The 144,179-nt window shown below is 40.6% G+C and overlaps 6 protein-coding genes across 8 annotated transcripts; 2 read left to right on the top strand and 4 right to left on the bottom strand.

The window, feature by feature from the left end:
- The first annotated feature begins 34,199 nt into the window (after positions 1-34,199).
- cdkn2a/b (cyclin-dependent kinase inhibitor 2A/B (p15, inhibits CDK4)) lies at positions 34,200-37,363 on the top strand. The gene is made up of 3 exons (XM_061717282.1): positions 34,200-34,358; positions 34,464-34,604; positions 36,735-37,363. Exons 2-3 carry the CDS (start codon positions 34,482-34,484, stop codon positions 36,990-36,992), a joined length of 381 nt encoding a protein of 126 aa, XP_061573266.1. The 5' UTR covers positions 34,200-34,358; positions 34,464-34,481; the 3' UTR covers positions 36,993-37,363.
- A 741-nt stretch (positions 37,364-38,104) lies between these two features.
- On the bottom strand, positions 38,105-60,137 carry mtap (methylthioadenosine phosphorylase). The gene is made up of 8 exons (XM_061717271.1): positions 60,016-60,137; positions 55,257-55,343; positions 55,083-55,141; positions 54,774-54,941; positions 45,651-45,753; positions 44,271-44,510; positions 40,441-40,563; positions 38,105-39,106 (listed from the first exon to the last, which is right to left on the bottom strand). The coding sequence occupies exons 1-8, from the start codon at positions 60,037-60,039 to the stop codon at positions 39,068-39,070; spliced, it is 843 nt and encodes a 280-aa protein (XP_061573255.1). The 5' UTR covers positions 60,040-60,137; the 3' UTR covers positions 38,105-39,067.
- Positions 60,138-60,647: 510 nt separating this feature from the next.
- Positions 60,648-65,898, bottom strand: toporsa (topoisomerase I binding, arginine/serine-rich a). The gene is made up of 2 exons (XM_061717257.1): positions 65,762-65,898; positions 60,648-63,652 (listed from the first exon to the last, which is right to left on the bottom strand). Exon 2 carries the CDS (start codon positions 63,647-63,649, stop codon positions 61,232-61,234), a length of 2,418 nt encoding a protein of 805 aa, XP_061573241.1. The 5' UTR covers positions 63,650-63,652; positions 65,762-65,898; the 3' UTR covers positions 60,648-61,231.
- Positions 65,899-68,298: 2,400 nt separating this feature from the next.
- On the bottom strand, positions 68,299-73,525 carry ndufb6 (NADH:ubiquinone oxidoreductase subunit B). The gene is made up of 4 exons (XM_061730503.1): positions 73,266-73,525; positions 70,189-70,281; positions 68,648-68,692; positions 68,299-68,466 (listed from the first exon to the last, which is right to left on the bottom strand). The coding sequence occupies exons 1-4, from the start codon at positions 73,443-73,445 to the stop codon at positions 68,401-68,403; spliced, it is 384 nt and encodes a 127-aa protein (XP_061586487.1). The 5' UTR covers positions 73,446-73,525; the 3' UTR covers positions 68,299-68,400.
- A 4,018-nt stretch (positions 73,526-77,543) lies between these two features.
- On the top strand, positions 77,544-117,548 carry prelid1b (PRELI domain containing 1b). Of its 3 annotated transcripts, XR_009782044.1 has the most exons (9): positions 77,544-77,694; positions 79,345-79,480; positions 80,962-81,187; positions 83,974-84,087; positions 85,602-85,680; positions 89,925-90,073; positions 99,176-99,315; positions 114,000-114,127; positions 116,607-117,548. XR_009782044.1 is itself a non-coding variant. In XM_061717472.1 (7 exons), the coding sequence occupies exons 2-7, from the start codon at positions 79,389-79,391 to the stop codon at positions 89,958-89,960; spliced, it is 573 nt and encodes a 190-aa protein (XP_061573456.1). In that variant the 5' UTR covers positions 77,544-77,694; positions 79,345-79,388; the 3' UTR covers positions 89,961-91,080. The 3 variants fall into 3 exon arrangements, 2 of the variants coding, with proteins under 2 accessions (XP_061573456.1, XP_061573440.1); XM_061717472.1 differs by lacking the exons at positions 99,176-99,315; positions 114,000-114,127; positions 116,607-117,548 and adding an exon at positions 86,069-86,094 and having other exon boundaries at positions 89,925-91,080; XM_061717456.1 differs by lacking the exons at positions 99,176-99,315; positions 114,000-114,127; positions 116,607-117,548 and having other exon boundaries at positions 89,925-91,080.
- mxd4 (MAX dimerization protein 4) lies at positions 91,913-121,051 on the bottom strand. Its single transcript, XM_061717440.1, has 6 exons — positions 120,843-121,051; positions 120,222-120,321; positions 115,077-115,103; positions 99,179-99,293; positions 97,304-97,466; positions 91,913-95,680 (listed from the first exon to the last, which is right to left on the bottom strand). Exons 1-6 carry the CDS (start codon positions 120,910-120,912, stop codon positions 95,493-95,495), a joined length of 663 nt encoding a protein of 220 aa, XP_061573424.1. The 5' UTR covers positions 120,913-121,051; the 3' UTR covers positions 91,913-95,492.
- Between the last annotated feature and the right edge of the window lie 23,128 nt (positions 121,052-144,179).

Below are 144,179 nucleotides of genomic sequence, written 5' to 3'. Positions count from 1 at the left end.
CTTTTCTCTTTCAAAAGCGTTACCGTGGCGACGCTAGATGCCAAAAAGTGCGCCCACCCTTCATCTGATCGGTTCAGATAGAAAAAACTTTGCGCCTCAAGCCCCACAATACGGTTTGACGTACATGAACGAAAATCGGTACACACCTGTATCATGTCGCAACTTAAAGAAAACTCTCTTGGTGCCATGGCCGAAACCGAACAGGAAGTCGGCCATTTTGAACATTCTGAATTAATCACGTAATTTTGGAGCAATATATGCCATTCCTTCGAGAATTAATACGGCCCGAACCGTATCGTGAACCCAGGTGTGTTATACATCAAAATGTGTGTCTCCATCCTGCGACTACGCGCATTACTTTTCTCTTTCAAAAGTGTTACCGTGGCGACGCTAGACGCCAACAAGCGCACCCCCCCTTCATCTGATTGGTCCATATTTGATAGTTCCCCAAAAGGCACCAAATTTGGCACGCAAGCCAGGCCTGGAGATAAATTTGATATTTCATGGTTTGCATTAATGGGCGTGGCAAAATGGCTCAACAGCGCCCCCCGGAAAACTTTGTGCCTCAAGCCCCACAATACGGTTTGACGTACATGCACGAAAATCGCTACACACCTGTATCATGTCACAACTTAAAGAAAAGTCTCTTGGAGCCATGGCCGAAACCGAACAGGAAGTCGGCCATTTTGAAATCTGATTGGTCCATATTTGATAGTTCTCCAAAAGTCCCCAAATTTTGCATGCAAGACAGACTTGGTGATAAATTGGATATTTCATGGTTTGCATTAATGGGCGTGGCCTAACGGCTCAACAGCGCCCCCTAGAATACTTTTCTCTGCCATAACTTTTGAATGGTTTGACATAGGAAGTTGTGGGTCGTGTCATGGGACTCTGTATGGAGTCCTTGAGCTTCGTTGGCCTTAATTAGCCCCGCCCCTTCTTCTGATTGGTTGTCCCGATTTTCTGCTGTAACTTTTGAATGGTTTGACATAGAGAGTCGTGGGTGGTGTCATGGGACTCTGTAATGAGTCCTTGAGCTTCTTTGGCCTTAATTAGCCCCGCCCCTTCTTCTGATTGGTTGTACCTTTTTTCTGCTGTAACTTTTGAATGGTTTGACATAGAGACTCGTGGGTGGTGTCATCAGATTCTGTATGGAGTCCTTGACCTTCATTGGCCTGAATTAGCCCCGCCCTTTCTTCTGATTGGTTCTCCCTATTTTCTGCTATAACTTTTGAATGGTTTAACATAGGAAGTCGTGGGTGGTGTCATTTCTGATATGCTTATGGGGGGCGGTGGCCGTGAGTGCGAGGGCCCGTTCATCGCTGCTTGCAGCTTTAATTCATGTTATATCAGCTATAGAGAACAAGGTAGTGCCGAAAAACAATATATATCCCCCTCACAAAAATAACAAAAATAGAGAAACATATTTTCTCATCAACAAAACAAATTAAAACATTTTCAAATAACAAAATCACACATTTGAACCATTTTTCAGACAATATCTGTCAATATCTCTATATAATAACTGAAAAAATCTGAAAAATGGTTCAAATATGTTATTTTGTTACTTGAAAATTTTAAAATATGTTTATGTAAAATATGCTACATGTATATGTAGTATATGTATATGTAGTATATGTAGTGATATGTAATAAAAAATAGCAAAAAAATGTATGTTCAAGTAGAGTTTATAGTTGTGTTGTAATACCCACTCGCCAGTGCTGAAATGATAATACAAACTCCTTGAATCCTCCTTGAATCCTTGAAATTGCTTACCCAACTGGAAAACATAGAAGAAGAAATAGCAGTGGGAGGTTTGAAAATTAAGAAGAACAAATCCTCTCATCACGCTTCTCGCAGGCCACATTGATGCAACACGTATTTACATTTGGAGAGGTGCACATCAGGCAACGCTGTAGCCTGCGCCATCGGGTTCACACCTACGCGCAGTTATGGCATATCTTCAACGCAGAAGTAAAAACCAGCCTTTATTTATTCCTGTCAGAAAATCTCTCAATATTCTTTTTTTTTCTTTTTTTTTTCGTTTTATAGTGACCTGTCTGAAGATAAACCAAACTCCAAAAAAATCATAATTTTGTGTACAAAACTACTGAATATGTTCAGTAGTTGTCAAAACAGCTTTTATCTAAAACCCCCTTATTCCGGTTCAGGGTCACAGGGGCCTGCTGGTTCTGCTCACTGGGCAAAAAGTAGAGCAAAGTAAACCCTGGACAGGTGGCCGGTCCACTGCAATGCCACATATAGACAAACAACCACACTCACGTTCATTCCTATGCAGTGGCGGCTGGTCAATAGGGGGCGCTAGGGCGCTGCCCCCATTAAAATTACACGGGGGAAAAAAATATATAGACACAGTACACATAAATTACATAATAAAAAGTAATTATCACATCTGTGCACTCATAAAATGTGTCTGACTTAATTTTTCTAGCCTTCCCATCCCATACTGGGTTTATTCAGAGTTGTTTTTTGTGAAGACCGAAATACATAAGTTTCAATGGCGAAGGTCGCCGGCCAAATGAGTGTGCATTGCATGTTCTTAAACTTTTCTTCCATGTGACTTCATGCTGTAGTTACTCAAAGATTCTCCTCCGGGCGCAGCTCTCTGCGCCCGTGGCCATTCAGCGTGTTTTCTGTCCTTCTTCATCCAATCTGATTGATACATGAGCTGTCAATCAAAGTCACACCCCTGACAGTGTAGACGCGCGACTGCATCCATCACTCGCTACAAACGGAGTCACAGCCATAGACATCTATCCGTATCCACCCCATGGAGCTGCTGCGATACGTCAACGTCGCCGCCATATTGGATGTGGCAAGACTGCGCTGTAAACTAATACAAGTAAATTGACTTATTTTCATAAAGCGCCTTTCTACAAAGAAATTTACGTTTTATGTCTCATTTATTCATTCACACATGCACTAATATACTTGGGAAACAGTTAGGCACCAAATATAATATATTTAATTTTCTGAGATGGCAAAAATGAGAACTTTATTGATCCCACATAGGAGTACAGTAATGCATGTTATATCAGCTATAGAGAACAAGGTAGTGCCGAAAAACAATATATATCCCCCTCACAAAAATAAGAAAAATAGACAAACATATTTTCTCATCAACAAAACAAATTAAAAAAATTTCAAATAACAAAATAACACATTTGAACAATTTTTCAGACAATATCTGTCAATATCTCTATATAATAACTGAAAAAATCTGAAAAATGGTTCAAATATGTTATTTTGTTACTTGAAAATTTTAAAATATGTTTATGTAAAATATGCTACATGTATATGTAGTATATGTATATGTAGTATATGTAGTGATATGTAATAAAAAATAGCAAAAAAATGTATGTTCAAGTAGAGTTTATAGTTCTGTTGTAATCCCCACTCGCCAGTGCGCCCCCCAAAACATTTTTTATCACCAGCCGCCACTGTTCCTATGGGAAATTTAGAATTAACATGTTTGGACTGTGGGAGGTAGCCAGGTTAGCTGGAGAAATCCCATGCAGGCACTCTGAGAACTTGTAATCTCCCTACAGAAAGACAAAGCAACCTTCTTGTTGTGAGGCAACAGTGCTAACCACCAAATCCTTGTGGATTGAAGGATCATTGGGGCATTGATGGGATTTAAGATTTGGTCACTATAAATGTTTGCAACACACTTATTCATGAATCATCTGACTACTGTTGAGATATTTATTCACAACACAAAACTGTCAAATTCAAGATGCTGGACAAAATGTCATGTTACATTAAAATATGCAAACCCGTCATTGCATCCCTAGAAACCCTAGAAACCCTGAACTGCAAAAGAAAAGTGATAGAAAAGTAAATGAATAAATGGTGGAACATATTAAAATACAATATCATAAGCTTTTCAGGCATGTAATTTGTGGAAATGTACAAGGACAATTAACTGTCAAACTGAAATATAACCCTCAACTGTCTACATCGAGGAAACGCCACAACAATATTGTAGTTAATTTTTTGGCCGTAGCTGTCTCAAACATACACTTTCTTTTTGGACCCGCACTGGTTTTTGATTCACTGTCAGCCACTGAGTTTGTGCTGCTGTGACAATAACAGCTGGCAGCTCCACCCCTACATGCTTGCCTACAACCAATCTGCATTATGGCTGGATTAAGGTTCTGCGCTACACCAACGCAGAGCACACGCCGCTGCCGTGACGCCGTCGTGAATCCTTCGGAATTCTCCATCACTCCATCTCGCCGCGGTGCAATACCCCCCGCAACTGCTAGGGGGTCGCGATCTTTTCCTGAATGCTTTATCCGACTTTTCCGGTCACAGTGAATCAAAGAGATAAGGAAAACTATTGTGCAAAAAACCAAAACAAAAAAAATCACACACACACGAAAAAAAGAGTGCTGAAAGTTCACGACTGCTTCACGAACCGGAAACCGGAAATGCGTTGCTAATAAGCGAACCAATCACAGCTCTCTCGGTCTCCGTTGGTCTTCGACCTCTCGACGCGTAGTTACAATTTGTGGGAGGTGCGCGTCAGGCACGGCATGGGGTGTGCGACACAGCGCAACCTGCAGCGTAGGCACGGCGTAGGCACGGCGTAGGCACGGCGTAGGCACGGCATAGGCACGGCATAGGCACGGCGTTGATTTGTTGCAGAACCATAATTCAGCCTTAAGCGGTGATGTTGCCCACAGGTTTTCTAAAGAGTGCTTCTGAAGCCTTTTCTCTCGTATTGTTTGGCATCATGTTACAATTGCGCTGAATAAATGTGCCTAGAAACCAACAGCAACACTCCAACCTTAGTTCATCGCAGGTTAGCTACTTCAACTTTGCTAGTTTAGCTTACGCTAACCTGAGATGGCAAGGCAAGGCAAGGCAAATTTATTTATATAGCACAATTCAACACAAGGTAATTCAAAGTGCTTTACATTGACATTAAAAGCGGCAAGACATAATAACAAATGGGTAAGAATAAGAAAAGAAGTAAAATGCTTGAGATGCTAATTAATATTACTTTACACCCTTTAAATCTTTCCAAACATCCTTGTTGCAAATATCGCTACTAAAGTGGCAACCAAAATGAATTCTGATGGTGCTGAAATAAAGATCCCCGCTGGACATCCATCTCATTACTGGTCTGGTTTGTCAACTTGGAAAGGTCCTGAAATGATCTGAGAGGACACCAGCTGCTGTCCAGTTGGTGTCTTCTAGTTAGCACAGCAGAGGATGTACTTCCTGCAGCAGCTGAAGAAATTCAACCTGCCAAAGAAAATGATGGTGCAGTTCTACACCGCCATCATTAAGTCCATCCTCACCTCCTCCATCACCATCTGGTACGCTGCTGCCACTGTAAAGGACAGGAGCAGCTGCAGCGTATCATCCGCTCTGCAGAGAAGGTGATTGGCTGCAACCTTCCATCTCTCCAGGACCTGCAGCCTCCAGGACCCTGAAGCGTGCAGGAAAGATGGCGGCAGACCCCTCCTACCCCAGACACTTCCCTCTGACAGGAGCCTGCGGTCCATCAGGACCAAAACTTCACGCCATAAAAACTATTTCTTTCCGAGTGCAGCTGGCCTCGTCAACAAGGCCCCGGACCCCACTCTCCCCCGTCTACCATGGACTGTCCCCCCATCCCACTCTACGTTACATTAACCTAAAGACTCCACTTCTGACCTTATGCGTCTCACATTAACGCACATCCTAGGTCACCTCATGTACAGACTCATTACTCCGGCACTTTAAAACCAACATGTTGTACATTTTTTTCTTTTAATATTATTTGTTCTTTTGTATTGCACCAACAAGCACAACAAATTCCTTGTGTGTGTTAAACTTCTTTCTGATTCTGGTTCTGATAGACATGGCCTGCAGTCTTCACATGGAAGCGAACATTCTTCGGCTGCTTTGCTGAGCTTCTGAACCCTTCCAAGCCAACCCAAAGCCAGTTTCAGTGGTGTCTTAGCACATTAAACTACATTTTATTCCATTCCATTACATTTAGAAGACGCTTTCATCCAATGTGATTTACAACAGAGTAACACTATCAACCCACAGTAACATGGTAGAGTACAAATTAAATGCAGTTAAGTTAGTGCTAAGACAACATTAAAGCTCAGTTTAGGAAGGTGTACTTGGAAGGGAAAAGTATTCAATACTTTCTTGATCGTAGAGTGGGTTGACTTGGCTCTGGTGGCCCAGTGTGAAGAGAGGGCAAGGCTAGTCGGTGTTCCCCAAGATCACCTTGTTGTATCCGAGCAATCAGTGTAGATCTATGAGCAGAGTGTGCCTTTCTGGGTTGATTAAAGGCCGAACACGCAGCTGCATTCTGGACCTTTTCTACAGGTTTGATTACACAAGCTGGAGGCCCAGCTAGCAGGGAATTGCAGTAGTTATGGTAGGATATTAGCATAGCCTACACAAGGAGTTGAGTTGCACACTGAGTCAGGTATGGTCTTATTTTTTGTCCGGTGTAGCGTGCATTCTGCAACATACAAAAAATAAGACCAACAAGTCATATTATCTTCAAAATGAAAATGATTATGCTCTGTTTGGTTTATTTTCAGCTCAGAAGTGCTAAGTGGTAAAAGTCATAGCTAGGTGATAAGTCACCGGCTATGGCTGCTGTCAATCAAAAGACCACACCACTATTTATACAGACTCTTGCTGCTTGATATAATTTTATGTGATGTGGTTTGAAAAATAAATGGATTAAAATCACCCCCTGTATGGTTATCATGGATATGAATCAGGCTGTAAAAATGTTTATTTCTGCTGGAGAATTAGACATTTCAACATGGGGTCAAAGGGAAATGGAGACAGACTCGCTTTTAGAGCCAGCCCCCAGTGGCCAGCTAAAGAACTGCAACGCTTCTTACGCCCTTGTTGGCTTCAAACAAACGACGACAATGTACGGTAAATCCGTGCTTACAACAAGCTAATGAGCAAAGAGTTTGCATGAGACGAGTGCAAGTAGATATCACAGAAGCAAGCAGAAAGTCTGGTTGATTGGCAGAAAGGATGAAGAATCATTTCATTCAGCCCACTTAAAATAATTTGTCACATTTTTTGTACAGTGCCTCAGCCACCACAATTGCTTTTTTTTTTGATCAAGGTGTTTTTATTTAGTTTTACAAGTTATAGTTTACAGTTTAACATAAGTTCAACAGGACACACAAGAAGAAAACAAAAAACCCATCGACCCCCCCCCCAAATACCAGACATATAGAGTTCACAGTATGAAATACATAGTTCAGCATTCAGTGCTCATATAGCCAGATAACAAAAAACAAACAAATAGCAACAAAAGAGATACAATAGTAAAAGATGACTGAGGACAGCAACAGAGGTTTAGTGTACTATACTGTCTGCCTCCATATCTTCAACAAACATTAAGAAAGGCTGCCAAATGTTATAAAATTTTCTAGTAGACCCCCTTATTGTGTATCTGATCTTCTCCAACTTGATATGGTACATGATTTCCCGAACCCAATGACTGTATGTTGGAGGTGCTGGGTCTTTCCATTTCAGTAATATCAGTCTCCTAGCTAGGAGAGAGCAGAAAGCCACCATCATTTTTTCCCACATCTCTAGCTGGGAGTCTATCTGAGGTACACCAAAAAGTGCAATGAATGGAGACGGTGAAAGGCTTTTTGCAAAGATCTTAGAAAAGGTCTCAAAGATGGGCTGCCAGAAAGCGCAGAGCTTTGGACACGTCCAGAACATGTGTAGGAGAGTGGCTGGATCTCGCCCGCACCTATCACAAGTGGGGTCGATATCAGCACTGATCTTAGAGAGCCTAACTTTAGACCAGTGCAGACGATGTACAATTTTAAACTGAATGACAGCATGTCTAAGACAGATGGAAGATTAAAAAATTCCCTGTATTATTTTGTGCCAAGTGTCGTCCAACCACAATTGCTTTTTGTCTTAATCTCGGAGCACTGATTTATTTTCTAATACCATGATATAAAACTATTTTAATGCATAACATGAAAAATGCTTCATGAAATGAATGATCTACTCCTCCTAACAAAATAAAAATGGCAATATAAACACTGAGGCCCCGAATTTCCCATGGCTGGTCTGTCCCAACGTAAACATCTGACACGTATTCACCGACAATTGTGGCCACGTTGTCCTAGAGTCTGTGGGAACACCTTCAACAGAGTGATCCTTGTCTTTCCTCTGTGTGAAATGATTCAATTACCCGCACGCACTCAGACAGGAAATTAGGGATTTTATGTATGAAGTATTTTGCTGGGGTAGGAGGCGTGAACAGGCTTCTTAATGAAGCAGGCCTGAGCTCATAATGAAGATAACTGAGAAATTGGAAAATTACTGTGACTTGATCCGTAGACCTTCAGATGACACACACACACACACACACACACACACACACACACACACACACACACACACACACACACACACACACACACACACACACACACACACAGACATATACATACAGTAGGCTACTATGACTATTGACACAGGTAAGCAAATGTATCAGAGGTTGGGATCAACTTAACTCATATGACTTAATTTTGACATTACATTTTTAAATGTGTTTAACAGTTATATCTTAAATCAAAATACTTAATTACATTTTAACATCCTGATGCATATCTCACCTTCCCTTCTGTTGCCATAATGAATGAGATTCCTAAATGGTGCAAAACTGAAAGTGAAGCAGTGACTTTCTTTTGAACAACTGCCCACGAAGAGGGACCGGATGCAGCGAGTGAAGCCGTCACCTACTGGTCTGCACTGGAGCATATCTGAGCGACGAGAACAACGTCAACATCTTTTTTTTTTTCTTTCTTTTTAACAATTGGAGCCTTGATCATTGAAATACAGAAACTGCTGTTCAATGGGGGTAGTGGCACTTAAACTGCACATTGTACACATCTAATTAGAGCTGAAATTGCATTAACAGTGCTTTACAAGAGGACACTTTTAAAGGTCCTGTTTGTAAGATATACAGACATCTGGCAGCACAAATTATAAACGCCAAGCAACTGAATATCTACTTCGTGTGCCCAAATAATGGTGGTTACAAAGAAAAACATGAAAAAGATCTAGAGTCTGTGTTTGGTCTGTCTGCTTTGGGCAAGAAATATGTAATATTCCTCTTATACGATGTGACAACTTGACAGAGGTGGAAAGAGGGTCAATCAGCTTCTTTGTACATAAACTGCTTGGTTTGAGGCAATTAAAACACAGCACTTACTTTCATTTGAATCTAAACTAATTTAAACACTTTAAAGATTCTGCCTATATAGAATATTTTACATTCCAGAACTTTAGGAAAACCTTTTTGTTTGTTTGTTTTTTGTCAACAAAAACAGAGGGTCTTGTTGTATAATTTACAAAAAACAAAACAAAAAACAGTTATGTTGTTTTGAATTGGGCAAGAAAAACACTGTCAGGTTTGAAGGAGTTGGACCCAAAAGACATGAGATAGGGAGTCTGAAGTAACTATAATGATGGTTTTATTATTATTATTATTATTATTATTATTATTATTATTATTATTATTATTATTATTATTATTATTATTATTATTATTAATAATATTATTATTTATTTATTTTAACAAAAATTGAAGAATAAAAGGCACTGTTAAGGAAACATAAGAGTGTGGAAACAGACCAGGAATTCAGGAAGCAGGACAGATACATGCCCTATGAAAAAAAAAAAATGAAATAAAAATCTGAGGACCTGTCTCTGATCTACAGCTCGGAAGACAGTTAAGGCACAAGGTAAAGTGAGTGTCAACGGAGCTCAAATCCGAGACAAGTCACAAGTCCTTAAAATCAGAGCTCCCTTGGAGTCTTGGACTGGAGTATCACACACCTGGTGTGTACTGATGTAATGATATCATGCATTCAGTGTAGCGTGCTAAGCTGGACAACGAGTGTCCATCGGGCTGTGATAATGCACTGGTTGCGTGTTAATATTTGTGAAATTACCAGGTGAATTAGGAATAAGGACGGTGTTGCAGTGATCTACTTTCAGTTCACTCACGCTGCATTAAAACTCTCTGCTGAGGGTCCAACGTCTCAGTTCTTGAGGGTGTAGTGAAACGTCTAACTTCCGGAGTGTTGCGTTTCTCTTAACAAAATTTCTTCACACTTCTTTAGTAACCAAATATGTACATATGCAGTCTAAATGTTCTAAGGGATTGTCAAGTTTAAGATGATTCCTCACGCAGCCCCTCCAGCATCTATGCTGTTAAGTTTCAACGTCATTAATTACAAAATGAATCAGGTCGTTTTTCATCTAATCATTCTTCTGGGATTTTAATGGGCTGAACAAGTTCTGCATATCCTGGCATGGAGGGAAAATGTATTTCTGTGATGAACACAGAACAGTTTGCTAGTTATTTGTAAGATGCACGGCTCTATGGCATTGCTGGCTCATCAAGGGTAAAAGCATCATAGTTTATTTCGAAGTTTAGAGGTATTAGGCTCACTTTTACCACATTTCCTGCACTCCTGGATCACAGAGGTAGATCATAGATCATATCCTCTAAAAACTGTAACACATTTCCATGCAAATCTCTAAATTTGTATGGATCTGATACGTCACATTTGGCTTCACTTCTATGCTGTGGGGAGAGAAATTATATGAGTATAGGTGTCAACTGTTAAAGTGTACACAAAGGTTTTTGTGGATAGATACGTAAATGATACAAACTTATTTCCAGAAGAAATAAAAATTGAAAAGTGAGCAAATGTATGTTTTTATATTTGTATTTTACAGTTTCAAAATGATATATAACAAAATGGACCAAGGACAAAGTGGAGGAAATCTACACCTGCATGTAACAGGCCATTTTCATAGATTTCAGAGCTTGTAAACACTTTTGTCTTGTCGGCTACAGTTTATATCTATCAGTTCTTATTCGGTTTGTCTTGTTTAGCTAAATTAGAGCGTTATGAGGTTTCTCCACAGATTTGCAATCATATTTAGGTTTGGAAACATAGGTCTGAGGCAAAACCTTCATATCAAACTTCTAGGCGCAGTCACCTGTATATGTTTATTATAAATATACTGTCTTCAAAACCCTCCTTGTTTCATGTGCTGAGAGTGTTTTGTTGTCATATCACATTCTTTTAATCAATAAACATACCTTTCTTATTGAATCCAAAAGTTTTAGGCCTGAATTCATCGGTCTACTGGACCAATCCTTTCTACAAAAAGTCACCTGAAGTCAAACAGAAACTGCCAAATAGAAGTTTGACTTGGTTTTCTTGCAATCTAAGAAGCAATTCTCTGAAAATGTTATTTACGTCATCCAGACCTGACCCTTTCTTGTATCAGGAATTGAGTAAAAACAGTTAATGTTCTTCGTTATATTCCTGTGGGCTTGCCTTTCTTAGTGGGAATCTGTTGTTTCAATTTCCTAGGCCCTGCTTAGACCTGGTATTAACGTCCGTTTGTCCGGTCAATGGTTCTTATGTAGCGTTACAGTGTAATGTAGGCATGCTGGCTGAAGGAGCTGAGGAAGGGGTTGACCCTGTTAAACGTTCCCCACTGGCGGTTTTACCCAGAACCCCCACTGATGGAAACACACCTACAGAGATCTGGATCAAATTCACAGGTGCTCTGGGCCACATTTGACCACATTATTTTAATAGCGTAAACGCAACCCTGAATGCCTGCCTAATTAACAGATATCTTTAATATATGCAGAACTTACTGATGCAACAATTAATTCCTGTAAAAGTGTGGCACAACACGCAGGAGCCAAAACAAACGATAGCAAGAGTTGGTGTGGAGAGATGAGCTTAAAGCATTGGTGACTGAGTCAGTCAGCGCGATGGTGTGAACATGGCCTACATGTGCTACAGGCAGCCCTTTCCAAAAACTAACTGTGAAAAAGCCTTAATGAATACTGATATGAGTTGTCCAATGTTTGTACTTAATTCACATGACTTTCTAAAACATAAAAAGTGAAATAAATATATTGTTTAAAATGCTGAAAAGAATGTTTCCTCTATAATTAAATGAATTCTACCACTTTCTTCTTATGCTTTTGGAATTCAATATGGAACAATTGTATTCTTTCTTTTATCCTCATTTCCTCTGTTTTCAAAGCAGGAAAGTTTACTGAACAGTCTTCAAATATTAAATTAACATTGCTCTAACATCTGTCTGTGCTGGTTTTGTTGGTGTTTAATGTGTATTGGCTTTTTGTTCAAATATCAACAGATATTTGCCACGCTGTCATCCAGAAATCTTTTACCTACCTTTAAACTGAACTTTGAAATTTATCAAAAATTTGGAATAGATTATGCACATATTAACAAAAAAGAGGTAAAAATTATCAAATGAATCACACAGTTTAGGGGAAAAAAAGGAACAGTGGTTAAAAGCAGCATCTTTTCAGAGTCAATGCAACAAACACTGTTGTCACAATCATTGCAACTGGTGTCTTATTTTTCTTTTCAGCATTTTTTATTTCAACTGCAACTGGTCAGGTTTTACAGCTTCAATCAAATTGTTTATATTTATCCTTCACAAATGTCAAATCATAGTTGCCACAACATTGTTGCTCCAGGAGCCACGACTTAAGGCCGGCAACCGGGCGCATTACACAAATGCAGAAATTTGCAGCAACGAAAACGGGCACGCATACCCGAATGCACCTGTAACACACCTGTAAACATGTACATGTGCCGTCATGTCAGCAAAGCGTCTCCACCTCTCATCACATCCATCTCTTCCTCCCACCCCACCCACAAAGCCTCCCCCGCTGTTGTGGCCTGCCAGTGACGGTGATTGGGAGGGAAGCTGGCCGGAACAGTGTGAAGATGGAGGTGGGGGAGGAAAGGATAGAGAGAGAGAGAGGGAGAGAGAGAGGGAGAGAGAGAGGGAGAGCGATGAGGGGAGGGGAAGCCATTCATTTGAGACCTACGGATGTGGAATGGCATATTACAGGTCTAATGTGTAATTAGATAGATAGTGAATAAGGTCAGTGTGCTCTGAGAGGTTACTGGTGTTGGCACAGTGCCATCTAGTGGTGAAGATGTAAACAGGTCCTCATTGTCAGGTATAAGGGTTGTGGAAGGATCCAATCAGAGGTAAACGATGATTTATAACATACTCTTCCCTGTCTGCAGGTGGAATTTCTTGCGTGATTGTTCACACACATTCCCAGACGATGGGGCTTATTCACTTGTTTTGTCATGTGGTTATTTTGCTGTAAGCATGTTTTATTTTATTTTTTTTCTTAATTTTCAGTGTGACTGTTTAGTTTTATTTTTAGTGAGTTACTGTTTCTTTTTTAACTCAGCTCATTTTGCCATCATTACAACTCAGAGAATAAAAATGACAGACAGGGTTGGACAGTGTCCCTGTGTTAGAGTGACTGCTTACCTTGCAGAGCTACTGATTTTGTTATTTCTTTTCTGGAAGAACGAGTCAAAATAAGCCAAACAAGAACTGATATGATGTCACATTCCCTAGTGAGAGCAGACACCTCTGGCGTCTGACGAAGATCTCCTGGAGACCGTCAGAGCACTTGACAGGAAGAAAACTGGAAACTGCTGTGCCGGTTGTTAATGTAGAGAAATGACGACCTTGCAGGCATGGCGATGTTTTTTCTCTGAATTTATTAGTTATTCTGAACATGCAGCTTTAAAGCCGTTATATGTAGCAATGCCACTACTGACCACATGGGGGCGTAACAATCTGTTGTGTTGACAAAACACTGACAATCATAATCAACTTTATTTGTAAGGTTTGTGCAAATAAATGTGGAATTTGATGCAGAAGACTTTGTCTCTTAAGGCTAGAAAAAAAAATACAATAAAATATATGAAATAAAATAAAAGCTACAGCAATAAAAAAAATGTGTACACAAGACAGAACCAATATTTACAGACATGAAGATATTGCACAAATATCTCCCTTTTCTGTGACTATTGAAAGTTCAGCAGAGTGACGGCCTGAGGACAGAAACTCTGTGGCGGGTGGTTTTGTTGCACACTGCTCTGTAGCGCTACCAGATGGAAGAAGTTTGAGTGTAGGGTGTGAGGCGTCAACATTTTCTTCGCCCGTTTCCAGACCCTGGACGGGTTCAGGTGCTAGAACGAGGGAAGGTGGAGTCCAAATATATCTTTAGGTGCACTTTCTGGTGATATGCTGCACTTTCTGGTGATATGCTGCACCCATGTGGTCAGAAGAAGTCTGGTTACATAGAGTAACTTTAAGCTTGTGGTCTGGACATGTGTTATTAGTTCAATAAACACTTTGTTGATGTCATGGTGTAAAGCCTTGGAATGATTAGTGTGTACATTTTTTTTTTAATATCCTCATTTGGCTTATACAGGTATTTTGTATATGAGAATTTCTCAATGGGGATAAGACACATGAGCTTTTAGAGGTTTTAGTGCAAATCTTGCTCCTTAACGGAGCAATATTTTGCTCCTTAACGGAGCAATATTTTGATCTCTTGCTCTGTCACTCTCTAGTTTTCTCATCCGTCATTACGTTCTTGAGTCCTCTTTGCTGTGATGTTCACCGTGTAAATTTGGATGCTTTTTGCCAATAGTCAGGACAGGAGACCACAAAAACTGCTTCCTTAGAAATAAGCCAGTGCTATTTAAAAAAATCATATTTGGACATGAAAAAAATGTATTCGCTCTGTTTTAAAATTGTATAAAATTACAAAAACCCTCCTGAAAAAGTCTGTACCTTTTCTGAACATGTACCCTTTCCAACACTTCCCAAATCCAGCTCTGCTACTCATAAGCCTGCTTTACCCCGACAAAATATAGCTTTTGTTGTCATTTATATATATGTAGATAAATAGATATAGATAGGTAAATAAATGTGTCCCAACTTTTGCTTGTGCCCTTAGAAAAGCAACCAATTTAACTAAAAACCACAATTTACGTGAAACATAACCACAGTTGTGATTACACTAAAGACCGAACCACTGGTTCACCTTTTAAAATACAAATTGTGTGTGTGTGTGTGTGTGTGTGTGTGTGTGTGTGTGTGTGTGTGTGTGTGTGTGTGTGTGTGTGTGTGTGTGTGTGTGTGTGCCTCTATCGTTCTATTACACGGGCCAGTGGCTGCGCCATCTCACCAGTTTCACCCCTCTGCTCTCCCAGACGTCTCATATAGCCCAGAGGGATGGTGTTGATGCGGGACGCAGAGGCCGGGTGACTACACACATTATCTCTGGTAGAGAAGCTCAACCTGCACGGCTCTGGCCTCTCTATCTCCTCTCTGCTGACATCAACATCTAACATTTGCTTCCAGCTGCGCCACATTGCTCTTGTTAACCGGCTGCTGGAAACGTTCATTTTTGAGAGCTGATAACTGCGTTATTCACTGAGCCAGTTCAAAGCACCACCTGCATTTTCAAGTCATGAATTTGGGGTGGGGGTGGGGGTGTCAAAATGTATTAATTTTACTTTTTTCTCACATATAACTCAGTGATGGTAATGTTCTCGGTTTCCTCTCTTTTCAATCCCTTTAATATCTACTTTTAGAATTGAATTCCAGATGTGGAGGGAACAAAGGAAATACGCCGCAATCTTCAAACCTTAAGGGTGCAGTAAAGCACAGCTCCAAGCCGCAGCAGATGTCAAATTTGTCATGTTAATTGTATTTCAGTAAAAGAAAAGAAAAAAAAATCAACAAAAACAGTACTAAATGCATAAAATGCCAAAGAAATTGCTCCAGTTTCAAGATGGCATTAGGTCGCTGCCTTTTACTTTTGTAAGCAGATCTTAAGATCTTGTCAGTAATCAGAATGAGGAAGACTGATGTCGACCTCCCCGTCAAAGAGAAAAACACTGCAATCACGTCCCCAAATTTCAAATCAGGGACATTTCTGCCTCCTAGTGGTCACCAGAGTAGCATCCTCGTTGGGGGTGCATTCTTTTCCTTTCTTTCTTTTTCTTTTTTTATGGTAGGCTAAGATTTGCTGATAGGAAAGTAATAATAATAAAGATGATTGTAATTTAAAGTATAACGACCTGCTAAGCAGTTTCATACTAATCTAAACACTTAGCTCTTATCAGGAATCAAAGGTCTGTGACTGTGAGTGCAGGCCATCACTTGATTGGCACGAGTCATTTTATCTTTATAAGCAACATCTGCTTATCATGTGACCCTATTCTGCTTGGTTGCTGGTTTCTCTTTCTTTTCCTCTACTATGTCAGTAATTTACAAGAAATCTAACCAAACATTAATCTTTTATACAGCATTTACTGTACAATCACTATTTCAGACATTTTGGGGTTTTGAGATATTTTTTCTTGTGTCAGCAAGGATTTTTTTTTTTTTAGCGTCTAGTGTTTATTGTATTTTTCCACATTCTTGAAATGTCTTATTTCCATTCCCTCTTTTGGCAATGACAATACTGAATACACGTGTATTTAATTGTAGCGGTCATAATCGTCCAAAAGCAGAGTAGAAATTCTTATGAAAACTACTGTCAGGCGCAGACAGCTGCCCACGCCCTGAGCAAACTTCTGCTGCACCTCATCGTGTATCAATTTAGCTTATCTTTGCATAAATGCACAAATTCACAGGCTGCTCTGTTATATTGCTCATAAACGACATGAGCGGGAGTGCTGTCAGAAAGTTAGTATTTTACTGTTTTTCTGTATTTTAATCCACAGACTGAATTGTGCAACCGTGCTTTCCGTTTTTGTTGTTGTAAATTTCAATTTTTTATTGACGAAACACCTTTTGGTATAGCTGCCTCTCAGCTGACTATGACAGGAAGTCGTCGATGGTGGGTGGGGGTGGATCATGTGTTAGGTAATTCAGAAAAACCTCAAGGACGGCCGAGAAGCTGTGAAAGAAAGACAACTCTAATCCTAAAAGCGAGAACCTTTTTTTTTCAATCATTATTATTTAACTTTACAGTGCAAGCTACAGCTTAAACAATATACGTAACTCATGAAAAGGCTTTCCTGAAAGATTGTGACACACACACACAAAACAACCTCAAGACTGTGGCAGTAAATGTAAAAATGTGTCTTTTATATTGTAGTTCAGTCAAAGCAAAGAAAAGAATAAACAACAAAAGCACTAAATGCATAAAATGCACAATAAGTTGCTCCAGTTTCAGGATATCATAAAGTCCCTGGGTTTTATTGGTGTAAGCAGATCTTAGGATCATGTCAGTAATCATAATGAGGAAGACTGATGTCGCCTTCCCCGTTAATCATTACCTAAGAGTAGAAGGTCTGACGTGCTGCCTTTATTTCCCCATCTGTTCTCTGCGTCCTGGGAAAATATACAGTAATAAGAGCATGAATAAAGAATAAGAATAAAGGAAAGCAAACTGTCTTCTAACTTTTGACCCCAGGATGACACATAAAGCGGTCAACTATTTACTGTAAACACTGTAAAAAGCTGTGTGTGAGTATTTTGAAGGTAAATTCTTCCAGCCTGCTGTCTCCTTGTTTCCTTTGGTCTGTCAGTCGGATGATTGAAGTTGGCTGGAGTTCAGGACAGTCTTTCATACGTGGGTGGTAGCTGCTGCACGTGCATGTGACTGGCGTAACATTGTCACCAGAGGCGCATCTTGAGTATCCTCAGTTACCTTCCCCTCCCACGGCGATCCTTCCGTCATTTGCAGCGAGCTCCCTGAAAATCCGAGGCCTGACACACCTTTTACACGAACAGCTCACTGATACAATAGGCCTACGCGCATTTGCGACTAATTGAAACTGATAGTAACTGGGTATGCTGCACTCACTTCAGACAAAGTGTGTGAGAGAAAAATAAGGAATTTAAAAGAAGAGGTGGTTTGAGGATGCTTTGTTTTTAATAAAAGAGAAGGGGGAAATAAATAATCTCACTTTGAACCACGTATCAGAAACGTAACGATGAATCAACCAGTTTCCTTCCACCAAGTTAGTTCGACCGTGTTATGATGTCAGGCCTGGCAGAAATGTGAAACCTGTTTGGTTGCTACAATAGCGTGATTCAGCATTTCTTTGTGCTTGACGTTTAAAACTGAGATTAATATGTTAATGGCTATGAATCTACATTGAGAGACAACGGAGAAAGAAAATGTGTCTCTTTTTCATCACACTGATGGCGCTTTTTTTCTCCGTCACCTCCAGGTCCTGTGCGGCCGGGAAGGGTGTCTGCGTTCACAAAGGCCTATGTTTCCACAGTCCTACACTTCCCACAGCTCTGAAACCCAAACACGGACCTGACAGCCCAACCTTTCCACGAAACAGCAGCCATCTGAGCAAACACTGTGGACCAATCAGCATGAAGAGAAGTGGGAAAATAGTGTTGTGGGAACATAGGATTGTGGTAAAAGAGGGCTATGAGGACATAGGGATGAACCAGTGTCATATTTATACAAGATTTATACAAGATGTGTCTTTATTTGTGCACTTTGTTTCTCATGACAACCTTTGCAAGCAAATGATATTCATTCTCTCTTATCCTGATTGTGCCATCGTGGACTTAAACATCTAACAGGCCCCCCATGTGGGGTGTGCTATGTGGCTTTTGGACTTTATTGTATATCTCTAATATCTCTAACAGGCTATGATCTGCCCTCAGTTCAATACTAGATAATTTTTCTCACTGAAAAACATAGAAGTACAAATTGTTTTTTAAATGGTTTTGCTCCTCCAACAATATTGTTCATGTCTTTCCCTCGTGGCATTGTGTTATAACATACATAGAGATAAATTCTCCAGACCAGCAAACTATCAAGTTTCTGCTTTTTCAAATGCCAGGTGCAGAAACTGTACATATTATTATTAGTAGTATTATTATAGATAAGAATAAATTATTGCATTGTGAAAAACGTTATATGTACATACAACCTGCTTGAGGTTGTATGGACCCACAACCCTCTAATGATTTTATTTTTTATTTAATTATTTATTTTTAAACATGGTAATAAAAAAGGGATCCCAAACATGACCACATTTACTTACCACTGTTTTCTCAGGGTGCCTTTTTTTTTTTTTTTTTTTCGGTCCATTTGGATACAACATAATACAACATAAAAAAAGGTCCAATATATTAAATGGCACCGAAAAGGTATAGGCTGAAGCCAAGGCTTATTAGGCCTACCCTTTTATGAACCTCGGTTTTATACAAAACAAAACTAATTAAAGCTGCAAGCAGCGATGAACGGGCCCTCGCACTCACAGCCACCGCCCCCCATAAGCATATCAGACATGACACCACCCACGACTTCCTATGTTAAACCATTCAAAAGTTATAGCAGAAAAAAGGGACAACCAATCAGAAGAAGGGGCGGGGCTAATTCAAGCCAATGAAAATCAAGGACTCCATACAGAGTCTGATGACACCACCCACGACTCTCTATGTCAAACCATTCAAAAGTTATAGCAGGAAATAGGGACAACCAATCAAAAGAAGGGGTGGGGCTAATTTTCACTAATTATGGTCAAGGACTCAATACCGAGTCCCATGACACCACCCACGACTCTTTATGTCATACCATTCAAAAGTTATGGCAGATAAAAGTATTCTAGGGGGCGCTGTTGAGCCGTTAGGCCACGCCCATTAATGCAAACCATGAAATATCAAATTTATCGCCAGGCCTGCCTTGCATGCAAAATTTGATGACTTTTGGAGAACTATCAAATATGGACCAATCAGATGAAGGGTGGGCGCACTTTTTGGCGTCTAGCGTCGCCACGGTAACACCTTTGAAAGAGAAAAGTAATGCGTGTAGTCGCTGGGTGGAGACGCACATTTTGATGTATAACACACCTGGGTGCACGTTACGGTTTGGGCGGTATTAATTGCCGAAGGAATGGCATAAATTGCGCCAAAATTACACAATTCAATTCAAAATGGCCGACATCCTGTTCGGTTTCGGCCATGTCGCCAAGAGACTTTTCTTTAAGTTGTCCCATGATACAGGTGTGTACCGATTTTCGTGCATGTACGTCAAACCGTATTGTGGGGCTTGAGGCACAAAGTTTTCCAGGTGGCGCTGTTGAGCCATTTTGCCACGCCCATTAATGCAAACCATTAAATATCAAATTTATCGCCAGGCCTGGCTTGCATGCCAAATTTGGTGCCTTTTGGGGAACTATCAAATATGGACCAATCAGATGAAAGGGGGGCGCGCTTTTTGGCGTCTAGCGTCGCCACGGTAACACTTTTGAAAGAGAAAAGTAATGCGCGTAGTCGCAGGATGGAGACGCATATTTTGATGTATAACACACCTGGGTGCACGTTACGGTTCGGCCCGTATTAATTCTCGAAGGAATGGCATATATTGCTCCAAAATTACGTGATTAATTCAGAATGTTCAAAATGGCCGACTTCCTGTTCGGTTTCGGCCATGGCGCCAAGAGACTTTTCTTTAAGTTGCGACATGAACCAGGTGTGTACCGATTTTCGTTCATGTACGTCCAACCGTATTATGGGGCTTGAGGCGCAAAGTTTTTTCTGTCTGAACGAATCAGATGAAGGGTGGGCGCGCTTTTTGGCGTCTAGCGTCGCCACGGTAACGCTTTTGAAAGAGAAAAGTAATGCGTGTTGTCGCAGGATGGAGACGCACATTTTGATGTATAACACACTTGGGGGCACGTTACGGTTCGGGCCGTATTAACTGCCGAAGGAATGGCATAAATTGCGCCAAAGTGACACGATTAATTCAAAATGGCCGACTTCCTGTTCGGTTTCGGCCATGTCGCCAAGAGACTTTTCTTTAAGTTGTGTACTGATACAGGTGTGTAGCGATTTTCGTGCATGTACGTCAAACCGTATTGTGGGGCTTGAGGCACAAAGTTTTCCGGGGGGCGCTGTTGAGCCATTTTGGCACGCCCATTAATGTAAACCATTAAATATCAAATTTTTCGCCAGGCCTGACTTGCATGCAAAATTTGGTGACTTTTTGGGCACGTTTAGGGGGGCAAAAAGGCCCTCCTTTCGTCAGAAGAAAGAAAGAAAGAAAGAAAGAAAGAAAGAAAGAAAGAAAGAAAGAAAGAAAAATTCCTACAGACACAATAGGGCCTTCGCACTGAAGGTGCTCGGGCCCTAATAATTTGGGTTCAAACACTGAAAAAGAATGGATATATTGGACAAGTAACAAGCAAACAAGCAAAGACAAAAAAAAAAAACAAAGATGAAAACAAAACCAAAAACATACTATTAATTGCAAGGAGTGATAAATTAAGTGGTTCTTGGCAAGAGACTGTACAGCGCGGAGAGCAGAGGTTAAGAGTAGGGTGTGTAAAATAAATATTTTTTTAACATACCAAGTGGCACAGGGCACCCTGGTGCTGCTTCACCAACTCCTCAGCTAAACGGCCACGGAGAGCGGTCGTGCAAACACTTGCTTCAATCTGCTACTATCATGGTATTATTATAATATTATCATATCAATGTTTTATATTTATTTAATATTTTATTTTTAAACTTATTTTTGAATTTGGTTACAGTAGTGCATAGTTTTAGTTCATTTTCTAAATTATTCCATAGCTGGACCCCCTTTATTGATACAAAGTTGCTCTTCGTATTAGTCCGTACACCCATTTTCTTAAAAATACATGACCCCCTAAGTGGATATTTGGACTCCCTAACTTCAAACAGCTCCTGCATGCAGGGTGGGAGTATATTATTGTGTGCCTTGAACATGATTAAAACTGTATTCATGTCCACTAGGTCCTCCAATTTTAGGGTGTTTGTTTTAATAAAGAGTGAGTTGGTTGGAGCAAGGTAGTCTGCATGGTTTATAATTCGTATTGCTTTCTTTTGCAGCATGTATAGTGGTAATAATAATAATTCCACACAATAAGTTAAGTATGGAAGTATGAGGGAGCAGTACAGTATGTGGAGTGTATTGCTGTTCAGTATGTGTTTCCTTTTGTATAATATATACCTTTGAGACTCTTCAGCTGATTTGTGATTGGGCCCTGTCCCAATACTATCACTACCACTACTTTTCATCCCTACCCCTACATTTTGCGCATTCCCGTGAGGGTAGTGGTGTCCCAATTCCTCTTTTCACCTAGGGGTAGTGAAGAAAACTAGTGTAGTGGCTATGAATCTGTCCCTACGGATCAAGGGATTTCCGATCCTCACTAGTTGATCTAGGGCCAGAAAAATTTCCCAGAATGCTTTTCGTCGTCATTTGCGGACTGAATAAAAAAAAACAGCATGGCGGACATTTCTTATTTTTTAGTGAATAAAATCAATATTTTGAGTTAGTTTCTGTATAAAAATGTGTTTTGATTACATTTCTAGCGAGAAATATATATTTTACTTTCATAATATTCACTCAGTGAATGTACATAATCACTAGTTTGCCCGTTGTTGTGAAGATCACGCCAGAATAAAGGCTGATTTATGGTTCCGTGTTACACCAACGCAGAGCCTATGGCGGAGGTTACGTAACCTACGGCGTAGGCTATGCTGTAGGCTACGCCGTAGGCTCTGCGTCGATTTAACGCAGACCCATAAATCAGCTCCGGAGCCGGCAATCAGGCAGAAATCTCATAATTTTCGGAGCAAATTTCTTAACAGGCTGTTAGATTTCATCTATTAAACCAACATTTATCTTCCTAAATGATTTATTTCAGCCAGCTCTTCTCAACAGAGCTGCAGGTTTCTCCCCCGGGACGACGGCGCAGATTGACCTGACGATCACGTCTGTACTCCGGCTGCTGCTGCTCCGGGCCGGCGGCTCTTCTCATCTCCGAAAACATCGGGTCAAATTTCTTAACAGGCGTTATTTGGATGAACTGAGCCCAGGTTGGGGATCTTAACGGTTACTTTTACGCCTGAAAAAATATTACTGTAAAACTTAATAAAGTGGCATATTACCAGCGCTACAGCTGAAATTAAAACAGCTTTTGGCTCTCAGCTTCCTGATTTTAGGGGTGGTGCTGAAAGTAGGCGTAGTGGGTGTATTGGGGTAGGGCCCTGGGAAGATTTCAAGTGCCCTAAAATCTGTCCCTTCTCTTTTAGGGGTAGTGGTAGTGAGGGAGGGCTAGTGGTAGAAAGTAGGGCTAGTGAAGAAAAGTAGGGGGTGTATTGGGATTGGGCCTTTGACTTGAAGCACTCAAAGTACAATATAACGATGGAAAAAAATATCTAATGGTGGATTAATCTCTTAGAGTTCAAGTACTTGTACTATACACTAAAGACAAAATAATAAAACACTGCCATTTACTTAAGCATTTTAATAGGAACCCTTAAAGAAGAATTTTAAGTGACCCAAACTCAAAATTTCTGTTGCTGTTAAATGATTAAGTGAAAGGAAGCCAAAGTCAAACGGTGCAATGTTTTAAGCCTGCAATATAATATTTAAGTGTGAATGAAGATGATCTTTCCAAAAACTTCTTCCCTTTTTTCCTTCCTAAAAAAAGGATTAAGATCAATATTAAACACAGAGCAGGTTGAATGGTTAAGCATCAGAGTTCCTCAACCATAAAACAGCCCAACAATCTCAAATGTATGGGGTGGGGGTTATATTTTGGATGAGCATGATAAATACATAAGTAAATAAGTGATACTAACTGAAAACCATGACGGAATGAATGGTTAGATTATACTGCTGTTAAAAAGTAACCTTAAGTATAAACGAGAAGCCTCCATCTATCTGGTTGTTCACCTTCAGGTCACTGGAAGTGTTTAGACAAGAGAAATTCAAAGCAAATATGCCGGCCAAGGTTTTATCTGCTGCGCAGTGGACTAAATTGTGTGTGCTTAACCTAATTCTCAACTTATGATCTGTCTTTGATGTAATGTGCAGTGTGTCAATAATGGGCAAAGGCCTGGATCATCCCACACGTCTTCTCTGTACACACGATGAATTCATGACGACTCCATTTGTCCAACCGAATCTTGGTATGAAGGCAATGTAAGTTTATTTGTACGGCACATTTCATTTACTAGACAATTCAAAGTGCCTTACATTTAAAAATCTATTAAAAGGTAAAAGAGTTTAAAAGCAGAATTAAAGACAGACAAACATAAGTCAAAAGATGCAAATACAGGTTGTAGTGCATTATGGTGGATTAACAGCAGGATGACTCGGCCAGCAGAATTCTGGTCTAACTGCAGCTGTTTGATGGATTTTTTTGGGAGACGCGTGAGAACAGCGTTGCAGTAGTCCAGTCTACTGAAGATGAAAGCGTGGACAAGTTTTTTTTAAGTCCTGCTGAGACATCCGTCCTTTCATCCTTGATATGTTCTTTAGATGATAATAGGCTGACTGCACTTCTTTTTTATGTGGCTGTTAAAATTCAGGTCTGAGTCCAGAACCACTCCCAGATTTCTGGTTTGGCTGTTGGTTTTCAGCTTCACTGCTCCAAACTGAGTGCTGACTTTTGATCTTTCTTCCTTGGCTCCAAACATTATTATTTCTGTTTTGTCTTCATTTAACTGAAGAAAATGATGGCACATCCACTCTTTAATTTGATCAATGTTTAAATTGGATTGTAGTCTCCTGGTGAGACGGTTATATAGAGTTGTGTGTCATCTGCATAGTTATGGTAACACATTTTGTTCTTTTTCATCATTTAAGTGAGATTTTCAGATCAATATTACATCACAGCTCGGAAAATAGCTGGCATAGATAATTGATAATCTGAGGCCCCTTTTACATTGGCAGATACCCCGCATTTAACACCCGAATCCAGCGTGTCGCCTGTTCTTTTTACATTAACTGACACATTGTGACGCGTTGAGCTGCCCCCGCCAGTAACTCACCTGAGGGTACACTTAATCACGGGTCAGAATAATGTAAACAGCACTGACTGGGTGGTGGGTGGTAAATGAGATTTGTTGATAACAGGTGAGTAAATCCGGGAACTCCTCAGTCTTGAAAAAATTGGAAATAGAGTGATTTGCGGTCAATGAATGTAACAGCGGGAGTGGCAGAGGGAGACTGCTGGTCATATTTGTGCAACACGATTTGGAGGAAGTCGCTACACACATTCAGCATGGGTTCGCCACCAGTGGTGGACAGTAACGGAGTAAATTTACTTGAGTACTGTACTTAAGTACATATCCAGAGGATTTGTACTTTACTTGAGTATTAGATTTCTTTGGTACTTATTACTCTTACTTGAATACATTTCCAAGACAAATATTTTTACTTTTACTCGAGTAAATTTCTAGGAAGGCTGAAAAGTACTCGTTACTTTCAGGCCTGCTCTTTTTTCTTCTTCCCTAAAATCCTATTGGACACAAGCTGTTTTTGTCAAAGGAGGAGACCAATCACAGTGCACGCTCTCCACTGGGATGTACGTAAAGCGGAAATACGTCAAGCCTCCTCAAAACGATACCGCCAAAGTAGCCTGCGTTTGTCAAGACAGAGCCGCAACAATGGCTACGCCTGCGTCAGGAGAAGACAGACAATCCACTGAGTCGTTTGAGTCTGATAATGAGCCGGACTCGGAGCAGGGACTTTCACAAAATCCTTGGCCGTATCTTAACTCAATGTTTGAGTTCGACCGAGCAAAAAACGAGGGCACAGACAAACCACAGACATTTATTTTCAAATGTTTATTGTGTCCGCAGAGTTAAAAGATCCTTAAATTAATTTAGAAAAAATATAGTAATTTACTGATGTGGAAAATAAGAAATTTACTCTTACTCTTACTTTTAGTTAAAGTAAATTTAAAAGCATTTACTTTTGGATACTTAAGTACCTTTAAAAGTAATATTTTGACTGAGCTACTTTTACTTGTAACGGAGTAAATTTTGACCAGTAGTATTTGTACTCAAGTACTGGGGTCGAGTACTCTGTCCACCTCTGTTCGCCACCCGCTCCATCTCCTGCATCAGCCAACTCTTCTGATGTTGGTGAAGCCAGCGAGGCCGACCAGACAGACAGAGGGCCGTCACGTTACGTAGAACCACTCAATGACACCTCCCAAGTCGTCTTCCCTCCTCTCAGCTCGTCTTCAGGCACCGGGGGGGGGATTTTCCAGAGCTCGTTCAACACCCATTCTTCATCCAGGGGTTATAACGGGGTCTAATCTAAAAACACCTTGAGAAGCATTAGGACGACACCATTAAAACTCCAACAATGTGAGAGGCCAGTGTGGAAGTGAGGCTGAACCTCCGCTCACCACGGAGCAGTGAAATACCACATATTCTGTAGAATTGCTTGCCACCAGTGAAAGGCTTCGAGTAGACAGAAGGTTCCACAAAGAAAATTAGCTCCTCAGTGTCTGAAACCGCCGAGTGGATACAACTGTGGTAAAGTAATTTGGAGAAGGAAAAAAATCTTCTAATGCTCTTCTCATTTCAATACTGTTCACTTCATTACCTCCCTCTCCAATCCCCTCTGCTCCATTTTTCTTCTCTTTTTTGTTCCCCCTCTCTCTCCATCCCTCTCTCGCTCTAATCCTACACATTTATCACATTTACAAGCCTCCTTCTCGCTCCTCTGCCTCTCGTCCTGATTTCTTCCCTAAACATCACCGTTTCCCCTCCTTCCTCTTTAATCCCCCTCCTTTTTCCCAAAACCGAAGCATTTTCCTCCCTCCTTCAACCCTTAACCTTTTCTCCTCTATCCTCACTGGGTTTTTTTTTTAATTAAACCCAACCATTCCCTTCCTTTCTCTAACCCTTATCTTGATTATTCTATACCTAACTATTTCCCTCTCTCCTCTAATCTGCACTTCTAATCGGATTTTACTGATCCTAAATATTTCCCTCTCACGTTTAACTCTGAATTTTTTTTTCTAAACCTAAACAACTTTCTTGGATAGGTTTAGGAAATTGCATTGCCTAGGTAAAGCATTTTTAATGCATCTACAAGGAGAAAGCAGGTTCCTGACCATTCAAGGCACGGCACACTCCAGCAACAAAAGCCCTGCAACCTTCTGGAAGGAGTTTGCACAGGTATCAACAGGTACTCCGTCTCAGCCGGGTTGTGAGTAACTGGGTACTGCTTCAATCTCAGGGGTAGTGATGGAGTGGCAGAGGGAGATACATTAGCCTTGACTTTAGTGAAAACATGTTGACACACTTTTAAATATGTTAAACTTGGATACAGAATTTCAGCTCAAACATACAAACAAACAATGTTTTCCTTTTATTTTTTGTCTCACTGAAAATTCAGAATGCTGAAACTTATCAGACCGATGTCGGCACATATAGTTAAAATAATAGAAATGTTGGGTCTCTAGTAGGTGGCTTTAGCGATCACGATGGTGACATTTAGAGCAAATCATAAAAGGGGAATTTTAAACGAAGAGTCAGCAGGAGGTGATTTCATTCACCAACAATCAGAAAGGGTTATTCCCCTTTGAGCTGCAGACGACAGTTGTCTGGAGCATGCAGCGATGTTAGTACACAAAGCTGTGTTAGGTGACGGTGAAGTTGCAATATACAGTAGGAAATAATATTAAAAAGGTAAAAAAGTTAAAAAAAACTGAAACAGGTTACATATTACTGCAACATCCATCAGCACTGAAGTGTGTAAGAAGTGGCTCTGTGGAAAACACCATGTAAATGTCACATTACAGGGACGTCCACAGTGCAAATGACCACTTATTTCTTTAAACTAAACTGCTAAATTTAGACTCCAGTGATGAAAGGGAAAGACTTTCTTCTCAAGCATCTTTTCTTTGGTCAAACATTCCAAGTGCAATGAAGTCATGAGGTCTAGCCCAACAAAAGAAAAACCGCCGACTAAGATGTGTTGTGATGGCAGCCTTCCTCCTCTATTAAAACCAGGCTTTAAATGCCCCCCCCCCCTTTATTTAACAGTGCAGCTCATCTTTTTTACATGGCCTTACTTTAAACGGAGTATCAAAGGCACATGCAATAATGACTACAATCATTCACCAGCGATGTTTTTTTTCTCATATACTGTATATACACAAGCAGACACACACACATAAGCACACACACAAATAGGGGGACTTCCAGACCAACACACTTCCACCCACACTCAACCTCCATCGCTACAGGCTGAACCTCGAGACGAATGCACATTCCAAACAGGTCTGCTCACAGTTATGCAGATAAACTCTGAATTAAGACTGTTGACACACACACCCACGACTGGTTATTGCTGACTGCTGCTTCAGTGACAATCCGAACCACGAACTATAGCCAACGATGAGCATTCGTGACCGGGGATGTCACTGTCAATGATTATTAACATCAATCACTGTCAGCAAGCAAATGATTAATGCAACGTTTCGCGAGGCCAACTGTTTGTTCCTTACATGGTGCATTAAATGAAAAATCAAACTGAACTGTATTTTCTTGTTTGCATGAAGAGGACTTTTTATGTGTCTTGTACAGCAAACAGAAATTTCAGTTTGAAACTTATCAGATAAGTCAGAGTTGAAATAGATTTTTACTCTGCAAACTTTGTTATGATCCAGCAACCCAGCTTTCGGGGGTTTGAACGTGATGCCAACTGATGCAAACAGGGAAAAAATAAAGAATATAAAAAGATACGAGAGGCTCTTCAGGGTACGATGTCTGTTCTCTAAATTGTCATTAAATGTTGAGCGGGAAACAAGTAAAGGGGGGGGGGGGCACGCTCTGTAGTACAGTGATTTTCAACTTGTGGGTCAGGACCCAAAAGTGGGTCGCCTTTGCCTCAGGTAAAAAAGTAAAACTCTTTTTTAAACTACTTCTCAGTTGTTGCACTTTGTGATTTCATGTTTGTGTATCAAATAATTAAGTTCTTATCTGTACTGTCTCTTATCTTATCTGTACAATTTGAAGTTTAAACAGCACCATCTTTTCTTTCAATAAATTTGAGATGGTGAGAATTTTCCTGGATTTGGGTCGCAGCTTGTCATTAAAGGGGTGATAGTGGGTCCCGAAGCCAGACCGGTGGAGAACTACTGTTCTAGTATGGTTATGTGAACCCCTTAAAAAATACAGCCCCCCTAAAGGGAGCATATCATTTTAAAGCAGGAGCCTCAAAATAGGCTTGAGTTTAAGAGGTGAAAAATATGTGCACTGTCTTTTTTAATTTTAGAACTGTATAAACACAAAGACCAAATACTACATGAACACTTCCAATTATATTTGACACGACAACGGCTGTTCCACTAACTGGTTCAACTAGTCATTTCTTTTGTATTCTATGATATAGACTGCAGGAACTTTACTTTCACTTCTGCTGTTTTATTTCACATCATTCTTTCTTTTATTACTTACAACACAAAAAACACCACAAACGTTACTCAGTTTAAGTACGGTATGTTTTGTCTGAAGTGCAAGAAAAACATTTTCTTGCACTTTCTGAAATATAGTGATGGACAGACTTTGAGAAGAAGTTGCGAATACTTTATGTTTTTGTTTCATGTTTATCCCGTCACTGAAAATTAAATCATCCTTCTCATCACAGGTCCTACATGTACTGTAGTTACAGTATTTACTACCTGAGACGAGCAACAAAGGTGGACATATTACACTGAGTCACTATTTATTTAACGATAACCAACATGCGGAAGCAGCATGTGAAAAAAACAAGCACGTCTCCTGAGCATTAAACTGATTGAACCTTTTTTCTGTGTGACGTCATCAAATTCTTTCACATTGTTGTGGTGGAACGTTTGTCACAATCTTCTTTATGGCGCTTCATTTCTTTATGCACTAGCTCTATTAACGTTCCACCACAACAATTCAGTCGGTTTACATTCCAGGTTCATACAGTGCCACTGCAACGTCTTTCATGTCAAGACGCTCTGTTGTAGGTTAGCCGGTGCATTTTGGATCGTTGTCCTGCCCCATGACCCACTTTGGATGACTAGAAGACTCCATGGCATCTCAGGGAAGACAACGTACCCAGGTTCTGTGGCAACTAAACAGGCCCTGATCATCAGCCTTCCGCCTCTGTGCTTGATACAATTGTTGGTGAGAGATGTTTTGTGCTCATATTTTTCTGCAGTCGTTTATTAAATGCAAATCACGCTTTAAATTTATGGATTGTCCAGTCTTTACAAATCTAAGCTATGTTTCCATGATCTTTTTAGGGAAAAGCAGCCATCTCCCAGCAACCCTTCTAAATAAGCCATGCTTGTTCTTTTATAATAAAATAAACTTTAACATTTATCATGCTAAGCGAGGCCTGTGAAGTCTAAGATGCACTTTTTGGCGATTCAGCTTTTTCCCTGAGAAGTTCATCTTGATGTGAACTTGCTTTGATGTCCACTACTAGGAATATTCACTCCTGGAAACATTGTCTTAAATGTTTTCTACTTGAACATAAATTTAGTCTTTGAACAATGATGAACTATGAATTGTTAGGAAATAACATGATACCTAACTTCAAATTTTCCTTCTTAATAAGTGCAGTTATGCATCACCATTTATTCACAGAGTGAAACCAGGAAGTGCTCCCCACAACCCTGCTGAGTAACCAGAAATCCTAAAATTCATAATCATACTGGATAAGATTTAGTCTAATTGACGTTAGGGACGGGGGAATCAGAAAGAAATGGGAACTACAAACTCAGTGAAACAGTTGGTGATAAGTGGTCTGAAACTTGTTAGCAGCACGAACGTCACACTTCCCACACCAGTTGCAAGTTAACCATAAACAAGTCGGTACATCTTCAAATACACAGGGCTGTCTCGACAACATGTTTGTGTCAGATAAATCTGGAGTCATCTCTACATCCTGTTTTGTTAAAAAGGAAGAATCATATTTCGAGACTAATCATCCTTCCTCTAGACTTATTGCCATAAACCCAACTGTAAATTTTATTGCCTGCAGCCTATTCGGTTTTTTCATGACACTTACCTGGTTTAGATCATTAAATAAATTGTAATATCAGACAAAGATAACCTGAGTGACTACAAAATTAATTGTTTAATGATAGATTTATTAAGATGATAAAAGTTATCCAATCTGGCCCTATGTGACAAAGTAATGCCCCCCTAAACCTCATAACTGGTTGTGCCGCCCTTGATGGAAACAACTGCAATCAAGCTTTCACAATATTTAGCTATGACCCTTTCCGTCACTGCGGAGGAATTTTGGTCGTCTCTTCTTTGCAGAATTGTTTGAAGGCCATACCGCAGCATCTCAGTTGGATTAAACTCCAGACTCTGACTGAGACGCTCCCTAACCTTCTCTTTTTTCTTTATTTTTCTTTTTCTTTTTTTTAAGCCATTCAGAGGTGAACTTGTTGGTGTGTTTTGGATCACTGTCCTGCTGCAAAACCCAAATGCACTTGGGCTTAAGGTCAAGAACTGTTGACATCCTCCTCCGGGATTTTTCAAGCGAGGCCAGAATTCATCATTCCAGCGATTAAGGTCGTCGTCCAGGTCCTGAAGCAGCAAAGCATCCCCAGACCATCACACATAGTATTTTTTTTTCCTGAAATGCTTTGTGAGTTGTTGTTTTTTTGCCTAATAGAACAAGATAAACACCTTTCGAAAAGTTCAAGTTTGTCTCATCAATCCACTGAATATTTTCCCCAAAGGTTTGAGGATCATCAAGATGATTTACTGGCAAATGTAAGACGGACGTTTGCATTTTTTTGATCAGCAGAGGTTTTCGTCTTGGAACTGTCTGATAAATGCAATTTTTGCCAACTTTCTTTCTTACAGTTGAATCATTAACACTGACCTTAACTTGAGCAAGTGAGGCCTGGAGGGCTTGTGGGTTCTTTTGTGATCTCTTGGTTGAGTCATCAATGCAGTCCAGGAGTATTTTTAGCTGTCTGATCCCTCGTAGGAAGGTTCTCCACTGCTCCATGTTGACTCCATTTGTCATTTTCCATTTGTCATTAGAAATGCCTTTTTAAACCTTTCCAGATTGATAGGTGTCAGCGGAGGGAATACTTTTTCTCAGCGCACTAAATCAACATGTAACAACCACTAGTGACACTCATTGTGCTCTTCCTGCTGACACATGTTATTTTGTGACAGGCCTCTAACGAACTGAAACGTTTGATCTACTAACATGGTTACAAAAGTCAGTTGTCATACATCGCACCGTGTTCAGAATATATTTTTTAAAAATGCCTAGTTTTTGTTCCAGCTTCAGTTCACAGTGATCCAAACCCGTGGCTGTTTCAGAATTTTGCAAATGATATACCAGGTTTTTATTTTGTTGTTCATTATCAACTAAAGAAACCTCCAAATACCCAAGATCCAGGCACCCAAAGCTTCAAGCCCTCTATAGTGTCAATTGTTGTCACAGTTTATTTATTTCATTTTTTTATTAGGAAATGACAGTTAATAGATAATAGTACACCATCATCCTTATAGATAAATCGTTTACAGCTGTAAAAAAAAAAATTACTTTAGCATCTCCAAAATAGTTGCTATTAATTCATCAGATTACAACCTTTTTATTCACTGCTGCATTTCAGTAATCTCCCACAATGAACTCTAACTTTTATTTCTTGCATTTCATCAGTCTTATTTTTACATGAAACATGCTATACAAATAAAGTTGCCTTGCCTTGAGCCAGCGAACAACTCTGGTAGCAGAGATTCCCTGTAATTTCTCACAAATAACTTTTTGAAAATAGGTGACAGTAAGAATCCATAATTCAACCAACTGCACTGTCAGACCTGTATACAAAGTTGTCTTGTCTAAAAAAAGGCAATTTTGAAGTTTAGCTTCATCTATGATCATACATATTATACGTATAAACTCTCACTCATCTAAACTTCAGACAACAGAAAAAAAAAATACTTCCAACGTCATCCATCCATACAGTATAACCTGTTTTAGTCATAATTAGGGTCATTATCTCAGTCCTTGTTGCACTAATGTTCATTCTGCACATACTATGAATGATCCTACCTGCTATATTGTATATATTCAATACATGTTTCTGTAATAATCACAATTTGCGTCACTGTGTGTATTGTTATTTGTGCACTCCATATAGTTATAACCTGTACATACCTGTAGCAATAGAGATGTATGCATCTATTTATATATCATGTTCATAACTGAGCTTCTGCTTATAGCTTATGAAGCAAGAGTAACTTCTACACTGTAAATCAGTCAGAGGGGAAACTGGATTGAGCATGTGCAGCTCCTTTACTTTGTCCTCTGGTCTACATTATTGCCGAAGGAGGAGCTACTTGTTTTATAAAGGCTTTTATGCTCTTTAGCCTGTGAATTCCCCTCCTGGCTCAATAAAATGTTCTCTCAAAACTTCTATAACAATTCACCATGGACTTTCAGATCTTTCTGATATTTCATTTAATTATTAATAATTACAAATTAGCACAATGGGCTCATTCGAGTGTTCAAACAGAAAACAAATATTCCATCAAAACATGGCTCAGCTCACAATTGGTGTTATTATACCACCGCCAAGCTAAAGAAGTTGCAGGTAGCATATAATGATGTGTTCAGGATCCTCCTTAAGCTTCCAAGATGGACAAGTGCAAGCACTTTATTTGTTAATTGTTATGTCCCCACCTTCCATGCTCTGCTGAGGAATTTTATGTTTAAATGTATGTGTCGACTCCATGAGTCAGAAAATTGTCTATTATCTGCACTCACTAGCGGGTCCTTCCTCCCCGCTGCCATCAGACTGTACAACCAGGCCTGCTCTCAGTAGCCAGTGGACAATAAGATGTGCAATAATATAACATGTGCAATAATATAAGATGTGCAATATCTGTCAATCTGCCAGTCTACCTCACAACACTCCACCTGCTTTTCTGCACTGTTTCTTAACTGTATATACTGTTCATATCCTGTGGTTACATATACATATTTTTATACGTATCTTTTTTGTATTTTTAATATATTTTTTATTTCTGACTTTTCAGTCTTTTTACCCCTCCCCTACATGTGTGTGCTAAGTGTACTGCTGACAACAAAATAAGTCTCCCCACTGAGGGAGAAAATAAAGGATATCTTATCTAACATCAAACGGAGTGATACAAGGTACACATCTGGACTATGGAAACATTGGATGTTTGCATGTATTTTAATGTGTGACCTGTATTTTTTATGTATTTTATATGGAACCTTTTGAGTCTATAATAAAGTATTCAGTAAGTGTAAAAGCGAAAAAAACCACAGGAAGAAAGAAAACAGGGGAAAACACACACGCACACACAAAAAATTATATTTGTGACTAACAGATATTTTTCCTGGTTTTCTCTTTCAAACGTTTGAAAAGTTGTGAGCAAGAGCGCACTGTTGCGCAGTTGTCAGTCAGCTGTCTGTGCGCATGCGCAGAGCCACCGGAGGAATGGTGGATGACGCCACCCATTCATTAATATACAGACAAGTCCGGGCAGACACACTCCGCGATCCGCCACCGGACAGCCACGGACTATTTACTCCGCTGTCAGGCCACCCATGTCCCGGAGTAAGTGACAAAAACCGGGACCAGGCAGCAGCCAAACCGGAGGACCGGCGCCGACACAAAGCTGTAAGTATCTTACAGTTTTTTGAGCGCTCCTCGTTCCTCAAAAACAGTGCAAGCATCACCGGGCTACCTGTCACAGCGGCGCGTCTGCGGGTGTTTTCACTGCAGATCTGGCTGGACCTGACCATGAGCCTCGCGGATCAGCTGACAACAGCCGCAGCCAGGGGCGACACGGAGGATGTGGAGGCTCTTCTGCGGAGAGGAGCTCCGGTGGACGGAGAAAACTGCTTCGGGCGAACCGCTCTGCAGGTCGGTGGCGCCGGGAGCGTCTCATCATTAAGGCTGATTTATGGTCCCACGTTACACCGACGCAGAGCCTACGGCGTAAGGTACGCGGCGACGCGTGCCTTACGCCGTAGGCTCTGCGTCGGTGTAACGCAGAGCCATAACTCCGGCTTTATAAGCCTGTAAAACGGTGATAGTCGCCCATAAACGCACCTCCGGGGGGAGGAGGGCGTCCGAGACCGGCTGTTTGTTTTGAAAACACGTCTCCATGTCACGCACTGCCCCCTCAGAGTTAAACCGCAGGTCGAAATGAAGCATTTTGTTTGGTTTTAATTCAGTTAGTCCATTTTTTTTTTTAAGTAGGTATCCCGTCCGAACAGAAGGAACAACATAGCCGCGTTCAAATGAGATGAAACGAAACAAAGTTCGCTCGCTTGCGTGACATAACATTCAACAAAACCGATTAAAAGTTGCTACATGGATTTCACATGGGGCAGCTTATAACAGAGCTAAAGCAAAACAAATAAAGTCGATTAAAGCGGATAATGTGCTGGTAAAGTGTAGAAATATTTACCTAGTCTTATGAGAATTATAACAATAATACCCTCCGCGGGCCATTACAGTCTGACTTATTCATTTGGAGGCACTATTTGTCCGTCCATAAGCCTTATCCGTTCATTTATTTTTGTCCGTTGTCTTTTTTTAGGAAATACTTTCAATATTTTTGTGAAATAGGTCCGGTGTTGTGCCAAAAAGTGATTGCCTGCCAGAATCTGATTTCTTCTGATTTCTGGCCGCGGGAGCGCGCACAGCAGCCCGTCGAGCGATAGCGCTAAAACGTCAGATTTTCAGATTATGAAGTTTAAGAATGAGATCAAATCATATTTAGGCAGAAACAACTTTTCATTAACTGTATTTGGCCTTCAATCAATTTTTGGCAGGTGAAAATGCCTATTTTGTGTTGTAATGGTCCTTTAAAAGGATTAAAAGCAATCATGTGAGCTCTAGTGTTTATATTATGAAGCTCGAGAATGAGATCAAATCATATTTAGGTAGAAACAACCTTTCATTAACTGTATTTGGCCTTCAATCAATTTTTGGCAGGTAAAAAAAGAGCAATTTTCAGGGGAGAAATCAGATTCTGGCAGGCAATCACTTTTTGGCCCCGTCGTGCGCAATGGACCGTTGATGCGCAACAGGCCTGATACTGATATTATTCCTGTCCGAGCAATAAAACTGTTGTGACTTTACCGAGATTTTAGGACCCCCCCCCCCTTTTTTTTTAGGACGAGGGGCTTATTATTTGCAAATGTCCATAGATGCAAGTGTCGTTTGCTTTTAGGGCGGCGTTGCTGTTGTAATTCATTTAGTCTACAATTTCTGCGCGCAAAGTAAAAATAGGAAAACAGAACAAGCAGGCCTCCAACAATGTTTTAGAGCCTTAGGTAGCCTATTCATTTCTGGACAAATTAATTAGATGTTGATCGTTTGAATAAGCGGCGCAACGATAGAAAAAAAACGCATCGATATTAATTAGTGCCCTTCTGTTAGGTTTTTAAATTGTAGCTAAGAAACAAGGAAAAATAAAATATGGAAGTCATGGCAGCATTAATAAAACACTCGGAGACCTTTGCACAGCAATCAGAATCAGAATCAGAAAGAAGCTTATTGCCAAGTAGTTTAACACACACAAGGAATTATGTTGTGGTGATTGGTGCAATATAAAAGAGCAAATAATATTAAAGGAAAAAAAAGTGCCGGAGTAATGAGTCTGTAGGAAAAAAACAAGTGATTGGACGCAGGGGCGAAAATCCCGGGGGGCTTTCAACTAAAAATGAGACATTTTAACTAGAAATAAGACACATATTCTTGTTAAGATTTTGGGTTTTTGCAGTGTATTAGGCTATGTCAGATGTGCTGTATTATTGCCACCTTCCACCTAATACCATTGTTTTGTATTGCTCTAAGAAAGGTCTTCTGCCTGTTTGCGAGATAGAGTTGAAAATGTCAAAATGCTGTAGGAAGGATAAAACTTTTATTCCTTGTCCCCCCCTGGATTTATTCTCTAAAATTTTACTGTTTATTGTCCCCCCCCAACTATGAAACGGGATTTTCGCCCCTGACGTGAACTGGTTGAACTGTGCTCCTCCTAAGGTGATGATGATGGGCAGCAGCGCGGTGGCCCGGCTGCTGCTGGACCACGGGGCGGACCCCGGCGTGAGGGACCGCAGCACCGGCTCCACCCCGCTGCACGACGCGGCCCGGGAGGGCTTCGTGGAGACGGTGCGGCTGCTGGTGCAGGCCGGGGCCGAGCACCGCGCCAGGGACAATAAACACTGCACTCCCGCTGATTTAGCCAGGGAGGAAGGCCATGCAGATGTCGTTGCCTTCCTGGACACTCTGGAAAACTGAGACGCTGTAATGTTTTTATTTAATCCACCCGGTTCTGATCGACCCCTGACCAGGCCTGGTATAATTTATGCTTTTACTGCTGAGCTGTATTTCTCCTATTTATTTTCTTGCTGAATTTGTGTCATTATTTATATTCAACCGATCGGCGCTGTTGACATGGTCGCTGATAAGAGTATATTGTTATAAATGCATATTTCTTCCTGCAGATTCAGCTGTAGTTTTAAAAATGCTGTATTTTTGGTTTTGTGCATTGTATGTTTTTGTCCTTAGAATAAATATTAATATTTCTGTATTTTTTTAAACTTCTGTAATGTCAGGTATTTAACAAAAAAAAAAAAAGTCCTGATACCGGGTTATATAAAATATATTTTGCACATTTGGATTTCATGTCTCACTGCTTCGCTGTTGCCCAATTCAATAAGTAACCAAACGTGTCGATAAATAATATTCAGGGGACTTTGATAAAATGTCATCTCTCATGCTGTGGATTGAACGGGTCAAATGAAACAATAGGGTCATTTTAATCTGTTGAGACAATTCAAGGAAAGAAGCACTGCTATTTTAACTTTTCATTTGAATTCGGCTACAGGTTTAGCGGAGTTTATGGTTCATTTACAGCCTAATGGGGAGGGGAAAAAAAGGTTAAAACATTTTTCTATTTTCCTAACCACATTTTGAACGGATGCCGAGCGCATGCGCATGAACCGCTTCTCCAGTAGCGCAGTAAATAAAATAAACTGCTAGACTTAAAATGGACTGATGCGCGATCATTTTCAGTGAAAAAATTAATCAGTTTACACACAAAAAAGAAAACCCCCACGTGTATAAGCATTGCATATTTATCACTTTCGCCCAAACAAACAAAACCGCTGACAGATTTGTGCAGTCGTATAAAAACAGTAATTCAATGTTGAACATAGTCCGGTTTCTGTCAAATGAATCAAAGTTGGTGAAAATGATAGATCAGAAAACCGAAACATGATGAATAAAATGCTTTAAACCGAACTGCAGAAAAAAAGGAATCGTTCCTTCAGGACCACACTGAGTAATAATACTTATACTGTAGCCCATTGTCCTCAAGATGCAAAGACTTTATTTAAGTATGACCTCAGTTCTTTGGATAGTCAAAAAAACTAATCTTTATTTAGGTAATTTGACACATGCATAACGCATGGGACTTTTATACTGTGGAAAGACAACGGAAATACAAGCAGCTTTATATATTTTGTGGAACATGCAACACAATAAAGATCAAGTTCAGTCTAGAGCAGAAAAAGAGGGCTTAAACATACTTACAAAATACCGATTTCAAACAGCAGAATATCGCTTTGAATGCAGGCAGCAGATCTCTCAAACGTACTGAAAACACTGTCGACTGGCTGATAACTACAAAAATACTTGCATACATGTAGCACAGTTCAATCCTAAATTAAATGCTATTCTGATTCCAGAAAAGCATAATAGTTGAGTGCAAAGAAAAAATAAAGTTGACCAAAAAACATGATTAAAAAGACCCCCAAAAGCAGATAAACATTCCCAGTATTAAGATTGTGTATAAGTAGTTAAAAATTTACCTCAATAAGTTCCAGGCATGCAAAATCCCAGATTCAGCTTTGAAAGGGGCATGATGTAACTAAAGCTGAATTGAAGTATTTAGGTGGTAAACTTGAGCATTTTTGTGTCCTGCTGGAAAAGTGAGTTCACTGATACTTTACAGGAAATGAACATAGAAATTTTGCTGAACACAAAAATATAAATCCAGAAGAAGCTGAGTATAATCTTAAGACTTTTGAAATGCTTTTACCAAAACACATGATAGGATGACACATTCCAGGGAAAGGGAGTGAGCTGTGAATCAGTGAGAAGGGGGATTTATACATCTATTTTGACTTGACAAAAGACACTGAATACGCAGCATGTGCAATTTCTGTGTGAGGCACTTTTTCTTGTGATTCACCGATGACAAATCCACAGGCCGAGCGGAGTGGGACGTCACGTCTGTGCCAGAGTAGGTGCAGGTGGTGTCTGGTATTCTTATTGTTTTTTTTTTCCTTATTTTGTTCTTCCCTTCACACTCAGTGTTTTGGTAACATGACTGAAGATTGCACCATCGACTGTAACAGAAAGAAGAAAATTCAACATTGTCTGTAATAGGTTAGGCAAATGTACATTCATACAGGACAAATCATTAAAATATGTCTACCGTGGTAACCACAATACCGTTTTTTTCAAAATTAAGAAAATATTATAAATTATTTCCAACTTTCTCCTGTGAGGAATGAGTTATCAACACACATAATGTCTGTATGAATATTAAATGCTTGTGACATTTACCACATTTTGCAGGCCATAGATGCATTATAAAAGGTGCATGATAAAACATATATTAGGTGAAACAAAACAGTCTGGTAAGTCAAAATTTATTGAACTAATTCGATCTAAATAATATTATCGTTCAGTTGTAACGATCATCCATGTAAATCATTCGTCTTCCACAAATGCACAAATGAAAAGTGGCAGAGGTAAGCGTAGTACTACATACTGTTCTCTGATTGGCTCATAGTTGCCAGCGATAGCAGACACCTGAAGTTAGTGTGAGGTTGGAACAACGTTGTATTCCAACATTTGATTATAATTGGATGATGACGTAGATTTGAAAATTGGGTTTACGCTAAAAACCTAACGTTGGCTTGACGTCTAATAATAATAATACGGTAACATTGACGGTAACATTGATATTGGAAGATGGTTGCTCCCACGCGCTACATAATTAGTTATCTAACGTTGTCTGACATTGCAACCCGTATCCCACCAAGGACTTTAATACAACGTCCCTGTGTCAGCTGAATGGTCCGACATTAAGTGAAGCAGAGCAGCTTCATCGCTAACAAAGTCGCACTAAAACATTTTTACATATTTTTGAGTGCAGTGTTTCACATAAAATTAGTTTGAGGTCAGTAAGCACAAGAAAAAAATTAATATATAAAAAAAGGTACAACTGACTATAGGGCGTACTGCCAATTTTTGCGAAAAATTCTGGATTTTAATCTTATATTACTACAAATACATGCTGAGGATGCAACCAGTTTAAAAAGGTTTGAAGTTTTGTACCTTTTTCAGTGTCATTCAAATATGCAATGACTTATTAATGAGGAAATAAGATGATTTATGATTACAATATGCCTTTTGACATTGCATGTCACACTGCCTCACAGAAGGAAGTACTTCATTCTCCTAAAAAAGTTTTTAACAACGCCATTTCAAAGCGGCGCTGCATGCACTGGCATGGTTGAAATGCCTATCAGACAAATCAAATCATCAATTTGAAACAGAATGACTGGAAATTACAATTCAGTTAAAGCCGTCCAAATAGTAAACAAACCCTCCCTCGTAGTAAGTCCTAAATGTTGCTAATCTGACATGAATCATGGCGATTTTGACAGCTTACTTTCAAGGTTTTCATTGTCTGAGCCCAGTCCATCTGACTAATCAGAGGTATTGCAGTTAGCAGGATGCTGCTTGCTTTGTTGGCGTTTTCTTTCATTGTCTTCAATACATTGTCAACACACACCTAAAACAAGAAGGAAAACAGAAACTAAATCAAACATCTCATATATGTCAGTTACTCTGCATTTCACACAAAATAATTGAGAAAAAACCCCCCACAGTGATTCATACTCTGACTTCTTTCACTTCAGAATCAAGGTTCTTGTATTTAGTCTCATCAGCTTTATTTACATCTACTTCTGGATTTTAGGCCAGATATACATCCCAAAAATTCTACTTATTTTTTCCCATGGAGACGAGGCCATGGATCAGGGTTGGGAGACGTGTTTTCTTTTGTTGTTTACATTTTTGCTTTTATCAGATCCCGTCACTTACATTGCTTACTGTTCATGTGTTACCTTTTCCACCGTATCCAACAGACGCATGGATGGATAGAGATCTGGGAAGGTTAGTACAGTTCATCAGTGGCTGTTTTCCTGCTTCAGAACAACCGCAACTTGTTATTAATGTCTTAAAAGCAACTTGTGGATTTTTTTTTTTTCATTTTTTATTTTGTTAAGTGCCCTGGTTTTGCTGAAGATACATGCTACTTAGGCACAAAAATATTTGCAATTGGGCCCCTTTGATGAAGAGCATCACGTGTAAACTAATTTAATGGTGGATCTTTCTCAATTTCTATGGATAAAATTACAAAAGTAAATTATTTTTTCTGATGACAAGCGTTGTGACTTTCTGCAATCATCTAATAGCATGGCTGCAAATTCCACAGAAAGACACAAGACACTGAAACGGATCAGACAAGTCACTGCAAGAAATGAAACAAAAAGCGTCTTTCTTTCAAGAGTTCTTCTGAATTATGTCGGACACTTGGATAAACGATCTGAGCCTGTCATCTGCAACGAGCCTTTTTCTGCTTCACTTTAACTCCATGTTTGCTACCGAGTTATTAAATGTTGGCTATTTAAGTTATTGATTACATTAGGGTACAATGAAAAATTTTTCTTCCCATCAATTTATTAACAAACTACAATATGGGAAAATGCGATCATATTTAATTTGACTGAAAATATTCTAAGATACGTAGAGGTTGCATATTTAAATCGAACATTTCTGTGCATTGAATAAAAAATAAAAGTCCACAAAAGTAGTCTACCTTTACCTTCTTGGGAGTTCCTAAAGGCACATTATAGTGAAGCTGCAGTATGCCATGTTTATGTTGAGTCCAAGACAGCGAGGTGAACAGCTGCAAACTAGAGTTACATTACAAGTTTATTTATACCACCACCAAACCTGTTGCAAGTACTAGTACTTGACTCGCCTGCCAACAGTACTGACCTGTCTCCAAATAAAGAATGTGTGGAGAATTTTAAAATGACAAGAACGCATCTACAACAAAAACCCCTGTTATTGACAGAAAGAATGTGGTGACAATATATCAGTAGAAACACTTCATTACTTTGTAAAGTCAAGGATAAATGTCTCCAGTGTTGTGAGAAGGAATGGCAACATTACTATGGACTGCCTAGTTGTGGAATGCCTCATTTTTGTTCCAGCTTCAGTTCACAGTGATCCAAACCCACGGCTGTATCAGAATTTTGCAAATAATATACCAGGTTTTTATTTTGTTGTTCATTATCAACTAAAAAACCCTCCAAATACACAAGACCCAGGCACCCAAAGCTTCAAGCTCTCAATAGTGCCAATGGTGTCACCCTGTTTGTTTATTTCATTTTTTATTAGGAGATGAAATTTAATAGATAATAGTACACCATCATCCTTTCCAATAAATCGTTTACAGCTGTAAAAAAAACAAAAATTTACTTTAGCATCTCCAAAATAGTTGCTATCAATCACATTCATCAGATTACAACCTTTTTATTCACTGCTGCTTTCAGTAATTATTATCAGAAAGAATGTGGTGACAACATATCAGTAGAAAGTAAACACTTCATTACTTTGTAAACTCAAGGATAAATGTCTCAAGTGTTGTGAGAAGGAATGGCAACATTACTATGGATTTTCTGGAGTGTGTTGGAGGCTTGAAACATAAAAAGGGAGGCATGTTTACAGATGACATTAAATGGACAAGTCAGAACACAGAATATCAATGATTCATCTTGTCCTAAATGAAACCAGTCCATGTAATTATTTTAAACGTCTAAGCCGCTTGTTGTTTTGTTTTGTTCTTTTCCAACTTTGCATAAAGGAATCATGTGATACTATCAAATAGGTCATTCATTAAAACGCACCAACCAGTATAGAGGAAAGTCAGTTACACTATTACATCCATCCTGTGTTCATATTTACCCCTTATAACCTTCATTAACCCTTCCTTTAAGTCCTTTGTCTGAGTGTCACGCTCATGTTTTTAAATGGTATTTATCAGGATGAAGACAGTGAAGCTGATGACTCAGTGTGACTCAACCTCCTCTGGCAGGGCTTCCACCGGAGGCTGGCAGCCGAGTGGACCGGGGGTGTGTGGTGGAGGGGGAATATGCATGAAGAGGCCAGGAGGTAGTGTGAGGCTGGGAGGGAGTGAACGGGGGGGGGGGGGCGGCGGAAGGATGTGGTAACAGGAGGGGGAAGAGGTCAGCTGCAGGAACTCGGAAGTGGAGCTGCGAGTTGTGCTGGATCGGTGACAAATAACTCAAAACTCACCCACACACACACCATATCAAGCGTGATATTGAGAGTGGCTGACAGAGGAACTCTCTGGAAACCATAAGGACCCGTGTTTTCTCGGCGTCTAATTATGGTGCAGAAATGGTGGCAAAAACCTCTGAAAATCTCTAAATTAAAAGTGAAAAATCTAGCCTGAAAATGCTTTTCTTGGTGAAAAGATGTATTTAAAAATGTTGTTCACTTCAACTACACAGAATTTTAAAAAACTATAGTTAAAAAGGAACTCATAAAAGCATTCCAAAACCAAACTCCAAATATGCAGACGTGGGCCGCAGGTCAATGATTAACTTCTACACATGCAATAAAATCCTATCAAACCTTTAACTGTCTCAGAGCTATCACGGGAGAAGTGGATATAATTACAAAAATTATTGTTTTATTGCACAACTCGACGCAGACACTCGTGCTCTCGTCCAACGGCGGTGCACAACGTTATCAGACTATTATTGTGCAACGTAAATATACTGCATCCAAATAAAGAGAACATTTCATCGTTACAGTACAACATGAAGTCAGATTAAATTCTGGGATTATAATCTGATTTTGTTTATTGAATTATTAGTTTGAAAAAAATAGCATTTTGTTTTGAAGCAAATGACAAACTGTATATATATCGGTAAAGATTTTCAATCAATCGTTTTCTGATGTGTGATTAAAGCATTCCCTGAATTGTTTTGAGCAGTACATTTGTGAAGCTCCATGCGTTCGTCTCACTATCTTTTTAGTGACAGCCTTTTTACAAGCGTTTGGAAAATGTAAGGACTAAACTTTCCGCCTTTGATACCGTCTGTCTGGCACATGTGCTGACAACCAGCTCAGTGATCTTACGTCAAGTTACAATCAATGCTCCATCTGTGTTGTTTGGTGACACTAGGTAGTTATCTAATCGCGTGTAACCAGACATTTGTTGTGATCTGAATGTTGTGAATTAGTTTTAGACTGGATTATTTTAGTAAATATAGACAAGTTAAAGTCCACTTAAAATTCTTTAGCATTTGATGCAAAATGCATAAAAGATTCAGGCCGAATATATCGCCACCATATTTTCCCCAGACTCACAAGACACAAAACAACTATCTGATCACTCACTGCCTCTTCGTGTTCCTTCCAGCAGTCATAGTCTGTTGCCATGGCAATGCTGGCATAGCACAACCCAGCTTCTTTGGCGAGGACCACCTCTGGCACGGTGGTCATGTTGATAACGTCAGCGCCCCACTGGCGGAACATGAGGCTCTCTGCCCGGGAAGAAAAGCGAGGCCCCTCGATGGACAGCATCGTCCCTCGAACGTGGCACTTGATCCCCAGACTCCGCGCCACCTCCACCAAAGCCTGTAGTGGATTATACGGATAAGAATGTCCTTTGTTATCAAAATGACAGAGGAAAGAGTAGGGCTGGGCGATATATCGAGATTTTAATATATATCGATATATTTTTAAACGCGATATGGTACGAGACAATATCGTTTATATCGATTTAAATTTTTTTTTTTTTTTTTTTTATGATTTTGATATAGCTTATTTTGTGACAAATTGACTTGAATGTTTCATTTGAGATTTGCACAAATGTTTTGTTATTTGCACAACTGTCAACCTCAGTGGAAAAGTCTGCCTGTTACTGTCTACATTGTATTAATTGCACAGTGTATTTTAATTTAATTGTTATGCAGGAAAGGGATATTTGTTTTATTTTATTCAAGAAGCATTTTTATTCTATATATGCAGGCAGTTTATTTTTATTTCATTTGTTTTATACATTTTGATATTGTGCAGACCTCTGTTAATAAAGGAACCTGTGTGACATTTGACACGAGGCTTTGTATTAAAACTTTTTTTAAGGGTTTGCCTCAGAAAAAAATTAAGCTAACAGAGATGCTATGCTATAATGCTTTGGGGGAAACCCCAATTATGGCACAGAAAAAATATCGATATATATCGAGTATCGCCATTCAGCTAGAAAATATCGAGATATGACTTTTGGTCCATATCGCCCAGCCCTAGGAAAGAGTAAACAGGAGTTGTACACTTATTCTAAATAACCATCTGGTATGCTGTGCAATCTATATACCATTTTAGTCTACTGCTGCTAAATTACCGTTTAATTTTAGAGACAGATGTAATCATCAACAGAAATCCTTACTATGACCAACAAAACATTGAATTTTACACATAAGAAGATTTTTTACAGTTCAACAGAGATACTGTACATATTTGAGAATTATGACGCATCAAAATCCGGAATGAGACCCTTTAACAGCCTTTCATCCCGCATCTGTTCCGGATGTTTTAGAGCAGGTCAGAAATCTTTTCTCCACCACTATAACGACATGACCACCGTGTGAGTGAAAGCTGCACAGTTTATGCAACCAGAGCACTGCTGGAAGATGACTCAAGGTTTTGCATCAGCAGCGTGGGTTTGTAAACTATTACATTGGTTTAAGTAAATTATAAACAAATGACTCTTTGACTTGCCTCTCTAGTTCTGTTGCAGAAAGGTTCAGCCATGGGGACGTGACACACACCTGCAGGACTGGTGGGCTGCCCATCATACAGCGTCTGATGTCTCTTGGTAGTCCTGGCGAAGAGAAGAAGAACGGATGAGATGGAATTTAATATCAGAAAAGTTACAGATGCTGTTTGGTTAAATTAGCCACCTTCACCTTAAAATAAGAGATTCAATTTATAAAGATCAAAGCTGTTTAAATTATAAATGACTATACTGGTTAGCCCTATGACGACCAGCCGCCTCATGTTGTGTAGGTCCTCCTCATGCCGTAAAAATGAGTTGACAACATAAAGAAAGAACATGTAAAAGCATCCTGAGTGTCATGTACCATTAAGTTAGAAACCAATCAGGAGGCCCTGAAGGATATGGAGTGTAAGTAAGTAAAGTTTATTTATATACAGTAGCACCTTTCCCAGACAGGGGAATGTTACAAGGTGCTTCACAAAAGAATAAACACAATACAATAAATGTAAAATACAATCAAATCAAAAAGATACCATAAAAATCTCTGAGTAAAAATGTACAAAAATTAAAAAAAACAACATGATGGTCATAAAACAACCCTCTTTGTTTAAATGTTTAAATGCTTGGAGAAACAGATGGGTTTTAGTTTTGTTAATAAAAATGTCAATGGAGTCCAGCCACCATAAAGACCGTGGGACATCATTGTAGAACCTCGGTACGGCGGCCTGGAAGGAGCGAGCTCCTCGCGTCTTAAAACGGGTACGAGGGACTATAAGCAAGTTTTGGTCCAATGACCTCAGCCTCCGAGATGGAGTGTAATAGGTCCCTAACATACTGTAGGAGGGAGCCTGACCATGCAAAGCTGTAAATGTCAGGATTTTAAGTTACAACGAAAAGAAGTGTTTTTAGGATTGGTGTAATGTGAGCCCTTCTATTAGAGCGAGTCAGCAGCCTTGCTGCTGAATTTTTGACATGCCGCAGGCAGTTCCTTTTTGTTTAGACAAGAAAATAAACGGTTACAGTAGTCTAAACAAGATGACACAAATGCATGAATGATTAACTCAAGATCATCTTTAGAAACAACCGTTCTTAGTTTGGAAATATTCCTCAACTTGTAGAAACAGTACCTTGTCAGCTGCTTAGAGTGATGTTCTGATGACATTTCTTTGTCAAAAGATAACAGGTTTCTTGGGCTTGATTTAGATGAAACACTCAAATTACCTAATGACTGGTTGATAACTGCAATGGCATCATCAGGGCCAATCACTAGCACCTCAGGTTTAAATGCAGAGAGTTTGCACCAAGCCATTGTTTTATTTGCACAAGGCACCTCATTAAGGAGTTCAATTTCTGAGACCCCGTCCACACGTAGCTGGGTATTTTTAAAAACGAATATTTTCCCCCTCCGTTTATAAAAAAATTTGCATCCACACATAACCGAAGATCTGCGTTTTCAACCACATTCATAAGCATTCTAACCTGTAGATCATCTGCGGCTCCCGTGGAAGCTGCACCTCTGCGGGCTCCGCGGCGGCTCCGCGGGCCCTACACCGTACGGTGCGCGTCGCCGCGTACCCTACGGTGTAGGCTCTGCGTCGGTGTAACGCAGTAAGCGGTGGTCAAGACCAGAGACCATTTATTTAATAAATAGCTTGGAGAACAGATGCTGGATCATCTGTAGTTCTATAGTAAACAAAAGTCGCACGTCAGAGCAGATTTGTTGTTGTTTTGGCTCATAATGTGACGTTCGAAAACGCAAAACTCCGGTTGTGTGTGTCTACACGCATCTACATAAACGGAGTTTTCAAAAATCTTCACTTTGCCTGGAGTTTTTTTAAACCTTCGTTTATTTGCGTTTTCGTGTGGATGACAGGTCAAAACGTAGGAAAATATCTCCGGTTTAGCAGATATCCACAGATATCCGGCTACGTGTGGACGGGGTCTGTATCTCAAAGGCCTTAAAATAACTACAACTGGATATCGCCTGAAAATAAGTGGTACGAAACATAAAAAAACTCCTGGATTTTCTTTCCTAAGGGTAGAACATACAACAGAAACAAAAGTGGGCCCAAAACCGAACCCTGAGGTACTCCGCATGGCAAATCCAGTCAGACCAGATCTGGATTGCTGAAACACTAATGGCCCTTTTGCACTAGTACTTACTGAGCCCGACTCGGCTCGTCACGCCTCTACCCGTTTTGTCCCCGTTTGTTTTTCCACAGTCAGGTGAGAAGCGGGCAGGTTGGGGTGAAGCTGCTGTGACGTACTCGATTGCGCAACCGCTTTGTTCATGTCGGCGCTGATGAGAAATCAGCTGGAGCTGCGAGCGGCTGAGAGTAAAACAGCCCGTCTACATCCCCTTTTTTAATTCTCTCATCAGCCACCAGGTTTATGAACATCTGCACCTCAGAGTTGGATCACCAAACAGACGTTTGCGCTTTATAATAAAATCGCCGCGAGCCGCTCTCGCGCTGACTCCCGCTTCCTGATTCAAACGTCTGACGGCCCCACCCCCGACCAATCAGTGGCGTGGAGGGTGATGACGTCAGACATAGTCCCTGCTCAGCCCGGTTAGAACCTCGCCAGAATGGTTACAGAAAAAGTATCGGCTTGGAGCGGCCCTACCCGCCTCAGCCCCTAGTGCAAAAGCGCAAGACGGGGCCGTGGCGGGTAGAACCGAGCTGAGGTGGGACTAGTGCAAAAGGGCCATAAAACTCGTACCTGACAAATCCTGACATTCCAACCAAATCACCCAGTCTTGTTAGCAAGATTTCATGATGGACAGTGTCAAATGCCGAGGAGATCCAACAAGACTAGAAAAGGGCATTTCCTAGACTCAGCAGACATCATAGTGGGGTCTCTTTAGAGTGGGTTTGTTTCCAAATACAGTACATGATGGGTATACGATGGGTATATGGTGAGTATAGAAGTCAGATGGAGAGCTTAGACTCTCTTTATGGCCTTTAAGCACTTTCTAAACTTCCTTTCTGAGTTTGGCTGCTGTTCTTCTGGAGCTTATCAGCGTTTCTAACTCACGTGAAAGCACTTTTAACAATATTAAAAACACTGAGAAGAGCTACCAAAATGATACACAGTATTATCTCTGCAGTCTGAGACACTGTCCCAGAGTGAGGGAAAGGAGACTTCTCTGCAAAAATGTTTAGATACATTTAGGTAGCAACTCTCAAAGTGGCAAACATGTAAATGCCTTTTGTTGTAGCAAGACGAGCAGTGTTACTTTACCCATCAGCAGTCTGAATATTATGGCTTTAAAGACTACTAAATTGCTAAAAGAAAAGAAAAAGATTCTAACTGCACACAGAATCATTGCTGGCAGTTATCAAAAAAAAAAAAAAGATATCTAATAATTGTGACAACTGTACACAGTTTACGTCATTAAACCATTCCCTTTTAATCTCTCCAGGATAATAAAATATTAACAGAATTTAAGCAGTCTTTTCTCAGGTTTCAACCCAACAATGGTCCTTCAACCCCAGCTATGCAGAGTATATACTGTTGCACCAGGGACCGAGCCATCCTGTCTCCATCCAGCTCATCAAGCGGACAAATCAGAGGCACACAGAAGATCGAAACAGTCCCCGCAGTGAGCTGACGACAATCTTCCTGTATTTGCCTGTAGCTCCTCAGCTTCTATCCTCAATTTGAGAAAGTACATGTACAAAGTTTGGACTGCTGATTTATTCATTTTACCATTTCAGACATTGTAAAACAATCCTGAGACACGTAGCTGTTGATGTAGTTTTTGATATTCAAACCTTTAACACACTGACATTTTTTAAGGTTTGACATAACTAGCATTGTTGTGGAAATTAAATCAAAACCCTAAGATTGAAAGATAAATGGAAAACTAAAATGTAATTTTGTGCAATTATCTGAGCTTAGACTTTACTGAATTGAATAATACTTTATTAATCCCCACAGAGAAATGGTATATTGTTGCAGAGTAATTAGTCAGGAACATGTATTTAAAAAAAAAAAAAAAACACACCCACACAACTAAATAAAGTTAAATAAAAAAAATATATATATTAAAAAACAGGGTGAGACTATTGGAGAGTGGATCTCCAGAGATCATCATGAACACAGAGTGTGGTGTTTGCCATCAGGAAAAAGCTGTTCTGATAATGCCACATGCAGCACCAGCAGGTGACAGGTTAATTCTCTGTAGACAACATGGATAAAAACTCAACAGTCAGCAGTTCAACATGTGGCGTGCAGAGATTTTCCTTTACATGTCCTGGATAACAGCATCTGTTGTTCACAAGCACTGCAAGCACCGCTGCCCGACTTCTGTGAAGTCTTTAATCTGTCTGTGTTGTCCAAAATCCCCATTTAGATGGATGTTCGAGCCCAGAACGTGCTCCGGCAGCCACGTCTTCAAAACATGATAATCACGATCCTGTCAAAGCTTAACTCTCATCCATTCCATCTCCCAGGGATCTCTCACTCGCCATGATAATCAAGAACTCATCTGCTTTTGAGGCCTCTTTTATCTTGATCTGGTCTTTGCAAAGCTCAATCTGCCGCTTCCACATGTAAACATCTTTCCACCGCCATGGATACTCACCATAACAAAAGTTTAAAAAAGAAAAAAAAGTTTTGACGGAAAAACAGCTGAGTAAAAAAAAAAAAAACAACAAAAAACAACCTTATCATCAGGATACAAAGGACACCATTTGACGGAGCAACTGCAACAGGCTGCCACTTGAGCAGCTACATCCCCGAACAATTCACCCCTTATGAGCCAGTATCCTGACACCACCAAACCTATACAGCAACAAGGGCTACCAAAATGACAAACAGCATTACTTACATGCTTTAAGACACAGATCGAACACACATGTTAACTGTTTCTTACAGTATTATCCACAATGTAAATACTGAAACAATGAATACTTCTGAAAAGAGCTAGTGTGTTCAAATGTTTAGCAGATAGTGTGGATTAGGGCTGTTCGATTTTGCCCAAAAATAAAATCTCGATTTTTTTCTCTCAAAATCCGATTTTCGATTACGATTATTTAGTGAATTGACAAAAGGCAAAGAAATGATTTCAAATATGCTGTTTTTTTATTGAACATTTGCCCCAAAATGAATGAATAAAGTGCAAAACTCTGTAAAATAAGTTGAAAAAAAGTTTTAAAAAATATAATAAAATATAAAGTTTTATCTCTGAAAAAAAAAAAATCAGCAAATCAGCACTTGCAAACATACAGTAAGTTATATTTCCAATTAAAAAAAAAAATAAAAATAAAAAAAAAAAAAAGTGAAAAATCGATTTTACGAGTTTCACGTTTTAACATCGTTCTAATTACATAATCGCGATTACGATTTAAAATCGATTAATCGAACAGCCCTAGTGTGGATCATTATGTTATGGGGAAATCTAAAAGACTTTCAAAGGATTTTATAAATAGCCAGCATGGCTTACTTGTAAGTTCACAGGGATCAGAGTCATAACAATTATCTTAGACATCTTAAATATGAATACCTCTGATGCCCTACCCTGCCACTTGCTCACACCCCTGACACTGAAAGATTAAAGTCAGTGTTTAAATACTCCCTTACAAGCTTGCCTTGGTTAGGCAAATAACACATGTGTTGGGCAAACAATGACACAAGTACAATACCCGATCATGAGATAAGAAATTGCGTTATCTTGGTCAGACATTTCAGCAGCAAGGCTATTTCTGAATTGCTGCTGAAATGAATGATTCTCATATCATGTAAATTGTCTAAATTATTCCTGTGATGTGTTGTTGATGACCATCGGCATGTTCTCCTCACGCCTGCGTGGGTTTTCTCCAGGTATTCTGGCTTTTGTCCTACATACTTATAAGACGATGGGCATTTGCCACTATAAGGAAATTCTGTAATTTTAATCACAAAAAAGATCAGCTATAGTAGCAAAGAAAAAATGAAAACAAAAATGAATGTTAAAGTGAGGATTTGAACCTTTAGCATGAGCCATTTTCAAACTGTAAGAGATAGTTAAGACCAGACAAAGCAGGCCCTCATTTTAAAGTAACCAAGACGTTCGTTTGTACACATGTTTTTTAGCTGCGATGAGACGGATTGAGGCCGGCGAGAAACAGGCTGTCACATGACCAGGAACAAGTCTGAACAAGTCTCAACATGTAACTTCCTCATTTTTGATACACAAGTTGTGATACTGGTAGTTCATCTGCTCAACCATCACCGACAGCAAAGCCACCGGCTATGAAATGTGGGAGGGCAGGTTACCACTTCTACCACTTCAACCAGCCGTATGCCAACTCATTGTTAATAAGGCATTGTAGTCAAACAGCACTTCTCAATAAACACATTGTTAATGGAATTCGTGTGCTCTGCTCTGAGGGAACAACTCCACCAGTGTCATGCTCTACGTATGATACACAAGCAGTGTAGTTCGTATGTCTCGAGGGCCTTAAAAACACTAAGAATGTAGTCTTTCCCATGAAACCGAGAAATGTTTACCAGGAAGCGTACCAACAGAACAATCACCTACAACAATTTGAACTGCTGACAAAAAATACCTGGCATGTTAAAGAGTTGTGATCAACGGAAACCTGTTATTAAACTTTGGATTTTGACTAATCTGTTTTTTTTTTTGTTTTTTTTTTTAAATCATGTCTATTTATGATGAATTGTTGTTATTTTCTTCTACGCATTAGTCACCAACTATTTACCCTCTAGTCACTCCTATTCTCTGTGCTTCTTCTTTTTTTCATCTCCCTCTCTGTCTGAGCATTTCCGTGGGCCACCCTGAATGCTGGAGCGTAATGTTTTGGTCTGCAGATCCGTTGCTGCTGGCTATCTCTGCCGGTGAAGCTGCTCATTCTTGAGCACTAATCATCCTTAGTGATGAATTAACTCCAAACTAAAATGCACAACATACTTTCTGCTTTAACAAATTCCACAACTATTTTTCATGCCAGCCCACTAAACTGAAGGTTTTGAGGTTTTTTGGTGTTGTAACTTACACTGTCAGTAATGTAATCTTTCCATTTTATACACTGCCAATCGCCAATTTACTTTCCCTCTCTTCTTTTGGCCAGTATCACACAGAAGAAAACTCGTTTATGAGCTACGATCTGCTCCTTGCAGGAAGTTAAATCAGTGCCACTATTTCCTTCATGATTACTGAGAGTCAGGCGCAGCATGTAGTAAAGGACTCAAACCATTTAGCTTGTTAACAATTATCATTGTTTTTGAAAAAATTAAATTCAATGCAGAATGTTTTGTTGTGACAATGAAAAACATCCGTTATCTAAAAAACAAAATAAAACAAACGAACAAAATAACAAAAACATGTGTTCATTTTTGAGAAACAACAGCCATGGCACAACAAATATGAATGTTATCTTTGTTAACCAAACTGTAGTCACATCATTTACGTCATTCAGGAGGAAGTTGTTTTTTTAAAGCATTAGGCTTAGTGCTGTTTATCATAATGCTGTTAATATAAATGTGGGATAAAGAAATAGAAAAACGCGTACCACAAACAGAAGCCTTCAAAATGAGCATAAAACTGAAAAAAAAAAAATTCTGTTTGCTAACACTAAGGTCTATAAGCTCTGAACTTCTTACCAGACTCATTTTAATTAGAATTACCCTATAATGTATTTACTACACAGCCTCATTTTGCTGACAATGGTAGTCTGTAAGGAGCTGTAGTTAGCCATGTGAAGTGACCAAATAACATCTGCAATCTGAGATTCCCACAACTCAGACAAAGTGACTCACCGAACGAAACATGAGACACAGGAAAAAGCCACATCATTTTACAAAAATATCTCAGTAGCAAAAGGTAATCTGTCATCATACTGGAACTGCAGGATGCCAAAGTATCAATTATTTTCACTGAAGCCCGGAGAAAACAGTGTGACTCGGGTCAGAGAAAATAACGTCTCAAAGAAAAATTTACAATTTTCCCACAAAGCTTTGTTTAGACTCCTCGTGTTAAAGTAGGAAGGAATTAAGTCATTCTTAGTTTCACATTTCACAACCAATGCAAATCCTGTTAGGGAGATATCTGAGAAGATGCAGCAAGCCGAGAGTAAACGCTAACAGCAGCCGTTAACATGTGGTAAATATCTAACAACAAAACTACCAAGTTAAAAATCTGAGTCAGCTGAGCTTCAATCATCAATTTCCCTCAACTGATTCATGGACAGACTCAATGTCCGTTATAAGGCTGAATTAATGAAAAACAAACAACGCCCAGTGTTGTAATTACATTTCAAGACTACTACACTGTGTCACTTATAGCAGTGCTGGATGCTGCTGTAATGACACAACATGCAAAGGAGTTAAAGAAAATATAGTAAAATCGGGCATTAGTTAAGATTATTAGAGGAATACAGACTTCCTGCACTTTGTGACATTGTTACAAAAAAGAGTAATGAGTATAATTTAAAGTCTGGATAATGAAGCCGGTGGGGTTAGGGTTAGGTTAAAACACAACTCAATCACAACTTAAGTCCTCTACCATCCAACTGTTGTGAATTCAAACTTGATCATGACTAATTACGCATGAATAACTATTGGTTAGCAAAACACCGGGTTTTGTTGTAGAACAAAATCTCTGAAACAGTTTATCACATGTTAGAAATCTTTTTTTTTTCCTGGCTTATAAAGGTGAAATAACGCTGGCAGAGAAGATAAAGAGTTACAGAGGTTACAGATGACCCACTGCACAAGTATCATATTTCCATTAAAGCCGATCAAAACAGGAGTTTTAGAAACCAGCAACCTGAATATTGACCCACAACAGTCAGATATTGGGGCATGTTGGTGTTCGCCTCTCTTCCCGATATAAAAGGAACCTTAAAACAGACCTTTTTGACAGAACAACCATCCTCAATACTTCAAAATAATAAGCATAACTTTAAAAAAAAAATAAGCGAAAATGAATATATTTTAAAAAGGCAAAATGTCAACTGTATTAATTGTCTGAGAACATCAACTCCTGAACTTTCACATTTGTCTTCTAAATTTGACAAGCCTTGCAGACATATAGAAATGCATGGGGGGGGAAAAAAAAAAACAAAAAAAAAAAAAAACAGAAATGGCCCTAATAATAGGTATCAGTGCATCCCACTAACCTGTCGATGAACTGATCGATGATGACAATATCTCCTGGCTGAATCTCCTCCCTGAGTGAGCCGCAGGCCGTGGTGACCAGGAGATGTGTGCAGCCTTCTTCTCTCAGAGCCCAAATGTTGGCCCGGTAGTTTACATTTGATGGCATGATGGTGTGCTGTCTCCCATGCCTATGAATGGCACACCTCAGATTAAAACTGGGTTCATGCAAACAACACACAATACCACTGTATTTCACAGGTGCACAATCTTTCCACTAGATGGTGCCGATGAAGAACATAGATTCATATACTGGTAACACCATCCCTTACCTCGCAAGCAGCACACAGTCCACATTTTTTATCTTCCCCAGTATCAGTGCATCCGATGGCTTTTCAAGAGAAGCAGAATAAATCAATTAAATACTATTGTATGGTGAAACAGTTCAGAAGATACGTTTCTTTTTTGCTCTGCCATAAAAAATCTGGAGTAAAAAGAAAACATACCTTCCCATATGGTGTTTCAACATAACGCTCTGTTCTTCCCTCCAAAATATCAGGATCATCCAGCCCTGAGCCTCCAATTATTCCAATCTAAAAAGAAATTTTCATGAAAAAGTCAGGCATGCACATTTCATATGGTTTACTATTTCACTCAATGTGAATGTTCCCTCTGGGTTGGAGGTGAAGTGCGGAGAGTTTTAAGCACAAGTAAGAGTTAAGTAAGTGTTTAAATATCTCATGGTCTTTGTTCATGAGTGGTGGATAAATGGAGCACAACAGTGACAGATTGGTGTCGGATCTACAGTGATGCTGACAATGACCAGTCTGTTATGATGACGACAGCTGACCCAAAGGCAAGGCTATGTTTACTGGTCTCTCCATGCCCTTACTTTCACCTCCAATCACTAACTCTGGGTACTGAGTTAAAAACATAATTAAAAAATAAGAACACAGTTACCAGTGGCTGAAATAAGTTTTCTTCCCAGGCCAGCTGGACTTCCTTAGGCATAGAGTAGGAAGTTAAATCATTTGGGAAGGGCTTACTGTGCCTTCACAGAAGCCAGTTCAAACTTATTCAGGCAACTGGTTAGTGTGACACCTGGAAACTTGAGTTATTTAAAATATGGTAAGTACCGGTAGGTAAGTATGTACTCAGGTGAATATCCTACAGTGTACTCCACAAAGTTGGACTTTTTTTATTATGAGAGTATGTGGAAGAATTCAAAAGGTCTAATTAAACTAAACTATTCTGCTATCAGGGAAAATTGGTACTAAAAACACGACACTTCAACATCTCAAAACAATGGCGCCACCCCTCAGTCCAGTATACATTTGCAGTAGCATTAACTATGTATTTCATCCCAAATGCACAGCCAGCAGCTCTAGACCTATGATGGCACAGTTACCAGCCCTCTCCCTGCCCCATTCTCAGGCCCCTTTACTACAACACTGAAATTATGCCTTATAGTTTTGGTGTGCCACCCCAAAATTTTAAGTGGCCCCATCTAGCTGCCACTCCCCCCACCACCATCTCAAAAACACCATCCTCACAATGATGTATGGTGGTGGCACCATCTTGCTAAATGCTAAGAAACTATTGAGGGAAAACCATTTCCATCTGCTTGAAAAGCAACACTTAAATGGTTTAAAGACAATTTTACACAGCAAGATTTTTAATGTTGTTGAATTACTGTATTATAAATATAACACTACCACAGTGATCAGATACACCACAAGATTTTTCACCACTCCCAACTTATATCTTGTCTTTACGAGTCTGTCAGACAAGTCTCTCTCATGAATGACATTACACTATGATAGAAGCTCCCAATGAATCAACTGTTTTGTTAAGGTGGCTTTTAAAGAGCAGTGGCTCTTTCCTTCCCTCTTGTGTCTATTATGATAATGCACTTTAGAAATATCAAAAAGGCAATGGTCTTCTTGCAAAATGTCAACCAAATTCTCCACGACTCCAAGCCATCCATAAATCTACCACCATCAACTGTTCCAATATATTTCTTCACTGTTTATGGTTATTATTGTTTTTTCTCTTGTCATACTTGTTATCTATTTCTGTTATTGTAAACTTGTAATTTTGTTTGTTTATGTATTTTGAGCACATTGAGTCCATGCTCATAATGTGAAATGTGCTTTATAAATAAATTTGACTTGACTCTTAGATAGGGGTCTGTCAAAAAAAAAAAAAAAAAGATTCACATAAGAATTGCAATTCTAATTTACTATGATTCAGACTCGATATCAAAATGTCCCAAAATCTATTTTAAATAATATTAAAAAATAAAACAAATACGCTGATTGTGGGCCTCCATTTTGTACCTATTATTCCAGATGTCACCACGCAGTCGTTGTGGAATGCACGCATGCGCGCAAACCACCTAAACAAAGAAGACACTGCAACAATGGATGAGCATCAGCATCAGAGTTGAAGAGGAGAAGTATCTGGAAGCCTCATACTGTATCTGTCCTCTCAGCTAGTGGAGGACCCATGAGACAGCTTTCTCTTGGCTCGTTAAATGCTACTGGCACTAGCGTTGCAGGAGAGTATTCTCCACTGCTCGGGATATAGTGACAGCACAGCGAAGCAGTCTTACTGCAGCCCATGTGGATCAGCTTCTTTTCCTACAAAAGAACCTGGATAATGCAGCTGAAAATGGACAGTAATCTTGGACACAATTCATGTCTGGTTTTCTTTCATCATATGTTGAAAATCACACAAATCAGTTGCACAGTTCTATTCTTGCAGAAGGCCCTTTCATGAAATATTTAGGAGGCCGCTTGCTTACGGGTAGCATTTTTCATTTAAAGAGAAGTACTCTTATTTTCGTACGCACACCTATAAATTAAAAGGAGAAATCATTATGAATTGGTTATTTTTGAATCAAAAATAAACTTTGAATCGAATCGTGAGACAGTAAAAGATTCCCACCCCAACTCTGAAACACGTGTGAGGAAGCTTTACAAATCAAGTCAATGGCAACTTCTGAAATGTTTCTGCCAATGGGTTAAAATTCTCTGGTAGGAACTTAACCTACCTACTTTTAAGAGCAAACTAGAGACTCAGCTCAGTCTTTAAGGAGCACTTCTGCATCTAGAACACATCTCTGCCCATCAGAATTAGTTAGAAGATCCAGCTCTTTGCAGTACTCAGCACTGAGAAAGCTGCATGCACTTATGACAAGATGGTGTCCTTTTAGACGTAGCTTTCTTGTATAAAGGGACTGTTGGGTTGGGCGAAGGATTCTAGCACGGGCATGGCAGCACCTGCGTCCAACTGGACTCTCAGCAGTCTGACCAGCACTGATCCAGCTGGACCCCCCTGTGTGGTTTTGTGCTTGTGTTGTTCTCTCAGATGTAAGTCGCTTTGGATAGAAGCATCTGCTAAATGACAGTAGTAGTAATTAGTAGTGGTAGCCTCATCAACAAGGGCCCGGACCCCCCTCTCCCCCGTCTACCACAGACGGTCCCCCCACCCCACTCTACATTACATTAACGCAGGGGGTGTCGGTCCTTGAGGGCCGCAGTCCTGCATGTTTAGATGTTTCCCTTTTTTTAATCAAACCGTGATACAAGGAGCTTGGTCATCAACATAACTATCCAGACTTTGATGACAAGGTGGTGACGACCGTTAATTAGAATCAGGTGTGTTGATGCAGGGAAACAACTAAAACATGCAGGACACCGGCCCTCGAGGACCGACTTTGGACACATTAACGCACATCCCAGGTCACCTCATGTACATTTCTTTTTTCCTACAGACTCATTACAAACACTCCTGAAAACTTTTTATGACACTGTGGTGGCATCAGCCATTTTTTATGGAGTGGTCTGCTGGGGCAGCAACATCACAGCTGCAGACAGAAGGAGGCTGGACAAAACCATCAAAAGGGCCGGCTCTGTCGTGGGCTGCTCTCTGGACACAGTACAGGTGGTGGGAGAGAGGAGGATGATGGCTAAGCTGTCATCCATGATGGAGAAGGACTCCCACCCCATGAAGGACCTTCAGAGCGCTGGAGAGCTCTTTCAGTGACAGGCTCCTTCACCCTAGGTGTGTGAAGGAACGCTACAGAAGATCCTTCCTCCCTGCAGCTGTGAGACTACACAACCAGCACTGCTCACAGTAGACCACAAACATAACAACCTGACAATAAATGTACATACTAGAAAATAATGTGCAATATCATTCTCTGCAACGTGCAATTATGCAAATAACATCTGTAAATATCCATCTGTTATTTTTTTATATACTAGTATTTCTTATTACTTATTTTTATTCTCCTTTTTCTTATTATTGTATATACTGTTTATAGTGTTTTTATTATTATTGTGTGATATTGATGCCTCTTGTCTTTTGCACTATCCCCTTTGCTGCTGTAATCTGTAAATTTCCCTTCTGTGGGACTATTAGAGGATTTCTTATCTTATGTATTACTTCGGCACTTTAGAACCAACTTGTTTTACATTTTTTCCTTTAATATTATTTGGTCTTTTGTATTGCACCAATCACCACAACAAATTCCGTGTGTGTGTTAAACTACTTGGCAATAAACTTCTTTCTAATTCTGATTCTAGTAACCTAAGGGGGGGGGGGGGGGGGGGGGGGATTTAAATATTTTTAAATGACCTAATTAAAGCCCAGACCTCAACCCTAAAAAGGATGTGCAATATGGCTTCAAGACTGACATGGATACTATAGTTGAAAGATATACTGCAACTAGTAAAAAGTGAATTTTCCTGAGAGATGCAGGAAAATGTGGAGGGGAGCTGAAGTAAAAAGTTGCAGATAACATTTGGACACACACATAAGCAAAACTACAGAGTAAACTTTAAAGTACCATAACCCTGAATGAAATCACGGTATTTGTACTTATTTAAAGTTGAGGGCAGACTTTGTTATTGTTATTTTTTGCAGACACCTATGGCAGCTGTCACTGCAGAGGCTCACAGCTGCAGCAGCCACGTGCCACGTCCCACACGGCTCACACTTCATTCATTCATTCAAATGCAATTTCACACATAAACCTCCAGGTTAACACTCATACGTTGACTTTTGTTATTAAACCACAGCCAATTACTTTAAATAGCAACACAAATGCGATGTGATGCTAACAGCAAAGATACTTTCCGGGTACTTCCGGGTTCGTAGCGTGTGCACACCTGGTTGATTCATTTATCCGGATCTTTTAAAAAACGACGTTGTCACTAATTCTAGCGATTTAACATGCAATGTTGAGTTACTTGTTACCTTGATATGCACCGCGGATGCCATGACTGCTGAATTCTTGCTTGTAAAAGTGAGGATTTGGACAAGTTAGAGGGAGAAGCTCAACCCTTCACATCCGTCTGCTGCACGAGCTTTGAACATTGTTTTTCCTGTTGGTTCGTTTTCAAAATAAAAGCGATTTCAATTAAATTAAAATACTTCACCAGTTTGCAACTAATAGTTCTAAGCGTATTTTCATTTCTGTTTTACTTATATTTTTTATAATAGCATAATAAAAGCTATTATTTATCTTCTTTATGTTTACCTTACAATGTATGTTTCATGATCTGAATGAGTTGATTATAAAAAAAAACGTATTGGCTTTATAACATTATATGACCAAAACTAAAGTCTCCGTGTGTATGTTAATTTAAAAAAAAAAACAATAGCCTAGACACTAACTTAGAATAATCGCTTTTGCTGGAGCATGAATCTGTAGCATTTTCACCTTAGAATATGTAATCTACCTTTCTATAATGTCAAAACATCATCCTAATATAAAAGTTGTGTCATATTATAATCGGCTTTTACATAATTAATGTGAAGACCAATTGACTTGTTGTGAGAAAAACCTGAAAAAGAATAATGGCATTACAAAAACAGAGAAGACCCAGTATGTCATTATACTTTATTTTTTAAATTAAATTCAATAGAAAAATGTTCATTTTGAAACCAAACAGTATCTGTGTATAAGGACTACTCTATGGGCACCAGATAACAATAGTTCAGTCGTTAGAATATTGTCCATTTATGAAGGCAAAAGAATAAAATAAGCATAATCCCTGAGGAAACATAAGCACACCATACAATGAACTGACTTTGCGGAACAAAATCGGACGCTTTCAGGTGATGTGCGACTTCGAGTATTACCCTGTTCTGTTTTGATTTTAGTGGCACATTAGACATAAGCAGTGTTGTTTTAGGAAATAGTAAATACATTGAGGAAACCAGACAACAGTAGACCCAAAATATAATTTAGCTAATGCTGACACGTATCTAGACCTGTAAGAATATCTGTGTTTTTGACAGACCTCACTGACCTGTGAACTGTCACTGGAAAAAAAACACTTGTGGTAGGATTTGAATGGAAATGTGCATTCATTACTTCCTTCAAGATCTATGGATCTTTAAACATACAGAACATTCTGTCTAAAATACTGGAAGAAGCATTTAGGAATTAAGAGTAAATCCATACAGATTAGAATGAATTGTCCACAATGGTGTGATCTACTTGGTTATCAGTGGCATTGTTGATGGGGTTATCCCTATTGGTGCCAGGCGTTTGGTTATTGTCATTGGCAACGGTATCACTGTCACTATCAATGGTAATGACAGAATGTGAGCATTTCTCTTTGCGCTCACTGCTCTTGTGTTTTTTGCTTTTCTTCTTATGCTTCTTCTTTTTGTGGCGCCTGCTTGGCTCGTGTGCTTTTTCATCACCGAGGAGCTCCACGCTGCCACTGCTGCTGTTCTTTCTCGCCACCTCTTTGGATTTTTTATGTTTCTCTTTACTTCTTTTCTTATGTTTCGTCGATACCTCGGTGTCACCTTCTGAATGTGGGTTCGGTTGTGCGTCTTCGGATGGCCCCTCCAAATGCCTCGTTTTATATTTCCTCTTCCCGCCAGGCTTGTCGTGATGAGATTTTCTTCTCGTTGAAGGGGAACGACTGCTGGAGTAAGTCCAAGAACGAGAGCGTCTCCTGTCTCGTCTCCGTGAGTCCCTGCTGCAACTTCTGGAGTGAGCACGCGATTCTGAGTACTTATGGCTGCTGTAGTAGTAGGACTGCCTCTGTGTATAAGAATAATTTCTCTCTCGTCTATAATGGCTAGATGACTGATAGCCGTGACCGCTGTCCGTCTTTTTATACCTCATGTCAATTTTTGAGCAGTCTCTGTAATTGGAGTAAGCATAACCTCCATCAGTGTTGCGAGGACTCACACTGCCGTGGGATGTCACCGGGCTTCTACTTGACCGTCTGCGCTCTACACTTTTTGACTTTCTATTCCTTCTCCAGCGCTCTCTGCTCGTCGACTTGCGTCTTTCTCTGGATCTCTCTTTACTTGCACGTCTTAGTTCTCCACCTTTACAGTCTAACCTGTTGGAGGTCTTGTGTTGTTCTGATGTTAAAGTTCTATATTTCTTTAACTCTGACCAAATATGATGGTCCTGGTCTACATTTTCCGTTCGTCCAGCCCTACTGTTATCACCATTCTGTGAAGCTGTAGGACTACAGCTGTTGAAACGGATGTGTTGAGGTAGGAGAGTGATTTCTTTAGTATCTTCACTGGAAGACTCTTCAGAGTCAGAGGAGAGTTGAACCAGCTCAGGAGTCCTCTCTACTGTTGCCTTAACAAATCCTACAATAACGCAGTCGTCAGTGTCAGAAGACACACAGGCTTCATTGTTACAGTCATCCTCAATCACGTCTACTTGGTTATGTGGATTTGTTTGCTGTGGAGAAGCACCAAACTGTTGCAGTTCCTCATCAGAACTGCTGTCCGAGTCTGAGTCCAGGACTGACAGATGCTCCACTCTGTGCAGCTCTGCTGTGGTGGAATACGAAGGTCCAGGCGTCTCATCATCCCACACAGACTGGCTCAGAGTCGAGGTGGAGCCTTGTTGATGGTCTGGTTCAGCAGGGGTTTCCTCATCCTCTGAAATCGCGATGACAGATGAGTTTGAGCTGCTGTCCTCATTTGAGGAGGCGGCTGGGCAGTCATAAACCGCATGCTGGTCATACGCCTCCATATTGAAGGGGGACCTTGCAAAACTGATGAACTCGTGGAGAAAGTGCTCTGTTCGACCCTGGAGAAATGGCCGGAGCTCTTCCTGAATAGCACCGTCCTCCATATCGTAACGCGTAATCCGTGACATGATGATGTGCTGAACTATGTTGACCAGAGAGCCGTGAGCACCATACAGCACAACAAGCTCCCGCTTCAGCCAAGGGATCAGTCTGTGCAGGCAGGCAGGATTTCTTCGGTAGAACTCAGCAGAGGTGTCCCGTGAGCGACCGCCATCGCGAACATCCCGGACCTTCACCCCGCGTCGGTACAGCTCCCTCCTGAAATTTATAATCTCTTGCTCTCTGACGTTGTTCACAACTCTCCCTTCGCTTGCAGCTCTCCTTTTGGCTGCCAACCTCATCATCATGCGTCGAATGTAACGATCTTGCCGCTGCAGAGGAATATTTGTCGAGGCTTCAAACATTACTCCATTGTCTGGAGGTGGAGATGTCCTTCCTCGCGTCTGTCGATGGACTCCAGTTAGCGTTGTGCGGTATCTAAATCGCACTCCTTCAAAATATCCAAACGAAGGATTTTCCACCTTCTGTTTCAGTTCGTACTTCTGAAAGTCTTGTTCTGATTTTATACTGTGGTAGATTGAATTAAACGGCTGTTTGCATAGCGGACACTCGGGTTTGTTCTTGGACCACTCGAGAATACAGCGGAAGCAGAACTTGTGAAGGCAGCGATCCAGATAAGAAATGTTATGAAATGTGTCCAGACAGATGGGACACTTGGAGTCTGGCGACACCTCTCCAGACATTTTTTCCGAGTTTTTTCTTCTGCCACTCTTCTGACTCTGTTGCATGGCAACTTTGATTGCTGACATGGTCTAAAAATGGAGAAAGAAGAAAGCTAAAACAATGTTTTAATTCTTACAATTCCTGAAAACAAAAAAAGGTTAAATAGTCATGAACCATTTTCACAAATGCACTAGAAGTTAGAAATGTTCTAGATATTTTCTGGATGAGCTGCATGGAAAAACAAAATGCTCAAATTTATTCTGGAGTGTCTCGCAAGAAAAAAAAACACATTCTTAAAACACCTTTTTTCCAATATTTAACAAAGCTGGGTATTTCTTTTGGTGTCTCTACTGATGACATAATGTTGCTGAATTAGCACAAGTATGTGAGTTTTTAAGACTGTTTATAAACAGCTGGTTGATTGTTGAGTTATCTTTCATAGTTCGTAATCGCTATGGAGCAGCAGGAATTACGCTGCAAGCATGCAAGTATGGAATAAATAAATAATAAAGAATAAATAAACCTGTCTTCACAGAAATACACACCTTTTAAAATGTTATGGGATATGGGGTACATTTAATTTAAAATCTGACATTTGAGAAATTAAAAGTCATGGATATTTGTAAGGCCATGTGTCTATTACACCACAAGCAGTTTCACATGAACCCACATTGTTTCCACAATTTTATCACATAGGGGCATGCACTGGAGGACTGTATTTCAAAATTTCAGGCTACAGCAACATTCGCTTCAATATATATTGCTATTTTGTTATTCATTAATATAAAAACAAACTAACCACATAACCCTAACAAACTAAAGTACTTCTCAGGACCCTGTCCCGATCGTCGGAATATGAATGAATACTGGACTTATGTTCACAATTACAATTACTGTACACAGATAATATCCAACCCTAGACTAAGATAAATGACATGTTTCCAGTGGTACAATCTGATTATTTAACAGGCAAAGCAGCCAATCGCTGACATTTAATGGATAATATATGCTGTTTTTCCTTTTTATGTTAAAAAAAAAAAAAAAAAAGAGAACTTATTTTTCAAATCTGATAATAAAAAAAAATATTTTTAACAAAGTTGCTGAGTTTCTTTTTTTTTTTATTACCGTTTTGTCTGCATTGTCTTTGTTTGCGTAACTGAATCTGTTCTTCACTCCTGACACCAACTTTTACCATGATGATGAATGACAATCACCCAAAGGTTAACAAAAATATTTTTTCATTCATTCCCCACTGAAGATGTGTCCACAACCACTTTTTGCCGACTTTGTTAATAACCGGAAGGTTAATGTTGATTAACATTATTATGTTTTTATTTATGCATTTAAGTTTCGGCTTTGTCAGATATGCAAGTGTATTTTTGAAAAGTTTTCCACAGAAGAAACGATGTTGCTATTTTTCAAAAAAATTCCAATGTTTTGTTACAAGCATCGTTACCTCAGTTCAAACTGTGTGTGTATGAGCGCCTGCTCCGGTATACCGCCAAAAAAGGATATAGTTACCGGTAAAACTAAAGCAAACCAGGTTTGTAACAAAACAGAGCTTAGTTGAACGAAACTGCTGATTGTGGAGACATGGCAACCCGTCACATACAAGCACGACGATTAGCGCCATACATTGTAACTGAATATGTCCCAGCAGTCCTATACTAAAGGCTGATTTATGGTTCCGCGTTACACCAACGCAGAGCATCGTACTGTAGGGGGCGCGTCGCCGCGTACCCTACGCCGTAGGCTACGGCGTAGGCTCTGCGTCGATCTAACGCGGAACCATAATTCAAGCTTAATCCGACAGATATCAGTCGATAAACGCATCAGATTACACCCACTAATCCCTATATTGATAAACCAGTGTCATAAAAGTCTTCTGACTTCGATATATAATGATTATTAACATCTCCAGGACAGGCTAGTGCGGATCCTACCGAGAAACTAGTAGACAAATAGACGCAAATATCATGTAATGCAGGTTTGTCTTCATCTACTTCACCGCATTCGATATCTATAGATTTCTCTGCCATATACATATATTACTACCATCCAAAACCTTGAAATCCGTACAGCAAAGTGAAGTTTAACACTAGGTGAACTTATAGCAGGCTAGTTGAAGCGGCTAGCACAGGAGGCTAAAAGCAGCACGTCTGCTCAGCACTCCGCACCAAAAGTTGTGTAGTGTTTACCTGCGGCTTCCTTCAGCTCATATGCGATCAGCAATCGGATAAAATTTACCTTTTCTTCTTTAAGAAACTAAAATACTTCTAAAAAAATGCATAACTGTACGATTGTTGAGCCTGTCTTCCTGACATTTCATAACATATGCTAAGGGCAGTTTGTAAATTATGACGTAATTTCCGGCCTTCAAAATAAAATTATTATTTTTTTGGCTTTTGTTTTTCTAGATGTGGCTCTAGTGCAGTGGTCTTCAAGCCCGGTCCTCATGATCACCTATCCAGCAGGTTTTAAATGCTACCCTGCTTCAACACATCTCACAGCACTGCTCACAGTAGACCACATACAACCTGACAATAAATGTACATAAGGGAAATAATGTGCAATATCTTTCACTCACTGCAACGTGCAATTATGTAAATATCCATCTGTAAATATCTGTCTGTTATCTTTTTATATACTAGTATTTCTTATTATTTATCTTTCTTATTATTATTGTATACCAGTTTACTGTTTATAGTGTGTTATTATTACTGTGTTATTAATTTTCTATTGATGCCTCTTGTTTTTTGCACTATCCCCTTTGCTGCTGTAAACTGCAAATTTCCCCTCTGTGGGACTATTAAAGGTTTATCTTATCTTATCTTATTCAAATTATATATATCCTTTATTTAACCAGGTAAAAAAACTCATTGAGATTAAAACCTCTTTTTCAAGAGTGACCTGGCCAAAATGGCAGCATAAAAAGAATACAACAATACATACATACAAACACAGACAGTCAGTCACACATTCCGGGGAAACAATAGTAAAATTTACACAACGGGGCAGTCACAAGAACCAAGAGAGATAATTTCTCTGTCTTTTAAAATTGATTTGAATTTACCCAAGGATACAAGCTCAACCAATTTCAAGTCCTTCTGCGCATCATTCCAGGTTGAGGGGGCAGAAAACTCGAACGCCTTTTACCCAGTTCCGTTCTGATTAACGGTAAATTAACGGTCGTCACTAGTTTGTCATCAAAGTCTGTACAGTTCTGTTGTTGACCCAGCTCCTTGTATCACGGGGTGGTGAAGCGGAGTAGCATCTAAAACAGGGGTCTCCAACCCTGGTCCTGGAGAGCACCTATCCAGCATGTTTTAGGGGTCTCCCTGCATGAACACACCTGACTCTAATCAATGGTCGTCATTAACTTGTCAAGGTCTGGACAGTTCCGTTGTTGACACAGCTCCTTGTATCACGCTGTGCTGAAGCAGGGAAAGATCTAAAACATGCTGGATAGGTGATCTTTGGGGCCGGGGTTGGTGACCCCTGATCTAAAACATGCAGGACAGGGGGTCCCGAGGACCAGGGTTGAGGACCACTGCTCTAGTGGCCTTTATATGAAGTTAAGACAGGAAGGGGGTAGAGCAGGAGACTCGGACTCCGGTCCTGCATGTTTTAGCACACCGTGATACAAGGAGCCTTACAGATCTCCTAGGCTCGTGTGCTTGTTGTGCGTTTCCCTTTTTCTATCATGGTGTATCAAATGTTTTCTATTGGTGAAAGGTCTGGACTGCAGGCAGGTCAGTTCAGCACCCAGACACTTCTCTGGTCAAGCCAGATGTAGTATGTAGTTTAGTCTTGTTTTGCTGAAATATGCAATATCTTCCCTGAATGAGCAACTGTCTGGATGGGATCATATGTTGCTCTCAACCTTTGTGCACCTTTCAGCATCGATGGAGCCTTCCCAGATGTGCAAGCTGCCCATAGGTACTAATGCAACCCCATACCATCAGAGATGCAGACGTTTGAACAAAGCGCTGATGACAAGCTGGATGGCCCTAAAAATGTATATTAATTTCATATTTTATACTTGGGCATGACTGCTTACGTGCTTGTCTTTTCAAATCAGTTACCTTGTGTCAAAACAGCACATCTGAAAACACATAATACCTTCAATAATTCAACGATTAAATTCTTTTTTGTTCCATATGACATCCTATTCTAATATTCTGATGTAAACGCTCAGGCATCAAACCAGTTAACTGTCTCTGAAACTTATCCTATTGCAGGTGAGTACACAGTTGTCTTTATTAAATGACATACAGGACTGTCTCAGAAAATTAGAATATTGTGATTTTCTGTAATGCAATTACAAAAACAAAAATGTCATACATTCTGGATTCATTACAAATCAACTGAAATCTTGCAAGCCTTTTATTATTTTAATATTGCTGATCATGGCTTACAGCTTAATAAAAACTCAAATATCCTATTTCAAAAAATTAGAATATTCTGGGAATCTTAATCTTAAACTGTAAGCCATAATCAGCAATATTAAAATAATAAAAGGCTTGCAATATTTCTGTTCATTTGTAATGTATGACATATTTTTTTTTTTTTTTTTTTTTTTTTTTTTTTTTTAAATTGCATTACAGGAAATAAAGAACTTTATCACAATATTCTAATTTTCTGAGACGGTCCTGTATCTGTCACACTTAAAAAAACAAAACCAAAATCTTAAACTGGTATGGATTATGTTAATTGGAATAAATCACCACGCTGATTAATGTCACAATCAGTCATAAATGACTTCTTAATATTTTAATGTAATATACATATTTTTTTTACAACAGAAAGTCAAGGAAACAAGTGAACTGTTTCTGCTTCAATGATGAGCATGAGTCTCAGGGAGATCTGGAACAACCTCGCCCGTCTCCATAATGGTGTCACCCTGAGGAGAAAACAACAGCAAAAGAGGAAAACACACATCAGAGTAGGTCTAGAAGGCGAATGTGTGAGCATCATGGGGCAGATCTGTTCCCATGGGATCAGCCTTTATTCCAAACATTACAACAGCTGGTAAACCAGACCATTACGTGTAAAGTTAAAAATAATACATAAATGACACTTACAGGGAAGAGCTTGGGCTTCAGTTCCACGATGCCATATGGTCTTTTCTGTGAAGAACATTGACAGGAATTTAGTTTCCCCAGCGATCAATGACTACGTTTACATGCAGTCAATAACCCTTTTCTCACCGGAATATTAGCAATAACCCGGTTTTGCACGGCCATGTAAACACCAATAACCCCTTTGAATATCTGGAATTTGCTCATATTCCGGTTTTTAAAAACCTGAATATGACCCCTGGGTTACTCCTTTTCTAACCCGAATATTTGGTCATGTAAACGCCTAACGGGATATCCTGATCAAAAGGAACAAGAATTTGTTTTCTGCGCATGTTCTTTTCGCAAGGAATCTTGCTCTTTTGAGTCCAGGAAGTACTTCTAAACATGGCGAAACGCAAGACCAGGAGGAGACTAATCACTTCATAAATGTAATGAAAGATATGAACATTTTGGCATTTGTAGACGGTAGAAAGTACCGGGATAGCAAGATTTACAAAAAGGTGAGCAAAAACTTGCGCGAAGCAAGATTTGTACGAACGCCAGAACGCTGAAAAAGGCGAACTACAGGGCCGAGAAACAAAACGACTTCTACTGAGCTGTTGATTATCCGCCGTGCTGCTGTTATTGTTGTTGTTTTAAATTTGGATACAGGAAGAAGAAGCGGAAATGACGGGAATTGCGTCATGACGTTCTCCATGCGTCGCTGGTTTGATAGAAATATCCCAAATGATTAATTACCATATATACAAGGATAACCCTGTTTGCTCACGCATGTAAACAGATTATTCAGAATGTTTCAGTAACCGGAATATTGACTTTATCCCGAATTTTGACTGCATGTAAACGTGGTCAATGTGTTTTCAGATAATAAGCTTTCCATTTCTAAATAGAACCAAGAATGCGAAAGAAAAATTAAATAAAGTGATTGTTTTCTATCATAACCATTGTGTGCTGTTCCTTTCACAAAAATAGAAATGGAATGAATACAGTTAAACTTAATACAGCTAAGGACTCCATGTCCACCTTGTTATCATGTCCGTATGAATGTCAGAGATAATTTTTCTCTAAATAAGTTACAAAATATACCTTGGCCAAAATAAGCAGTCAATGTCATGGCTAAGAACTTGTGGCAGGTTGGAGAGGTGGATGGGACACGCACCTGTGTCCCATCCACCTGAGTGGCTGGTTCTCTCCACCTGCCTGCCTTATAAGGCGGAGGGGACAGCAGCTAAGGGGTCGGAGGAGCTGCTGTCAGGCTGTAATGCTTGTGCACATGTGGGTGTAAGATAATAAAAAGGGTCTGCACGATTTCTCTGTGTCTCTCCGTCCTTCGGTCGGGCCCCCCGTGGCACGCACCCTGCCACAGAACTGTATGGTTAAAGTCTCAAACATGGATTCAACTGCTGTATGTTAAACCTGTGTCATTAACTTCAGAGGTGGGGGGGATTAGGAAAAAGATGTATCCACAGCCTGTAAACAAATTTCACTTGAAAGTGCAGGAAAGAACATTTAACAAAAACAGTAAAAGATTTCTGGAAACTTACAGCAATGTGATATTTGACACAGTAGTGAACAACCCAGGCAGGTATCAGCAGCCGAGTTAATGCGAAAACTCCACCTCTGTATGTTTTGTAGGTCTGCAAAGAGATGATTACAAACAATTATAAATACAATTCATAATAAGTACAGCTTTTTTAATGTCAGCTTCAAAATGATTTTTTTTTTCTAATTTTGAAAAAAAAATGATCTGAAAATTATTTTTTATAGAAGATATTTTTGAATACATAGTAGCCTATATCTGGCAAAAATTGTGTAACAAATTAACATTTGTCATTAAACATAACATTTAGTATTACTGGATAATGAATTACCAAGCCAGAGGGCCTAGTCATGGAGACTGTTTTATACTATAAATGCATTTCATAAACCTATTTGAGTCAAGTTGAATACTTTTTATTATCACTGATCTCAACTTAAATATCAACAGATAATTTAACAGGAGACCAAATTTAGTCATTGTTTCAAAATTTCCTGTGCTGAATAAATTCTGGGAAAGTTTATGTCCATAGATTTAATTAGGAAGTTCTTTGCAACACATCATCATCATTTTGCCTCTTATAGATGTATTTAACTACAACGCCAATTCCAAAAAGTTTGATGCTGTGTAAATTGTAAATCAAACCAGATAATGATTTAAAACCTCATGAACCCATATTTCATCACCAACAGAAGGTAAACAATGTATGCAATGTTGAAAATTAGATATTTTTCTCTATTCTATCCATTGTCGGGCCCGCGTGGGTGTCTCCCTGTCGGGGGGTTCCCTCTCTCCGGGCCCGTCTCAGGGACCTGAAATGGTTGCTGCTTACGTCTCGGCCTGTTCTCGTGTCTGTTTGTTTTTTCTCTTACAGATCTCCAAGGCTCGTGTGCTCGTTGTGCGTTTCCCTTTTGCTATCATGGTGTATCAAATGTTTTCTATTGGTGAAAGGTCTGGACTGCAGGCAGGTCAGTTCAGCACCCAGACACTTCTCTGGTCAAGCCAGATGTAGTATGCAGTTTAGTATTGTTTTGCTGAAATATGCAATATCTTCCCTGAATGAGCAACTGTCTGGATGGGATCATATGTTGCTCTCAACCTTTGTGCACCTTTCAGCATCGATGGAGCCTTCCCAGATGTGCAAGCTGCCCATAGGTACAGACGCAACCCCATACCATCAGAGATGATGCAGACGTTTGAACTAAGCGCTGATGACAAGCTGGATGGTTCCTCTCCTCTCCAATCCATTGGACACGGTTTTTTCATGGTTTCCAGAAACAATTGCACATTTTGATTAATCTGACAAGAGAACAGTTTTCAATTTTGCCTCACACTTTTTTTTTTTACATATGCTTTGATCCAGTTTCTTGATTATGTTAGCATATTGTTTCTTCTTTGCATGATGGAGATGTAAACTGCATCTGTGGATTGCATGATGAACTGTTTTCACAGACTGGAAGTGTTCCTGAGCCCATGCAGTGATTTTTAGGAGGGAATCATGTCTGTATTTAATTAAAGGCCCAAAGATCATGAGTACAGTATCTAGTTGTGTGCTTCAACCTTCGAGAATCCTCCTGATTCTTTAAATGTTTTGGTGATTTTAAACACTGGATTGTGGAATGGTCAAGGTCTTCGCAATTTTACGATGAAAAAACAATTTATGACAATTAACTACATAGCTCATTAACTTCCTCCACATCTAACTTGTTGTCTCCTGTAGACCTGAGGTCTGCTCAAACTGTCAGCTCCTTTAAATCAGGGCTAAAAACGTTACTGTTTACTGAAGCGTACTCTTAAATTAAATACCTACCTGTTGTACTCTACTGCCCTTACTTTTTAACAACTTGTGCTTTTTATTATTTTACCTCTTTTCTTATCATTGTATTTGTTATTTACTGCTTAATTGTGTCTTGCTGGTTTTAATGTTGATGTAAAGCACTTTGAATTACCGTACCTTGTGTTGAATTGTGCTATACACAGTACTGGAGTTGAGGGGGGATGAAGGGGGATGGCCTCCCCCCTGAAATAAAACCGGTCAAAATCATCCCCCCTGTAAAACTGCCATCCCCCCTTTCCATCCCTTATGTCATTTCATCAATGAATGTGGTTTTACTGCTATTTCAAAATTTAGAGTCATCACCAGAAAAATAACACCAGAAATATAACTTATTTTACCATTTTCACCTGTTTCAAGTACATTTTCACTTGAAATAAGTAGAAAAATCTTCCAGTGGGACAAGATTTATCTTCTCATTACAAGCAAAAAAATCTACTTGAAACAGGTGAAAATTGTTGTTTTTTCCAGTGATGAGTCTTGTTTTAAGTTTAATGAGATTTTTTTACTAAAATGAGACATTTTAACTAGAAATAAGACAAATATTCTTGTTAAGATTTTGAGTTTTTGCAGTGATCCATTTTACTTATCCTGTGAAGGACAGAGTCATATTGATAAGTTCAGAAAACTGTTTTTTATTTTTGTGTTTTGATGTATTTGATGTAAGCCCAGTGGATATTTAAAGCTTACAGAAGGCTGCATTTAACTGCTGCTATGTCATTCCTGCAGTATTTCTGCAGCTGTTTTGGTCAGTGCTATTATTTGTAATATATTGTAATCAGCAAAAATTATCTGTCCCCATATGATAAAATCCACCATCCCCCCTGATTTTTTTTTTTTTTTACAATTCGAGTACTGGCTATACAAATAAACTTGCCTTGCCTCGTCTAAAACATACATTTACATTAATGATGCATACGTTTTAGAAGTCACACTCGTATCGTCCTGTACAGGACTGTCTCAGAAAATTAGAATATTGTGATAAAGTTCTTTATTTTTTGTAATATAATTAAAAAAACAAAAATGTCATACATTCTGGATTCATTACAAATCAACTGAAATATTGCAAGCCATGATCAGCAATATTAAAATAATAAAAGGCTTGCAATATTTCAGCTGATTTGTAATGAATCCAGAATGTATGACAGTTTTGTTTTTGTAATTGCATTACAGAAAATCACAATATTCTAATTTTCTGAGACAGTCCTGTATTGTGATTTTAAATAGTGATCAACATTCAGGCCACTCACGTAAAGCCTCCACAGGCTCTTCGGCTCCACAAAACCAGCCCAGAACTTCTCAACGGCGCCGAGGGCTTTGGGTGGCCGCAGCGGCTCCCTGGGGCTGAGCTCCTGGTCCTTCAGCCACTGCCGTCGCAGCTTCCAGACCTGCTCCACGCGGAGCTTCTCGTCCGGTGTGTAACCAGACATGATCGGTATCTGTCCGTTCAACCTCCACGGACTTACAACAATGACACCATGGAGGACAGCTTCCTGTGTGCGGGCGGGTTTCCAACGAAGAAGAAGAGCCGCCGGAAGCGCTAGAAAAGGGTTTACATATTCTACAGCAGCACCTGCTGGACAGAAGTTGCTATTGCAGGATATTTGTTTATTTTTTTCACTATTGCTCTTCTGAGGTTAAGGTCAATCTGTTTAGAGCAGGGGTCACCAATCCTGGTCCTCGAGGGCCCTGGTCCCTGCATGTTTTAGATGTTTCCCTGCTTCGTTGCACCATGATACAAGTGACTACTGTGTCATTAACAGAATTGTGCAGCCCTGGATGACAAGCTGATGACGATGGTTAGTAGTAGAAGTTTATTGCAGACTCGTGGTCCATACAAAAACATAACCTAGGACAAAATACATACAATACATAAAACCTGTCCAGCAGGGAGAATTACAAATACAGGATTTTAAGCCAATGTCTTCTGAGACAACAGGAGTATCTGACACAGCTCTTCCCAGGGTCATTTATATTAACAATGATGCCATTCACAGACTGATCCAAACGGCACATGAAACTGTGCATTACATTTCTAAGAACTGCTTGGAGAGTATTGACTCTTGCAGCCACAAACATCTCACTTGCACTGCACCATCTAGGCCTTTTGAGTAAGATTCTCATAGCATCATTATATGCAACTTGAAGTTTGTGGAAGCTTACTTTTTTTATAGCTTGACCACAAGTGAGCAGTGTAGAGTGGTGAACAATAAGCTCTAAAGAGATACATTTTCACAGCTTCTGAGCACATGCTGAACTTGCGTGCGAGGATGTTAGCCTGCACGTACATCCTGCGGCACTGTCTGTGGATATCGTCATCATCATCCATGTGTTCTGTGATAAAATGGCCGAGATATTTGACCATCCTACAAACATGGAGACCATTAAAAGATAATTTAAAATCAGGAAATATTTGCCCCTTGTCCTCTTTACTTCTACAGATTAAAACAACACTCTTACTGGCATTATACTTGATATCATTATCAATGCCATACTCAGTGCATATGTTGAGGAGCTGCTGGAGATCAGCGCTACTTGGGCTTAGCACCACCAGGTAATCTGCATACATCAAGTGATTTACTAGTTTATCACCCACCATACAACCAGTTTTACAGGCATTCAAGAGTTTAGACAGATCATCCATGTATAAATTAAAAAGTATAGGAGACAAAATTAATTAGAATCAGGTGTGTTAAAGGAGGGAAACATCTAAAACATGGATTTAGAGCATACTGCACCCCTGTATATACAGCCCCCTTATGGGTGAAATACACTAAAGAGAGTACCGTATGCGGAAACCCCAGGTGGCCTACAATGATGCACTCAGGATCCTGATGAAAGTTCCTAGGGGTGGCAGCGCTAGTGAGCTTTTTAAGGACCTGCGCTTACCCTCCTTTCAAGCCTTGCTGAGAATACACATGTATAAGTTCAAGGGTCGCTTACATGCATCACAGAATTATATTTTAATAGCACTGACCAACCCTAGCTACAGCTCGGTTTGCTACCAATCGCACATGTGGAAACATTGGTACGCATGCCTTTTATAGTTTTTATTGCTTTTATTTGTTTTAATGGTGCTTTTATTTGTTAGCTTGATGTGTATTTATATTATCATGTATTTTTTGTGTTTGTTGTATTGTATGTTTTACTTTACCCTCTTACCCTGCTGACTACGGTCGATAATAAAGAAGATGAGATTTTGGAATCAGAATCAGAACCAGAATTCAGTTCATTGGCCAAGTTTGAACATGCCAGACAGGGAATTTGACTCTGGTTATTTCGCTCATTGTACAGTATATAAACAAATGGCTCTTATTAACATATATACAATTTTAAAAAAGTGAAAGTGAAAGGTGCAGCAGTATGAGGTAGACATGGTTATTGAAAGGTGCATTGTTACAGCATATGATTGTGGTTGTTAGTATTATTATTAGGGCCCGAGCACTGACAGTGTTGTATCTGTAGGAATTTTTATCCTCGTCGTTATCCTCGTTATCCTGGTTCTCGTTTTTCTTCCGACGAAATGAGGGCCTTTTTGCCCCCCTAAACGTGCCCCAAAAGTCACCAAATTTTGCACGCAAGCCAGGCCTGGCGCAACATTTTATATTTAATGGTTTGCATTAATGGGCGTGGCCTAATGGCTCAACAGCGCCCCCTAGAAAACTTTGTGCCTCAAGCCCCACAATACGGTTTGACGTACATGCACAAAAATCGTCACACACCTGTATCATGTCGCAACTTAAAGAAAAGTCTCTTGGCGCCATGGCCCAAACCGAACAGGAAGTCGGCCATTTAGAATTAATCGTGTCATTTTGGCGCAATTTATGCCATTCCTTCGGCCGTTTCTTCGAACCGTAACGTGCACCCAGGTGTGTTATACATCAAAATGTGCGTCTCGATCCTACGACGATGGGCATAACTTTTCTACGTCAAAAGCGTTACCGTGGTAACGCTAGACGCCAAAAAGCGCACCCCCCCCTTCATCTGATTAGTCCATATTTGATAGTTCCTACTTTCTGCCATAACTTTTGAATGGTTTGACATAGATAGTCGTGGGTGGTGTCATCGGACTCGGTTTTGAGTCCTTGACTTTCATTGGCCTGAATTAGCCCCGCCCCTTCTTCTGATTGGTCAATATTTGATACACCCTATTTTCTGCACAGTAGATTTACACCCACCCAAACTCAGTTCTTAATACGTTTAGTTATCCCATCAAATTCAAAAAAATGCTTCAGTTAATTTCCAAAAATACAAATTTGACAGCATTCAGCAGTCTGTCTTGAAGTGTTATAGCCTACAGATAAGAACAGTTGCATCCAAAGCGAAAAAAAAGACACAAAACAATCTAAAATTAAGATAGCTTTGGTTGCTGTTTATGTGTCTTTCCATCTCCCATCGGGGATATTTGACATATTGATACAGTGGTTGTTTAGTAGTAAAATTCTTTTTTTTATACATAGCCTTAAAGGAGCATGAGGCTCCTTTTAAGAAATGAGACTCTCTAGCGCCACCCTTCACCACGACGGCCGTTGGGGGTACTGCAGCCAACAGCGAAGCCGGTGTCGGTGCTTTTTTTTCCCACCTGCTTTTCTTTCCCGGCTCCCCGTACGTGATGACGTTCCGTCTTGTGATTGGCTTTTGACCGTACGTGATGATGTTCCGTCTTGTGAAAACTGATGATTAATAAAGCAAATCGATAATTTAAAATGTCTATTAAGATCAAAATATTTAACTGCTTACTGCTATGCAGCAAGCAAACGATTGTTTACCCTATACTGTATATAGTAGGCTATTATTGTTCTCAGCTCACTGATGAATCTCCAATTGTCTAATGAAAATAGTCCCTAATAAATATTTTAACTCTAATATTTTTTTTAGCCTATGTCAGTAAGATCACTGATAATTCTGATAATTCCTTGTATATGTTTCTTCTCCCTTTTACCTCCACTATGATCTGCTGCTTCTGACTAAAATACCATCGCGGGGAAAAAATGCACACTTCCGGGGAAAATATTGCAGCCCGATACAATCTGGTACCCACACTGGCACGGGAGAACGGGGAGAACGCGCATGCAGCGTCATGTGACGTCACATCCGCAGGACAGCGCGGGAAATTTGGGCCCGAATTGCAGCACATTTTGCAGTACACACCCTGTTCAAGGCAACGGAGAGATACACTAGAGGGCTCATTCTTTTGGGTTTGGAACACTTCATCTGACATTATTACTAGAAAACTTAAAACGTATACGAATTTCTTTCATAAATCCTGCCACAATCCTGCCTCAAGCTCCTTTAAATGTTCTCCATATTTTGTTGTCATTTTGTTAAGATTTTTTTTTTAATTCTTAATAATTAAGTGATTATAGCAATGTGTATTGGAAAATAAAGTAGGGTGCATCGTGGACAGGTCACCAGTCCATCCCCACATGTATCTATTTATCCATCCAAAACTGCATGACATATCTATTTGTGAGAGCCTTATTTTGAAATAACAACCGGAAATAGTCTTATTCTGAAGGAGACCTGTTTACGTCCGTCTGCCCTTTCTGTCACTTTAAGCGTTATGTATCCAATTAGCTAAGAGCAGTTAATTTGAGGACATGTGTGGAAGAGCGGCGAGTTTAGCCGTAACCTACATGGACATTTACCAACCTGACACTTCATTACAGGCGTAAACGGGTAAGACTGCTGTACAGGATGCTTTTACACTTCTTTTTTTCCTGTCGTGCACTTGGTGTTGAGGTTAGCTAAACTAATATCAAGGTTGGCTCTGTTATCTTTATTATCGTCATTATTAAGCAACTATAGTGCAATAATTTTAGTGAAATATTTCCTTCCCAGAGATTATTAGTCCGAATTGCTGTTGTGGTTGTTACGGTGTAACAGTGTTTAGAGATAACATTAATTCTCATATGTGAAATGCTATAAACTACACTATAAGATGAAAGAAAGGACCAGTTTACAGGCTTTCTTTACATTTCCCTGTAAATTAAGTAGCCACCAAATAGATGTACTTTTAGATATATTATATAATATATTATATAATATATATATATATATATATATATATATATATATATATATATATATATATACGTATACGTATATGTATATTTTACTAGATATAAAACTGAATTGCCACAAGGCAGGTCTGCAACATTTCACACAGTATCGTATGTTTAGATAGTACAGCACTTAAGACAACATTTCCAGCAACATTTATGACCACTCATTCACGTTGCCAATTATGAAAAAAGTAAAACCATGTTTATAAATACTTAATAAATACAATTTGAAACGAATATCAGCGCATGAAAGAAACAATTTTAGTAGGAATCAGCTTTCTGTATGATGGTATCAATGTTTCACATCCTTGTGAAGAAATTTTGGCCCACCATTTTTTGCAACATTATTTCAGTCAATCCAGTTTTTGAGGGCACTTGTTTTCTTAAGATCCCACCACAGCATTTCAGTCAGGCTTTGATCTGAACCATGGCTTGGTCATTTTAACATCTTGATTCAAGCCCAAATTACTACACCTCCACCACTGTCTTTGATGGTTTTGTCCTAGGTAATTTCTGCCCATATGCTGTGTTTGATTGTGCCAAATGCAGCACTTGTATGATAAATTCAAACAACTCAATGTTAGCCTAATCTGTCCAAAGAACAGAGTTCCCGAAATGTTGTAGTTTGTTCAGCTGCATTTTGTTTTACTTTGCAAGCCCTTAGGTCTGTTGTCACGCTCTTTTTTGAACAGAACAGGCTTTCCCCCAGGCAGCCCATGCAAATACACATTTCTTGTACAGTCTATTTATAATTTTGCTTTAATATTTAACATACTAGGTGAGGACTCTCGACTCTGAGATATATTTGTCCTTGTGTTGCATCTGACCATAGGGTGACAGTACTAGGATACACACTTTTAGGAAGATTGGCGATTGCCTTGAATATTTTCCACTTGTGAATAATCTCTTGTTGTAGAATGATGGATTCCACATTGTTTGTAAATGGCCTGGTAAGTCTCCCCTTTGAGGCCCTTGCTGATGTATTCCCTTGGCACTGTTGAACGCTTGAGTCCATCATATTGCCTTATTTTTAAAAAATGGTCTGGCACTTGCTATAGATCAGTTAATTGAGCGAATTTGATCAGTACCCTCTTAATTCGTATGGAAACTGTAAGAGTGCCCTCAATTTTTCACATACTGCGTCAGTATTTGGGCTTAGGTTTAATGAAAGAGTGTCTTTTCTTTCTTTTATCACATTACTCTTTCAGAGTTGTGTTTTTTTTTACCCCCTCTGTAACTGATGAGCCCATTTGCTTTTTTACAGGTGTCATCCAGACTTTGGATGGAGTGCACATCAGTGCAAGAAACATGGCCAAGTATTACTGTAGTAGCACAGACATCAAGAGTACATGGGACCACGTTGTCTCGGCTTTCTGGCAGAGGTACCCTAACCCATTCAGGTACTGAAACAGCTCAGTCGTTGCTTTTGTAACAGTGCTCATTAATGTCACAACTCCACACACTCCAAAAGGTACATAAAATAGATGTCATTCACATAAAAAATAGATGTTATTCAATCCCCATCCCTGGAATATAATTCCAGAGATGGAGATTGGTTTCAAGTATTCATTGTCGTCTGTGTTAAATCCCAAATACTTGTATAAAAGTATTTCAGTATTTCAGTGACTTTAATCTTTACAGTTAAAAAGCAAATGTTGTTTTGTTCATTTAAAATGTTTTATTACAGATGTGGGATATTGTTCATATTTTGTTTGCCCACTCATCGTATCACCTTTTGCTGTCCAGTAAGTGCAGTTGCTCTTTTTGTACGTTTTTTTATTTTTTACTGTTATACTTTAAGATACTGTCCACTGCTGTGCACTGATATTACAATAATTGAATTGGTATAGTTATTGTTTTTATTCTCTTTATATTATTCTTATAACTATAGTTATAACAATAATATTACTGGCAACAATTCAGTTTTTTTTGTAATCATTCATTGAAATACGTAATATGATCAAAATATACTCTGATCAGCAGGAAATATTCAACCGTCACATGAACCAACATGACATCAGCTTCAGGAGTTAACATTGCTTTGTTCTTTTGGCTTTTCTTCTGTTTGAATTATTCCATTTAAAGCAGCACGTCTTAAGTTGGTTTGTAATTTGAAAATGTTTAGACGATGAAAAGTGTGTACCGATAAGCAATTGCGTAATTTACGGATATCGCTTATCACTTATAAGATATCGTTTGTGCAAATGTCCTTGTGGTGTGTTGCTGACGTCAGACCTGCAACATTCTTGTTTATCTGTAAAGTTTTGAATATACTGAAAAGTTTGTTTTATATTATACAACTGATGGTGCCGCATGTGCATTCATTTGATTAGGAAGACTGACAGTCGTTATTAGAACGGAGAACTGAGAAAACACGCTAGAGAAGTAAAACTAAGCTTTGCCTGACCAAGTGCTCACATGGTTTCATTGTGGGTTTTTTGCTTACATTTTCCACCGTATCCTCTATCAGAAAGAGAGAGCTGAAAGGTCAAGGGTGCTTCATGAAGATAGAGCTGTTGTTTGTGTGTGAAAAGTTATGCCTGGTCCTGAGTGATATTTCTGCATGCTTTTTTTTCCTGTGCTGCCACTGTGATGACATCACAGTGGTCATGGTGTCGCCTCTCAGACATCCAGGTTTATGGTAATCTTAAAGTTTAAATGAAGGTAGCTAAATGCCAAATGTTTCACCTGCCACCCAGCATCATCAGAACTACCTTCATCAGCTCTTATGAAACTTCATCAAGAACCAAAAAAAAGGAAGCTCAGTTGCCTTGATTCCAGCCTTTGAGCATCACAGTGGATAATGGTGTAAATGCGGGTCACAGTGTCTCGGGCAGATACGATAACAAACCATCTATATATATGTTTGTTTGTCACCCAGCACCCATGTTCTCACAGAGGACGTTGTGTACCGTGAGGTGACTGCAGACCACCGGCTGCTCTCCAGACGCCTCCTGATGAAGACCAATCGGTTGCCTCACTGGGCGGAGCAGTTCTTTCCAGGCGGCATTTCTCGCTCCGTTTACATCGTCGAAGATTCGATCGTGGACCCCGTCAGCAGGAGCTTGACCACATACACCTGGAACCTCAATCACGCCACTCTCATGGTGAGGCCTTTGATTCTCTTCTGCTTTTTAACATCTGTACAGGAACTCTGTATATTAATGCATCATACACAGTGTGATGAGGGTTGCTGGTTTTTCTGGACTCGGCTGTTATGGAGAAGTTTGTGCTGAAAATAAATGGTCCTATAAAATTCACAGATTCTTTTGAGATCATATCTCATTTTAAATCATCCTCAAACAGCATTAAAATTTAATCACATTTAAGTATAAAAGGAATGTTGATTTCACACATTTTAACCAAATGGAAAGCACTTAAAGCGACACTACGTAACTTTTCCACCTTAATATCATATTTCTAGAGTCATTGTGATGGTACATCAACTTCCAACAGGTTTAATGACACCTCTGTCATGGTCTGGGGGGTCTGTATCGCCTTCACTGGCACTATGTAACTTTGAGGAGCATGGTAGGAACCCTGCCACACTAAAAAAACTACAAATCTTTACGGCTTTGACTGCTTTACGGCATACGTCACTTCCCCCCCTCCTTCCTGATTCGCAGTCGAGATGAAAATGGGCGGGGCTTGGAGCGCAGAGATCCGCAGAAGCTGGTAACCCGTTGCTGCGTTGTGGCTGCAGCAGCTCCACATAACAGACGTGGGGAAAAGATCGCTAATGGTTTAACTTTTCACAACTTTCCTGCTCGGAGGCAGAACCACGCAGGCCAAGTATCTGATATAACAGAGTAAAAGAGTGAAAGAGTCGTCGGCTCGCTTGGATCGCGGCTGTAACAACCAAACCTTCCACACAGTAAAGCCTGAATTATGGTTCTGCGTTAAATCGACGCAGACCTACGGCGTTGGGTACGTGGCGACGCGCAACGTACGGTGCGTGTCGCCGTGTACCCTATGCCGTAGGCTCTGCATCGATTTAACGCAGAACCATAAATCGGCCTTAAACCACAAACACTCACACAGACCGGGTCGGATCAAAACACGGGTTTTATTCCCCACTTCGCCAGCTAAACGCAGTTGCTGGCCAGCTCTCTGCGGTGCAATTAATCCCAATCTTCAGATAAAACTAGTTTGTTGAGGAAAAAATATTAACTCTTATTTGTAGCTGCAGAGGAAAATAATAATCTCACGGGGAAAACAAAAATAATCACGCCTCGGAGCCTCTTCACCATAATATAGTAGTCAAAAAAAAAAGAAAAGAGAAGTAAGAGGGATACAAAACATGTACTGTATGTTGTAATATTATACAAATTTATTGAAACACATGGCGAGTCAAACATTTACCAAAGCAGCTGCCAAACACTTCTAAACAAGGTAGCTGGAGACGGTGGTTCTGCAGAACTGCGGCAGTAAATCCTTTCTAAAGAGTGCAGCTCCGACGAGGAGCTCCATTCTTCAGTAGGGATTTCATATGGACCCAGACCGTTAATAATCATTATTTTCTCCATATACCGCTCCCTGGCTTCCTTGTTTAAGGTATCCAGGTAAATTCCAGTTCCTTTCCAGCAGTTTAACATCTTTTTTTTTGCGTTCCGTCTGTTCACTTGGTGAAACAGAAAAGCGTCCCGTCTTTTCTCAAAACAAATGCACGCGACGGGACAGGAGTTTTCCGGCAGTACGCGCTGGTGCTCATGGGAAACGTAGTGTTCTTTCTGGTAAAGCACTACCGCTTTTGTCCAAAAGATGCCGCCAAACTCAGAAAAGCTGAAAGTTACGTTGTGCTGCTTTAATCAGTGTTTTAATACATGTTTGATTGTTATAGAAATATCCATGAATCCACATTGAATTGAAAAGTTGTGATATAAAGCCTCAGCTGTGGGAAAACATAAAATATTAAAAAACTGAATTTTAGGTTACAAGCTAGAAGCTTCAAGTTACTCTTTGAACCATTAAGGTAGAATACGTGTATGCATTATATGCATGCCAGTCTCAGTTCCTTCCTTTTTTGATGGCTTCCTTCCCCAAAAGAGCCTGGCTCTGCTGAACTGTTGCGTTAAAGTCGAAATAAGGAATCCACAATATCTGAGAAAGCAGGGTTTGACACATCCTACTGAGTTCATCCTGACTTACTCCATTGCAGGAATACCGAGGCAGGATGAGAAGGCACGGTTATGTTGAGCCAGGTGTTACTAATCCTGGTACATCCGTGTTCACGACTTTCTTAAGCAGATAGTGAGGTCAGTCCAGGATTTGTTCATGTAGAACTGGAGAGGACTTGTGCTGCTTTACGTTAAAAAAAGAAAATACATCTTCACCTGACATGACCATTTGAATGCTCTTCACGCTTAAGAAGGGCCCTGGAATAACTTGTATCTTTTATTCTTAAAGGTGTTTACCTGTAGAAAAGTACTGTAGGAATGATTTTATGTTTTCAATCCACTGCAGATTAAAGCAAAACCAGACTAATTATTGAACCAACTGTAGTGAAGGAAAATGTAGAAATCTTTTTTGAAGCATTTTTGTACAGAGCAGTGATGAACAAAGACGCCCTGAGAGAAAACATTGGTACATAAATTATATTTAAACATGGTTTTGACAAAACTGTTATCCCAAGATTAATTTAGTATTTTTTTTTCCAAATCTTTCTACCTAATAAAATGTAGACACATACACATAATGCAGTGGTGATTTATTCACACCAAACTCCACAGAAACCCAGTTTTGGCAAATTACTTCTATTGCAATAATGTTCTTGATTTATATCATAACAGCATTAAGAGAGGCAAAAGGAGTTTTAAATCTTTAACTTGGAAATGTCAAATTAAGACTGTTCAATGTTAAAGTGCTTTACCACAAGTTGCTCTCTCCCTCTTAGTCTGTGGAAGAACGTTGTGTTTTCCAAGAGTCAGCGGAGCAGCCAGCGACCACGCAGTTGAAACGGGAGGCATGGATATCCTCGAGCATTTATGGCTTCTCCAAACCCATTCAGGTACATTCATCCTCCGAACGCAGCCAGAAACTTTATGTAAATCAATTCTCCAAGGTATAATTCATGGTTTATTAGACCCCTGTGAATTCTCATTGCTGAATTTTTCTTTTATATCAAACTTTCTCATTGAATTCACAAAAGAAGCTTTGTGTTCCTCAGATGGGAGTTAATCAGCCTGGGGTTGTTACAGGATTAGGATAGTAAAGGCAGGAGTTAACCACAATGGCGTTTCTCTGCTCAGACCAGCATGCGTTATTGCAAAAACAGCCAGTTGGGGGCGCTTGTGAGCACAGTTTAGGCACCTGGGTTTCCATAAAATGAAGTACGTTTATATGATCATAAAGTCCTTTGCTTTTAGCTGACTGCTGCTTATCTTTAAGACCTGTTCCAAGCCAACAAAAAAATGGTCTTGTGTTCATTATTTTTCATGTTAATTTAGTTGCAGTCTATGGATTTATATGGTACAGACTAGATATCTCATATATCGTGGCCCCACCCTCTTTTCAAGCATCAAGGTGTTTTCGGAGCCACAGGTGAGCATGTTTGGATGGTGGAGCTCGAACATCAACATTGAAAGTGTGATTGACAAAAATGCAAATTGTAAAGGCTTATCGGTATGTTTTCCAGGAGACCAACTCCAAGTGTCAAGCTAATGTCACTGAAATGAACATTTATTGACTTGGAGATTTATAAGTGAATTTGATGCTTTTTTTGTTTGTTTTTTTGGCTGGAACACCTCTGGAGTGGGGGTCAGCGGTATTGCACCAGAGGACCACATCCATTGATGAATAGTCTGTGGTTTCCACTCAAATTCTTGGGAGACCAATAGTAATATTTCCCTCCTCTTGCTGGTGCTCACTCATGGTTGATTACTTACCACAAGTACGATGTGACATTTGGTCGGTCTGGTATTTGTCTGGATCCTCCTCCGCTGATATCAGGAGGTTGGGTGAAAAGCACTCAAAGCTAAATATTTTGCAGCACTTAGTTCCCCACATAAAGAACCTCAAATGTGTAGCTCTTAGCAGGAAATAATTGTGTAACAAGCATTTATGCTCAGTTGGAAGAAAGAAAAGGCATTGGCCTCAGGGAGATGAAAACAAACGCTCTGACAACCTACAACTCAAATTGTTTAGTTATCAACTACTGTACTTTTGTCTTAACTGGAATGTAGGAATACTGTTCATGTAAATAAGGTTTTTTTAGTCCAGAGAGTTGCGTGCCACAATTTAAGCCCCTAGTCATATTTTGTAAGTCGTAGTCTGCTGCCAAGAGGGAACTTAAGTGAAATTTCCAAAATAAAGAAGTGACAGATTTAAGAAGTGCCAGATTTAAGAAGTGAAAGCGATGCCAAAAATACGCCTGCTTTCAACTGCCATTTTTAGCTATGGAAAATGTTAGGCTTGATTTGATGTTGCCACATAGAGAGAGACAGACAGGGTCATGACTGTTTGTTTTTTTTCTTTTAAACATCTCCCTGATGTAAAGACATTCCCTGTTCTGTGTTTTCCCAGGAGTTTGGATTGGCCCGCTTCAAGAGCAACCAGGTGAAGGCCACGAAGGGACTGGAGTACGCACTGTCCAACCTGCAGGGTATGCACACATCACATGTCGCTTGTTTCCCGGAGATAAGAGAAATGGACAACCAGTGCAAAGGAGAAACAGAAAAACCTTTAGAAAAACCATTAGATAGTAAAAAAAACAAAACTACAATCCAAAGCAAAAAGAGATAAACATCGACATGATGGAAGATTAAACATATCTGATGAATGACCTGTCCACGACAAGTCGTTGGAAATCAGTTTCCTTTTTAGATTTGGTTTCAGGGCTGCATTTAAATCCCAGGAAGTCATTCATGAAAGAGGTGGAGCAGAGTGTGGTAGTACTGTGAACTGAATGTTTCGCTGATGCTGTTCTCTAAAAGGGCGTTCTCCTATTCTTGTGATTCTGTCTCATTGCCTCTTTGTTGATGGCACGGCAGGATTTGGCATCAGGCTGAGTGTTGTGGTAAGTACGTTAGGAGCGGGGCATTAATCTGACATCCCGGGCCTTTGCTCGGGGCCGTCACGTGATGCCGTATATGAGCCCGACACCGTAGACCTTGTAGCTGAGGTAGTGGCCTCTCCCCTGTATGTTGCACCTAAGTGACCGTTTCTTGAATTTAGTCTTTGTTTGGAAGTTGTTTAATTGACCTAAACGTTGAAGAGAAGTGTCTGATGAAACTGTGCCCCCTCCTAACCCAACATTTCTGCTGCCACTGTTTTTATAAATACAGGTATTTCATCTCTTTAGCTAAGACATTTTAGGTTGATGACATTTATTGTTTTTATACGAAAAGGATAACATGGTTTTAAATCATCATCTGACACTTTTAAAGCAGATGCATTTTTAAAATAGCTTAGCAGTGATTTTGCTGCTGTGAACTTGCACAACTGTTTTATTAATTTATTTTACAAATAGACAAAAAAGCAGTACAAAAACAAAACAACAAAATCAATGTTTTTGCTCAGATTTCTTCTTTCTTATATGTCGGCGTGTATTTGGGTGTGTATGCATGCACGTGTGTGATGTGTATGAGTATGATGGTTTTCTAGAATGATGGTTATTTTAGGAGAGAGAGATTGCAGCAAAAAAATACATAAATAGGATAAATAAAATAAATTAGTTAATAAATAAGGAAAAATGATAAATAAATAATAATAAAAAAAAAGGTTAAAAGGGAGTCGGTATTAACGCAGGAAGGAATAAGAGAGAAAGGGATGAGGGAGAAGAGAAGAGAGAAGAAAGGTGAGACAGAGAAAGAGACAAAGAGAAAAACAAACAAACAAGCAAAAAGTGACCATGGTCTTGGGGGTGTTTTATGACTTTGATAAAAGAAGCACGCGGTTCTTCTGTGTTTAAACCAAAGATGCTTCATCAACACCACTATTAGTAGAGGCAAGCTCTTCCTCTTTGATTTTCAAAAATCATTTTCTTCTTTTTTTCTTCTTTTATTAAACTGACAGCTTGTATTTGTTGGATCAATCTGCCACAAAGAGAAGCAGCCCCACACCTGGACCTTCCTGCCTTTCCGGTCTAGTCTCCACAGAAACATTAATGCGCCAGATCTGTTGGGGTTAACATCGGATGTATCTAAAGAATGACACCTGTTTCAGTGACAAGTCTTGATGATTGATACGCCTCCTATACTGTACATTTCCACCCTCCTTTATTGTCATCACAGACACACATGAATAGGTTACTCCCTTCCAGGAAAGCCTTTGTGAATAGATCTGTCTTAGTCTGAAGGAAACGGCTCATCTCTGCTCTCCAATCTGGTTGTTGTTCAAAGTTGAGGTTGAGGGTTCGCAGGCAGGGCAGACACAAATAGACTCTGCAGCCCATGGCACTTAACACCAGCGTGAGGCAGTTCATAACGGCATACAGATGAGCTTCTGCTCCCTCATGGACCTTTTCTTCATTTAAAAAAAAAAACATTTTTTATTAACTCTCTCTGTGATTTAAGTTCATATTTCCATCTTGCATGCCATTTTATGTTATGAAAAGCCTTAAATTCAGTCTGAGCACTGTCAGATTAAATTAAACACAGCCAAATGTAAGATTGTGATGATTTTAGAAAGGCATCTCTTATATCAGGTCAGCCCATAAAGTCATTATTTTGGCTGTCCAATCAGGGCAAAAATGGGTAAAAAAAAGATCTTATAAAACCACAGTAATGTCATGCTGTCCTCTTCCTCCTCTTACATTAATTCATGCCAGCAGCATTAATAAATGAATCAGTTAAGATGGAAAAAATCACATTACCAGGCTGAAGTGACCTAGATCCAATTTCTTTTTAAAGAAACTAACCGTATAAAGTGTATTTTTTATAGCACCTAAGTTAGATGTAAAGTTTTACTTCAAAAATCATTTAAAAAAAATCATGTTTAAATTATGTTATAAATTAAACTGGATATAAAAGGTTTTTTCTAATGAGATAAGTGCTGCCAGTGCAGTGTAAAAATGAGGAAAGGAAGGGGATTGTAAACAAATGTGCTACTAGTTGAAAGATCAGTACCCCTCTTAAGTTTTCAAATGTGTGTGGGCGACCACGTACAGCCTCCGGCGAGATGACCTGGGGGTTCATTAGGAAGAGTAATGCGTTAACAGATCAGAGATATGTTGGGATGCCTGACCCCGCCGAGCCTTGAATGTTAAAATCAGTGTTGCATGAGCTCTTTTATTTGTTCCAGTTTGGAGCCCTGCAGCAGCATGTTTTTTTTTGTTTTTTTTTGTGCAATCTGAAGATAATTTGGTCCTCCTTTTTTCTTTTTTTTTCCTGTTTTATATGACCCGTATCAAATTTTATTTTCTCTCTCTCTCCCCCCCTCAGGACATTGTGGAAACAGAAGTCTGATTGTCAGTTCGGATGTTCATTTGTAATCGTGTCACTTCAGTATGGGCTCCTCAATCAGACAAGTATTATATAAGTGGTCATGGGAAATAAGAGAGGGCCGACGCATCAGAATTCACTGGTTGAGTGACAGGGGACGCAAGCATTGACATAACCCCGGGATGCAAAAATCAGTGCGTGACGGTGACAGCAGCGAGTGGCAAGATGTCACCAGCCACAACTCCGATCGCTTCCTTTCTGCCTCAGTAGAATCTCCCACCTCGTTATACACACAAATCTGACATTTTCTGTTGTTGTTGACACTGTTGGCTCGGGCTGAACGGTGCCAGCTGCAAACGCGTGGCATTTCACAGGGCTGTCGCATTCCCATTAAAGTACGATGCCAAGCCCTTGTAGTTAGGAATGCGAACGAGCAAATCAGCTCTTTACCGAATCAGAATTGTATCAGACTGTAGTTGGTGGTGTGAATATGTCTGATCCTTGGTACTTGTCTTTGCTCTCAAAGATTTTAAAATATCTCAAATGATGAAGCTTGTCGGGAAAAAAAGATGTAAGCACCTTGATGGAGGTGACTAGGCATGGGACGATATCAAAATTTCATATCACGATATTAGTGGACAAAAATATCACGATTACGATATTATCACGATATTAGCGTGTCGCTTATAAAATTCTTAAAATGCAAGGAAAAACACTAACCGTGGATCCACTGGTTCCTTCAGAACATTTATTCTCAAATCATTCTCAACACAGTGACACTTGAGGTAGAGAACAAATAGTGTACTGTAAATGTTATGCATTACAAAGTGTAAACTATAGCACCGGTACCGGTACTTATTTGAACTTTCTTTTTTTGTAAGAAAATACTTCCCTGAGAGTCGAAAGAAATAAGTGACAAATAGAAATAAAGTGACAAAGTAGAGCCAAATGCACACTGATTGTATTACTCTCTGAAACTTTAACAGTGGCTGGCTGCCTGCTACTTAGTACGGCCCTCTGGAAAAATAATAAAATAAAGGCACTGCTCTGTAGTATACAAAACAAAAGCTGCATGGCCAACACAAAGATTGAGTGAAAATAAAGTGCCACAGTAGTCAAATGCACACGGATTGTACTACTCTCTGAAAAAATATTAAATAAATAATAATAATAAATAATATTAATAAAATACATGAAAAAAATAACACTGGCTTCTACCTGGCTGGTAGCCTTGTGTGACCAAAAAATAAATAAATAAATAAAAAAAAAAAAAATTGGCGATAATTACAGTACCCCACGATAACGTTATCGCGGCCATTTTTTTATCGCCTAGAGGTTTATGCCTAGAGGTGACAGTATTATGCATCTAATGTCTGAAAAGTGATTTGGGAAAAAAAAAAAAGTCTCATGATTCTCATTTCTCTGTATCCCGTCTCTTTCTGGATGCTCTCGTCCGGTCTTTCAGGAGAGGCGCCCCAGCGGCTGCTCAGGGACACAGTGAAGGATGCATCCCAGAAAGCCAAAGAGGCAGCCAAGACCCTGGCCTCCGCCGCCGCCGGCCCGCAGAAGCCCCGGCAGTACGTTTGGCAGTGAGGCGCATCAAGCGCCGCACAGGTGAAGCTGCCTTCCGGTCATCTTGAAAATTTCTCTGGAATCTGTGTTTCGTAGCCTTCGAAATGACCTCTGCTCCCTGCTGGCAGGCTCTTACCTCTTACTTTCAGCACTTGGATTTCAATCTTCTCATTTCTCTGTCAGCTATTAGTAAATCTCAGGGCCTGAGCCTTGTACGAGTCCTTCTGCCTTTCACACCAGCAGCACCTTTGTCCTGCTGACACTGTGTGACACGTACAGGCCACTTACTCAACATTTTGAACCTGCCGGAGAAGACCACACTTTTTTTTTTTTTTTTTTTTCTTTCTTCAAAGCATATTTGTGGCTTTGAAACACACTGATCTCCGATTACAGGTGTCACGCTTTAGGTAACAGACCAAATCATTTCATGTGTAGCTTAACTTTCTGCATTATTTTGTGCTGTAATGTAATGGTGGGGGGGGGGGGGAGAATATCCCGTTTGCTGGACTTGGAAATTGTTACGAATGCTGCTGCTCACACAGCCTGTGATATCGCCGACGTGACTAGAAAGCACAAATGCTTTCGCATTGACACGCTGACAATCACAACAGAGTGACTTATATCAGAATGAGCCAGGTTTTCACTACTCAGTGCTCATGTTTTCTTTGTCACTAGCCTTTGGATGTGCAATAGTGAAAGTAGATCACCTCAGTCTGGTGGCTGAAGTTCGTGTGCTGATAAAGATTTTACAAAACTTTGTGAAGATTTCAATGCCTGCATTCCCTTTAGGGTGGAACTGACTGGAGCATTAATCATGTGTGAAACTTGAAATATAGTTGTAAAATAATCATGAATGTGATTGTATTTTTAATAGATGTTTAAGCTTAGATATTTATAATGCACTTGTATTTTAAAAGGTAATAAGATGTTCATAAATCTGTAGATGTTCAGCTGCACGTCCCAACGAGGTTCAACAAGCGTTTCATTTACATGTAATGTTTCATCTTTGTCAAAATAAGCTTTAATAAAACGTGATCACTTATTGATTGAAGCAACACTTGATGCCATCTTCTGACGTCTCGGCCACGACAGCCGCAGAAGGTGAACTCCAACCTTTTCTAAAGGTTAATATTCCAAACTCAAGATGGCAGTTTCACAGCTGCACAAACCAAACAGGAAGCCCCATAACATTTAAAAATCGTTATCTGCATTTTTCTGCAGCTTTGGTTTTGGTAAAAGTTGTTTTCTCTCTGCGTACAGAAATAACGTTGGAGGCCGTGACAGCTTTTATGTATAAAACATTTTAATTATATTACAATGAGAGAATACACAATACCTTCAAGTGTTTGCCAAAATGTAGCCAGCACCAGGTAGTCGTGTACGCGCGCTCACACAAAAACAAAATGTAAAAAAAAAAAAAAAAAAAGAACTTATATAACATCTTCTGAATGCAGATTACACATCCATTAAAAAAGAACATGTTCACAGGTCTCTGGCACAGAACTCTCCCTACTCTGCACAGCATGACCAGCCCAGACAGACTCCTCGTCGTTTCTTGACTAAATCCGAGCCACTTCACCATCTGCATCCTTTTTTTTTGTTTTCTTTTTTGTTTACGGACGCAGCACCTATCACAGAGTCTTCCCCGCTGGGAAAACTTGATACTGATACATGAAGATGCGGGAAGAGAGAGGAAAAAAATAAAAAAGACAAAAGACGTGACGGCTGAAGTGCAGGAAGTAGGAAGCTGACCTAAAGCCTAAAGGTAGTTAAAGCTATCATCGTGAATTACATACAGGAAAGTTTTATTTCTTTTTTTAAAAGTGACTTTTTATTTGGCAGGAATAGTATTTCATGGAAGTTGTGTGGATTTTTTTTTCGTTTGCTTTTTTTTAATGAGCGCTGTGGATCAGCAGGCTCAGTGTGCTTCTGGTTTCGTCGGAGCACAGGTATCGGTGCCTCTCTGTGGTGACTGTCTGAACCTCACCGGCCGCTTTCTGCCTTTCATCTCCGCCTGCTGGCATTCACCAGCTCCTGCGCTCGCAGCAACCAAGCGAATCTCTGTGCAACGGCAACATGAAAACAAATGGCAAACCTTGTCCGTGCTCGCTCTCTGACGTTTCCTTTGACCCCTTTTTCTCTCAAGGGGTCCAGGCGTCACTGAGGGAGCCCCTCCAAGGGGTGAAAGAAAGAGCAACTGTTACTGACTTAACAGTCGTCATTAAATGTTACAATCTCTGCTTTTTTTTTTTTTCTTTGTAAAGAAAATAATGTTTTCCAAGGCACATCATTAAAAGAATTTCCATACACACGTTACCCCCCAACATTCAAACAAAATGTTAACACATCCAGTCAGCTGCTCTTAAACACTCATTCCGAGTGTGTGTGTTCGTATAATATATGTGTGCTATGTACATTTCTCAATGACGGCACTGAAAAATTCTAATCTCATATCTGGCCCCCTTCGTTCTGTCTTTGTGTCACTTTTTCTTGCTGGGAGGTTCTGTGCAAGAGAATATGCCATTAATAGTTTACTCAGATGTTCATTTCCACTGACAAACTGAAAAGGACTTTTTTTTTTTTGTTGTTTTTTTGCTACAAACAGTCATGTACAAATCCTTTTGACATGAGTGTAAACTCTCAATGGTTGGGGTGGGAGAGGGGGAAGAGGAGAAAAAAACCTGCTTCTAGATATTTCTTTTAGTTTTTTTTCCCTCCTGAGGTGTATGGATAGAGTGCAGACAGGAGGTAAAAGTCATCGAAACAAGGTGTTGGTCACCATAAATGCACCACAGAGTAAAACACAAAACCACCTGCTTGTCTTTTTGAAAAAAAAAAAAAAGAAAAGAGTAAAACCCTGCCCACCCTCCCTCCCTCCCTCAGAAAGCACAAGATGGTAATATTGCTGTGTCAAAAGGTCCCCTGATCAGTGGGTAACACTATTTCTTTTTGGGACGGACCACCGGGAGCTCGGAGGATAACACCTTAAGCTGCCATTGATTGGATTATTCTTTTATCCCAGTGGCTCCCACTGGAAAAGCACAAAGTCAACATACATTAATAGTAAAATAAACAAAACCAAAAAAAAAAAAAAAAGAGATAAACAAGCTTCAAGCCCAGATGTTTAGAGCCCCGTTGGTGATCTGTCGGGGCAACTGGAAGCTGCCATGGGAGTTCACCAGTGTGTGTTTGTGTCTGTGTGTGGCGGCACCGGCAGACAGGTGGGCATCAAGAGGGCAGGGAGTGCCTGGACAAGGGTGTGTGGTACAACAGCGGTTTCCTTAGAAACCAAGAGGACTTCTTTCTTTTTCTTTTCTTTTTTTTTTCCTTTCCTCTCTGTAGCAACAGTGAGGGTCTGTCCTCTTCCGTGGAAGTGTTTCACGTGTTGAAATCACTGCCAGAGGAGGAGAAGAACAAGAAGAAGAAGAAGAAGAGGGAAGGTGGATACGATTAAGAGAAGGAGGGAGGAGGGGGAGTGTGACCTGAGTAGGGGGCTGGGGGTGAGGAGGAGGAGGAGAGGAGGATGAGGAAGGATGTCGAAGGCTCGCCAAGGCACAGAATGATAGCAGAAGAGTCACCCAAGGGAGAGGGGCCAGTGTATGAGCTCCCCTGCCCCCGCTCTCCCTTCAACAAGCCCGGCCTCCTGCCCGTCTCTCATATATTCATATATAGATACATCGATATACTCACTCTTTTTTTGTCTTTTTAACATAGAAGAACATTTAGGAAAATATAATACAAAATTTATTACAAGAAATATAGTATACACTGGCTAATATCACTTTTAGTGACGAGTAGTTTCTTCTGTATGCAGTTTTTTGTTTGTTTGTTTTGGAGTTTTAAGTTTTTTTGGTCAGACCTGCCGCGGTGGACCGGGCCCTTTTTTGTTTTTAAAGTGCCAAGCTCTAGAGACTGCGAGAGACTGGGGGCTACTGACTATTAAATGACCAGAGAGCAACAGAAGCGCCTCATCCCGTCAATCGTGACTCTTGCGCAGAAGTTAGAGTACAGTTTGGGGGGGAGTAAGGGGAAGCAGAGGGAAGAGAATGTGATTAGCATAAGTAGGCTACACTGACCTCCTTCACATAGAACAAATCATTACAACCCGCCCCAAAAAAGATCCAGCTTTGACTTGTTAATTAGAGCCCAAAACCTGAACCTGAATGCAACCAGAAAAGCAACAAAGCTGCAGAGAAATGTAAATGTCTTTTTGTTGTTGTTTGGTAGATGACAGAAGAGGAACCATTAATGAATAAGATTAAAAGGTCTGCAGTTCCACATCCTGAAAGCAACAGCTTGCCATCTACAGGCGGAAGGGGATAAAGGGGAAAAAAAAAAAAAAGAAGAAAAAAAATGTCTCCCATTAACGCCTCACAGTCCACCGGGATTAATTCAACACTCAGAGGAGAAACTCTGGTACTTATTGCTACATCAATTTGCTACTGAGAAAGAAAAACAGGAGTTTTATAGTTGTGAGACAACTCTCTCTCTCTTTTTTTTGACATAGTAGTCCATCCACACCATAGGGTGGTATAGTGTAGTGGTCAGTAGTGTGGAGTAGTGGTTAGGTGACCCAACCAGAGGGGGACGCAAGCGTATGGGACAGTAACTGTACATCTATTTACATTATTTCTACTCTGCAACAGTTCTGACACTTTTCAGGTTGTCTTCTGGTTTAAAAAAAAAAAAAAAAAGTATGATGTACTTGTGAGAGCTTGGAGAGGTGGCTCAACACTGTTGGACTCCTCAGTCAGAGTTTGAGAAGCTTGATGACACTTACGGTTACAGAGATGGTATGAAGGAACAGCCAGTAGCCTGGGTCTGTTCAAACTGAAGGAATATTACTTAAGTCTACCCACTAAACCCTTAGATTCTGCCTGTCTGCGGACGCCTCACTGTGGAAATGGAAGATTGCGTGTGATGGAAAGTGACCTTGAGGTCCAAATGTTGCATATTTTCTCAATAAACATAAGTGTTTTTTTTCCTTTTACTTCCCAAATTTAGTGCAAAGCTTCATCTGTGTATTATTGCCACTGGAATATGACTGAAGCTTGTTCTTGACCTCTTGAACCCCCCCCCCCCTCTCTCTCCAGCACACACACATGCACCAATTAACAAGTCAAAGCTGTCCACCTCACCACAGAAAAATCAGATAAAAACCACAAGCTCTGCTCTATGCTCTCTGAGCAGCGTTAGGAAGGGGTTGTGAGGGCAGCGCGAGGGAGGGAGGGAGGGAGGGTTCGGGGGGCTTGAGTGGCGAGTCAGCTCTACTCGCTTCCTGGAGAGCCGCGGTCAGGAAAGGAGGAACAGGTTCAGGGCGTACCGCAGCTGTGGACCGGTCTGGTGAAAGGCAAGGGGGCGGCGGGCGACTGCGAGTGAAGGGAGGAAAGGAAGAGAGGAAAGCATAGGTGAGGGAGCTGGTGAAGAGATACGGGAGGGGGAGGGGTGGGGGGGGCAGTGCCTAACAGTGGTGCGGCTGCAGTCTGTGGGAATGTGTGGCTGCCGTGTAGCTGGTGTCGCTGGAGCTGCTCTGGAGGCTGTAGTGGTCCTCCTCCTCCTCTTCCTCCTCCTCCTCCTCCTCGACGTCGCTCACGCTGTCCACGCTGTCTCCCTCGCCAGGGGTGAACTCAAGGCCCTCGATGTCCACATCTGCACAGACAAGAGAAAAGAAAATAGACAAGGTCATAAAGAGGGCAAAGAGGGAGGAAGAATGTTTATTTCCACCTACAGTAACTGTAGCATAAGGCATTATTTGTTGGGAGTTTTGCATTAACCCTGGATTTAGAGTGTTTTTAATTCGAAAGAAAACAGGCAAATCTACCCAACAGGTAATCCCCATCCATTGATGAACAGATGCACATGTGTTTACACCATCAAGGATTAGTAAATATACATGAGAGTAGGCTTGCCACCCGTCCCTTGAAATACGGAATTGTTCCGTAATTGGGAATTAAAAGTTGCGTTCCGTATTGAACCAATACAGACACATATTATGCTCTTATTTATTTATGTAATAATATACAGGTGGAGATCGGAAAATTTGAATACATTGCAAAACTTCATTCGTAGTAAATTCAACTTAAGGTGAAACAAATATTATTTCCCACTACATACAAAGTGAGATATTTCAAGCCTTTATTTGTTATAATTTTGGTGATTATGGCTCACAGTTTATGAAAAATCTGAAAAAAAAAAAATGTGAATATATTATGAAATCAATAAGCAATTCAATCATCAAAATTATAACAAATAAAGGATTAACATATATTGCTTTGCCTGTGATGAAACTATGTAATATAAATGTATTAGTTTCACCTTTTAAGTTGAATTATTGAAATAAATTAACTTTTACAGCATATTCTTCACCTTTAGGCTATATTCTACATCCTGGCTGATGTGGACATACATAGCATAGGAGGATATTTCAGTTGCTAGTATGGTTGGCTGTCTGTACAGTCATGCAAGTTCAATGCTATTAAAGCACTTTAAACTTGAAATCAAAGCTTTTTGTTTTTTCATATAAAATAAATACATTTATATGCATTTTAGAAGTTTTGGGGATGTCCCTTTTTTTGGCGCCTGCACTGCTGAAAGCGGGGTGTCCATTATTTCTATTTCTGAAAGGTGGCAGCCCTACATGAGAGGCCAGACGGTAAGCATTTCAAGTGTCTGTTGCTGACTGCAATTATAACACAAAGCGATCGGGGATCCCCAAACGTGATTTAGCGGGCTCTTCCCATGCCCACGGTCGACTTCCCCTCCAAGGTTAGCGAAATGAGGCCGCATTTCTGCAAGAGTATGCAGACACAAACAGACGAACGAGCGGCTCTGAAAACATTCAGAGCTGCTCATGGGTTCGTGACACACATGGCTCGACCGCAACAAGAGACAAAAGGGGTGCTCGGGGGCAAACACGAGCCAGTCGACAAGGGGAGGTGACCTTTCTTATCTCTGCACACCTGTTCAGGCATCTAACGAGCACTTCTGATGAAAAGACGTTTCATGATCAAACCCAGGTTACTTTGATTCTGTAATGTCTGACATCTGTCATGTCTGATGCCGCCTGCACCAGCACACGGTACACTGTGTGACAATCATAACCAGCTAGTGCCATAGCTGGGTTGCTGTTTTTTTTTTTTTTTGCATAACTCTGAGAAAAGCTCAATCAAACTGAATATAGCGTGCTTTACCTAACCAGATTTGGGACAAACAGTGATTTTATACAAGTCTTTTGTCTCAGTGGCTCTGAGTTACTTTTTGAAGCCAACATACCTTGCTCTGAGTCAGTGGAAATGGTGGAGCCCATGCTGTCGGTGCGGATCCGCTCCACGGATCCCGACACAGACAGCTGCTCCAGGCGGCGTTTGAGGTAGCGGTGCTCTCTCTGAAGCTGCTCCTTCATGTTTAAAGCCTTCTTGTCCTGCTCTTCCAGCTTCTGTAGACAAAAACATGAATGCACAGCATAAATAATAATGTTTCTCTGAACCCCAAAATCTCCATGGTGGTACGGGATCATGTACACAAAAGGTAACTTTCGCAATCAGCATGTTCACGTCGGTCCCATCCGGATTAACGTTGGGTCCCTTATAGCTTCAATATTATGGAAGCCCATGTGGGTCAAAAAAAGGACTTAAAAGTCATACAAGAAAGGCTAAGAAAGGGGCAAACTGATTTTACATACTTTTAATAACATATGCGTCCACGTTAGAAAATAACCAAAAAACAGGTAGATCCTATTTAGAGTCCATGTGAGGAAATAGGTAGGAATACTAACCGACTAACCCACGTGGGACTCATTCTGGCCCACTTTTAGATCATATCGGGCCCACATATAAATGCTGGCTGGGTTTTAATTCCCGTGCAATATAGTACATTGTTAAATTTGTTTGAGGAAAAACAAAGTTCCATTTTAGCTTTTTCTTGTTTGTTTTTTTGCAAGCTACACAAAAAAAGAAAATGGTCATAACATAAATTTCCAGCATTTGTATTCAAAACACAGATTCTGCACAGCACATAATTTGCATGAATTATATCAACTAAAAAAAAGACAAATAATCCAGACCCAAAACACATTAAAGCTTAAGCACAACATGACTAAATGCTCCACCAGTATCAGCAACAGCAAACTGAAACTTATGTCATTTCTTTATCGGTTGTTATCAAGTAAGAAGCCAGGTTTTGTTTTCCACCTGAAAAAAGTAACAAAAAGGAACGAATTTAACAACAGATTTTAAAATATAAAGTAGCCAAATTATTGTCCGAGGCTGGTAATGAAAAGAGATAAAGACAGAAAAACATAAACCTGACTCAGTGTTATATTCTGCACCTATTTGCAAGTCTTCGGTGACGAAGCAAAACCGTGATGAGCCAGAGACCTCGTGTGATACGAGAAGACAGTGATGAGAAACTAGCGGTGCACCGTCTGAGCTGAGAGGACATGCATGATAAACAGGAAATGAAGGGTTAAAACTCGCTACGTCTGGATTTTCCACCAACCACACTGTTGCTGCCTATAAACAGCAAGGTCAGTGCAGCATGACCTGAGCCGTACTTGCAGCTCATCTTCTGCAGCAACGTTTCAAATCTTTTATGCATGAGCAGGATCTCTGCAAGCTCCTCTTGTCGTTTAGTCCTCCCTGCAAACCTCCTCTTGACTTATCAGTGTGTTTTTGAACTGAAATAACAAAACCACGAAGGAAAACTGGCTCAAAACACGACACACATGTTATCTTCTTATCTACAGATCAGTCAAATCCTCTGTATGGTCCATTTTGTTGACTTGTTTGTTGAAGGTTGTTTTTCTTCCATTCAGTCGTGGATTTTTTTTATTTATTTTTTGCTGGCAGGGTCTCAACCATTCTGATTGAAAGATTAGCAAACAATACAACATTTAAAGAGGTTTAACAGCAAGAGTTCAGTGCTGTCTGACTGACTGACAGATTTGACTCTTGAATGTTCAGTTAACACTGATGCGAGCAGCTCATTCCATCATTTGGAACCAGAAATATTCGTCTTTTTTTGTTGTTTTTTTGAATTAGATACATTTTCTGTGGTTCTGAAACTGTCACAGCCAACTTGTGAGCACATCCACATGATCCTCTTGTTGTTGTTCTGCTTTGTTTTGATTTGACGCTTGTTTTCCAGTACCTTGATGTGCATCCTGGCCCTTTTCAGCAAGCTCAGAGTGGTGTGTCGTGTGCTGTCTGGACCCAAAGGCACCAGCTTCTTCAGCTGCTCCAAGTAGAGTCGTAGTTTGGCACGTCTGCAAATCACACAAGAACGAAGTGAGTCCACACTCGTCCGCCAGCACAGAGCTCATACTCTTCCTGGCACGCTCTGATTTTGGTGTTTTGTTCTCATGCTCAAGAAACAGTCGTGACACTGGTGACAGACTTCTGCATCATCAGTGATTCTGCTCTGCAGGTTTGGTTTCACACACTGACCATGAGAGTTTCACATGGTGGAAGTTTCAAAGGTTGCAATTAACTGAATCCTGCAAACATGTCATGCACTATAGAAAGCAGACTGTTTTCTATTTCTGTAGAATTAATAGAATAGCGCAAATAATTTTGAATCTTTACGAGGGCCTTTATCAGCTACAGATGGTCGAAGCTTTTATTTCTTCTTCTTTTCGTTTGAAAATTGTCAGTTATATTATAATACATAACCTCATACTGGCGTGCTCTCCTGCTCCTTGGTAAGGTTGCTGAATAAGGATTAAAAGCCTTTCTCTGTCTTCAGTGAACAGAAATCCCCACTTTTTTTTTCTTTTTTTAAAGGACCTTTAATGCAAAGCATTTGCTGCAATGTCTTGTGGAAAATTAGGCGACTTGCATATTTTTCCCATTCTCTCCCATCTTTACTTTCTGGAATTTCCCTAAACTACTAACATGCAGACTGCAACCAGACTACAATTTATCCTTGTTCCCTAAAGGTGTCAGATGAAAGGATTGAGATCATGAGAGACACAAACACACACACACACACACGCACGCACGCACGCACGCACGCACGCACACACACACACACACACACACACAGTTACTGTTTTGTAAAGATACAGGGATACACGGTGGGCCGCACAAGTGTGTGTTGCTTCTACTAAAAGTCTGAAGTGAAGTGATCAAAAAAGGAAGGCGGTTTGTAGAAGTCATTTAACCACTTAGAGATGAGAGGTGGGTGTCGAGAGCCGCCCTTATCACCTTTTGCTGCGCTGTCTACCCACATATAAGAGAATTGTGGTTGACGGTGACACCCCGGCTTTTTACCAATCTTCCCTAAATGCCTCACATAACAGAAAAAAAAAACAGAAAACTATTTTTTCTTTTGATCCTCGCCGGCCCACCTGCCACGTCCAGAGCAGACTGGGTGAACGCTTGACAGGAAAAGTTCACAAGAGACAGACAGACAGACAGACATTCCTGCATATCTTCAAAAGATACAGAAGATATTTTCACGTCATTGTGCGGCGATGCTATCAGCCAGACGCAGCTGATTTATGACGCTGATCTCCGTCGTCGTCATCTGGGAGCTGTCCTCGTTTGAAAACTCGCCCGTCGGGGCTTCGGTGTTTTCGAGATGCTTCGCTGCCCGGGGTTCGCCGCATTCACATGCAGCAAACATAACGTACCAATGTGCAAAAATCATTAAAAATGGCGGCCAGGATAAGCTTCTCATCTGCTCCAGTGACCCTGCTGACTGAAATCCAAGACGCAGACTGTGACCCGAGAAAACCCTGCAACCCTGCCAAAAGCCCCACAGGCCAACAACCCTGGAGCCTGGAGTAAACATCTCACTGGATGCACCATGAGGATGTTGATTTTAGTGATAGTGAGGAAAAGGCAGGAGTTAATCTCCGTGCGCACGTGGGGTCGATTTCTATGGATATTGTACATTACTGAAAAGAGCTGATCTTATTCGGGACATTTTTCCGCAGCATATGCCCTCTGTGTCCTTGGTCCATTCAGATGTGTTCATAAAGGCCTTTCAATCCTCCATTAGTCAAGCTGGTCCATGAACCGTTTCTTTGTTCTGAGCGACCCCCCCCCCCCCCCCCCCCCTCTACACCACCACCATTTCTCCTGTTCCTTTGGCTAACTCTGGCTGAACAGCAAACAAACTCAAACAATGCAAGATCTCCTCTGGCCATCGCCGCGGCTACAATAAACCTAATCAGAGAGATGAAGCTCTCCGGGGCCCCTGGCCGCAGAGCCGAGCATGCAGGAGACCGAGGCCGGCGGACGGGCGGCAGACAAGCGCTCGAGTCTTCACCGCGTTGCTTTTTCAGGATGGGCGTCACCTTCCATTTTTCACACAGACTGAGAAGCCTCTGACCAGCTCCATCTGTCTCCAGCGGAAGTGGATGAGAAACAGCCTGTGGGCAACGAGAGCCTAAATATGATTAAGTCTCTTGCATTAAATCTTTATTTGGATAGTAGCTAAAAAGTGATCTGTGGGAATTTTGAAATGTGCATGAAGATTAGGCCGTAACGTGTCTTTAAACGAGCTCTCTACAGGTGCACAGAGGCGTTCGCCGGGGCCGTGTGAAAGTACTCTCCCTCTTTTATTTCCTCCTTTCCCCCGGGGACAACCCCGACTGAACCCCTTCAACCCTCTGCTCCACCCTGCCAACACCAACACACCCTCATCCCACTGGAAAACAAGTGTCTTCTGAGGACAGGGGCGGGGGCCGCCCCCCGACCTGCCCCGGCCCAGCCACATGAAGCACTTGGGCCGCGGCCAGGGGAAGCAGGCAGGAAGGAGCAGGGGGTCTGCAGCAGAAGAGGGGGTGGGAGGGGGGGGGTGTTTTTCTGGAAAGGGACTGGGGGTCCGAGCTAGCGAATGACTTTCTCTCTCGCTGAAAAAAGGGCTCTTTGAGTGCAGTGTGCTCAGCTGCACTAGGCAGCGCTCCGCACACATCATCCAAAGGGTAACTTGAGCCAACCATCTTGCCCCCCCCCCCCCATCTCTCTGTCGTAATGAAAAAAGTACAAAAACAAAAACAAGGCGTTTTTTGACCAAACACTCTGCCTGACAACCCACCTCCCTTCCCCGTTTTGAAAAAAAACTACAAAAAACCGTTTTTAATCGATTATTCATCCCACATATTTTACCTGGTATGCACAGGACAGGAATGTGCTGCGGTGCACTTTCAACATCACTTTCACTGCTGATAAAACAAATAAATCCTAACACTGCTTCAGCTTTTCAAGATAAAGCAACTGCTCAAGCTGGAGTTCCCAAAAAAGAGAAAAAAGGCTATCTGGATTCATGAATAATTGTGCTGTTTATCATGAAATATGTCTGTAAAAACAACTTTTTGGGGATTTATCGTGGGAAAGATTGAGGAAATGATCCCAAAAAGACACTTAAAGGTTTCAAAAGCCCTTCTTTCACCTGCAAAACTGCACAAAAGAAATCATCTTACGTCTGAGAAATGGCTGGATATAGTTCAGGAAATTGCAGAGCCATTTCTATGAGCCGATTTGCAAATCGCCTATCTAATTGGATTAGTTTGACACTTGCCCAAGTTAGATGAGTAAGACCGATACTACTCTTAATGTGTGTACAGTAAAAATGAAACTCAAGCCAGCAGGTGCTTAGTGAAGCTTCACATAAAGGCTGAAAACTTTGGAACAGCATGTTCCAGAGCGACAACAGTGCACCAGGAAGTCACTGCGTCCAGAAAATAAAAAAACTCTGGCAACAGAAACCTCTGTAAAATGTCAGCGTCCTTGATGAAAAGCTACGCGTTCCTGATGCGTATCAGTAAGACGGGAACCCGGGTTGACCCAGCGGCGTGTCTCTTGACAGCCCGGCTCCCTCGCAAGCAGCGGCAGCATGTGCTTCCCCCCTCCGCGAGACACACTTGCTGTTTTTCCTCAAGAGTGCAGAGCCGATTTGGAGCAGGGGTTAGGACCCTCCCTCACTCACGTTTGTTATTCCTAAGCCAAGCCCTGGTCACGCAATGTTTATCAGATTGCTTGGAACAGCCATGCAAAGAGTGGCACCAGATGAACATGAACATTGTGTCCCTGATGGAGAGCAGACGGCGCACGCCGCCTGGTCCGCGTGGTTTTGAATCATGACAAATTTTCCAATTTGTCTGGGTTGGAACGCAGACGGTGTTTGATACTCCAGACGTGTCAGTGTCACAGCATGAGGGTGTTGTTGTTTCGGGGGGCGGGGGGGGGTGGGGGTCACGGGTTTTGTTGTCACGTCGCAAGTTCAAAGTGCAAAAGTCACCTATATGTGAGAGGCAAAACTAAGCATTGCTCGTGTTGTTAACTGTATTAAGTCTCAGTATTTCACTGCAACATCAGCTTCTGACACTGAAAAGCTGTGACTCCCAGAGGTGGACAGAGTACTCGACCCCAGTACTTGAGTAAGAGTACAAATACTACTGGTCAAAATTTACTCCGTTAAAAGTAAAAGTAGCTCAGTCAAAATATTACTCGAGTAAGAGTAGAAAAGTACTTGCTTTTAAAGGTACTTAAGTATCCAAAAGTAAATGCTTTTAAATTTACTTTAAGTAAAAGTAAGAGTAAGAGTAAATTTCTTATTTTCCACATCAGTAAATTACTATATTTTTTCTAAATTAATTTAAGGATCTTTTAACTCTTGTTTCTGAGAATTAACTCTTTGAAACCAGCTGCACTGATGTGCTGCTTTTAGAACCACAATGTTATATAAAACCTGCAGAAACACCAAAAACAAATCAAATGAATGGGATCATAAGAGGACAGCAGATGATGCAGAGTTTATTAACAATCTTGCTTGTGTCCAATAGGATTTTAGGGAAGAAGAAAAAAGAGCAGACCTGAAAGTAACGAGTACTTTTCAGCCTTCCTAGAAATTTACTTGAGTAAAAGTAAAAATATTTGTCTTGGAAATGTATTCAAGTAAGAGTAATAAGTACCAAAGAAAACTAATACTCAAGTAAAGTACAAATCCTCTGGATAATGTACTTAAGTACAGTACTCAAGTAAATTTACTCCGTTACTGTCCACCACTGGTGACTCCTGAAGAGAAATCACCGCCTCACGGTTCTCACGTGCCAAGTACCACGGGATCATTTGTGAGTGACCTCTGCTCCTTCCCCCCCTCCTCTTCTTCTCTCTCCATCAGGGGCTCAGAGCCAAGACACTACGGAGAAGAAAAAATAGAAGAACTTTTGCTCACTAAGTTATCCGCCGCTAAGGCTCGCTGACGGAGTGTACTTCTGACGGACGCATGCTCAGGAATACTCAGGCAGCAACTAGTACAACATGTTCATCCTGTCCCGGTGGTAACAGTTTGTCTCAGAGCGGCTCTGCACGCTCACGCGGAGCTGAAGGGCTTGACAAGGCAGCCCAATGCAAACAGCACATCGTCGCCCCTCACTCGCTGCAATGTTTAATGAACTTAATGCAGTGCATTCCTCTTCCCATGAACGTAAGACTGAGTGGCAGGTCTGGCACAGAGTCAACCCCGCTGAATGAAGGCCAGAGGTCGGCAGAAAAGACCGCTGCAATTTTTTTCTACTCGCAGCCACAGCTCCCACAGTGCATGTTTAAAGGAAGGCAACATGCAACGGGGTGTGCATCCGATGGAGCTTTGACTTCAGTTCACCAGACATTAGCATGCAGGAAGCCTCCCGGTGATCTGCTGGGCTTTATACGATGATAGAATCTCCTAATGAAATGCAAACTCTCAGATAAAGAGGACCTAAACAGTGTCCTTGTGCAGCCTGGCCACCCATCCAAATTCCTTTCCTCTTCAACACGAGTAATTAGTCTGGTTCTTCTGGATTCGACTTTGATTTCCAGGGATCAGCACCAACGTATGCAGAGGAAACTGTCTCTGGATGCTAAAGTACAGAAACGTGTGATACAGACAAAGCAAAAAAACAGACAACAATCAACAATAGACATCCCAAATGGTGTGTGAGAGCGCCGGTGCATGACTGGTGTTGATTCTGCAGTACAATTTGGTGATCAAAGCTATTGTTGTTGTTCTGAAAAGAGGCTTGTGAACAATGCTGGATGAGCCACCGCACAAACACCGCTTCCCTCCACTTGTGATTGGCTCGGTACATTCTGTACCGGTGGTCACAGCTGTAAATGGGAAGGGTTTCCTTTCAATCAGTTGTAGTTCTTGTGGGTTTGAGCAGAAATGTTAAGGTCTTTGCACATCCAAAGTAGTGCTTCGCTGTTTACTGATTCAAAACAACAAAAATAAGATTATGACATTACAACATTATCGACGAAACTGTCTGCAACTGCCTTCTGTTTACGGCGTGTCTCTTCCAAGGGTGGGGGGAGGAGGCTGCCGCGTTGCGTGAGTGTGGATCACCACAGCGAGGCCTCGGAATCTGAGCGGCTCTACATCTGGCTGCTGCGCTCGTGGGGGGGGGGGGCGAGGCAGATGGGAGGGGAAGTTTAAGGTGGTGAGGGACCCTGCCCAGGGGCCTGAGGAAAAACACGACACGCACAACCTTTCAACGGCCCTTCATTAGTCCCCGTCGCCCTCTCGGACCTGCCCCCCGAATATGTTTACATTTGACAAAAGAAGTGATGTGCCATCTCAAGAGAAACAAGATGGAGGAAAAAGAAAGCTTTGCAGAAGCCGCTCAAGAGCGGTTCACCACGCTGCCTACGCATGTCAGACGAAAAACACACACACGCACACCGAGACGCAGAAGGTTTTAATAGCGCTGATATGAAAAGTCAGTCATGTGGGACAAGCTGTGTTTGTTTTCTGTCATCGAGGACGCCACACCCACTGTGTGCAGTGACAACTGAGAGCCAGACGGATACGAGCCCCCCCCTCCACCACCCCCACCACCAGCAGTAAACACATTTATTCTCCTGACTGCAGGAACACGGCGCTCACTCGTTCTCACATGACTCCGCTCTCTCACGCAGGCCTGCCAAACAGAAACCCGAATGGCCCGGGCCGCCAAACGCCCGGGAAAGAGGATATCCCTGATTATTGGCGATCAAACAGGAAATAGTAGAATTATTGTGCCGCTGCTCTCGGTGTAGTAGCGTTACCACATAACAAACAGGAATTTCTACTGGGTGTGCTCGGGAATGCTTGGTAATTGGATTCATTTGATTGTTTTCGTGTACGGAAACAACCCCCCCCCCCCCCACCCCGTGTGAGCACGGATCATTACGAAATCCCTTCTCCAGCGCAGCCGGCTGACAGCGGCGTTAACAGAAAAACAGATGTCAAATAGAATTTGAAGAGGTGAGCGTGTGAGCGCTCCGAAGGAGCGAGGGGGGGGGATGGCTTCCCTGTCCATCTCTGAATGTTTTGGACAAAACGTCAAACCCGAGGACCTGGACGTTAATTGCCACATCTGCAAATGTTGGACGGACCGGCGCGGACGAGCTCAGCAAGCTCGATAAACACGATCCCCCCCTGACACGCAGGGCTCAGCTTTTATAATGATCCCCGTTAATGATTAACACGCAGGAATCTGGTGGCATGAGAGACGATTCCAGGCTGCTTGTTGACTGTAAAGGTTAGGCTCTTAACCTCACAAGTATATACAACTGCCTGTATAGACAGTCGTGGCTCCAGCTTGAGGATCTGGGCGCGACAGAAGGAGCCACGAGGAAAATCTGCGGGGTCAGGAGATAAGTGTGCAAACAGTCTTTTTTTTAAAAACGACACAAACACAGTAGGAAATGCAATGTCAGGGGATGTCATAACATCGCTGCGTTTCTGCCATGAGATAGCTTTAAATGTTTCACGCTGGGGCCTTGAGGTTGACGAAAACAAAACAGCGAAACAGGAGGAGGTGAGAAAAGAAGGCCGTGCAGCAAAATGGCTGCAGCTGTTTTCCAGCCTGGCGATGCGCAATCAAACAAATAATCGGTTGTGACTCTTTTTCTTGCCAGGATGCAACAAAACAAGTAGAGGCGAATGTGGATGCAGCTGCGTAGCATTCTAGTAATACTCTGCCTGCTAGTTCTGCAACTCCCAGCGAATCAGGCAGAGCTCCCCCCGAGGCGCCTCTGTTACTTAACTCTACATTCCAGCATATGTGTATGCTCCGCTGACCTGCATTTCAGGCCGCCTGGCTGACACACTGTTGTAGCCACGTCCTACACGGCCTCTCCTGCCTCCTCTCAGCAGCACTCGACAACGTCCTGGCCCCTTTCACCTCCACTTTTCCACCACTCCCGGACTAAAACCAAGAAAGGTTCAGGCAGCGACATATTCTCCCCCCTCTCCTGGTATCATGTCTTTTTTTTCTATTTCCTTTTTTTTAAGTGCAAGTTTATTTATACAGCATGTAAAAATATAGGCGTTGCTCAAAATAGGGTGGTCGTGGATGAGCTGATAAGAGTCTCTTCTAATGATAAAAAGGAAGACAGGAAAAGAAAGGTTGTAATTTATAACTTGAAGAGTAAAATATAATAAACTGGAGTTCATCGGTAAAAGTGGCACAAAAGCTAAATTATTACAAGCAGAGGAAAAAGTCTGTTATTAGTAGGCTACGTAACTAATAACATAGAATGCAAAACAAAGGCCAAAGCATTAGGTCACATGACCCCTTGGTTTCTAAAAAGTGGTTCTGAAGCCCCTTTTTCTTTGCGCGGGGCGCAGCCATGTTGCTCAGGAAGTGGACAGGAACACGCCCATTGTATGTCAACCAAAGTAAGCTCCTTCAGTGGATCCTAGGGCTGTTCGATTTTGCCCAAAAATAAAATCTCGATTTCTTTCTCTCAAAATCCGATTTTCGATTACGATTACGATTATTTTGTGAATTGACAAAAGGCAAAGAAATGATTTCAAATATGCTGTTTTTTTATTGAACATTTGCCCCAAAATGAATGAATAAAGTGCAAAACTCTGTAAAATAAGTTGAAAAAAAGTTTTAAAAAATATAATAAAATATAAAGTTTTATCTCTGAAAAAAAATCAGCAAATCAGCACTTGCAAACATACAGTAAGTTATATTTCCAATTAAAAAAAAAGAAAAAAAAAAGTGAAAAATCGATTTTACGAGTTTCACGTTTTAACATCGTTCTAATTACATAATCGCGATTACGATTTAAAATCGATTAATCGAACAGCCCTAGTGGATCCCCACAAAAATATGTGCAGAAATGCCGGCAGCCTTTTGCAGCAGATCATACCGTTGAACATGTTCGCGGCGGTGAAATCAAATAGCTGATGTTGGGTTAATACAAACAGCTGGTCGCTTCGCTAAGCGGAGTAGCATGACGATTATGGACAAAGAAGCGGTAATGGCTAGACACGGGCCATCCCACCTCTCCACACAACCAAAGAAACAGCAAGGACCAACATCTGGAAAGATGAATGGAACCAGCTCAACACAGGAGCCCATGACTGGATGGAGAGAGGAATCACCCCGTCTGAATGCCTCGCCAGCGGGCACGACCTCCCAGGGCCAACCTGGAAGACCCTCGGCAGACTACGAGTGGAGCAGGGGAGATGCAAAGCACTCATGAAAGCATGAAAACATGGAGCTACCAAACAGAAGACACATGCAGCTGTGGAGCGGTACAGACAATGCCCCACCTACTGGACTGTTACGATGCCCCCCAGTGCCCCGGGACCTGGTGGAACCCCAACAGCTGTGACCAGATACTGGCAGAACGACATCTGAGATTGAAACGGACTCGAAAAGAAGAGAGCCACTGGCTGAGCTGAATATCAATCAATCAAATTAGAAATACATTTATTGCTCTACAGGACTGTCTCAGAAAATTAGAATATTGTGATTTTCTGTAATGCAATTACAAAAACAAAAAATGTCATACATTCTGGATTCATTACAAATCAACTGAAATATTGCAAGCCTTTTATTATTTTAATATTGCTGATCATGGTTTACAGCTTAAGAAAACTCAAATATCCTATCTCAAAAAATTTGAATATTCTGGGAATCTTAATCTGAAACTGTAAGCCATAATCAGCAATATTAAAATAATAAAAGGCTTGCAATATTTCAGTTGATTTGTAATGAATCCAGAATGTATGACATTTTTGTTTTTTTAATTGCATTACAGAAAATAAAGAACTTTATCACAATATTCACATTTTCTGAGACAGTTTTCTATATAAAATTTCCTGGTGTGATACAAAGACATGTATCCCCCTCAGTATTTTTGCGGGTGTGAAATCAAACGATTGAGACTGAAACAGTTTTTGCATCAGGTCGTAAATTAGTTTATTTCTGCTCTAAAGTTGGACATTCAAACATGGGAGTCAGTGGCGGTTGACTCACTTTTGCAACCAGCCTTAAGCGGCCAGCTGAGGAACTGCACAGAATCGTAGTTACGCTTGAGCCCGAACCCAGAAGTTAGTCGGTGCTCGACTAATACTCAGTGGTGTTTGATGGAAATATCCAAAAAAGTGCAGTTTTAAAACAGCACAATGCAATTTTTAGCTAAGCGGGTCCCTCTATAGGTGTTGGGGTTAGCTGGCTTTAGCGACCCCCTCTATGGTGTACTCTTATTCACTCACTCTGCCCTTCACTCTTCCTCACGTATTTCCGTCATTTTTAAAACATTTTTTTCTTGGTCACTCGTGCCACAATGTTCACAGCAGCTCTGTGAGCTAGCTTCTTCCTGAAGCCATCCTTATCTTGCGGTAATGGTCACATGATGGAGGGGATTCAGAAAAGGGTACATCATGACCAAGAAGAGCAAATCAAGGTCTAATTTGTGCAGCTACACAGTAATTTCTGAAGGTACCCCTGCAGCTGTGTTTGCTAGAGGAAACAGAAAAGTCTGTTTTTGAGAGTTGTACTCGCCAGAGTAAGTATAACCGCCAGGTGGAACCATAGCAGAAGTTTAATGTTTTAAAATGAAATTGCACTAATGTGGGTTAATCTTAAGTACGCCCAAGTGCGTTAGTCCTCCACAAAGAGTCTAGATTGTCGTGCTAATCCTAAAGCAGCGGAGAAATCGCCTGTAAAGTAGTATTAACTCCTCTAATGTGGCCTTTTCTTTTGAATTGGGGCTGTTTTCGTTTTGCCTTGGAATGTAACGGCTGTAAAATAATCAGAAATTATAGTTTTATAGCTCAAATTCAGTTATATTCCTTTACACTCAGAGCACGAGCAACTGCACTAAAGATGCATGCATGATGAATCATGTGAGTTAATGTTTTTGCTTCAATGTGCTCCCTACCAGGGTCATTTTAGGGACCGAAATGTCAGTGAACTCTTTTTAGGCCGGGTTCCTGTGGTGGAAATGCCTCTGAAATGCAGCTTAATTCCTTATTCATGAGTGTACGTATGCAGCATATCCAGTATATCCAGGCCTCATGACTGCAAGTCGCCTGGCAAGGCAGCAACGTAACTGCAACTGTGACAGTTGAGGAAGTAGAGTGTACGTGTAGTCATGTGAGCATGTGAACGTCACACATACGCAAAACATCAAAGGAAAAAAAAGCAAAAAAAAAACATTCAAATTTTCAGGGGGCAAACATGAGATTCAAGTCTTTGAAAAAACAAAAAAAAGGATCTGGACTCCGCAGCTCAGAATCTACATTAAAATGCAGGGCTGAGAATATAAACTCACCATCACACATATAAAAGGCCTAACGCCTCAAAAGAGGAGAAAAGGGCCATGAAGGAGTTTTATCCTGCAGAGAAGAGGTCCTCTGTGAGAGGGAAGCTGTTTTTTTTTCCTGCTTCAAGGTTCTGCTGACTAAGACGCTTTTCGTGGGTGAAAAAGGAGAGCCAGGACGAGGAGAAGAAAAATAAAACACAAGATAACAGAAAAAACAGATGTGGTCTCTAGAGGAAGGGGGGGGGGGGGCAGTCGACGGGTCTCCCTCCCACTGAAACACTGGCATAACTCAAGCAGCTTGACGGGGTGCTGCCTGGCCTACGGACACACAAGCCGGCTTCTTTTCAGGGGAAAGAGTCCCCCTCAAAAGACAAATAAGTCATTCATCACAGCTGGTAGTAGATGACATTGGGAGAGTAAATTTAATTAGCGAGACAATTAGACCGTGACAAATGGTGCTCCTGCGTCTATGAAGTGTCCATGAAGGAGTGTTTCTGCACACATACCATAAGAAAACGCCTCCTGTTGAAGCTGAAACTTTGAGCATCCCTTAATACCAGAGACCTCAGAAGTTGGCTCAGAGCAGCTGATAGTATTGGGTTGGTGCGGATAAAAATAGAACGGTAAATCCCTCTTTCAATCGAGAGAGGCAGCACTGACATGACGCACGTTTGGCCTCGCTGGATTCAGATTTCTTGTAAACAGGAGGTATGTGGGAAGGTAGAAAAAGCAAGTCGTTTTGCAACTTCTCTGCCTCGCTCGAAAAGGAAACTTGTGGCGAGATGCGATGCGCACGGGCGTGATCGAGAACGGCCCAAGCGAGAAATGGGAAGGAAGCAATGCCAGCGGTGGCCAACCGCACAGGAGCAATATCGCCGACCGAAGGCGTCGAGCTGCCGCTCTGCAGCTTTTTGTCGGCCCTGCACCGATGCGGATGATGGGGGGGGGGGGGTAAAAACAGCAGCGTCACGGTGGGAGAGGGGGGACGTCTAAACAGAGCTGTCACAGCTACACTCAGACTGCTGCAGATAAGAGCGCCGCGTTGGGACGGATGACCCTGTGGGTCTCTGCACCCACCCAGCAGACGACTCCTTGTGATAAGAGGACAGAAATACGTGCAGGGTGCATCAGGAATGTCTGCCAGAGCAGCGCTGAGAGACACTGAGCAAGCAGAAGATCACAAAAATGATATTTTCCTCTGACATCTGTCTCATTATTCTTAACAAACAATCATTAAATGATTTATTGATTAGCTGACTTCCAGAAAACTCTTATCTGCAAACTTTCTGATAATCAAACGTCTGGTTATTTAATGTAATGTAATGTAATGTACTTTATTTATATAGCACTTTACAACAGCTTCAATTTATCACCAACCATGCCATGCCTTTAAGAGATAGAATCATAATCTAATATGAGTCAAAATAAATGATCTGTAAATTCAACAATGAAAATAAATAATTCTAATGAAACAGAACATTAAACATCACAAAGTGGTTTAAAAATGGACAGATTATTCAAAAGTTGGACTGGATATTGAGCCTCGTTGTTTTTTTAAATGAAAATTAAAAAAAACAGTAGCGCTAGAAGATTTTTGTATCGATACAGGAAATAAAATTCCAGTTCAGAAACCAGCCCTGCCTGTAAGATCGCATTATGCCTCTCGGCCTTTGAACCAGACATGCGTCAGTCACCTTGTCTCCCTCGTGAACGTACAACTGTACAAGGATGGCTCTGTGCCGCAAGAGGGTGAACCGAAAGATTTCAACAAAAAAAAAGAAAGAAACAACACATGACCAAACAAAGACAGTGAGTCAGGCCTGAAACAGCAGCACCTCCCCGGAGAGGCGTCGGAGGGTGTGAAGGAGGCAGAGATTCTGGAGGCGATACTGGGATTGCTGGAGATTAACCAGGGTTGGGGCTCCGAGCCGATGCTCCCAATTGGTCACTCGTTCATTGAACTGGTTGAACAGGACGACTTGTTTTGTTTTCTTTTTTTTAAATGGACGATCAGCAGAAAGTATTCAGTCAGCAGACGGTCTACAGAGTACGAACTAAAGATGTTGGAAAAAGTAACTGACTGGGAGGGACAAAACTGTGGAAAAAGGTTGGAGGGCATAAATGCCACTATTTGACTCCCTTGACACTAGGCCACAACTTTATTAACTGTAGTGCAAATGAATATAATGCCATTTTTAAGTGGTGATATTATATTTGTTTCCATTAGCCATCCTAACTCTTTTCCTTTCACAAAGAATTACTCTGGTTCACCAGGTTCAACTTTGATTTTCAGAACACAGAAGAAAATGCCTGGATGCCATGGGATAGGCAGCAACGCCTGTTACCATTAACCATTCCTGAGAGAATAAAACACGTGACGCAGGCAGGGCAACAAAAAAGCTGGCACCTGAATACCTTGGGCATAACGTCATGAAGCCCAGCCCCGTTCTGATTGGTTTGGTACATTCTGTACTGCCGGGAATGGGAGGCCTACCAGACCTGTGTCACGAAAGGGGAAATTTTCCTGAAGGGAATGGATATGGCTGGCCAGGCTACATTTCCAGCCATCTCATTTTAAATGTTTGGTACCTTTTAAAAGTAGCATTAAACCCAGCAAAACTTCAAAAGGTCCCAAATATTTCAGACCGCCAAAGACTTACAATTACAGGGGGAGAAACGTCCAGAAAACAGGATACAGGAAGAGCTTAGTTGGTTCAGCTGAGTGTCTTCAAGTGTCTGACCATGAAATTCATATGTAATACAAAGCCAGCGATCTCTCAGTGTCCTCATAACCTAAGCTCCATGAAGCTTTGCAAATCCTGTGTCCTTTGCAGTTGCTAAACAGCATCTACAATAACGTACATACACCTCCTGTTCTGAATTCAAGTGTAAGATGATAATAATAATAACAATAATTCACTGTTATAACCATGTAGATGAGTAGTAATACAACAGCCTCTATAAAATCTTGATTTAGCTTTATGCAATGGTCTGTTCCCAATACACACTCCACAGCCGTATAAGGTGAAACGTACGAAACGTACGCCTGGTTGGGCAAATGGCAGTTTCAACACTTGCGTCGTGTGTCGGACCGTAATTTGCGTTAATTCCCGTCGCAGGTGCAGACACGAATTGGCTCACTGTGTCGCAAAGCGTTCACAGCGACACCCGTTCAGTTGGTAACCTGTCATCACAAACAAGCGGGTTTTTCCGTGCAAACGGTCGCAGGGGAAAGAGGTACACAGAATAACTCGCCACTCGTCCCGCAGGATAACGCAATGTGACAGCGTTTGAAGATAATTGTTAGTATTAGAGGCCTTACATCATGGCACAGTTAATTATTGGGAAAAAATTCAAGGGTTTTACAAGTCGTGCCATCTACTGGGTGTCAAAAAGCTCTTTTTTTTTTCTTTTTTTTTTTTTTGCAGAAACATGGTGTCATAATTATGACAGGGGAAGTGAGTAAACTGATTTTGGAAGGCTTTACCAGCACTTGCATTTGTCAGTTTGGACGTCACTTCGTTGGTAACCAACCACACCCGTCGCTGGATGTGAGGTAACTGCTGTGTGCTAACACACACACACACACACACACACACACACACACACACACACACACTGCAATCATCCAGAGCCTCTCTCTCTCTCTCTCTCTCTCTCTCTCTCTCTCACTCGCTCGCTCGGGTCAGGCAGAAATATGTCCTTACTTGTTTCCTTCTACACACACACTCTGTTACTCACTCCCAGACATGTGACTGACAAAACCCCGAGCCTCCAACGTGAGTGACAGCGTGTCACACACAAGCGGGCTGAAAGATGCCTATTTCAGCGTCTGCACACATGCTGATAGTCACATCATCAGCTGTTTCCTTTTAAAAAAGGCAGTTTCTCAGTAGAGTTTGTGGAAAGTTTAAAAAAAAAAAAAGAAGAGCCAAAACAATTAGCATCAAGGCCGTCTGTTGAGAAACCTCTTTTAATTTGTAAAATCCTGCTCCCGCCGGTGGAAGTCAGAACGGAGCACAAACAGGCGCCTTTCATGCAAACGCCATGAGTTGTTCCCAAAATGAGGGCAAAAGAAAAGCTATTTGTGAGCTGGAGTGTAGTGCATGCTGGGAGTAGTCGAGCAGGATCAGTGAGTCTGTGGGCTTCAGAGTCTGCACAGAGGAAACGGCAGGACAGGTCCGGATTCACCCCGCCTCCGTTTACAGTTTCATTCTGGGCCAAGATCATAACGATAGGGTTCCCCCTACATACCAAGAAACGAGTTCTTAACCGTGAAATGGACACAGATCTAATAGACACGAAGCTTCCAATCGAAATCATCTTAGATCTTGTTTCAGACTGGAGGAATATGACCTCTGATCCAACCTGCAATGCGGGCTGACATTCACCAGAGAGGAATTCATCTGACATTTACCTGCAGCCACAATTAATTCAGCAACTATGTTCACAACTCAGAGACGCACAAGGGAATCAGAGCCACATCAGAGCAGATATCAACTTACCTGTGTTTCTCCAGCTCGTTGTGTGATCTGAAATGAGAGAAGATGAGAGTCAGGGCAGAAAGTCATAATAGTAGAAAACAACAACTTCAAATCGTTTGACGTGAGAGCTGAGACTCTGCGTAATTACGACGGTTAAACGCTTTGATGTAAAAGTGTGATGGATGAAGGAAAGTTTTGCAGAAAATGCCAAGCAAAAGATCAAATAAACTAACAGGTTTCAAGAGATCAGAGAGAGACCTTGGCTGCTCTATGTCTTCACCTTCTGCCTTCATTTGGCTCTAGGGGTTTTTGAATGCTGGAGCTGCTGTACAATGAAATGTTTTTTAAAAATGCATGAAATAAAGAGTCTTATACAGATTGCATTTTGACTCTAATTTGGACTCAATCCACAGTCTGATCCCCAATTACCCTCTCAGGAGCACGCAACCATCAAAGATAGCTCCAAAAAGCAAGACCCACATATCTGGATACCTAAATTGAAAACCGTATACATAAAAAACATCCCACGAAGATGCAAAGCGTTGTTGCTCGGATCCCCAACATCATATTTGTCTGCGACCTAGAAACTGCTTGTAAAACTGTTACGCGAGACGTTAGCGTAAAGGACTCAGGAGAACTTGTAAGCAGTTGTAGACCTCTCTGACATCGTCTTATGATAAACCACCATTGGGACAACAATAAAGAACAAAGGTGTTTGTGGAAAGGCTGCAAGAAGAAAGTCCCCGTTCCCAAAAAAGTGGCTGTACTTTGCTGAAGATCATGTGGACAAACTATATGCACTTAAACCTGTTTTATATCTATAAGCTTTTTTAATACTGTGACATTTTAAACTATTTAAGGGAATTGCATTTGTTTTATAGCATCTAAATCCTTGTAAAGATAGTATCTATTTGTGTGGACATTTTTGTTGTATCCGCTACACCCAATAGAAACAAATGCATTCTCTTCTATTCCATAAACATTAACTCTGAATAATATTAGAAAATTCTGATGAAAAATGATAAGGATACTTTTCTTTTTTTTTTACTGAATCCAAAGAGAAAGTGAAATTAAATTCAGGTTCTTAAGGCAATACAGCGAGACCATGAGACTAAGCACTCAATTAGTTCCACCACAGAAGAGTTAAAAATAAGAATTAAAAAAGACATGGCCAAGTCAGAGTCTGAGCCTTAATTAATGGGAGAGGTGGTGGAAGGACCCGAGGGGAACAGTTCATGTGAGGAAACCGAGCAAGAGCTGGAGCTGGAGTGAAGGAATGAGCTAAAGATCCTGCAGGCTGATGTGCAGAACTGATCATCAGAGAAGGCGGGTCAAGCCAGATTCTGAAAGCCAATGTTCAAAATATTTTTATAATCACATAAGTGCTATATTCGAAACATGTTGCTCAATAAATAAGCAACCATGGATGGCCTCGTTAGTTTTCAATTGTTGTGGGATTCTGGTGATGTTTTAAATCCTATTTCTGCATTATTATGTAAAATTTGCAAGCTTTTAAAATCTTTTTTTCCGTTTTTGTGTGGCATTCATCAGCGGGAGGAGGCGCCGGACGGCAAAAAATGGCTCGGAGAAAGAGCGGCATGTGCAGCACTGCTGGACGACCCCCTTCATGTCTGCAACCATGCAAACAGCATGCACCCACTGCTGTTGTTGTTGCACGCTGACTTGAGCAGCAGCGTGGACATGGAATAAAAACACACTCAGACGTCTGGAGGCCTAGACGCTCCAGAATTCCTCAGCATGTGGGCTATTCCGAGGAGAGCCCCTATTATGACACGCAGCCGGGAGGGCACTGCAGTCCATCTGAAACAGGCTCTCTGTTCATTACACCGTCATGGATACCACAGCAATAAAAACAAAAACAGCAACAACAAAGGGCCAGACTGACAACAAGCCTTTTCAGACTTTCCAGCGTTTGAGAGCCCTTGTGCTTGCGAGGCAGTGGTTCCCACAGCTGTGATGGGGAAGGCCCTAGGCATCCGCGCTACAACGCTGTTTTTGCGGCACCGGAAAAGGGTTACAGTTGACCCTATGATAATGTGGCATCTGCACAAAATCATCTCCCAAGGATGTCGCAGCACCGCCGATCTCAAAGGCAAACAAAGAGCTTTACTCCACCGTGGAGGAAGTGTTGCTATTCAAACATGTGGGGAAACGTCCCAGTCAAAGCACACGGCATGACCAGGAAACCATTGAGAGGGAGGGGGCGCAGCAGATCAACGCACACCTTTACATGTTGTGTAAAAGCATTGTGTGTGACATGCAAAACTGTCTAATGATTACAAGCCTGTAAAGTAGCTTTCCATCAGCTTTTATATAGGATAGAAAACTCCCCCTCACAACATTTCCCACTCCCAGGAGGGAAATCGAGGCTACAAAAAAGACGGAGCAGGGTTTTTCTTGTCCTTTGCGTTATTTATATTCACATATATCTTCTGTGACAGAAGCAAAGCAACAAAACTCTTGCCAATAAAATTCCAGGTCTATTTTTAGTAGCATTTTGATTCAGCAAGGGCCTGGAAGTAACCAAGGAAACCCCTTCAATGTATTTTTTCTGTACTGTGTGTACCAACAGATACCGCACTGTTACAAAACATGTTATCCGTTTTAATTTGCACATTCGAGCATCATATGAAGTGCTATAACCAGATGATGGCTGCACAAAGCCAGCTTTGTGCCTCGTAATTCCCAGTCACCCTCACCCTCAGCTTCAGCTCCAACAAGTGTCTATACACCTCACGCATCTTGTCGATGCCTAAAAAAAGCTGCAAGGAGTACATAAAAGGAGCTGAGGAATTTGCCCACAGTGCAGTCACAAGAACAAGAAGGGAAAGGCCAGCCTGAGGCTCAGTGGGCTGATGTTTGTCTCAGGGCATAGGTTTGTGTTTCAGCTGCCACACCCACCTGGTACACGTACAAAGACCCCTAGCAACCCCCAACACACACGTCATAAACAAATGTTTTCACTGTAGTGCCATATCAAAGGTTTGCAGAATGATGTGCACGATTATTTTGAACTAAAAATAACGCTTTCATTTTCACAAAACTACACAGCTTGAAAGCCTTTCTGCATGCTGTGACATAACACTCAGACTCACTGCTGCAGAAGGATTTCCTAAGAGTGGTTCCCCGACACATTACCCATCAAAACAATTTTTTTTGTTCTATTTTTAATTTTTAATTTAGAGTTTGATCTTATGATGTTCTTGGGAGAACTGTCAAAACATGTAACTTCCTAGCAGAATGGTCAGGCATTCTTATTATTTTACTCTTCAATACAAAGAATTAATCTGGTTCGTCTGGATTAAACTTCGATTGTCCGGGGGCAGCACTAACGGATGCAGAAAGTTTTAGAAAGTCCCACATACATCTCATCTATACGACATCACAGGTGTTTATAGGACAAAAGCATCCACGATTGCCCAAATGCACAAAATTAACCTGCAAAAAAAAAAAATGTGCAGAAAGTTTGACAGCCTCCAAGAGTAGATGTTTGGGGGTAGCACCCACGTACTCAATTGATTCCACTGACAAATATACGGTCGATATACGAGCCTGTCTTTAGGAACTACAGTTTAAAATATTAAACAGTTTGTCAGTTGATTTTTTTGACTCAAGAAATGTTTTTACAAAAATAGCAACTGATATCAGTGTCATTTATTTTTACCATGGAACTTAATTTTTCTGTGGGAAGGAGAATGATTTAAAATTAAGAAAATGCCAGGTCAAACAATGGATAATTATAATGTAGGTTTCACTGTTTTTCCAAATTTGACAGAGAAAAGCATACATATAAGTGAAAAAGTGAGTAATAAGTAAGTAATAGACTGACAGCACAGTCCTTTTAAATTGAAAGTGTACAATTAAATGTTAACCAGCTGATGTTTAAATGGCCTTAAACCACCCCTCCATACCGAATCGAAACTGAAACCTGCTTTTATGTAATGGAATTCCGTGGATTTCCTTACAACAGTGCAGCAAGAGAGTAACTGGGTCAAACGCAGGAGTGTCCGTGAACGTCTCACGACAACACCGCGGTGTAATAACTGGTAAGGCCGGATTTATGGTTCCGCGTTACACCAACGCAGAGCCTACGGCGTAGGGTACGCGGCGACGCACACCGTACGTTGCACGTCAACCCGTACCCCATGGCGTAGGCTCTGCGTCGATTTAACTCGGAACCATAATTGAGCCTTTAAAAGACAGCGATGAGGCCTTCAAGTGTTCTCCGTGTGTGTCTGCAACATGAGCTTCCTAACTACAGGACTTTCCCTTTAAACAGTCAAAACGCATTAAAACAAAACACACTCGGCGCATGAAGAAGATACGGATTTATGCTGCGTTCCATTTACCTCGGAAGTCGGAACTCGGACCTGGGAATGACGTCACAGCCGAGTTATCAGCGTTCCAGTTACAAAGTCGGAAAACAAGTTTGTAGTTCTCATATACCACATGAAAAATGTGAAGTACACTATAGCAGCATATATATGCTGAACAATACTTGTATATGACTGATTTAGTGTGACCAAAACTAGAAAGAAGTGCTACGAATTATTACAGAGCTCTCTTCTACTGTTTACAAACGGGGCAGCCATCTTGGAATGTGAACTCGGGGGTGGTGAAGACTCTCCCACTTTCCCAGTGGGAAATCCCACTTCGAGGGGCGTTCCAGTTGAAAATTCCGACTGGGAACTGGGAAATTCCCACTTCCGAGGACAAATGGAACGCGGCATTAAAGCTCCAAAAACAGGTGAACGCACGGCGTCCGTGCGACACAGACACACACACAAAAAAAGAAAGAAAAGGGAAAAGCGAAAGGTTAAATCCTCTTCTTCGCATGGTGTGTGTGGGGGTAGGTGAGAGTGAAACAGGACAGAGCAGAGGCAGCAGATTTGACAGTGTACGCGTGGCACTGTTTACGGGAGAGACCAAAACACAGAGCCCAGCCCAGCTCCGCTCAATGAGATGTTAAACCGACGCAGAGCCTACGCCGTAGGGCTACGCGGCGACGGTTGTAGGCTCTGCGTCGGTGTAACGCGGGACCATAAATCAGCCTTCAGTGTGCCTGAAAAGTGACGCGCAAACGTCCAGCGTGGTGAGGCTGGCGTGGATAAACGGAACAGAAAGAAAAACAAGAGTCATATTTACCTATTGTTTTTAGTTTTTCTGGAAATCGGCGAGGCTTTCGTTTTCTTTCGTGAATAGTCGCTGCTGTATGGTAAAACAGACGCATACCCGTGTTCTGCCTCTGTTGACAAGTCAAAGAAAAAGAGTGTTAGTTTACTACGATGATCATACCGAAAATTATGACTAAGTTATACAAGTTAAGAGTCAATAAATAACATTTAAACATTATCAAATGTGAATCCGTCCCAATTCGACTAATTCATACTACAGTACCGGCTTGAAATTTCAGTGCTTGCCCTTGTTTACTAATTTTCGTACATTAAAAACACACAAAAGGCACATTCAGAGTGCATTCAACACATGACCTGTGTTCGGCACATTGCGAGATTTGCTCAAAAGCATATGACATCCATAAAATAATAAATTGCAGCTATCATTTTTGCAGCGTTTGGGTCCAGTTTTTCCCCCATGCGCCTGCTCTGTGTCAGACTGAGACTTTAAAGTGACATCATACCTGCACTGGGACTATGGCAGGACACGTTAACGCCAAATAAAAGGATAAAAGTTAGCTGTCATCCCAGTTCCCCATTCACAAATTCATATTATTGATGCCGACTTGTCACTTTATCCTGAAAAAAATACCTCTGTCTCTTCTTTCCAAGTACTCTGCAGCCTCCAGCAACAGTAAGAGAGAATTAAGTTCCATCTTCATGTTGGCTCGTTATAAAAAAAATAAAAATCTATTTACACAATTGTACAGTTCATAAAATGATGGAATGACAAAGTAAAAATTTGTTTTAGAGCGATATATGTGCGCTGCTACGCTCACTCATGTGTCTGGATGACTCTAAACTACAGTAACAGCGACTAACTCGGGGAAGTGAGTGACAGCGCCGCCGTCCAATCAGAAGCTCGCGGTCCCGCCCCTTGGGTGTGTCTCCACCAATCGTTTCTCTTGACAACTCGAAGCTGCGATTTCATTGGCTGAGCGGTCATCAGGGAACTACCCCAGCAACAGCGTTTGTGGCCCGCCTTCGCCGTAGATGATTGGCTGGACGTGAACCGATGGGAAGCCTGTGATTGGCTGGGAGGGACCCTGGGCGTGTACTTCGGTTGAACCTAGGAGTAGTTGAACTTGGATGTGTTGTGGTTGCTGTCAAACTTCTACTTCTGTGCTCGGGCTGTGATTAAAAGTAGAATTAATTAATTCAGCCGGCAAGGCACTTTTATGTTCATTAGGTACTTCATATAAGATAAGAGATAATATAAGATAATCCTTTATTCCTCCCTAAATGGGGAAACTCACTTGTTAGCAGCAGTACACTTAACACACACATGCAGGGGAAGGGTAAAAAAAAAAAAAGTAAAAAAAGTAGAAAATATATATAATTACGAGATATAAACAATATATACAGTACATTGCAATGGAAGTAGAGGTAGTGCGAGAGAGAAGAAAAATGTGTGACCTCACCCCTCATTGCAAAACATAAATCACCAATTCTAACTCTAATAATTATTTCTGGCATTATCATGATATATTGTTTCATATTATTATAAGTTATGAAATCTCTTGGGATGTTAAACTATAGTATTATATTGTAATATATAATAGTATGGTGATATAATTTGGTTATATGTTATAATATTTTATACAAATTATGTTATATTAGGATATTACTATATTTATTATGCTATATTTATATGATATCATGCTACACCACTCTATATGATAATTATTTATTTGTTCACTCTCAAATCAATATTCTCAATTTATGTACCTATTTTCATCACCTTATTTACACTCAAACACGGCACGCACACACACACACACACACACACACACACACACACACACACACACACACACACACACACACATACTGATGCTGTCTTTTGTCATCGTTTGCACTGTATGTTAATAAAGAAAAAAAAAGAAAAAAAAATGTGTGTGAGCTAGACAGACAGATATTGCACATATGGTATTGCACATCTTGTTATTGTTATTATTGCACGTGTTATTGTCCGTAAAGTACTGAGAGCAGGCCTGGTTGTACAGTCTTATGGCAGCGGGGAGGAAAGATATGTTTATATGTTTATATAAACATGTAAACACTACTAGTACTGTCCTTTAGCAGACACTTTTATCCAAAGCGACTTACATCTGAGACACACACACCATGGAGCAATTAGGGTTAAGGCTTTGCTCAGGGGCCCAAGGTGGTTCATCTTGGTTGCCGTTCCGGGGCTTGAACCTCCGGATGTAAGCCCTACTTCTAATACGAGAATATGGTTTGACAGCTCAGTGTTCTTAGTTTCTGTACATTTCCTGTCCAAGTCATCATGAAAGTATTGTGTTGGTTGGCAAAACAAAGCTGAGCGTTTAAATGTAAACATAAAAAAAAAAACATGACGGACTAATTCAGTTATTATTAAAATAATCACTTAAACCAGCAAACGGTCAGGACCAGAGGAATAATGTTATCTGCCTGGTTGTCTGTCAGATCATTGTACATTCTGTATGAATAACAAGAACGTCTATCTGTCTGTCTTATTCTTGTGAACACAGTAACTCTACAACATTTCATTGTTAAATCAACTGTGGGTTTATTGTTAGATGGTAAGGAGTGGAAACTGTCATTAGGGACCAAAATGTGAATTGAAGCAGTTTTTGAGTTAGAGTATGAGGTGGCAGATAAACAACAGTCAGCATAACATTAGTACAGAGGGGACAGGAGCTACCTTGAAATAAATAGCTATTTTAAGCTTCAGATGAGATTATAAATGTAATTCCACTTAGGTGTTAGAGTGCAGACAACCCAACTTAATTTCAACTTTATATGTGTGCAAAACACATTATAACATAGACTAGATATCTTGCAAACTGCTGTCAACAGATGCAAAAGGAGGAGAGTTTATGGCCGTGGTTTCCGTAGAAATGGATCAGCATTTATGACAAATAAACAACTGTGGGAAGCAGAGGCCTTAAACACTCCCATTTTTGCATCTGATGACAGTAGTTAAAGACAAAGTTAAAATTACTTCAGTTTGTCAGCAGGAGCTCTATCCACACTATCGCTTAGATGTAATGACATTTTTGAACTTTGTCAGAGGATTAAAATAGCAATTTATTTTGACACAGCTTCATTGCTTTGTGTGCACACATTAATTGCCACTGCAAAACAAATCCTATTTTAACTCAAAACTGCTTTGATTCACATAATTTTTGTCCGTAATGAAGGTTTAATCTCCTTACCATTAAATGATAGAGCTGGGTTGTTTTGACTTCTGAATGTTCCTATATTACAATCACGAAGACTCTCCAAATGCTGCACAAAGATGAACCACTTAATGGGTTTTACGCAAAGACACAAATGTCCCCCAAGTGGCTTTTTGGAAATGTTTTGGAATTCAAAAACAAAATCTTTACACATATCTAATGATATGATTGAAATGGCTCTGCAAGCGGTTATGAGTTAGGCCTTAAGTCTGAATGGCGTACAGATTATTTGAATGAGGTGTATGTTTCTGTTTGCACATAGTCATATTCAGTTTTTAAAATTTCATATGAGGGAAGCATTCCCATCAGATCTGACGCCAAGAGAGCATGTGCAAGGTGTCATGTTTGCTGGAGCAATGGAAGCGCTTTGAATATATCAATAGAGGGAGTACAAATGTGGTTTTCTGTGCATGGCAAACAGATCATTGCTAGCAGCCAGATGTTAGTGATTAATCTGCATTCTTAAGAAATCACAAGTGCGTTACAGTGAGGAAGTGACTCTCAGTGTGATTGATGAGGCAAAAGTCCCTGAGGACCCCCACCGCAAACACTGTTTCTGTTGTATTTTCATGGTAATATATGTCACATCAGGTACTCATGGGTCCTGTTCTGCAGATAACATTTCATGTGGTGCAGCATTACACCAATTGTGGCTGTTTAGGACTACTTTGTATACTATCAAGTAACTTATTATACATTGAGCACACAGTAGATTGTTTATTTCTATGTAGCTACCAATGATGCATTATTTATTTGAAGAATGGCACTTCAACATGAATGTCAAATCTATTTAATCGAAATCAGCTGATATGTCTGTAGTTTATGCAGGGCTGCAAAAAAGACTTCCAGGATGCAGGTGATTTTATGTCATTTGGAATTTACCAAAATGTGTTTGTACTTGGTTCACCAAGCTCAATCCAAGCAGGAAACCACATTTAGCAGCAAGTCAAGTATGCAGTCAGTGTTGATCAAACACTCTTTCCTTGTGTTTTGCCAAACGTTATTTTGTAATACTTCTAACCAAATTTTTTTTTTTTCATGTTTAACAAACTTTTTTCTCTTTCGAAATAATTATAGATACAATTGAAATACAATGGAGTCCAGGATGATTTAGGTATCTACTGTGTTGTCTTTGTTACTTTTAGTTTCATCTTTGTAAAAGTTGTTTACGAAGCAAAGCTGCTTGTCAGCAAGACAATTCCATGCAATTTCGATCCATAAAATACTGACTAAAAAGTATAAAGGGATAACTATTTAATTGTGTACCCAGTGTACAGTCATAGTGAGAATATGTTTATGTATACCATTCAATTTAAGTGTTTCACAACAGTCCTGCTACTGAATTCAGTTTGATCACTTCGAATGCTGTGTTTGCTGTATTACAGTACCTCATAACTATACTGTGGGTAATTATGGAGAAGTTATAAAACCTGAGTTCTTCTTATCATGAGCCCACATACGCACTGACACTGACGCAGTGTTCTGCTACGTCTCCAGCTAAAGTCCGACTGCAGGAGGCATCAGGTTTATAAAGTCACATGAGGTGTGTGTCTCCTCAGATTTAACATTCGTCTGACCTCATGAGAGGCTAACGCATAAGAACAAACCCATGCAAGCGCACTGATCTTGACCTTGCGAGGATCTTTCATGTAAACAAGGATTCATCAACTTGAGCTTGTTGTCACTTCTGTTTTAGAAGTTCTGTTTCCCCTCTTACTGCAGTGGACTTCAGTAGGAAGATGTGGCTTTTTTGCTGATTTTACTGTAATTATCCGCCGTCACACTTTTTTTTCAAAATAAAGTGGACGTGATATTTATCAATTTGAAAGTAAATGCTGCAAAGTTTAAAAAAATCATCAAAACCATTTTGATGGATGAGAATCTCATCGTTGTCCAAACTTGATATGAACAGCCGGCAATCAGTTTTTGTGATCATATTTTCATGCAACTTTTGCATAATACAGTTTATACTCTCATTTCATTCTAGTGGTGACATTTGATCAAAGTCAAATTTGAATATGATACAGTCAAAACAGACTCCTTGCTCTCGATTTTTATTTTGCAAAACCACAATGGTACAGTGATGAATTGTCAGCTTCTTGCGTGTGCTTAGTACAGCCCAAGTCCGACCATCCTTCTGAATCATTTGAAAGGAAGTAGCTTGTGTCCCTCCTGCTGCATGTTTCTATATATAGGCTTATCATCTGCATGCTCTCTGATCATCGTGGCTCAGGCCTTGCACTGCATGTTGCCTCCAGCCTGCACAGCCAAACAGCTCTCAACTCCGTCTCTGGGTTTCTTCTTGCCCATCTATCATTCTATCTCAGCCAAGCATTTCGACACAGATGGTTTCTGATAAATGGCGTCCATGCCACAGATCTATGGTGACTTGTAGGTTACGCATTATGACTATTTAAAAAATGGAGGTCATATATTCTGCTGTGGAAGGGCTTTGCTTTCCTAAATGTTATAAATGGTATCCATTTTCTAACATTGTTTGATGGTTACTGTGAGATAAGCATAGTACACACAGTTTGTTTTGTTTGTTAGCATCACAGGGTTTTTTGATCAGCCACATATAACAAGTTTGTAATTAATTCAATGTGCAATGTACTTACACACTTCTTCGTTCACCTCTTTCTACTTCGGCACCCTTTTCAAACAGGTTGTACCACCTGTCTGAAACGGGTGCAGAAGTAGAAAGAGGTGAACCAGTTGCTAATACAGCACTAAGGTGGTCAATCTAAATGTGTTCAAAACTGGCGGTATGATAAATGGTAATCCATTATTGTATGTTAAGTTTGAAATCAGCAGATGGTTTAGCATGAAATAATCGTTTCACAAATGGTTGCTGCTCTGATGTATCTGGTTTAGTACAATTGAGTCTGATAAAATCAGCTGAATTCAAAGGTCTGTTTTAAAGGTCACATTTCTCTCTTTTAATCTGTTGCAAACTGGCAAGTAAACAAGATTTATGTCTCACAGCACTTTACTTGAATATTATCAAGCTATTAAGTGTCACATGATACAGTACAGCTTGCTCTGCAACTCTTTAAATACGCTTTCAAATAGCCTACTGGGCCGGCCGGTCTCTTTGCAAAAAGCTTCTCCGGGTAAATAGATCACAGCCATTTCCACCGGTACAAAACATACTGAACCAATCGCAATAGGGCTGGGATTGGCTCAATGCATTAACCTATACAGGGGCGTCCAAAAACCTTTATTTAAAACAATAATTTATAATGCCAACTTAGACTGACGGTTTTACTAAGTTAGAAGTTTTACTCCAACCTACAACACTTATTCACCGATCATTTCAGTTGTCTTTTCTTGATTCCACTCTGGTTTTCATTCTGCCTACATTATACAGGACTGTCTCAGAAAATCTGAATTTTGTAATAAAGTTCTTTATTTTCTGTAATGCAATTAAAAAAACAAAAATGTCATACATTCTGGATTCATTACAAATCAACTGAAATATTGCAAGCCTTTTGTTATTTTAATATTGCTGATTATGGCTTACAGTTTAAGATTACGATTCCCAGAATATTCTAATTTTTTGAGATAGGATATTTGAGTTTTCTTAAGCTGTAAGTAAGCCATGATCAGCAATATTAAAATAATAAAAGGCTTGCAATATTTCAGTTGATTTGTAATGAATCCAGAATGTATGACATTTTTGTTTTTGTAATTGCATTACAGAAAATCACAATATTCTAATTTTATGAGACAGTCCTGTATGTTTAATTTCTCTGACTACTTGTATGCCTGTCCAGTGGTGTCTGGGGTTCTAGGTCTGCTAGTGTTACTCCCTGGAAATCCATAAAAAAAATCCCTGGGAACAAAGAATAAAAAAAAGGATGGCTGCTATAGTCTATAAGGCTATAGTGTTTAGCACTGTTGCCTCACAGCAAAAGGGTTCATGGTTCGACTCCCGAGCCCAGAAGGATTCTTGTTGTGTGGAGTTTGCATCTTCTCCTCGTGCTTCTGTGGGTTTTTCTCCGCGTACACCGGTTTCCTCTTACAGTCCAGAAACATGTGTGTTAGGGTGATTGATGCTTCTAAAGTGCCTGTGGGTGTAAGTGTGAGCATGTATAGCCATGTGTCTGTATGTGTGGCCCTGTGATAGACCAGCGACCTGTCCAGGATCAACCCCTGCCTTTTGTCTGTAATGAGCTGGGATTGGCTCCAGCAGACCCCCGTGACCCTGCATAGTATTAAACCACTATAGAAGATCTATAGATGGATGGGTCAGACTATCCAAATACAGCATGAAACATGACTTTCCTGTGAACACCCATTGGGATACAAGCAGATGTAAGTTTTAAAGATGTTTGATATTTGATGTCTCAAGGTCTTTTTTTTCCCCTCTTAAAAGAAAGTTGAAAGAGGCTGAAACATCAATACTGCATCTCACAACAGCAAAATCTGTCTAATCTACTCCACAGTTACCGATAATTAGTTCTGTTTTAAGCTGAGAACAAATAAACAATGATAAGTGTTTGTGACATGTAAAATGTTGCAAATATCCACTATGAAGAAGGTTCCAGAATACCAGATCAGTTGTATATCCATCCATCCATCCATCCATCCATCCATCCATCCATCCATCCATCCATCCATCCATCCATCCATCCATCCATCCATCCATCCATCCATCCATCCATATCCACTAATTCCCATGTAATAACAGACACTGATGCATGAGGGTATGACAGCTTTAGCTATACTGAAGCTTGAGTGCACCCCCCCTCATCTCACTCAGCCTGTGTTGTTTAGCTGTTCTGTCACCTTGGTGATGAGCTCACAAGGTTCAGATGTGGTACTATAATTGTTAGGCTGAGGGTTAAAAACTGTCAAAACAACGTGCAAACAAAATATCCCCAACACATGTTTTTCTCCTCTTCTTCTTCACCCCCCAACAGGCGGCTTCAAAGTGTCGATCCTCCAGTCAAAGTTATGTTCTAAGGAAATAACCCACATTCGTTCAATATGTCACTCATTTGCAGCTGCTTTTTACATGAGGCTTCTTTGTCAGTCTCGTTGCAGTTAAAGTCAGTCATGAGTCATGAAAACATTCCTAACATCTAATTCCTTGCAGCACCAGAGTCAAAGGAGGGAGGAAAGACACACCAAGAACAGTCCCTTTGTCTTTCATTAGTTAACCTTTCAACAAAGTCAAATGGTCAAATGTTAAATCATGCATGTTTTGTGATATTTTATTCCAAACAAGGATGGCTTCCGTGGTTCAAGGTAAAATCACCTCTTCCTAAAGGTTTTTTTTACCAGCTTATTAAACCCTGAGTATGTTGGACTGTGCTTGTAGAAAATCCTACCCCTTCCATGGTTCCAGCATGACTGTTCATTGAGAAAGGTAATGAGACCAGAGAAGGAACACAGCAGATTTGAGAAATCATTTATGGCGCTGACATTAACTGTTTACAGACTGTGTTCCTGTCATCTGCACCCTTCGTCTTCCTTTGCATCCTTTGGTCCAGTTGTTGCTATTTTGGTCAGGAGTCCACTGTTTTACTTCCATGATCAGTCCGTTTAAGGCCAGTTATTAGTCTCTACACATCGGAGATGATTACAGAGAAGTGTGTATATTGTAAGGGTTGAATTATATATGTTATATGTTATTGCTGATGTGTTTGTACTTGTGTTTTAATCTTTTTTTACTAGGTACTAGCCTATTATTTCTGGCAGGGGGACTGCCAATGTAAACTAGCCTTTTGGCTACAATTGGGTACATTTACATTTTATTTTATAAAATGTTTCTTAATGTACGTTGTCCCTCTCTAACAAATAAAAATAAACTGAAACTGAAACTGAAGAGCCCGTGAGTGCATTTTGTATTTTCTGTCAGCAGGTCCAGGATCAGGGTTAATAACTCTTAAATGTAAATATATCATTGCCACTGATGAATCAGATGCAAGAATATGAGTTAAAGCCCTTAATCCAATGTTTAAACATGTACTGAACAAAGGTCACACGTTTTACTATGAGCATGCTTCGATTGGTCACGAGTAACTCCTGATGTTTTCTGTACCAGTTCTCCAACAATGATGGGAAGGTTCCTTCTGACTCATCTAATGTGCCCTAACATCACAATTAAAAATTTTCCATCCAAAAATCCGACTGAAGCAACATGTTGCGTGATTTGACTACTGGACTCAGACACAACTGGCTTAGTCATATAGTCCATGTACGTGTTCCTCCATCCCTCCCTTTTGATCGAGCAGCCGGTGTGTCATAATAAATGACATAGGGATAAAATAACATGGTATATTGTCTAATAAAAGGGCGAGGTGAGAAAAACCGTCTGCATACCTACTGTACCGCCACCCAAACAAACCTGTTGCTTTGTTACGACTCTTTCGTTGAGAACAATCATTCTTGTACGGACAATCCCAAAGATGTATATTTGCAGATGTATCCTCCCACATACTTGTGGCTCAAGGCTGACGTGGTGTATAGCCGGTAGTTTGCCATGTGTCTTCCAGTACTAGCCTCACCCTCTACCCTGATTGGAAACCTTGGCCTCAAACCATAATTTCCGATCTCCTATTTAAATTCACATGCTCATATCTTATACTTGCACGCTCACCTGTGCTATAAATGATTCCCGGTCATAAAAAGACGTAATGAACTGAGGAAAGGCCGGTGTAAAATGTCAAGACCGAACCAGAAAGAAAACTCAGTTCAATGGCCAAAACTGTGGTTCTGTGTGAACATTTGCCCAAATTGAAGAAAAAATCTATCTAAAAAAACAATAAAGAAGTGCTTATGCCCAGATGGACTAGACTTTAGAAGAGTGAGGGGAAGACCTGGAGTTAGTACTGTTTGTATCCTTCACTTACAAGAATGTCGTCTGCTTTTTATTTCTTATTTTTAAAGACCTATTTTAAGGCCATAATCCTGCTGCCATCCTCCCTGCCAGGTCCAGTTTTATGTGCTGGCTGTCACGTCCCTCTAAACAGTATCTAATACAGCCATTCTTATCTCAGCATGTGTAATGTGCTCATGACACACAGAGCTTTGGCGTTTTCAGCAGTATACAACATGGGATGACTTGTTAGCAGATGATGAAATAGCTCCTGGAGTTGCAAAACCTTTTACCCTTTTTGAGTCTGCTAATATATCAATACAAACCACAGATTGCAAACAAGTAAGCAGTATTTGTTTGTAAGTGTTTGAAAAGTTAAATGTGTACTTGCAGAGTTGGTTGTCACAACCAAATCTGTTTGTCTTGATTTGGGGATTTTTGACGATGATTGCACCAACAAACACCGCACAAACTTCCCTTCCGCTCTCGTGTTCACCCATTTGTGTGGACGTGCCCACAGAGCAGGGCGAGTCAGCTGTCCTTCATCCATGAGACCCAGTCTATACTCTGTGACACAGAGTATCGGAGCATGGAGCATGTTTTGTGTGTGTGTCTGCAATCCCTCCAGGTTCCTGGGCTCCTCGGTTCCTCTTCCCTCCTGACAGCTTGTGCTGTGGTAGAGCGGCCGTCACGTGCTCCTTCACCTCTTTAGCAGTGTGCCACATGACTGAGAGCATCGTGTTGTAGCTGCATATGTCCTCCATGCGACCTGCAGGGCATCGTGCAGCACTGAAGCATAAGTGCACAAGGCTGCCTCGCTCAGATATGCTCCGCTGGATGTTTAAATCTTAGAAGATTGCCACTTTCTGAATCTTTCAGCAGAATGATATATTTATATTTACGAGTGTGAAATAAGAAAGCCATACAGCAGTGGTAAGGGGGTTGGGGGTGGAAGGATGAGGTGGTTGTCTTATGTTTGTGTGTATGTGTATATTTCAATGGGCTCAAACAAAACAACCATATCCGCGGCCATGGCAACTGCTGAACTTAAGCTAATTCATACGCTCAAACAGCGGGTTTCTAACAGCAAACATCCTCCCTATAAATATGCAAACAAGGCAGATCCTCGCATGCGGGTGGGCAGCAGAGAAGGATGGTGACAGACCACCCACCAGTGGATGCGTTTCTGCTCCAGTAACAGATGAATACATCTGCACAATCTTGCACAAACAAAAAACATTTTGAAGCCCACATGTGCTGGTTTTGATATCTTTGACACCTGACTGAAAATCCCTGTTGGGGTGTAAGGATTTACAAATCCCTGGTGCGCCAGCGCCTCTAACCTTTGGGCTTGTTGTGACTTGTGAGTGTGCATCTCGGTGTATTCAGCTGTGGTGACACCCCACCCAAAATGTGTCCGTTGAGGGTCATCCCCCGTTGGCTTAGAGGTATCTCAAAATGCTTGTCATTTTTTTTTGTTTTTTTTTTCAGATAACAGTTGTCCACTTGGGTATGGACCAACCCGCTGCTTTTACAGAGGAGGGAAACACTAATAAGCAGGCTGTCATCCATTATTAAGATCTTATAGAATCCCAAACCAAAAAAGGTTGGATGACATGGAAATTCAAATAGAAAAATTGCAGTGCTCTTTATATTTACCTTTATTTCTTATCAGACAGTATGAATCCAAGATATTTACTCTTTTTTTCATCAATTTCACTTGTGAATATGCACCTATTTTGCATTTCAGGGTTGAACACATACACATACAATTAGGTAATAATAATAATAATAATAATAATAATAATAATAATAATAATAATAATAATACCAATAATAATAATAATAATAATAATAATAATAATAATAATAATAATAATAATAATAATAATAATAATAATAATAATAATAATAATTGGCCAATTTAGTGACTGTAAGATGAATGAAAAATCAGTATGGTGTCATGTTATGTAACTGTTGACAGTTGATTGCCATAAAAATGTAGTACAAATAATACTAATTGGAGCAGTTTGAAGGCAGCATTAATAGAGTCTCAATGTTTCCCTGCATTAATGTTGCCTTCACAGGAATGTAAATGAGCTTTGCCAATGGCAGTGATCAAAAATACAACCCCAATGTCATGACGGACTCCTGTGACACTGACTGCCATCACACTGGATGTCTCGGAGCCCAGAGATGATGATGCTACCACTGGACAAAGTGCTAACATCCGTCGTTTTTTTCAAACCGTAAAATTTTAAGCATCATTTGTGAATATAACTTTGTATTTTATTGCTTGCCATGCCGATGGGGCAATGTCAGTAAAGCAATCACTGAACAAACTTCTGCTTGCAGCATCTTTCATTTCTCTTCTTTTTTTTAATCTAATTTTTATCCCAGATTTTTTTCCCATTTTTAGTCAGTCCTGGGTGTTGCTCACCCTCTTCCAACCCCCGGAGGGCCCTACACTGAGCTCAGGTCTCCTTCTTATCCTGAAGAGTGAGCAGGCCGCTTCTTTTCACCAGACAGGTTGGGGCTTCTCTGGCCGGAAGTAGCGCGTGGAAGGAAGACGTTATTCCGGCCAGATCCTCCCCACCCCATCTGGCGCCCCGGTTGGTTAGAGGGGGCATCTGTAGCCCAGGACTGTGTGCATGTTTTTGTGAGGGTAGCTCACATTAGCTACCCAAGGGAACACGGGGAGAACATGCAAACTCCACACAGAAAGGCCCTTTCGCCAACCCCACCCAGGGTGTGGGTGCTGAAGTCATGGGGGAACTTAACACGCACTCAGGACGAACCCTAAGTGTCCCCGGCGAGAATTGAATCCAGGACCTTCTAGCTGTGAGACGGTGGCACTACCAGCTACACAACCGTGCCCCCTCTCATTTCTCTTCTTGTGCAGGATTAATTGTTCTACTTAGGAGTCCCTTACATAGTTTACATGTGTAATATTTTGTAATTTATGGCCTTTTTGCTTGTCCATTGTTGTGTGTGCTGCTTTGTAATTACACTACCAAACCCTACTGTAGGTGGCGGTGTAGGTTATTTTCTGCAGTGCTGAACTTCCTTTTTTCTTTTTTACATCCTGTATGTAGTTCAGATGTAGCAATAGGACAGACTAAGCCCATGTCGTGTGAGCTGGAGCTTTTAAATGCTGGGCAACTGTCATTTTTCCTACCAATCTAGCATTCTACATATCTTGAAAACAATGAAGAAGAAGTGGTAACTGGAAATAGGCAGAAAGAAATGCCAAACACACCAACCATATTTTCTGAGGTCTGTGTAAATCTAACATGTGGCATTTCTGCAGAGGTTCATATCAGGCTACAGTGGAAGTTAAGGTGCAGGGCTTCCCCCTTTGGCAGGCAGTTGCCGTTGGGTTAGTGTGGCAGGATAGGCCAGCTTTATCTACAAACTTTAAAGAGACATATTATGCACTTTTTTCAAAATTTTACAAAATACTGCAAGGTCTTTAATAAATGTTTGTACGGGACTTCCGGGTCATGGCGGACGCAGAGTAGACGCTTCTCCTCCGCTCTCCCACACTTCTCTCAACTTTCCACTTTTTTAAGCCATCTCTCCTTAATTTACCACCAGCAACAGCATCGCAGCTTATAAAGAACACAACGACGCATCCGAGAATGGCAAATAAACAGGCGAGACATAATAAAAAAGACTCTACGCCCCTCAACGATGCTACCGCTAGCGAGGTTAGCATGGCCGCGCTAACAAGCCTCCTGGAAACCCATAAGGCTGACTTAGCAGCGGAGTTTAAGGTATCCTTCTCAGCTCTGGAAGCCAAAATGGACCTTGTCCAATCCACCGTGTCCAGCCACGGCCAGCGCATCACCACGCTAGAGACTAACGCGGACTCGGTGGATGATCGTCTGGCTAGCCTCGAAGCTACATGTGCTGAGCTGACTGCTGTTGGTGAGAAGCTAAAAGCCAAGACAGCTGATCTGGAGGCTCGCAGCCGCCGTAATAATCTCCGAATTATTGGACTTCCCGAGTCGATTGAGGGCCCACGGCCATCCGACTTTTTTTCTGCACTGCTCTCCCAACTTTTTGGCGAAGAAATACTACCGACGCCCCCCGTGCTGGATCGAGCACACAGATCCCTGGCCCCGAAACCTAAACCAGGGGAGAGACCACGGCCTGTCATCGTCCGGTTTCATGACTACCAGACCAAGGAGAGGGTTCTCCGCGAAGCCCGCAGAAAGAGGTCAGAGCTGCAATACTTGGGGAAACATGTTGCCATTTTTGAGGACTTCTCCCCCGACGTGATGGCGCAACGGGTTGTGTATCGTGAAGTTATGGCTCTCCTCTACAAGCGTGGGTTGAAACCCAGCCTCCGTTACCCGGCGAAGCTGTACATCACTGCAAGCAACGGGGAAAAAGTTCTACTCTCGTCGGTTGAAAAGGCTAAAGAATACCTTTCCAGTGGAAATGCTTAAAGGAACCCTCGGTCGCACGCAACGGCCAGCTTGTTCTACCTAAGACTGATGTCGTTAATAACAGTTAATATTCGTGGAAGCACAGACAGTCATTGCAAGGTTGGTTGACCCTCTTTGAGCCCGAGAGGCCTACTTTTATTCATTTTATTTTTTATTTATTTATTTTTTTTTTTTTTTTTATTAATTTTTTAATTTTTTTTTTTTTTTTTTTATTTATTTTTATTTTTTCTTCTTTCTTTCTTTCTTTGCATCAGCACTACTTTTAGCCCTACTAATTTTATAAGTTAAAGAGGCCCTTTTTTATTTATTTATTTTTTTGCATCAGCGCTACTGCTAGCCCTACTGATTTTATATGTTAAAGTTAAAGAGCCCCCCCCTTTTTTTTTTTTTTTTTTTTTTTTCTTTCTTTGCATCAGCGCTACTTTTAGCCCTACTAATTTTATATGTTAAAGAGGCCCTTTTTTATTTATTTATTTATTTATTTGCATCAGCGCTACTTCTAGCCCTACTGATTTTATATGTTAAAGTTAAAGAGCCCCCCTTTTTTTTTCTTTGCATCAGCGCTACTTTTAGCCCTACTAATTTTATATGTTAAAGAGGCCCTTTTTTATTTATTTATTTATCTTTTTTTTATATATTTTTTTTTGCATCAGCGCTACTTCTAGCCCTACTGATTTTATATGTTAAAATTAAAGAGCCCCCCCCGCTTTTTTTTTTTTTTTTTTTTTTTTTTTTTTTTTTTTTTCTTTCTTTCTTTGCATCAGCGCTACTTTTAACCCTACTAATTTTATATGTTAAAGAGGCCCTTTTTTTATTTTTTATTTTTTTTATTTATTTATTTTCTTTTTTTTTTTTTTTTTTTTTTTTTTTTTGCATCAGCGCTACTTCTAGCCCTACTGATTTTATATGTTAAAATTAAAGAGTCCCCCCCGCTTTTTTTTTTTTTTTTTTTTTTTTTTTTTTTTTTTTTTTTTTTTTTTCTTTCTTTGCATCAGCGCTACTTTTAGCCCTACTAATTTTATATGTTAAAGAGGCCCTTTTTTTTTTTTTTTTTTTTTTTTTTTTTTATTTATTTTCTTTTTTTTTTGCATCAGCGCTACTTCTAGCCCTACTGATTTTATATGTTAAAGTTAAAGAGCCCCCCTTTTTTTTTTCTTTCTTTCTTTGCATCAGCGCTACTTCTAGCCCTATTGATTTTATATGTTAAAGAGCCCCCCCCTTTGTTTTTTTTTTTTTTTTTTTTTTGCATCAGCGCTACTTTTAGCCCTACTGAATTTATATGTTAAAGAGGCCCCCCCCTTTTTTTTTTTTTTTTTTTTTTTTTTTTTCTTTTTTTTTTCCATCAGCGCTACTTTTAGCTCTACTGATTTTATATGTTAAAGGGGCCCCCCCCCCTTTTTTTTTTTTTGCACTACATTTCTCAGTAGAGAGAGATTATTGGGCAGCTGTGTATTATAACACCTCTCCCCCCCCCTTTTTTTTTTTTTTTTTTTTTTTTTTTTTTTTTTTTTTTTTCTTTTTTTTTTTTTTTTTTTTTTTTTTTCTTTTTTTTTTTTCCATCAGCGCTACTTTTAGCTCTACTGATTTTATATGTTAAAGGGGCCCCCCCCCCTTTTTTTTTTTTTGCACTACATTTCTCAGTAGAGAGAGATTATTGGGCAGCTGTGTATTATAACCCCCTTTTTTTTTTTTTTTTTTTTTTTTTTTTTTTTTTCATCTCTCGTGAACTTTGGGTCACTCCGATCTATGCAGTTTTTCTACTATACACTGTGTCCCTGCACATCGCTATTCAGCGATGCTGCTCTGTGAAAAGAAAGCATAAGTTCCGCTTGTTTAAGGCCTGGAGAACTAGAGCCAAGTTTGGACAAAAAAGGTATCAGGCTCTATTTCTGTTGTTGGACCTTTAATCTCATACCCTGGAGAGAGGCTGAGCAATACGTCTTTGTGGGAATGGGACTGTTCGAGCGAGAAGTGAGAAGTGAGAAGCAAGATCTGCACTGTATCTATTGGGATACTCAGGGTTTATATTCCTATGAGGATTGGGATTTTCGGTAACTTTGTACGTAAGTATGTAGTAATGTGTGTGTGTGTGTGTGTGTGGGTGTCTGGGTTTTTTTTTTTTTTTTTTTTTTTTTTTTTTTTTTTTTTTTTTTTTTTTTTTTCCTTCTCTCTTCCTTTCCTCCCCCCCCTCCCCCCCCTCCTTCAGGGCTCAACAGTTATTAGCAGGACTGGGGAATACCAATGAGTAGTAGGAACATCCGTCTCATCTCCTGGAATGTAAAGGGGATGAATAATATTGTTAAAGCCAACAAGGTACTATCACACTTACAGGAACTTAAAGGGGACTTGTTTTTCTTACAAGAGACACACCTGCGCAAATCTGAGTTCTCCCGTATTAAGAGACCCTGGATGAGTCACATTTTCCATTCGAGTTTTTCAGAGAGGGCTAGAGGTGCAGCTATTATTGTACATAAAGACGTTGCTTTTGAACCTTCCTCTGTTATTTCCGACCCGAATGGGCGCTACGTCATGGTACTGGGCAAGTTACAAGACACCCCTGTGGTCCTGGCCTCAATATATGCTCCAAATTGGGATGATGATAAATTTTTGTCAAAATTTTTCTCTGATATCCCAAACGCGGCAGATCATCACCTAATAATTGGGGGTGATTTTAACCAGGTCCAAGACCCTAATCTTGATAGATCATCCACCAAACAAGTTGGCCTGTCTAAGGCGGCTACCATGTTAAAGTTCCATGCAGACCAATTAGGCCTGTCTGATCCGTGGAGAACTATGCATCCTCATGCGAAAGCTTTCTCTTTTTTTCGCATGTTCACAGGTCTTATTCTCGGATTGACTTTTACCTGCTCGACAATAGATTGTTAGATAACATACAACTGTCCAAATACCACAGCATAGTGATTTCCGATCACTCTCCCGTCTCCCTAAACATTAACTTTCCCCAGGGCAGATTGCCTACCAGAACCTGGAGATTTAATTCTCACTTACTATCCGAGTCAAAATTCAAGGACTTTTTAACTAATCAAATTCAGTTCTTCCTTGACACGAACGATACCCCGGATATAGGCAGTGACATGTTGTGGGAGTCCCTCAAGGCCTTTTTGCGTGGTCAAATTATATCTTTTATTTCTGGCTTTAGGAAGTCGGAGCGCTCTAAACTAAAGCAAATATCAGATGAAATACAAAAGTTAGACACTCAATATTCTACTGACCCATCAGATGCATTATATAAGAAACGGGCACAGCTCCAATCACAATATAACTTATTATCGTCTGGCCGGATTGAGAAACAACTTTTACATACTAAGCAACGCTTTTTTGAGCAAGGTGACAAAGCAGGCAAACTCCTAGCTTACCAAGCACGAACTGAGGCGGCATCTAGACTTATACCTAGGATTAGGATCGCTTCCGATGACACCTCATCCAATCCAACCGCTATTAATAATGCATTTGTTGATTATTATTCTAAACTGTATTCCTCCGAATCCTCTCAACGTGATTGGGATGGCCCAAACCCCCTTGACCTGCTTTCGTACCCTCAAATTGACACACCGGTTGCTAGTGACTTGGGTGCACCAATTACGGTCTCTGAGGTCAAGGATGCAATTACCTCTCTACAGTGCAATAAATCACCTGGTCCAGATGGTTACACAACAGAATTTTACAAGACCTACTCTACAGTCCTTGCCCCGATTCTAAGTAAAGTTTTCAATGATGCCCAGGCAGAGGGTCGGTTACCATCCACTATGTCAGAGGCTTCAATTTCACTATTACTAAAAAAGGATAAAGATCCACTTCTTTGTAGTAGTTACAGACCAATTTCTCTCCTGAATGTGGACTTTAAAATACTGGCAAAAGTACTGGCTAGTCGCCTTCAGAGAGTTATACCATCCCTAGTCGACCCTGATCAAACTGGTTTTGTTTCAGGGAGACATTCATCTTCTAACACACGCAGGTTACTTAATATTCTCTACTCTCACTCCACTGATTCTCCTGAACTGGTTCTATCTCTAGACGCGGAAAAAGCTTTCGATCGCGTGGAATGGAGATATCTGTTCTACATTCTCAATAAATTTGGCCTCAGCCCTGGCTTTGTGGATTGGATAAAACTCCTTTACGCCTCCCCTGTAGCCTCTGTCAACACTAACGGTATTAAATCACGCCTATTCTCTTTACATAGAGGCACCCGGCAGGGCTGTCCCCTTTCTCCGCTTCTATTTGCCCTGGCGGTTGAGCCCCTGGCCATTTGGCTGCGTAGTGAGAACGGGTTTGAAGGCATAACACGCCACGGACAGCTTCACAAAATTTCTTTTTATGCTGACGATCTTTTATTGTACATATCCAACCCTTCCTCCAGCCTCCCTACAATTTTAGACATTTTTGAGAAATTTGGGAAGTATTCAGGCTACAAATTGAACTTGGAAAAAAGCGACTATATCTCAATTAACTCTGCTGCTGATGATCTCCCTCATGACCTCCCTCCCTTTAGGAAGGCTACGGATGGTCTTAAATACCTTGGAATTACGGTGACAAAATCATTTTCCCAACTATTTGCCAAAAATTTCAACCCATTGCTCGAACGTTGTAAATCAGACTTTGCCAGGTGGTCTTCCCTCCCACTCTCTTTGGCTGGGCGGGTCAACCTGATAAAAATGTCGTTACTTCCACGGTTTCTTTACCTCTTTCAACATATACCCATCTTCATAAGGAAATCGTTCTTTTCCAACCTTGACCAGCTGATTAGCTCCTTCCTCTGGGGTAATAAACGTGCACGAATCGGTCGAACAGCGCTCCGACTCCCTAAATCCTCAGGAGGACTAGCGCTCCCAGACTTCCGCTACTATTACTGGGCCTGCAATATCAACAAGCTCCTCCTCTGGAACACAGTTAAAACGATACCTGAATCCCCACAGTGGGCTTTGCTCGAAGTCTCCTCCTCACGTTTCTCCCTTTGGTCTGTGGTTTGCTCTCAATTACCTATGTTAATTAAACAGGTTAGCCCTAACCCAATTGTAAGAAACACTTTAATGATCTGGAATCAGTTCAGAAGGGCTTTTGGTCTCCACACACAGTCCTGCCAATCACCAATTTTTCATAATCACCTGTTTGCGCCGTCATGCTCTGATCCAGCCTTCCGTACCTGGTCTGAGAAAGGCCTGACAACGCTTGGCGACCTTTTTGTTGATAGAGTTTTCTCCTCATTTACCGACTTGGCTGCAAAATTTGACTTACCAAACACTCACCTTTTTCGGTTCTTCCAAATAAGACATTTTGTGAAATCCTGCTTCCCCCAGTTTCCTAATAGACCCCCAAACTCTCTTATTGACCAATTTCTATTGCTCAATCCCAGGAAGAAAGGACTCATAGGGACCACATATAAACTAATTTATACATTGTCCCCAAACCATCTGGTCTCCTTAAGAGCTACTTGGGGACAGGACCTTGGAATCACCTTGGCTGATGAGCAATGGGAGGAGATATTAAAAAATGTTCATTCATCCTCTATTTGTGCGAGGCACAGCCTTATTCAATGTAAAATCCTGCATAGAGCCTACCTTACCAATGCCAAACTTGCCAAAATCTACCCTGACAGAGCGGACTCATGCAACAGATGTGGGCAAGCCCCTGCCGACTTCGTTCATATGTTTTTAACTTGCCCTAAATTATCTGATTTTTGGACAGCAATATTCGATACACTTAGTAAAACAACAGGCCGAACTATACCACTTGATCCCCTTACAGCTCTCTTTGGATTGCACTCACACGGTGTGCCTAATTCAACGCGAAAAATCATAGCATTCACCACATTACTTGCTCGAAGACTCATTCTTCTAAAATGGTCCCACGCCTCTCCTCCAACTCACAACAAATGGGTTCAGGACATACTGCAGTGTGTCGCATTAGAGAAGATCAGGCTTTCCCTGAAAGGTTCCTCAAACAGTTTCTATAAGATATGGCAACCACTCCTCAGGCACATTGACTCTATGACTATAATTGCAGAAACCGACTGAGCCCCCCCCCCCCCCCCCCCGCCTTCCCCCTCCCTCCCCCCCCCTTTTTTTTTTTTTTTTTTTTTTTTTTTTTTTTTTTTCTGTTCTGTTTTGCTTTATTTATTTAATTTAATTATCTATTTATTACTGTTGTTACCCTCTTCAACTATGTACTACTGTGCAATTGACATTTATTTTATACATATATATATATTTTTTTAAATTATTTTTATTCATTTATTTATTTAATAATTATTATTATTATTATTTTTAATCTTGGTCACCTGTCTTAATTTGTATTTTGTACTATGTGTGTTGTGAGAATGAATGGTTTAAATACGTACAGTTCAGGGTGGGTGGGTGGGTGGGTGGATGGGTTGTTCTGGGTTTGAAACGTAAAAAGGACTGGCTTTATCGTCTGACTGTTGATTTACTGCTTGTTAAACTATGAGCTTTTGCCTGTTCTGCACAAAATTCAATAAAGAAAGTTTGGATAAATGTTTGTACGGTGCTGTGGTTAAAAGCCCACGGATATACAGTACAAGAGGTGCGTTTATAACGTGTTTTCATAGCAACTGGATTTAGAGGGTGGAGTCAAATGAACTGGTTGACTCCTCCCCCCATAAAAACTGTTCCTCTCCTCCACAGGGTGTGCATCGTTTAAAATTGGCAACAGTGAAGACTGAATGATGTGAAGTTTGATGAAGATAAACATGTGAAAGCTGCATAAAGCTACGATGACCTGGGACTGTGATGTCACAGCGCCCTACAGATCTCAAAGGCTCACTGAATGACATCGTTTTTAGACTCAAGTTAGCCAAAACTAAAATACACGGCTGTTGTTGCATCACAGTTTTTTGGTTTGCTGCTCACTTCAGACACCCAAGCAGATGTAAACAAGCATAGAAAAAGCCTTGATCCCCTAGTTTAGCTTTTATATCAACAGGAGCCCTAGTCCTGCTGATAAAATAACAAGATTAGTGATCCCTAAGACTTTTGCACAGGACTAATATGTCAGCTTTAAAAAATATGCACACATGCCTGTCCAATAATCAGCTGTGTTTTGTTACAGTGTGTGTGAATACCTGCGTTGTTGAAATGCCTGGCTAAAGCTCTTCATCAGCCAGCTCACAAGTGGCCAAAGGGTGTGGCGAGGACAAATGTCAGAGACAACACGCCACTGTAATTACTACCATCTCTCGAGGTCATGTACACGGCACAACTTGTGTTTTTGTGACTCATTGCGTGTGAGACCATGTTTGTGCACTCCGTGAGCTCACATGCTCGCCTGAGTGTGCTATATATGAATGTGTGTGTTTGGATACTTGTGTGAACTATTTTGCCCTTTGGGCATTTTGGACCCACAGCTGCAAGGCACAGACTTTGGCTCATATCCGGTGCTGAGCTGGCAGTAAAGAGAGGACGGTTAAAGGGTTTTTGAGTGCAGACAGTCATCGCTGTCCCTTCATTCTGCATGCTGGCTTGCAGAACCAGAACTGGAAATGTGCAGGGCTTTAAAGGGCCCCTAGAACTAAACTATACACCGCCTGCATCTGTCAACTTTCCAGGTCTACTGCTGTTTTGATGCAGCCGAAACCATTTGCTGTTTCGTTCAGGCTACACACCAGCTATTGTCCGGAGCAGCAGGAGGGAAACACATTCTGCAGCTGAGCCATGTTTTCATTTGAAAACAATAGGCAGAACCACAGACATGCTAGACTGTTTTAAGAAAAGGAGGGCAATGAGCCTCTTTGGATGATTTTTATGAGGCGTAGGGAAAGAGAAACGAGAAAAAGAAATATGCATATTGGAGAAGAAAACAAAACAAGCTTGTGCATATTTATGGTTTTTCTGCAGAGGCCAATACAAGGCGGCAGAGATGATGATTCACGAGACCTGTTCTGTGCAGAAAGCTGGTCAAAACCGGTGTGCTTTTTGTAATCCCCTTATTCATCATATTTTTAGGGTAAAAAAGTGGAACTAAGTGCAGAGTTTCAGAGCAGGGGGGCATCCATACAGTGGGATTATTGCTCTGTACGGTTGTGCAACGACTGCTAGCTCCAGCAGACGGAGAGAGTGGCCCACAAACACAGCTGTTTCTAATCGGTAACTCAGCACCAATGCCTGACCTACATTCTGGTGCATGCACGTCTTTGAACCCGTGGCCCTGCCAAAATCAGCCATGGGGGAAGGTAAAAGAGAAAAACAAGAGGGAGGAGAGGCTGGAGCCAACATGTGTAAAAAAGATGAGCGAAAGAAAGAAAGGTGTACTTTTTTTTTCCCTCCCGTAGTTTGTTTTTATGTTATAATGGATCGCGCAGGTATATGTTTAACACGGGCTGAATGACGTGCATGGATGTTTAATGACATAGCATGTTAGAAAGCCAAACTTCTGTAAATGATTGCAAATGTTTCCATCTTTGCAACATGCAGCTGTGCACAGCTCAAAGAAAGAAAAAAAGAAGAAGAAGAAGAAAGGGGTGGGGAGAGTTTCATGCAAACCTTCCGACCATCAATTTTCATCTGCTCTGAATGGACTTGATGTGCTTGGAAAATCTTTGCTTTTGCTTTTCTTTGTCAAAACCCTGCTGTCTGTCAAACTTTCATAAAGTTCTGTTGTTTGCATCTGAACGTGCACCTTCACATGCAGGCCGGGGTGTGTCCATCTAGCATTCCTTGCATGCAGAGGAGGGGTACAACATGCCAAGGGGTCCCCTGGTAATGAGTCATGGCAGAGTTTCCCTTTCTCTGCGGCTCCCAAACAGGACGTTTCACTGGTCGGTGCACATAAAGCCCAGTGAATAGGGGTGGGTGTATTGTGTCAGGGGTGATAAAAGAGTAAAGATGTAGATGGGGGGTAGGTTCCAGAGCCAAAACTGCTGCAAAAACAGAAACTGTTAACTTTAACATTTACACACACGCCACTTTGGAGAGAGGAAGGAACTAGAAGTGGGTCACTGTGTCTCAGGACTCCAGTAGATGAAAAAAAGAAAGAAAATAGAGACGAGGGGAGTGGTGGGCTCAAGCCAGCCAAGAATCCAGGGGATTCAAATGTGCAAGGATAAATGCACTCGGAAAGGAAGAGCACGAGTGAAAACTTAGACAGCAGATTCATTAGGCATTGTTGCAGTGGTGGTCAGAAAATAACAAATCTGGTGCGTTTGCAAAAGTGTTTCTTCTCACAGCCGGGAAGAGCAGGTGGGGCAAAGAAAGGTGCTTGCAGCATATTACAAAGGGGCACGTGTCACTGCCAGTAAGTCCTCTTTATCAACAGCTACTCACTCCCACAAAAAATGATGTTGTTTTCATCATTATGGCAACGCAGGATGCGGGACAAAAATATGCATGTTTTCTGCTGATTTGGTGTTGAAATCCAGATGCATTGTAGGAACTGAATTAGTCACCCCACGC

This window comes from Cololabis saira, chromosome 1 (assembly GCF_033807715.1).
Source record: "Cololabis saira isolate AMF1-May2022 chromosome 1, fColSai1.1, whole genome shotgun sequence".
NCBI classification, from domain to species: domain Eukaryota; kingdom Metazoa; phylum Chordata; class Actinopteri; order Beloniformes; family Belonidae; genus Cololabis; species Cololabis saira.
The sequence above is the reverse complement of the archived record's forward strand: the minus strand, read 5'-3'. Positions and strand labels throughout refer to the sequence as shown.

What these genes read in the sequence shown, in the direction of transcription:
- ndufb6 (XM_061730503.1), bottom strand. Translation starts at nt 73,445, where the DNA reads ATGTCTGGTTACACACCGGACGAGAAGCTCCGCGTGGAGCAGGTCTGG. An exon ending in GTGTCAAATATCACATTGCT is followed by an intron (nt 68,693 to 70,188) that starts GTAAGTTTCCAG and finishes TGTTCTTCACAG; the next exon opens with AAAAGACCATATGGCATCGT. An exon ending in TGAAGCCCAAGCTCTTCCCT is followed by an intron (nt 68,467 to 68,647) that starts GTAAGTGTCATT and finishes TTTTCTCCTCAG; the next exon opens with GGTGACACCATTATGGAGAC.
- toporsa (XM_061717257.1), bottom strand. Translation starts at nt 63,649, where the DNA reads ATGTCAGCAATCAAAGTTGCCATGCAACAGAGTCAGAAGAGTGGCAGA.
- mxd4 (XM_061717440.1), bottom strand. Translation starts at nt 120,912, where the DNA reads ATGAAGATGGAACTTAATTCTCTCTTACTGTTGCTGGAGGCTGCAGAG. An exon ending in AACGAGCTGGAGAAACACAG is followed by an intron (nt 99,294 to 115,076) that starts GTAAGTTGATAT and finishes TGTGATTTGCAG; the next exon opens with ACGTGCCAAACTACGACTCT. An exon ending in TTCCACTGACTCAGAGCAAG is followed by an intron (nt 95,681 to 97,303) that starts GTATGTTGGCTT and finishes TTGTCTGTGCAG; the next exon opens with ATGTGGACATCGAGGGCCTT.
- cdkn2a/b (XM_061717282.1), top strand. Translation starts at nt 34,482, where the DNA reads ATGAGCCTCGCGGATCAGCTGACAACAGCCGCAGCCAGGGGCGACACG. An exon ending in TCGGGCGAACCGCTCTGCAG is followed by an intron (nt 34,605 to 36,734) that starts GTCGGTGGCGCC and finishes GCTCCTCCTAAG; the next exon opens with GTGATGATGATGGGCAGCAG.
- prelid1b (XM_061717456.1), top strand. Translation starts at nt 79,389, where the DNA reads ATGGCCAAGTATTACTGTAGTAGCACAGACATCAAGAGTACATGGGAC. An exon ending in AGGTACCCTAACCCATTCAG is followed by an intron (nt 79,481 to 80,961) that starts GTACTGAAACAG and finishes TTTGTCACCCAG; the next exon opens with CACCCATGTTCTCACAGAGG. An exon ending in CGCACTGTCCAACCTGCAGG is followed by an intron (nt 85,681 to 89,924) that starts GTATGCACACAT and finishes CCGGTCTTTCAG; the next exon opens with GAGAGGCGCCCCAGCGGCTG.
- mtap (XM_061717271.1), bottom strand. Translation starts at nt 60,039, where the DNA reads ATGGCATCCGCGGTGCATATCAAG. An exon ending in CATCCGCGGTGCATATCAAG is followed by an intron (nt 55,344 to 60,015) that starts GTAACAAGTAAC and finishes ATTTCTTTTTAG; the next exon opens with ATTGGAATAATTGGAGGCTC. An exon ending in ATCGATCAGTTCATCGACAG is followed by an intron (nt 45,754 to 54,773) that starts GTTAGTGGGATG and finishes TCTCTTCGCCAG; the next exon opens with GACTACCAAGAGACATCAGA.